At 41.6% G+C, this 121,896-nt stretch overlaps 5 protein-coding genes across 5 annotated transcripts; 3 read left to right on the top strand and 2 right to left on the bottom strand.

Annotated features, from left to right (window-relative positions):
- The first annotated feature begins 447 nt into the window (after positions 1–447).
- Positions 448–11,822, top strand: DNAJA2 (DnaJ heat shock protein family (Hsp40) member A2). The gene is made up of 9 exons (XM_084269945.1): positions 448–605; positions 3,513–3,572; positions 4,530–4,753; positions 6,088–6,168; positions 6,484–6,617; positions 8,265–8,461; positions 10,106–10,250; positions 10,422–10,549; positions 11,051–11,822. The coding sequence occupies exons 1-9, from the start codon at positions 528–530 to the stop codon at positions 11,237–11,239; spliced, it is 1,236 nt and encodes a 411-aa protein (XP_084126071.1). The 5' UTR covers positions 448–527; the 3' UTR covers positions 11,240–11,822.
- Positions 11,823–14,782: 2,960 nt separating this feature from the next.
- Positions 14,783–22,383, bottom strand: LOC311196371 (borealin-2-like; the record flags this gene model as incomplete). Its single annotated transcript, XM_084269919.1, has 10 exons — positions 14,783–14,884; positions 15,663–15,749; positions 15,974–16,106; positions 17,137–17,175; positions 18,505–18,572; positions 19,323–19,390; positions 20,062–20,122; positions 20,441–20,481; positions 21,461–21,589; positions 22,254–22,383. The coding sequence occupies 10 exons, from the start codon at positions 22,381–22,383 to the stop codon at positions 14,837–14,839; spliced, it is 804 nt and encodes a 267-aa protein (XP_084126045.1). The 3' UTR covers positions 14,783–14,836.
- A 4,289-nt stretch (positions 22,384–26,672) lies between these two features.
- Positions 26,673–48,608, bottom strand: GPT2 (glutamic--pyruvic transaminase 2; the record flags this gene model as incomplete). The annotated part of the gene is made up of 11 exons (XM_084269890.1): positions 26,673–26,905; positions 28,107–28,219; positions 29,262–29,417; positions 30,150–30,324; positions 31,041–31,177; positions 31,733–31,812; positions 32,532–32,775; positions 34,145–34,278; positions 36,748–36,856; positions 38,340–38,429; positions 48,267–48,608. 11 exons carry the CDS (start codon positions 48,606–48,608, stop codon positions 26,815–26,817), a joined length of 1,671 nt encoding a protein of 556 aa, XP_084126016.1. The 3' UTR covers positions 26,673–26,814.
- An 11,024-nt stretch (positions 48,609–59,632) lies between these two features.
- Positions 59,633–72,617, top strand: LOC311196345 (UPF0547 protein C16orf87). Its single transcript, XM_084269889.1, has 4 exons — positions 59,633–59,734; positions 63,989–64,085; positions 66,634–66,816; positions 72,070–72,617. The coding sequence occupies exons 1-4, from the start codon at positions 59,669–59,671 to the stop codon at positions 72,186–72,188; spliced, it is 465 nt and encodes a 154-aa protein (XP_084126015.1). The 5' UTR covers positions 59,633–59,668; the 3' UTR covers positions 72,189–72,617.
- Positions 72,618–97,910: 25,293 nt separating this feature from the next.
- On the top strand, positions 97,911–118,325 carry MYLK3 (myosin light chain kinase 3; the record flags this gene model as incomplete). Its single annotated transcript, XM_084270086.1, has 14 exons — positions 97,911–98,423; positions 100,718–100,783; positions 101,712–101,802; positions 103,127–103,559; positions 106,408–106,976; positions 108,320–108,425; positions 109,546–109,639; positions 109,957–110,066; positions 111,333–111,474; positions 112,509–112,579; positions 114,013–114,141; positions 115,190–115,342; positions 117,093–117,225; positions 118,117–118,325. The coding sequence occupies 14 exons, from the start codon at positions 97,911–97,913 to the stop codon at positions 118,186–118,188; spliced, it is 2,682 nt and encodes an 893-aa protein (XP_084126212.1). The 3' UTR covers positions 118,189–118,325.
- Between the last annotated feature and the right edge of the window lie 3,571 nt (positions 118,326–121,896).

The raw sequence follows: 121,896 nt of genomic DNA, 5'->3' as shown, positions 1-121,896 counted from the left end.
CCCCAAAACCCTCAGTCACGTACTTCAGGAGCCAGGAGCGATGGCAGCCGGCCGAGGGCTCCGAGCAAACGCGCGCAGGTCCCGGCACTCCGGACTTTGAAGTGTCGGGGGGAAACCGAGGACACTGCTTTGACGAGCAAGGCTCGCCGGCACGCTGCGCCCAACGCCAGGCCTCGCAGCCGGCTCCTCCCCGTTGGGGGCAGAGAGCCGCCCGCCCGCGTCCCGCCTCTCCCCTCACGGCCTCTTCCCGCCTCCCGGCGCGGCGGTTGCGACAGGCGGCTCGAGCCCCGCATCCGCGAGCGCCCCCTGCCGCGCCGCGCCGGAACTGGGTCAGGCGCCCGAAGTGGGCCGGGGAGGCGGGGCCGCGCTGCCGAAGGGCGAAGGGGGCGGGCGGGCTCCTCCCGCGTCGCGGCGTGGTGACGCGGGGGTGTCTGCGCGTGACGTCGCGGCGGCTTTCGTCCTGCTCCCGGTCTCGCCCTCGCCGTCCGTCGGCCTGTTCCGGCCTGCGCCCGCCGCCCGCTGCCGCCATGGCGAATGTGGCCGACACGAAGCTCTACGACATTCTGGGAGTGCCGCCCGGAGCCTCCGACAATGAGCTCAAAAAGGTGCGGGGGAGGGGCGGCGGCCGGGGAGACCGGGCGGCAGCGCTGTGGGGGAGGGGGCGGGCGGGCTCGCTCGCCGCCGGGTAGGGCCCCGCGAGGCGGGCGGCCCTGGGGCTGTTGGGCGGCGAGGGGAGCAGAGGTCGGGGAACGCCTTGGGCGCGGGGAGTGCGGCCTGGAGGTGGCGGCCTAACCGGCCGCGCGGTTGAGGCCCGCGGGGGGAGGGGTGTTGGGGGGGGGGCAGGGTGCGGCGCCGGGTGAAGGCGCCCGGTGCCGCCTCAGCCCGCCGAGGTAGGCCGCGCCCCAGAGCCGCTGGGGCCTGGCTCGCGGGCAGGCGCCGGCGCAGCGGGGTAGGCCGCGGGCAGGGCCCGGAGGCGAGGCAAGATGAGGACTCCGGCGGGAGGAGGTGGAGGGCGGCGGGAGGAGGGACCCCCGGGCCCGGCCGTTCTTCTCGTGTCCTGGCCCGCCTGGCGCCGCCGGGGCTCTGCTCGGCTCGCCCCCGCAGCGCGGCAGAGCGGCATTCGCAGCCGGCGAGAGGCTTCTTGGCTGTAAAAACTTCCGCGGAGGAGCGGTAGATTCTAACCGGTGCCATTGTCTGCCCCACGTGTAGGCCTTGGCGAGGTTTCGTTTTGCTCCTATGTTTGATTCCTCTCAGGCCGAAACCGCTGGGGCAAGGTAAACAAAGAAGCGAGGTGAAAACTTGGAGCCAGGTCATCGGTGTAACGATTCGCTGCGTCCGTTCCATTCTGCAGCGTATAAACCCCCTTTTTTTTTTCCCTCCAGAGGACTTAATGGCCACTTACACGTGAGGGGTGAGAATTAACTAGACAGTTTACTAGCAGTGACCTGCTTCCGCTGATGGGTGGTGCTAGTATTAGCAACTATGCTTACCCATCATGCATGTGGCAGCCTAATTTGTGCAGGGGTAGGCAATTGCAGTGTTGAAACAGTGTTAGAGGTGGAAGGCATGAGACGAGAAAATAGTGCTGTGTGCCCAACACGATCAAATAGTTGGGGTTTTTTCTACCGAATTCTCTTAAGGGTGGTTGTGGGAATGAAAAGCTGGCAATGGTTTCACTTGGATAATCCATGTTGCTCGATATTAATTGCTGTGGATTAGATTTATCATGGAATATGAAGTTTCCAACTGAATGCAACAGCAGGAAGCTCATCTATATCTTATCGCCACTGAGAGCTCACATGGATGCTTTACTGGGATATTTTAAGCTATGTAACAGTACAGGAAAATGAAAATACATAGGCAATAATAGCACAATTAAAAAAGGACTAAAGAACAGCCTTTAATGCTGTTAAATGAAGTTGTATTGACATTATAACAGCGCTAGTGTAGACCTTAATTCTGGATCTGTTTCTGATTAAATAAATAGTGGCAGCTTGCTTTTGGGCCATGGGTAGTCTTACAAATTGCTCTAAACTGAATGCTGTTATCAGCAGAGACATGAGTGTTCTCTCTTTTTAAAGATCACCGTGCAAGCTTCTTTTTTTCCTGATTAGATAATTTTATGTAGGCCTTCAGTTTAGTGTTCCAAGTGGTGGTTTTGGCTTTTTTTTCTTAGTTTGACTCCTTAAAATATGTGGGGAAATGCATTTTTATTACAGAATATGTAGGTTTATGGAAGATAGTTCTTTGTTACTGGTGGGTAATTTGTCCTATAAGACCTATGATTTTTGTTTTTAACACTACTGTGGCTTAGAATACTTGGCTTGTAATATCAGTGTTCTATTTTTGCTTCATTAGTTTCATACCAAAACTTATTTCTTGATTGCATGCAGAAGTACAAAGTATTTCAGGATAATCAGTGAAGAGAAGTAAGTGTGCAGATACATAAAGGCAATTTTACTTGTTCCAGTACAGAATGGAAAGTTGTGATCTCTGTAAAGCTTTATGCATAAAGCTCTCTTGACATAGTAATTCTAAAGAGCTCGTTGAAGTGCACAGTTCTAGAACTCTTGAAAAACGCATGATTAAGAACCAGGTTTCAGTTGTTTGTAGTTGCATCACTAGCCTTTTAAAAGATATGTAATTAAAAATATAATTGAAAATTAAATCCTGTATGCCATATAGTTTATTAATATCTGTTCCCTGATTGTTACTGGTGTGTATTGAGGTAGAAGAGGGGAAGAGTTGAAGTCTTTACTGTAAAAAACCAAACAAATCCACCCCAAACCCAAACAAGCAAATCCTCAATTTGTAGGAAAAGTCTCTGCCTGTGCTGTTGTTGCCTTTTTTATGCCCAAAAGTGCAAGCAAAATAGATGTACTGCTGTAGAAAAAGTGGTGGTCCTGAGAGTCAAAGTGCTGGTAAAAAAAGCATTCTGAAAATCTTTTGGAGATTTGACTGGACTTATTCCTACTGTCTTAGAAAAATCAGCTTAAATAAAAGCAGTGATTTACCTGTTTCTGCACATGTAATTCATACTTCATTCCAACTGAGATGAAGTCTTCCATTGTTGATAGGTAAGGAAGAATAACATGACTTGTGAGGATTGATAGGGTTGAAAGAGAAGCTGAGGCAGCCATTTTGTTGTTAATGTCTTAATGTGATTGAGGTGGAAGACAAAGTGGTTGAACCTTAAATTGTCATATTGTAGGTTTTTAGGGTAAGTCATTTTAATGAAAGTGCAATGTAATTCTTCCTATAAGTTTATGAAGATAAAGGAAAACTAGTTGTGGCTGTTATGTGCCGTAGTTACATTGAAATCCAGGTGTAGTTAATTTATGCAATGTCAGAATATTTATATGTATCATTTCAAAGTACGTGTGACTTCAAAACACTAATTTTTTCCCTTTGCTTTACTAGGATTTTCTTTCTTCCTGAAGACAATATTTGAGTTTCTCATAAAAGAACAGATTAATCAAAATTGAAACTAATTTTGTACCTCTTTCAACTAGGCATACAGAAAGCTGGCCAAGGAATACCATCCTGATAAGAATCCAAATGCAGGAGACAAAGTAAGACTTAAAAAAAACCCACCCCAAAACTCCTGGGGCTTGCTATGACAGTAGCAGCTAAGGGACCAAATAACAGGTGTTGGGTGTTTGCTGTTACAAGTTGTTAAAAAGCAATAATTGTGGGAGGGAATGTTATCTCAGGTAATTCTTCCCAATCTCAAAATCTACCAGCCTACCTCATGACAAAATGCAGCAGTTGGCTGAGCCAAGTTAGTTGAGAAGGTGATGCCGAGGGGAAAAAACTGCCTCCATCTGCCAGGATGATGTCAGCTGGCATTGCCATCTACATAGGTATTTGAAAAAGATAGTTGGTTTTCGAAGTTTTTCCAGTGTGGGAAAAATGTATGTGGGGAGACTCTTGAAACTGCTGCAGCATAAAACAAATTACTTCTGTGGGGAGGCTGAATTACATTTGTTTCGCTAATGACAATTAAAAAAAACAAGTCGATTAAGTCTACTCTGCTGATTCTTTTTGACAAAACTGAAGTTTTGATAGTTACTTAGAGGTGAGCATAGTTGACTATGAAAAGATGGTAATTTATTTTGAAGGCAAACATGTTAATGCACATCTTGACTAAGTTGCTTAATTATTAGCATATTTTAAGTGCCTAAAGTGTCTTGAAGGCCTTTTTGCCATTGGTATGTAACTGGGTGTTTTGCCTGTTGGCTACTGCAATATTGGCACTTGAGTCTTTGGTTGGATTTTTTTGTTTGTATGCATACCGTCATGCTAAGCACAGTAAAGAATGAAGTCAGTGAAGTTTTGCAATAAACTTTGTAGTTTATGATAAAATAACAGGTTGAGCTAAACACAAGTCTGACTTTTAAGTCTTGCACGCTGGAATTGTTCTGTTGTGTACCTTCTTCAGGTATTCATGCTTGGCAAAAACCAGTAGGGAAATGCTCACTTGAAGTTCTAATTTATCATGCACTGTTTTGACTCTGTTCCTCTTCTAGTTCAAAGAAATAAGCTTTGCCTATGAAGTATTGTCAAATCCAGAGAAACGTGAGTTATATGATAGATATGGAGAGCAGGGCCTTCGAGAAGGTAGCGGTGGAGGCAGCGGAATGGACGATATCTTCTCCCACATTTTTGGTGGTGGATTGTTCAATTTCATGGGTGGTCAGAGTAGAAGTCGTAATGGTAGAAGAAGAGGAGAAGATATGATGCACCCACTCAAGTGAGTATATTGATACTGCAGTTTGTACTTGCAGGCTTTCCTGGTCAGTACTTGCCTCTGCTAGTTAAGTCTCGAATGCTTCTCAGTTGAGATAAGCCAAGTGCAGACTGCAGAGCGTCAGACCTGCATGTTGTGTGTAGCCTGGAAAGCAGTCATCTTGAGTTATTCTTCATGATTGGTTAATCTTATGGACTACCTAGTACTTTGCTTTGCCTGGTTAATAGCCTGTATATACTTTTAGCATTATTTTCCTTGGGTTTGCTTCTTAATTATGCTTGGAAGTGCTAACCTGAAAAACCATTCAGTGTCCAAGTATTATTATTAGTTGATTGTGAAGCCAGAAATACTAAGACTCTGGAAAGACCTAAGTTGACATGTGTCTATAGCAAAATGCCTGCTGGAACTGAAGTCAAACTGCATTATTGATGGAAAAGTGTGTGGGTCAGATCTTGTTTCTTTGTATTTTAAAGCCAGTTGAATATCCCATCTAATTGGGTTTTGTAGATTTCTGCTTGCAGTCACAACTGGCTTTCTGCCTGCTGAGCAGGTCCTTTCTAAGTTTGTGTTACACTGTATCTTTCCTGTGGTTGACAAACCATGCCTAGTAAAGTTTGTTTACTTGTACGTTTGCTTAGTTTAGTGGCTAGCACTGCATACTTTGTGTTTGTTGTCATTTGCAAACACTGATGCCAGGCAACTTTTTCTCAATATACTGAGTTGAAGTTTCTGTCTGCTAATAAATGCTCTTAGGAGAAATGCTTCATGTGTTCATAAACTTGCATCAACATAGGAGGGTTATTGCAGTTAGATAGTTTATTCAAGAGTTTCTTCAAGAAATGAACAAATCTAAAATTTAAGTGGCCATGGGGACGTACTAACCCCTCCCAACTAAACTGTCTTGTTTGTAAATACAGTATTAAGTATTCCATATGTTTTATGTATGCATGCTATATATTGTTAGGACTGTCTAGAGAAGTGTGTTTCTTACCTGCATGAAAGAACTAAAAAAAAAATTTGCCTACTACAATAAAACACTAAAATGCTCAATCAGCTTGTTTCCTACTCAGAAACACAAGTAACAATCTGGTGTCTTCTGATTACTTTTTTCTCAGAACCTAAGTTCAGGCTTACACCTATGAATTCTTATGTGTGGAATAGTGTCTTCATGACTCCTTGTGAGACCTGAAATAGTGCTTTTGAATCTTACTTTAATAGCAGATTTAGTCTTTGCATGAAGATATGTTTTTCTTAATTTGTCCTAGGCAAGTATTTTAATTACATGGGGAAAGTTAAGTTCTTAAATGATAACCCAGGAGAAATGCTTTGTTTTGTAGAGTCTCTTTAGAAGATCTATATAATGGAAAGACAACTAAACTACAACTTAGCAAGAATGTCCTTTGTAGTGCATGTAATGGGTAAGTTTGTTTATATCTTTGAATTCTCTGGTTGCTTTGTTGGTGTATAGTGTAATGAAGCATCTCCTTTGTCAGATCTTTATCAGTATTTGACTTAATGGAGCTTGCTTTCAGACTAGAAAATTGTTGGACTTGAATGGTGCTGTTGATGGCACTGGAGCTATTAAAGGGCTTTGTTTGGGGGTAAGAGGGAAGAGAGATCCTAATTATAGCTAGAATGCAATTAGGCATGCTAACCTACTGATCTAGGTCTTTTTTGTTGTTGCGTGTTTCTGAAAACCTTAATTTTCATGCAACTGGTGCTTTCTATTCTAGGCAGGGAGGGAAGGCTGGAGCTGTTCAGAAATGTAATGCCTGCCGGGGTAGAGGTGTTCGTATCATGATCAGGCAGCTGGCTCCTGGAATGGTTCAGCAGATGCAGTCTGTATGCTCTGACTGCAACGGAGAAGGTAGGCCAAGCTATTCTGTTACTAAATGCTGGAATCAGCCTCCTGGCTAAATCTCAGGAGGAACTTAACCAGGACAGTTTTGCTCTCCTGTAGTCAGTTGTGTCTCTGATCTCAGCAAGGAGAAATCATATTACTTGGAACAGCAGCAAGATTTACAGTGTTTAATGTACTGAGAGGCAGCTGGGAAACTTCAACAGTAGGGATTGAGATTTATTTTTTTAAAACTTAGTAATAAATAATATTGATGTCTATTAGACTTGTGTTGAAGTGAAAAAAAAAGTATTTTGTTGTTTTAGGAACCTTTGGTCAGTTTTGTTGTCTCCTAATACCCAAGGATAGGTTTAGGTTAAAAATGGAAACCTAAAGCTGGGTTTTAACTTCTTCAAATTAAGAAGATACCTTCTGCTGAATTAGTTGTGTTTGGGGAACGACTTCAGCACACAATCTGCATGTCATGTTACTCCTTTTTAGGTCATTTGCAGAGTAGTGGTATCACCTTGTGTATAATATTTCACAATACTTGGAAATAACAAGGAAGTGTATTTTTTGACTAGTCAAAACATTTCATAAATTATGTTGTCTTTTGAACATCATGTCTTCACAGTTTATGTACCTACATATTTAGTTTCAACTGTATCATATTATGCTTTATTTCACAGGAAAGTTATTCAAAGCTGGCAAGTTTGATGTCTTAAGCGAAGTGCGTTGCTTGTGGCACTTAGAGCAGTATTGGAAATAAGTACTGAAAGTGGAAAGTGCATTTGGCCTAATATTTTAGTGGCTTTGTACAAAGACAATAGCTTACTTGAACAATAAAGGTGAGGTAGAACAGAATGTAAGCCTTGGATAGTAATCCTTCAGTTTGCTGGAAGAAGTAATTGCTCTGCTGGATGTGACAGACAATGTGAAAATGTACTCGGAGTATAAAAGTGAAATACCTTATGTGTCCAAAAATGTTAGATTCTTTCTGTGGGAAGACCTTTCATGCTCTTGCCTGAAACTGTGATTTGACCAGCTATCTTCTGCCCATTTTGTATGCAACACTCCCCTGTTCTTCACCTGCTTTTATGTAGCAGTTGTGTTATACTACAAAATACGTCAATGAACAGAATCCAGTAATCCTTCTTTTCACTCTTGTTTATGGAAGAGGACCTCAGCTTCCTAAGTTAATTGAAAACTGTGTTCTAACGTTGAGGGTGGAACACTTCGGTTTGGTTTATTCTCTTCATGCTTTCTCTGTCATCCTCCAGCATAACAAGGAATGGCAAAGTAGGCTTTTTTTTAAGAGGGGTAGACTGAGTGGTAAGGATACTGGCGTTAGGTGAAGATGTAAGGAACACTCGAAGCCCTAAGCAAAGTCTTGTTTTGGCTTTCCCCAATGCTTTTTCACTTTATAAAGTCTTTGGTAAGCCAGCATGGGAGGTTATGTGTACCTGTATATTCCCCACACACCCCTCTTTTGTGTGCTCTTTATTCCCTTTTCCCAGCTGGGGTAAATTGAGCCTGGCTTTCCTCTTGTGAGGAATTCATAAAACAAGATTAAATCACAAGCTGTGTTGCATGAATTCCGCTGCCTACTTTAAAACAGCTTTTCAGTCAGATGTGATTACATGGAGATCTTTGAACTGAAAATTTGTCTTTCTTTAGGTGAAGTAATTAATGAAAAAGACCGTTGTAAAAAATGTGAAGGGAAGAAGGTGATCAAAGAGGTGAAAATACTTGAAGTCCATGTAGACAAAGGCATGAAACATGGGCAGAGAATTACATTCAGTGGAGAAGCAGATCAGGCTCCAGGTGTGGAACCAGGTGATATTGTCCTCTTACTCCAAGAAAAGGAGAATGAGGTAGGTAATGCTTTTGAGCTTATATTGTAAATGCCTTTTATCGTGCTCTGTAATATTAAAGTGATATAGATGGCTGTTCATTTTGAAATATTTCATAGTGTTGCATCTCCAGGAGAGATGGTTAATAGCTTTTAATAGATTTACAGCAAGTAATATGTCTCTCAGTGTGAGCCAGAAAAAACTGTTGAGTCTGTAGCCAGAGGACAGGTGGCTTCTGGTGCTTCCTTACGCTAATGACAGGTAGTGTTCTGGGGAAGCTCAGGCTGACTTGGATACAGCAGGTGCAGTGAAGAGCAATTTAGGATGTGAACTCCAGTCTGCTTTGCTTGTGCCACTAACAAAATGCTAAGTGTTGCTGTGGGGTTTTTTCTCCCAAGTCTTGTGACATGGCAGGGACCTCCTATTAAAATCACCAGAGGGTGTTTTCTATCTTTGCTATGGTGGTTTGGAAATGTAACAGAATAGTGATGTTACTGATTCACTTAACCAGACAAAGAAACACGACTATTTTATACTAGTTAAAGGCTTGTGCTTACTGTATTCTGGGGTATGTACACTGTACTTTTGAATTAATTATAGCCATTTATCTTTTGCCCCTCAGGGCAGAGTTGAGGTTACTGCTTTTTTGAATGTTTTTGTTTAGAAAGGCCAGGTATTATGAAGTTAAATAGTTTGTGTTACACTCGGGAAAAATTGTTGAATAGAATGGGGGTGGTGGTAAAGTCTGTTGATAGACTAGGAGCGGATACAAAATTAAGTTTCAGTCACATATTAAGGATATAATGTTGGTTATCTAAAAATTATGTACCTTGTAAGCTTTCAAAGCTGTGCTGGGGACTGCTAATTGTCTTGAACAATACTCTACATGTTTTCCTTTTTTTCTTTCCTTCTGAAATACTGGTTGAAAAGTGGCCTTACAGTTGATTTTTGACTCTGATAAGGGAGAAATAGTCTGTGAGCATACTGAAGTCAGGTGTGCATGATGGCATCAAATTGCAGATGGTGGATGCCACTTCTATCTTAGTCTTCTAGTAAACTACATCTAGGTTTACAGTATTAAGAATTCTGAAAAATACTCAGGGGAGTGTCCTAGTCAGTAAAACTAGACTGAATTTAGTGAAGCTTTTAGCATTTTTTAAATCTTCCTTGAGTTTGGAGTTGTGGTTCTACTAGTGAATAAAGCTTACATTTATTCTGACTTAAGAATCTTGAGTGATACATCCTAAAGATCTCTTAGGACAGCTGTGGACTAATTCATACACAGCAGGACATATGCATGATGGCTGTTTAAATGTTGAGAGACATGTGTTGTGTACTCTGGTACAGAGGAAGTGTCAAACCATCATAAGTTTTGTTTGTGTGGAAAATTTTTGGTGTAAGAGAGCGCTGCTGCTATACAGGCCTCTTTGTTCAATGTGAACCTTACCTCAGAGCATTGAGTGCTGTGTGCCTTGTCTTGGGTGATCGTTTCCATCAGGCACAAACTTTCCAAACATGTTAAACTATTTGAATTAGCAGCATTCAGTTAACTTCATACAAATGCTGTTGCTCTGATACTGAGTTTTAGAATTCATTATTCTCAAATGAGGTTTGGAGCTATATTTTTTTCATGCTAGAGAAGACACTTCCTCACTTTGTTTTTAGGTATTCCAACGGGATGGGAATGACTTGCATATGACACACAAGATTGGACTTGTTGAAGCACTGTGTGGGTTTCAGTTCACATTTAAGCACCTTGATGGACGTCAAATTGTGGTTAAATACCCTCCTGGAAAAGTAATTGAACCAGGTAAGCTTGACCTGATAAGGGCAACTTTGGCTATGCTTTTGTGATTCTTTAGCGCTTAATGCCATTCTTCTTGTCCTGTTCACTGAATTTAGGCTAGAGAAATGGAGAATTGTGCAGAGAAAGATTTGTTTTGAAGTAGCATGCTCCAGCTTACTTCTCTTCAAATTACAGGTTGTGTTCGTGTAGTCAGAGGTGAAGGAATGCCACAGTATCGCAATCCTTTTGAGAAAGGGGATCTTTACATTAAATTTGATGTTCAGTTTCCTGAAAATAACTGGATTAGCCCAGAAAAGCTTTCAGTAAGTAGTTTTTCCAGCATAAATGTGGTGGTCTACTTGACATTGTATGTGGAGTGTGTGTGGTGTACCTCATGGGCTTGCTTTCTGTGCTTAAACTTAGGTGGGAGGGCAATTGTTCTTGTTTTTTATGGGCAATACCTAACTTGAAAATACCCACTGGAATGAGAGTTTATGGAACCTGTACTTAAGAGCTGTGCAAGTATTAGGCAAATGAAGGCAGGAGAGAGAATCTTCCTGCTGCTGTGTGGTGATAAGTTTTCAGAGTGCAACTGTATTTACTGATTGCGCTGTTTTGGTGGATGATACGTGGAGCTGTTGGGTTTTTTAGGGGGTGTCTTAAGTAGATACAGATACTTACTATAAATGAGTACGCACTGCAGGGCTTGCTTCAGCCCAGACTTGTAAACTAAACCTGCTCTGAGAGGGAGTGTTGTGGGAAACTGGTAGCTTTATCTGGGAGTTGTAGTCACAGTACTGAATGCGCTTCTTTTTTTGGGGCAGGAACTTGAAGATCTTCTGCCAGCTAGACCAGAATTTCCCAATGTAATTGGTGATGTAGAAGAGGTAGATCTTCAGGAATTTGATACCACTCGTGGTTCAGGTGGTGGCCAGAGACGTGAAGCTTATAATGATAGTTCTGATGAAGAAAGCAGCCATCATGGACCTGGGGTACAGTGTGCCCATCAGTAAACGTTTGTCTAAAAAGTTGCACAAGGATTTTCTTTCAAATTTTGCCTGACTTGTTTTCAACAATCCAGCTGGATTGTATAAGTAATCCAGATGAACCAATAGACATTTATTGCTGTATGTGTAACTTTTAAATTGGTCTATAGTATCTACAGAGTGTAATTTAAACTAACCACAAGCTTACATCTTCATTTTGACTGTGTAGCAGAATAAAGCACTTGAAAGGAAGACGAGACTCCTTTTCACATGGGTTTTAAGTTTGTCCTCGTATCTGTGCTTGATTTTTACCAGTTTTGTGTAGATTTTAAGTTTCATATTTTAAATTCAAATTCTACATTGTAAAGTTTTTGTGTACAATTTGTCCTGAGGCTTGGTATTTGGCTGCACCTGCATAAGCTGCTACAAGTAGAATAAAGAATTTCATAGCCTGTATCTATCATCTAGATGCATGGTAAATGGGCTTTGCACATAAAGGGTTTAGAGCTGACTGGGAACAATGGGAGGCTAAATTAGAAGTGGTTGTAAGTTTTTTCTACCATCTTGTGAACGGTTTCTGAAATTAAATAAAAGCAGTTGGTGTATAATATATTTCTTTTGCCTTGTAACTCTTACTTTTCCAGTGGCTTTAACTGTTCTGTGTATAACGAGACAATGTAGATGGTAGATGTTTTGTGAACACAGGGAGCCTGAAGTTGCTTTCAGACTAGGTTGCAGTTAGGTAACAACTGTGTGCCACAAGTCTCCTCATGAAAGGTGGTATGACTAAATGGGCACGGGGAAGGCTCTAGCCGTGTCCCTTTGTAGGGGGAAAACACAGGGATGTCAGAGTTTGCTCAGAAGGTAACAAAGCCTTTTAAACAAAGATAAATCACTAAATAATGGTGTCTTTTTCTCTTAGCCTTTGACTCCACTTCAAAGCCTGCTTCAGCCTGACTTCCTAGAGAAATGTTTTTAGTTTTAAAAGGGTCTGTAAAAGTGAAGGCTATGCTTGGCAACTTATGGTTGCATTAACATAGGTTGTAAAGTGATTGAGATTAGCATTGTCCTTCACCAAAACTTTCGACCTGGAAACATACTAACTGTAGATTGTTTTGTTATTTTTTCAGTAGTTTGCACTTTCTTTTAGTTAAGAAGACATTATGTTCTCCAGCTTCAGTTCTGTTCTTTTCTGTATGCTTTTAATTGGTGAAAATACAACAACAAAGCAAAAATGTGACCTTGATATGAGGTATGGCTAGTTATCTAGGCATTTTGTTACAATGTTAAGGAAATGTGTGTGAACTTTGGTTGATAAGCTGCTTTTCTAGAATGAGGTTTTTTCCCCTGTTGAAATGAGCAGGTGGAAGATACCTCTACTTTTCTTCACAAATCTGAAGTGTGACTTGTATAATTATTGCTTGGATAGTTGTTGACAACCGATAAGGTTGGAGGGACAAACTCTTGAGGTTTTTGATGTGCTTGGGTAGGCATTGACATTTGAGTGTTGCTGAACATCCTTGTGATAGACTCTAAAACTGAAGCAAGAATAAATGCTTTGACCTGTATTTCAGTATTGACTACTTCTGCTGTGGCATTCTTGTTTAATGAATCTTTGTTTTCATTTATTAAAACTTCAGGTGCTTTTCATGAAGCCATAGTTAAATACTGACCACTTCTCTCAATTCATTTCTCCAAGAAGTCATTCATTTTAAGCTGTAATGCTTAAATTGAAAGCATGGCTGCTTTCAGTTTCTAAGTAGTAGCTTTAGGAGTTTACTACCTTAAGTTTAGAGTATATCCTCTGTGTAATCTCCTTACTTCCAAATTTATTTTGGGGGAGGGAGTAGAAGGGAGTCTTGGTAACTTTTTGGGTACCATGCTGAAGTGAAGGGAGGGAGGGGAAGTTGATCACTGTAAAGCAAACTGTTCATCTAGTTCTGTTTTGATCTTGACATGGTGCTCATTTGGGCTCATCACAGCAGCATCTTTCAATGAGTGGTGACTAGTTCAGAGGTGCTGTTCTCTCCTCCAGTAAAAGTACCCTTTTACAAGGTTGTTTTTCTACACTACACATTCAGAGTCTATTGTCTTGGTTTTAATAAAAGTAACAGTAGTTTACCAAAATGTAATGCTAAACAGATGTTTTTAGGACCGTCACATTTGGTCCTTTAACTGTGCCAGTGTCTTACAGGTAATCAAATAAACTTTAGTTGAGTGTGCTTAGTAAGCAAGAGCTGCAACTTAGGTATGTGTTCAAGGTGGTACTGTCAACAGACAACTGTTCTGTAGGTTAGTGAGGAAGAAGTGATCACCAGAAGTGTGTGAGGATCTGTTTCTAGTTGATGCTTTTTAAAAGTCTTTAGCATTAGCCTCAGGAAGGTAAAAGGATAAAACCTCAGGCAGTTGTCTAGCTTATTTTGACATGTCTTTCTGTACTTAGAGTGACTAAATCTGACTCTCAGAAAAGTCTTACCTGTCTTTGTGACTGTTCAACTGGCTGAGGTGTTTGCAGCCAATATGTATTTGTTAGTTAGTGGTATAGTGCATCCCTGGAAGAATTACTGCTGCTTGAAAAAATGAAACATGGCAAAGGCTTCTGCTAACACCCAGCATATTCTCAGCCATTTCAACTAGGATGGAATAGGAATATACATTAACCCCTACTGTATGAGTTAATACATAAAAACATATGTATTAACCCCTAACCTTCCACTTCAGCCATAGGCTGATGCAAGAATGAAGTTTAAACAATCACTACAAAGCAGATGTAGGGCATTTAATTGTATACCTTTTAGAAAATTTAATGGAGTTCATAAGACTTGCTAAATTTTATTCTTAAACTACCATTTTTGCTTAAAGACCGTAGGAGGCTTTCATATCCTCCTTTACCACAGTGAAAACACTTCAAGTGAAGGCACCCTGGCAGAGTAAAAACCAAGTACATCCTCAAGCTCTAAAAATACTAAAGCACCCACACCGAAACAGCAGCTTTTTTGGGGGAAGCTGTTAAGAAAGGCTTTTACTTAAATATCTAAGAACTAGAACAACTGGGTTGACAGCACAAGTTACAGTAACTCCTGGTTATTACTTGTTATCTTGCATGTTATTGTCATCACAGCACAAGCCTGGTAATACATGTTATTCCTGTGTCACATTTAAACACACCACCCCAACTGAGGTTATGTGCCTTAAAAAGCATTTTAAGAATTTAGAAACTTGCACTTCTGCTTAAGTCCAGTTAGATTCAAGGAGATGGACAGTGGGAAGGCTAAAGAAGAGTTAAAAACCAACACTACACCAAACAAAGGCAATGAAGAGATCTCTAATGCTATTTAGAATACTGGAGTTGATAGGTCCTATGTCTAACCTACTACTGTTCATTTCACTGTGGCCTAAGCCTTTTAATCAATCACCTGGAAAAGCAAAATTTTTTTTTCGAGTTTATTAAATACACATTATGTCTGTGAAGGATAACATACACATCACTCACACTGTGCTTTATGTAAAAACATTTACTGGTCAGTATACAGCTTTATTAAGTTATTATAAACATTCTTTAAATGCTTCAGAGGCAGCAAGCAAGGGCTGTCACAAAGATTTGGTCAGCACAAGATGGTTCCATTAACTTGGTTTAGCTGTTGCCTTTCCACACAGTACAGTCAGCTCGCTCTAAGGAAGGGGGGGAAAAAACAAAAAAAACAAACCAGTTACCCCATGGAAGCAGAGGGACTTGCTAAAGGAAGCAAGCAACCAGTTCCCACAGTGTCTGCCTACAGAGGCAGGGCCACTTTGAAAGACACAAATCAACTTGCAGACCTCTATTTAACTCATAACTGCCTTCAATTCTAAATACCTGCAAGACTGAAATGATAATTATTATGTCTACATAGATTTCTAGTGGTGCACATTTCTTCACCCAAAAGCCCAGATACCCTCAGCTTCAGGAGATTCAGGCACTACATGATATAAAATTCTGTTTAACTTCATGCTGCTTGCAAACAATTTACCTCCCTGAACCAAAGGTAAGGCGATTATTGCTCAATTGCAGCAGAGAATTAACAGGAGCATAGTTCTTACTCAGCAAGGGACACAATAGAGAGATTACAGCAAGCATTGAAACTTAGCTGGAGCTTTATGAACCTTTGTCAATAAAAGAGAGAGAAGGGCAGTTTGTTCATGTAGTAGGAGACACCAGAGCAATCTAGAAGGAAGAGTTTATGTTTCTGTTGCCCACAAGCAAACTGCACCTGCTTAACTGCATTTACATTATCTGTGCAGCAGTTCTTCTCTCCCTCTTTCTCCTTTGTCCTAGTCCCCCCTCTAACTTGCAGCAACCAATTTAAGTTTAACCTTTGAAGTGTTAAAGCACTTGAAACTGGCTTTCATGACACTATTTCACATGAGATTCTGAGACTAGATGTCTTTATGCCAACTAGTTTAAGCTTACCACTAAGTTGTGAATATGCTGTACTGTATCTTGATTTAGTAGTTGCACATCAATATTGTGGAGGTCTCCACCAGCTGTACAGAGTGTCTAAACACAAGGAGAAACAGCTTTAAGATAAAAACTTATGAAGGTTTTTTCTTGCATGGCCAGCTTTCCCAAAAGTCACATGCTGCCCTGCTGCACTGCAGCACTTCATTAGCTGCTTTTCTCTTTGTAGCAGCAACTCCTTTAGGAATAGCTTTTGCTGCCCCTATCAGACTATTTACAGTTTATCAGCTACTGGAAGTTGAAAATTTTAAGAAGTTTGATACCTGTCCATCAGCCAGGGGAATGTTTACAAATGGAATGGTTTTATCTTGGGGTATGGATTTACTCCTTAGTAACATGCCTTGAGCTCTGCCTCTGGTAGGTAGAGTGTTTGAGACAGTCTGTTTCCGTCCAGCACTAGAATACAATAAAGATTTTACTCTGAGGTTAACTACCTACACCACACAGGACATTTTCAAGCACAAAACAGATGCAATTAGCAGCAAGCATACCTAACAAAACAGCAATCATGTTTAAATTTTTGCAGTTCTACCAGAAGACTACAGGAAACCCAACCATCAGCAACATTTCCTAGCACCACTAGGTACCACGGCATGACCCTGAAACACTGCAGTAACCCTCTCAGCCAGTGTCCAGCCCAGTGAGCACCCTGATGTTTTGACCACTCAATAACATCTGCTCACCAAGTATCAGCTTACAGCCTGGGAAAGAAAACTTCATGCCTTGAGTGTTGAGATAAGATGTCTGCTCCAGAGGGAGATCCCAAAACATAACAAAACTGCTAGCTCTTGGAGGTACAGGGCATGCCTGATGCTATACAAAATTCCTGACCATCTTCCATGATACAGTTGTTTGTATTCCACTTCATAAACCCAAGATACTGGTATCTTCCACATGGAAACAAGCTTCTGAAACTTACAGCAGGCCAAGGTGAAACTACAGCACTTGCAGGTTTCATGACCCATCTAAGTTTCACCCCCTCACTTCAGCTGATGACTTATGCCACAATCTAACTGTAGTGGATGGAGAATGCCAGCAACTGAAAACCTTGACAAACATTTCTTTGCATACTGAACAGTTAATTTATTTTGTTTTAATCAAGCTTGTACTCTCTGAATTATTTTACACTGTAGACTACACCGCTGAACACCAGTGCCTGGGAGCAGAGTTTACACTCTGTCTGGGGTTTTTTAAGCTGGCTTTGTTATGAAATCAAATCCTGTACCTCCTTAAGATCCTAAGTTAAAACTCACACTCAAAGTAGGAGGTGTGACTGGCTTACATTCCCACTAGCAAACTTAGTGATAGACCACAAAAATCGATTAAATCTAGATCAATGATATATTAATATCTAGACTGATATCAGTGGAGATATATAGTGTCTTTGTGTTTAACAAAAGTAAGAACAAACCAAAAACACCCTTACCTTTTAGATAACTTTGGTGTGGCTCTGATGTTTGTGGCACTGCAATCAGCAAGAGTCTTACCGGCCTCCGTCACAGCTGAGGTAGAGTAACTAGACCTTAAAAATATTTTTTTGTTAGTTTATTAGTTAATTTTCTCCTCAGCTACTTCTACTGTAGAGTTTTAGTTAGAATGAAAATTGAATGTTTAAATGGTCCATGACAGATCTAATATATGTGCATGTGAAGCCCTCCTGAGGTAGGCATGATATAATGGGTCCTGCACCATAGGGGAATGAAAGGATCGTTTACTTCGTAGATGAGAGGGCTACAAACCCAAAGTTGAGTATAATTAAGGAAGCATTCACAGTTCTCTATTTGAGCATGAAAAATGTTTCTTGGGAAGCTCCTTTTTCAGCAGGAATTAATTTTTCTAGATGAGTTGTCAGGAGAGTTGTCCTGTGTGGGGTCCTGAATCCAGGCAACTTCGGTTTTTGTGGGTGTGGGTTTTTTTTTTTTTTTACACAGTTTTGCATTTTAGCTTGGTACACAGAAATCATAATGACAACTATTTTACTCACTCTCTTGTCTTACTTTTCCCACACACATTTTGGAGATACTGTAAGGGCACGTGGTTTTGGCCCAGTGTTAAGTGTACTTGAATAGAAGCAGCCTTGAACGACCAAGAAGTTAAGACTTCCCCAGACAAAGCAGCCTTCTCTAGTTTAATTTAGGGAGACAGAAATTTTATAATCTGAAAGTAATTAAACCTGGCTAAGACCTTTTAAAAACTTCTTTAAGGTACATTAAATACTGCTACATTATTTAAATTGTATTTCTCTGAAGACAACTGGAGTATTCAAAATAAATAAGTGCTAGTGGGTAGAAGTGTGCACACCGGAGCTGTAGGTGTAGCAGGAGCTTCTTCAATAAAAGTCATGCAGATATCCACCAATATTTTTTAATTAGTTATATTTTTATAGCAAGACTTGAATTTGGTGCATCATGACTGTAAGTAGCTCTAGGTGTTCTTGCAAGTGTGTATTTCCCTTGCAGCTATATATGAGGGCGCAATTATTACCCAACAGGTCGTGAGTCCCAATGGAGCAACAAAGATGTTTCCCTTACACACTCTCCCATTAGGCCGTGTTTGGAAACCTGTGCACCATTCAGTGAGAGATACACACAACTATACACCTTCATCAGCTGCTGGTGGGGTTTTTTTGTTCAGGGATTACATCACTACAGTGCACCTGACTCACATTATGGAAGGCATATTTATCAGTTGCATTCTTACTGGGCTCACATCTCACCTACTTTATTTGAAAATAACTTTATTCAGCATTCACATGTTCAGATGAGTTAGATAAGCTATCAAGGGGCCCTCTTACCTAGAAAGAGAGTTCAGTTTGCTATTTAAACCAGAGGCCAATGAAACCAGCGACTTTGTTTTGGAAACCTGAAAATGTATATGTAAGAATGCAATTAAAAGAAGTGGCATTGTAAGGTAAAGTCATAGATATTTCCAGGGAAAAATAGGGTAAGAAACCCCTGTTGCATAAAACCCCATCAAAACCAGTTAAGCCCCATAGTGCTGCCTTTTATATAACTCGACATACATACGAATCATGCCCAAATGCATTTGTTCATATTAAGTTCTGTACAACCACTCACCTTTCTAATATACACCCTTCCAACTTGTAAGCCCTCTTATAAATAATGCCTGTAACTCCACATACAATCTTTGCCTTTATTGTCATCTTGGTACATACTTCAGTGTCTGGCTGAGGCACAGCATCACCAAGATGGGCTGAAGTGGTACAGTTAATACACCTGGGCTATTTGATTCAGAGATCAAGGTGGACAAGAATACAAAAGTCAATCAAATAAAGAAAAGCATGTAGCATATCAGGAAGTGGAAAGTCTTTTTAGAAGTTTTAACAAAAAGTGATTCCTCAAACCACTCAATAGAACAGCTCTGCCAGTATTTGCAAGTCGGGGTGAACCTGTTACCAGAAGCGCAGGTACCGTATTTTGTTAAGGAATTAATTTAGTATGCAATTTAGCCTTGCTTCATTTACAATATATTGAATTTATCACAACTGATTTTTTTTTAAACAAACAGCAGGTCACTGGCCTCCACATCTAGCAGGGTTCATAGCAGGTCAGAACTGACTAAACCCTTAATGTTTGTTTAGAGTAAACTTACTTTTTTAGATATTTTTGTTGCAGAAATATGCTTGGCATCTCCATATTCAACAATGGTAGTTATCTTAACTGGAAATGGATTAGAAAGACAAGGAAAATAAAAATCTCACAAAGGAGCACAACACACCAGTTCATACTCATTGGGTTGAAGGCTGTTTACCCACTGACAGCTATGTGGCAGTTCTGCTGTCCCATGGTCATTCACCTGGGACAGAGTGCAAAGCAAACTCTGTGTCTTCGTCACAGACACCGCGACACACATGACAGTTAAGAGACACTAGATAACCTTTCAACCCCCAAGACAAAATAAAATTACATTTCTGTGGCAGTGCCCTCCTGATGGCATATTTCAGAGTTTGAAGAGGAATGGAATTTTCCTGACAAACCTCAGTGGGCAGGAAGCCAAAGGGGAACCTGTGAGAAAAGAGGGGCGACTTTCCTAGCTACTCTGTTACAGTGTAAGGCACTGACAAGCCACTTAAGTCTGTCTCTTCTTGCCATTTTCAGTGATAAATCTAAAGGGTAGGAACTCCTATCTTGTATTTTAAAGTACCTCAACAGTAGCATCACTCATGATCCTCCACAGTGAGTGCTGGGGGGAACCTCTATGTTATACTTCTGGACACACACTTCTCCCTCTTGTATTATCTAGGCTGAATAATCCCTTTACAAATGCTCAGTTCAAACCCGTAAACAAAGAACATTTAAGAACCAAGCTGTACACTAATGGATTGACTTGCCTTTTTTGCTGTTGGTCCTCATCAGTTTTGGGTTTGGTATGTCTTCAAGAGAGCAGTCAGTCTAAAAAAAGTGTTTATCCAAAAGAGGAAAGTCAACAGATTTTGCCCAGTAAATACCTATTATTCCACAAAAAGCTGTGAACTAAACGGGCGTAAAAGAAGTGACAGAAGTGGATTGGCTAAATACCAGTTTGTTTTTCAAAAATATCTGCCTGCAGAAGCTTTCATAACTGCACATAGCTACCGCTTAGCCATTTCATATCACCTATGAACAAGACAGCCAAACAAAATAATTTGTCTGAAATGTTTTCAGACATTCTCTCAGGGAAAGAAGACTTTATTCTGTAATCCGCGATAAAGTTTGTAAACACACACTTACCACTGCAGCAGCAAGAGCCACTTCCTCCCCTCCTTGCAAATCTGTAACTCAAAGTATAGCTTGTTTATATACTATCACTTGCATAATTATTATCTGCAGGCTCTTATCTTACAGGGTATGAAGCTGAACAAGTAATTCCGGATTACAATTGCACAAGCAGGTAACCTTAGCTAGCATATATGTTGCATTTGAACAAGACTGAAGTGTTGTAGTACAGTCTCTCCTACAAAACAACAATGAAAATCTCAGGCCACCTCAGCATGTTTACTCTTTGAAAGGATACTTAGTGTAGTCATGCAACATAAAACCTGAATTCAAGTAAGAAAAAAACTCCATACATTGCGCTGCTGAAAGCTAATGCTTTTGGGCTGAAGTTTTCAGGTAAGACACTGAAATACGTACCCAGAAAAGGCTTACAGCAAACAGTGTCTTCAAGAGTCTTAGGCTTGATCTTTGTGCAGTCCCTGCAATTTCCAGCTGCCATGTAGACTCCAGGAGCATCAGTTCTCACCAGAATGTACATGTGAAGCTGACTGTACACCACAGCTTGAACTACTACATAAGTGTGAGGTTAAAATTAAACTTGTTTGCTTGCCATCACAGGTAAGTGGCTGGCTGAGAAAGGTTCAGAAGTAAAAGGCTTCAAATTACGAGAAGGACAAAATAGTGTCTGTGGCAAGGACGAACAGATTCACATGGAAAGAAGCGCTTACGTTTTCCATGCTGTAATTTACATTTTCCAGTTGTAATTATTCCTTGTCTCTTCAGGCTTTGAGCAAGATAACTTAATATCACACAAAAAAGAAGGCGGCTCCAGACTCTGCACTGTTACCTACTAGTTCTGTAGCCTGCGGTACACACGTCAGCCTACCCAACAAGTGCTGAGCACCAGCAGCCTCACAGCTCACAAGGGCACAAAGCACCTTCCAGAGTCACCAGGTTCTCACATGAGGAGGGGGTGCCTCACACAGTAACCATGTCTGCGTCCCTCCTCACAAGCACAAGCCCACACACACTTACTAAGCAAGTCCTTCCTTTTCATTTTCCTGATGGCAACAGGCATCTTCAGCAGCTCCACCGTAAACGCCTTCTCGGCTGTTTGCAGAAGCGCATCAAGCTCTTTCTTCATTTCCTGGATGCTTTCCTTGGCTTTAAAACAAAGCAGGCTTTCAGTGCCGTACATGTTACTTATTTCCAAGTATAAGGACTGGTAGGCCGCATAAAATAATGCTAAAATACCGTTTTATCCAGAACAACCGGACTCGGGAGTCAGAGCGGCTGGGAACCGCCACCAGGCCCTCCCTCCTTCGGCTGACGAGAAACACAAGGGCTGCCGGCTCCAGCAGCCGCTCCCCCGGCCCACAGCTAAGCGGGCAGGGCGGCGGGGTGAGGAGGGATGGCGGGCGGGGCCGCAGGGGCAGCAGAGCTGAGCAGGGCCGGGGGGACCAGAGGGGCAGCAGAGCGGAGCAGGGCGCGGAGCCGCCCCACGCCCACCCGCCATGAGGGGGCCTAAGGGGCTCCAGCAGGCAGCGCCAGGCGCTAAGGCCCGCTCGCCCCGGCGGCCGCTAGGGCACCCCCTCCTGGAGCGGCAGGGCGCCAGGGCAGGCGCCCTCACGAGACGGGCGAGCGGTTCCCATCTCCCCGCCGCCCGCCTCACCCCAGCGGCACCGCGGAGCCTCTCCTGGCCGGGAGCCGCTGCTCCCTCCGCTCCGGGCAGGCCGGGCAACAGCGGTACCGCCATGGTGCTCGCTAGCGCCAAGCGCGCCAACAGCCGCCTCAACACCAGCGAAAGCCCTGAGGCCGTCGCGCCTACCCTGCTGGTCGAAGTCGCTGAGGAAGAGCGCGATGCGCTGATCCTTCTTCTCCTGGGAGAGCGCCCCGCGGTCGGGCTCCACACCCGAGTCGGTGCTGCGCCGCTTGCCCGCAGACTTCCTCAGGGACATGGCTGACGCCCCGCAAAGCGAACACGCTGCTCCTCGCCCGGCAAGCTTTTGTAAGAGCGGGGGCTTCTCCTCCTCCTCTCCCGGGCCCGGGCGGACACACCCTCCGGGGCGGCGGGAGCGAGCCGTCGCGGCTCCCCGTGAGGGGCTGTGGGAGGGAGCGGCCCTCGAGGCTCCGGTCTGTGGGCCAGGAGCAGCTGGGCAGGGCGGGGGGAGGGCATCCTGGAACCCTCGGCATCTTCTGTCAGGAGAGAGGGAAAAGGGAGCGGGAAGCGGGCTTGGGCACAGCTGGGCAAGCGCAAAGCTGGGGCCCTCACCTTCTGACAGGGGCAGGGCAGACTCATACACACACACATATACACAAACGCGTGCTTTTTTTCTGGTGGAACAAAATTAATTAGGTTTTATTAATTGCTTTGAAGTGGCTGCTGCTGACCTCGGCATGTGAAGAGCTGCGGTGGGGCAGATGACCGGGTTCAAGCCGTAGGTGAGTAGTAAGCGGCACTGGGGGGATTGAATGCAGGCCCAGGGCCTGGGGCAGGCAGCAGCTGTGCTGCCAGGGCTCGGGCAGGAGCTGGGAAGCCTTTTTGCTGTGTAGGAAGAACAGCCTATTTCAGAGCCAGGGTTTGGTTTTAGCTATTTCCCTGCTGTTCACTGTGCAGGATATGCAGTGCTTCAAAGCTAGCAGAGTGAACAATCTGTTCTGCTTGATGTGAATGGTTACAGGTTGTGTAAATTCTAATCAAGTGAAGAGAGACGTAATGAACAAGGAAAAACATGGAACATTAGAGAGCCATGACTACATGTATTATTGAATATATAAAAACATTCAAAGCTATATCCTTAAAAGTAGGAATCCTTGCTGAAACTTAGTATCTTACATGCATCCAAATAAAAATATCGCACTGGTTATCAGTGTCTCAAGTTTTGTACAAATGATCAAACCTGTGTTCTCTGTTGACTAAAGAGCTGTATAAAAAGGAATTTAGATATTGTTTTAAAATACTGGTGGTTTTCAAACATTGTAAGTAATCAATGTGGTAAGCTGTCTGAACTGGGTAGCTTTTCTGTATCATCTACCTGGGACAGTATCCTTATCTACTGATCCAGATCGGGCAGCCTATCTTGTTCAGTAACGCTGTAAAAAATCTGACTGACAATACAATATAACCATTCAGTATCAGACCATGTTCTTGTTTGTAAAACAACAAACCTACTGCACACAAAACAGGTACATGTTTGCTCCAGAAAACACCTGATACAAAGAAGAGAATAGCCTGCTTCTGCTTTTTTTTTTCTTTTTTTTTTAGTGGTACTAGTATATACTTATGTATTTAGGGAAGCAGGACTAGCCTCCCTTTCTCTGAACTTCATGTTCTTTTGAATTACCAAACAAACACCACTAAAGTCATTCTGAGCTGTCACTGTGAAAAGACAAGATTGTGTTGCTAAGTTCAACTTACACAAGCTGTGTAAGAAGCCTTTTAAAAAGGAAACAACTAACAATCCTAATCAATCCCCCCCCCAAGTCTTTCAGGCTACAGTTGATCAGCCTTAACTGACTGATTGATCCTCTCCATGAAGAAAGAAGTCTGGCTTGCTTAACTCCTGGTTGCAACAGATAAAATTAACTATGAACATAAAACATCTCTGGGTATGGTTCTGTGATGGTAGGGAATAGATTTTTGTAACAAGTTTGATAAATTTTAAGTCCCTACATTGGAGTGATGCAAAAAAATAATGATCTGGTACAGGGATTAAAGTAATTGTACATGAAATTAAATGCCTCATGGTGCAATCCAGCAACTGTTGCTTCGGTGACACAGTAAACAGAGAACTACTACCTCTTTTTTAAACATGTGCTTTATTATTTGGAAGTTTCATACATCTGAAGTACCATTATAAGGAGCACCTGTAGGAAATCAAACCTAGAAGCATGCATTTGAAAGTGAGGATTGTCTGTTATTAATGAAATATTTCAAAGACATTGAAAATAAGCTTCTTTTCTCAGCTTTACAGGATTGTTCCACAAAAATGCACATTAACCTTATCACGGTACATACAAACATTGCGGATGGACTATAGAAACCACCACCCTTCCATATGAGATGCATCAAGAACTAGTTATCCCTATAATCAAGAACTAGTTATCCCTTATAACATCAGAAACATAAAAGGCACCATAATAGAATGTTTAGAAAAAGCTCAGTTTATGCCATTATATTTTGATTTAAAAGTGTAAGAATTGCTGTCCCGACTTAAAACAAAAAGACTTTCACACCTGTAAATTATCATTAGAAACTTGTAAACCTTTACATTTTTTCCAGAAGTATCAGGTGCAAATGCAAGGCAAATATAAAATCTATTGACTTATTAGATTACAAATACTACCCCATGAAAAAAGCTGTAGTTACAAAAATATAAAAAATACTCTAAGTTCCTTTGTTAGATCTTAGCTTTAATCTACACCGCATTACGAGTCCGAAGCCAGATCTGATTTGGACACATTCCTAAAATAGGAAAGTGCTGTTTGTCTTATTTGTACATTAATATTCTGACCTCTTCCTACAGTTTTGCTTTCTAGAATTGTTTTATTAGTGCATATTAAGGATGCCAAGTGGAGAGTGCTAACAGATGAAAGGTTGTATTTATGAATGGATAGTAGTAACATAAGTGTTCTTACTCTGCTGTCCTCCCAGAAGCCCATTTCTCCAAGGATAAAAGTATTACCTTTTTTTTTCTCTGAGCCTCCATAGTAACTGTGTAGCAGCATGCCCTTTGCATTTACGAACCTGTGACCAGTGGCAGGTGATTGACTAAATCCTTCTCCACAGACTTTAGTATGGAAGTACACCAATTAATAGCACTATGTCACAGACTAGTAGCAAGGACAGTTATGGGCAATGTCTCTTGTCTTCCACACATAATAGATTGGCACATACTTTATCCATATGGCGATTCTCTAGCCCTTGGCTTTAGCAGCCTGGATCAGCATAGGATGTTGAACCAGCTACAAAGGCAGCCTAACAAAGTGCTAGTAGATATTAAAATGAGTTTATTTCTACATAATAACTTAAAATTAATGACTAGATTAAATGAGATATTCGTAACAAATAAACTTTGTAAATGCTGAGCTTAAGCCTGACAAATGCTAATGCTTTCACGGCTGAATACTGGAAGCTATGTTCCTTCAGTCCTTTATCAATGCCAGCAGAAGGTGTCCAGCTTCCAACTCTAGAGAAACAGAAGCTGCCTTTCCTTGGCATAGATTAGTAGTGTAATACAGCTGTACTCCTAGATAGTGACCTGGTTTAGCTGAGTTTCAATAATCACTCAAGATCACTCAGCCAGCAGTGTGACCATGGAAGATTTAAGTGAGCTGCACCATTGTTATCTGATTCATGCTTGGTGCAAGACATTTTCCTTTAAATACCTCTTCCTTCATTAGAAACCACCCCTAGCATTTCTCCTGGTAACATTTGTTCCTCCTTGCCAGTTCAAGCTGGATTTTTGGACAACTAAAGGGTCCCTCAGTCATGGGGTTCCAAATAAACTTTCTCCATAGATAAAGTGATTCCGAAATAGTGTTGTATTTTACTTGGAAGGATTGACAGTACTCACATCTGCTTCAAAACAGTAACTTACTATGTTCCATGTAAAGAAAAGATGTGAGTTAATAGGAAAGTCACAGAGTAGTTATTAGGAGAGTGTGTTCAGTGTTCTCATCTGATGCTGGGGTGATGTCTTCAATAGCATATGCGTAAGAAGCTAATATTCCTTCTAATGGTTCAGTTTCATTAAAACAGGATTCGAGCAGACACCATGCTCACTCCTCTGATCAAAACTATGTATTACAGACCGATTATGCTGTGATGGTGGAATTTCAAAGGGATCTATCTGCACACATCTGCCAAAGATTATGATTTTTTTTTAAGTAAGCATGCTGTACCTACATGCTTAATCAGATTTGGAGAACACTTCATACTTAACAACAACAAAAAATTAAACTAAGCAATACCTCTAATGTAGGGTTTTGAATTTCTGGTTTTGAATGTTAAGATGGAAAACGTATTCATAGCTAAACAATTGCTCTTGGCATTTCTGCTTTGTAAAAACCACACACAGCAGTTTTTTATGAGCAAAATGTTCACAAACATAACTTCCAATCAAGGCACAGAATCGTTTACTGACTCCTCCTTCACGATGCTGTCTTCATATTCTCCCCTTCCCCTTAAAAAAAAGTCAGTGTAACAGTTGTCTCCTATACCAGACATGAAATTTAATAGTCCAATGAGTTGTCGCAGTATCTGAGATTGGATCTATCTATTTTGAATTTAGTTAAATTAGATGAACAGCACATTCTCAGCACATCTTTGTTCATTTTCCGCATTTGCCTTGAAGGGGAGGGGATGAAGGGAAAAAGCCACAGTAGTTTCATGCATATTTTTCAAGAAACTTTATGTGGAAGTCTTTCACTTTCTCCAGTAGGATCTTCAGCTTTTCTACTGGAGGAAGAATGGTCATTCTGAAAAAAAAATATTTAAAGGAAGAAAAAAACAAACACCCACATTATCTTCAAAGTAAACTACACTGTGATCTTTGCCCAGATCTCGATTAATCTCTGGGTACAGCAAGTAAAGTGTTAAGTTTAGTATCTGTTTTGATGTGATTCTCTTCTCTTGCTGCATTTATGCTATAACTGAACTATACCATTAAACTAGAGCAATTTGTTTCAGTTGGTTCATATATAAGAACTCAAGAATTTTTACTTTCTGTTGAGTGATTAAGTAGGTTATCAGTAAGAAGTAATAGCAACTTAGGTTCCATTTTTGGGGCAGTTGTGCCAAATTATACTCAGGGTTTTTTTAATTGAGGACTTCAGAAGCATTAAAACAATACAACATCCCACACTGCAGTTTTTAGCCCTGTTTTTCCTTCTTCTGTATAATTCAAAAATCATGTTGAGTTATCAGACTGTAAGCAAGAACTACAGATTAAAACCTTTTTCCCACACTGGTACAGGAATGGAGTCACACTAGATTTTTCCTGGAGCTGCATGCACCTGGATATCTAACCCTATGTTGCAGAACCAGCATGGCTAAAGGTACCCTCTATTAAATTTCTTCAGGCCAAACAGAACTTAATTCCATGATAAATTCTAGTTACCAGTGGCTCAGCTGGAATGAAGTGCTGTTTATTGGAAGCAAGAGCAATAGAGTTTATTTTTTTTTCTAATACCAGTTTTGGTATTAGAAGATTTAGTCCAGTATCTTCTTGTGGTGAAGCAAAGAGTTATTCAGCACGTTTTAGGAGCAGATTTATAGGGAAGATACTGCATCTTTCACACAGTTTCTCCATGTGGAAATGCTGTTTAATCCCCCTTCCCCCAGAAGAGAGCAGGGTGCTTTTTGTAACGCCTTAGCCAGCTTTAAGATTACAATATAAGCTATTATTATTGTTTGTATTCATGGAGAAGGCATTTCAAATGTCCATGTATAAAAATAGAATAAAACTATGTCAGCAAGCTGTGAAAACACTTGAAAAATGTGAATAGCTGATCTAGCAGATCAGGTCATTGACCTAGCTGTCAGCCCACAGGAAGTGTCCACTAGAAAGTGGGACAACATAAAATGAAATAAAGCCCCTTATATTAAATCAGAAGAGAGTACTGGGATGGTATTTAGCCTGTTAGAGTTCATTTGATTTTGAAGAAACAGAAACTGTACCTGAAATGGTAGCTTCCTTCTCTTTGGCCAAATCCACTTCCAGGTACAACGCATATTCCAGTCTCTTCCAGAAGCTTCATGCAATAGAACATATCAGGTGCCATTTTATGAGCCTAAGGGAAGAGATGCTTTGGAATTACTGCAGTCAGAATATTCCAAACATACAGAATTTCATTATTGCTTTTCTTCCTGAAACTGTATCTTGTATTGTTAGTTTCTTATTCTATTTGCTAAAGAAGATGAAGAACAATTGCTAACGGGACAGTTCACACTCTGAATTAAATAATAGTAATTCACAGAGGAGCAAGACTGACATGAAACACTCACTTCAAAAGAAAGCCTTAAGGTAAGGTATTTTTATTTTTCTTCTTGACTTGCTCCTAACATTTTTGTCAAAAGCCTCAAAACTGTACTCACAAAAATCTGAGCCACTGACATTTGGCAAGATGAAATTAATTTGGAAACTGTGTGTTCCAGTTCCCTTGGTAGTTACTAATTTTTCCCCCTGAATTATATGCTGACTAGAAAGTCACCTGATTAATAACCATGGAAGATCTTAAATACATACAACTTTTATGCCTAATCAAATAATCAGCATAAAAACAGCCCTACTTTTGTCCTTGGCTATGCTGATAAAATTCCCTTAAAAAAATTAATATTACACACAAGGTAACAAAGCTCTACTTAGAAACAAAAAGACTTGTCATTTAATAATACAGTTTACTGACCCAAATACAAAAAGCAATTGTACAGAAATAAAATTTGTAAGGAAACCTCCCTCCCTCTTTCCCACGCTCGCTGAATGATGCTGCTTTGTAGAGTCGGTAGCACACTGCCATTCACAACCCACGCTGCTGGCCAACCTGACCAAGGCTCAGGCAGCAGTTTGGAATCTGAACAGGTCCAGATACTTGCCCACCCTATGATTTTTTTTTAACACTAAAGCCATTGGGTAACATTCTCAACTTGTTCTGTTTTGTTTCTCTCCCTTAAAATAAAGATCATGTTACATTTAAGATTAGATGTGGTCAACGAAGGACTACTTTTGTAACTATGTGGGCTTACTTTATCTCTGGAATAAAAGTTCATCATTAGAAGTGGCAGGCACAAGTGTGTGAAGGTTAAAATCTATTTGGGTAAAAGTGACTGGCTGACCTTTGCTTCCTCAATGGCTTTGGAAGGAATAAAGATCCGTGGGAAGGCATACATAGCTCCTTGGAGTGGGTTGCAGTGAATTCCTGGTACCTTGTTAAACATGTCTTCTGTTAGTTTGGCTTTTTTGGCAAGATTGTTCAAAACAGACTCCTTCTCCTGTTTAAAAGGAAGGCGTTAAGTCCGACATATTTGAAGTGGCAATAAGAAAATTGTGAAAAATTTAGAGAAAATTGTGATATTCAAGAAGCCTTCCCCAAATTAAGCACTTTTTAGGATTTGTTGAGCTATTAGAGCAAATGATGTTCCTAATTCCAGTCATACTCTTAACAGACAGCAATGTAAAAAAGGCATTAGTACGATACAACTACAAAGTGGTGTAGACGGACCTGCAGAAGTCTCTATCTGCACTGCTTCTTACATTCTTCTTCAAGCATCTGCTCTTGGCTAGTTTTAGAGATGGCTAGCTGAACATTTGGTCTGACTCAATACTGTAATTTCCAGATTCAGTTACATTTTTACAAGTGTGTACATGTATACTTTAATACCAAATAGTGCATTGTTCAGTATATGGAGGCACTGGATACATAAGGACAAGATGAGTTTTATAACTCTCTTTGAACTTACATTCCTGTTTAGATTTTAGAAAGCAGTTCTTGCTGATTTGGTAATGCCTTCCTAGCTTTTCTTGGCTCCTAAACAAAGGAGCCACAAAAGGAATAAAAAATACTTTTAAAGGTAGTCATATTGAGTTCATTTAAAATACCCCGCATAGTTCCAGAAACTGGTGGTGTTACAGGATTGTCCAAGAAGAAAGGAGTCTGGTCTCTGTGCACAATATTTAGGAAAGCTTTAGGAAGAGCACGAAAGAACTAGTGTGTTACTGCTGACCTTTATGAACTGTGAATAAGATTCCTCTCCAGGTACTGGAGGATTCACTACAATATCCATTGCTGCTTGTCCTGAGACTGGAGGACAAAGGCGAACAGAGAGAAGCTTAACAAGCTGTCCTTTAATTTCTGGGTGCAAGTTAATGACCTCCATGTAACCTCCTCTGTAGCCACATCTGTGATTAAAGTGAACAGAAAAGATCAGTTAAGCTCAAGTGTATAAATACTGAAAAAGCAATGAAAATAACTGTAGGAGTGGAAAGACAATTAATGAGGATCTTGCAGTTTGTGACATACAAGTTGTTGAAACAGCTGCTATACAGATAATGTTTCAAGATGGGACTAAATAATATGCCATTAAGCCCTAGCATCCCATACAGAGAAAATCATGTACATACTGCTTCCCTGCTAGGCAAGTTAATCATTTAACTTGGATTGTTTGCTCTCAGAACAAGAGCGCATGGCTGTAGCATATTTATTTAGCCTTCATTTAATCAGAAAGTTATTTTTCTTCCATCTCTTTCTGCCCAAAATAACCAAACCCAAACATTTGTAATATCAAATGTCCCAGTTGATTCTTGAGTTGTTCCTTTGAATGCTGGAGACCATATTTTCCTTTATCACAGGTCCAGTTTAGGACTGTAGGAATTCACCTTTGTGGAACTGAGGCATTAGGTGTCTGAAATAAATATACTTATTATTTGGTACTTTGAAAACCACTGAGCTAATCTAATACTCTGTGCATTAAATACTTTTCTTCATAGTTTTTAGTTAAAATTAATAGAAGACAATGGATTACCTTCAGGTCACTAATATGAAATGGCTGTCCAACCAGAGAAATGAGGAAGATGAGATGAAATAAAACAAAAACAACAAACTAAAGCAGACTTACTCGCCCATGTATCCCTTAGAGGTGGAGTGAAAAGAGGCCAGCTCAACATTGTTATAGTACTCGGGTCCCATCTCATACAGAATCTTTTTGAAAGAATGAAACTGGCATCCTTCAGAGTACACATTGTCCTGGTAAACCTGAACAGTCAGAAGACATTAATGTGCTCTGTTCCCCCAACTAAGGATAAAAGATGGCCTTTTAGAGAGCCAGATCTGAACTGAAGAAACAGTGGTAACACTCAATGACCTTAGAAGACACAAGGTTCTTTGTTTAATGCTATCATTACAGTAACTATTACTTATCTCATGTGGCCATACTTAATAGCTTAGCCTTTGCAAGAACAGTGAGCTGCTTTGTATTATTTAACCTTTACTTGTATGTTACATTAATCTTCCTTCTGTTTCTTTCATTTGAAGTGGTCTGAGTATCACATAGATTTTTAGTTCAGTTCCAGCAAAGTTCTTCCTTGTGTCTTGTTGCTTGTCCCTTTACACTTTCTCTCTATTTCAAATCCAGATCAAACTATCTCTCATATTAATCCTCTGATGTTAAGAATCTTGCATGTTTGCTCATGTCTTAACATGGTAACAGAGAATCTCTTCCCTGTACTTTAAAAATACCACACATGGAACAAAATTTCACCTCAGATACATACTCAGCTGTGCTTTTGAAAGAACAGAATATTCCATTACCTCATCAGCCAGAAGAAAAAGTTTCTCTTCCCAAGCAAAGTGTATCACCTCTTCAATGCACTTTCTGTTTTGCACCTGTCCTATAGTTTGATTTTTAAAGCAAGAAAAAAGTTAGTAGAGCCCATACATACAAATCTGTTTGCCCAGACCTAGTTAGACTACTAGCTTTTCACTAAGATGTCCCTCTTTCTCAGAAAAGTGCTATTGAATTTTAGAATTCAAGTCACCACGTGGGAAATTGAAGAACATGTTTTGAGGAATTACAGTTCAAAGTAACTTAGTCCATCTCAAGCAAAAGTATGCCATACAGTAATGTTAAGACTACTCTGTGCATTACTGATCATTTGAAATACTCACACGATGGTTAAGTGGGAGCTGGTTTCTCACTAATCAACCTCAACTACTCAAAACCTGAAATTCTTCTCAGGGAGGCAGTGGTTTCCACTGAGTTCAGAGTGTATCTGTAGTCATTGCCTCTTAGAGGCAAGAGGCTACAGGTCATGTCAGAAACAAGATAAAGTCCAAAAGTGACTGAAAGGTCAAAATCTGCGAAGTTCAGTGGAGTGGTGGCTTCAAATGGGATCCAGTGAAGTGAAACAGCTCCCTCCTCTCTTCCCAAACCCCTGCCCTTCTGTGATACTGAAAATAAGTTTCTAGAAATATGACATACTGTCCGGCTTAGAACACTGATCTCTAGAATCCAACTTTACATCTTTGGTACATATTTAGGGTGTCTCTGCAATGTCAAACGAATGAGAAGGAAAAAACCAAACTGGTGTTAAAGGAAACTGCAGCAGACCTGTGGGATTTCCGGGGTTGATGATGCAGAGCACTTTGGGATTGCAGTATGCCTTGGCTTCATTCAAGGAACGGCGAAGTTCATTCACGTCTAGAGCCCAGCAATTTTCTTCATCCAAATAATAGTTCACCTGGATAGCATCTAGTTCAGATATGGCTGCTGAATATAAGGGATATTGTGGTATAGGGATCATCACTCCTGTTCGGGATTTTCCCCCTCCTGAGACCAGGATCTTTAAAATTGTCTGGGGAAAAAGTAGGAAGTAAAAAACAAAAGTCACCCACCAGAATTAATATTATACTCTAGAATAAGTTACTGATTTTCCTTCTGAAAAAATGTAGAGTTAAGATTTTCTGTTCTAGAAGCTTACAGTCATTTTCACATATCAAAGAACATTTATTTATTTCAAGTTAAGTTACTGGTTGAGTGAGGATGGTCTGACTAAGCATAATGGAATTCCTCTGCATGTCGTGGCTTCTAAAGATCATGTCTGGCCAACTGGAAAATTTGGGAAAAACATTCTGAACACAAGGGTAGAGGGAAAATTGGAAACAGAAACATCAAGATTGTGATTTTTCTGCTGTGCCCAGGCATAAGCAAAGAAGTCTCAGCTAGTTGTTGCCTTCCACTCATTGTATCTCACTAAGCACAAGAAGCCAATAATTTAAACCAGAGATTGGAAGTGGGACCTGTAGAGGTTCTCCTTGGGAACAGAGCACCCTGTTTTAGATTAAGAGCAATTGTAGCCAACACCCTCTGCTCCTCAGGTTATAAAACAATAGTTGTTTTATCCATGGAAGTGCCAAATAATGAGACTCATTGTACTGCTGACTTTTCCTCACTGGTGGAATCAAAGAAGCAGACTTGATATGGTACACTGCCATTCCTGACGAGCTGCCAGTATAATGCTTGGCATCATTAACTCTGGAGAGCCAACTCACTAAAGACATCCAGAGAACTGTTCAGAACATTATTCTAAACTCTGCCACTAGATGTCATGTAGAAAAAAACCCTTTTACAAACAAGCTCTAAAAGGCTGCCTTACTAAAGCAAAGAACTGCCAGTTGTTGTAGTATGAGTAAATGTGTCTGTGGAAAGGAAGAATCTAATAGAGTCAGTTACTCCTGTCCTAACCGAGGACCATCTTTAAACTTTGGTTGAAGGTTTTTTACTAGGAAGAGCTGCTGAGACTTCTCACTTTTGAGGTTATTTCCTTTTCTTCCCCACTGATTCATATCCTTTAATCTTCAGTACTCATGCACCTTAACCACTGAGGTCACCTATCTTAACCACTGAGGGCAGTTATTTAATCAGAATGATCTGAATCTCCTAAATTTATATTTAGGCACCTATGTAGTTTATACTACCTTTACAAAAGGTACAAGGTAATGTATATTAAGAGAATTTGTCTCCCTGTGCCTGTTTCTTAGCTGGCATCTTACATCCACATAATTGGGTATATTTGTTATCCACTAAATATGACTTCAGTATCTGTTAGACCAAACTCACAAGAGTTTGCGAGACCAGATGTTCAACAGAGATCTGTGGTTCCAAAGGTAACTGATAGATTATAGTTTATACCATGAAGAGACAGGTTTAATTTTAGCACTTACAGCAATACCATCACTTGCCCCAGTGGTAAGATATATGTTGTCTGGATCTGCAGGAACTCCTCCATCTCTTCTTTCAATATATGAAGCAACATCTTCACGGATGCAATTTATACCTTGACTAGCACTGTAAGCTCCTGTGAAAAACAGAGAATAAGAATGTCCAATGAGCATCAGATTTTCTGTTTGCTAGCAAAACTCCTGAGCTAGTATTTTATAAAGCAGTTAGTATATATGATAGCTTTGGATCCCCAAGATTGTGAGTTTTTTTTCAAGGAGTGGGAGAGGGAGTTGGTTTGCTTATAGAACAGAAGAATTAATTTGCAATTAGACCAATATAATACGTATCACTAAAATAGAATTATAATAATATACTAGTCTGGTAAGAAGTAGGATCTAAAGGCTGGGACAGCAATCCCATTTTGGCTATCTCCCAGTTGTTTTCTTTATGTTGAAAACCACTTCAGAATGTCAACCAAAACTTATTTAAGTAATGGTAAGAAGGAACATAGGTAGCATGTGCAACAGAAAGGAAAACAACTTCTTCAAATCCATGACAAAAATAATTTCTATTTGCAATATGAAAATAGTATACCACTTTCTCCCACGATCTGAAACACAAAAAATCCTAAACTGCTTCTCTCTCCCCACACAGCATCTCTCAAACACTCTTCAGTTTCTTGTATCAGAAACATCTAGAATCACCCCTATCTATAATAAGTCTTGTGCAGCTTACAGAGCACAACTAATAATTGTAAAGAAAGGTGCCTGAGTGTATCATTGCTGAGCATGGGCAACAAATAAAGAGTAAAAATAAGCCTAAGACAAGGTGAGGAGTGGATTCAAGCCATGAAGCCTGATGGACAGTGAAGTGACAACTGTATATCTAATTTTGGACACTGTCACGAAGCTGCAGAATGTTCTTTGCTTGTTGGGTGGAGTGGAATAATTGTGCCTGACTGACTCTCATCACTCAGTTACATGCTGGTAGTCTGTGGTAACACTTCTGTGAAAGCATAATACATAAAGACAAAGAACCTTTGCACAGCTGCACTGGACAAACTGGTAGTTCAGGGCACAAAGTTCCCTGATGTCCTGAACATTTACTTTTACTGGACTAAAAGTTACATTGGGTCCAGACATGGGTCTTTGACCACAGCTAGGAAGCTGCTGTTAAAGCAGGAGGACAAGCCTAAGCTGTCATTGTCTTGTGCTCCATTAAGGGCTGAGTCCCATGATTCAGTGAGGTTATGCAGAAGATCTAAATTCAATTTTCAGGCCCAGATTCTACCCCTGACTGTACTCAGTTGATAGCTTTGTCTATAATCCCTCGGAAAGATATGACAGTTATCCCACATGCAAAGTAAGTGCTGTCAAAGGAATCCCAGGGTATTTCAACACAACAGAAGGACATATCTGAGCCTTCACACGTGGTCTGGGAATAGCAAGACTCAGTATTATGAGTAGGGTTTTGCCAAATGGACATTGATTGCAAGTGAGCTTATTCTAGTTCATAACCAGAGGTCAAGACGTATTAACTTTGCAATTAATATATTTAAATAGGCCAGTAAAAATTCATGTTTAATGCTTCAAATAGCTTGACCATATGTAGTAAAGCCACTTCTGTGTTGGATTGATGGGTTTTTTTGAAAAGAAGGTTTTATTAGAACACAACACAGCACATATAGCTTCATGGAGGGATCAGGTTTTGACCTGTAACACTATCTGCAGAGTAGAAATTCTAGTAGCACTGCCCAGGTACAAGTAGGCAGTACAGCTGCTAGATGCAAAAGAATTGTCTCTTCCATTTTCTCTCTACCACATACCTAAAGTTTGTACTTATTTGTGTGTATGTATTAAATGTATGCTGTTGGAGGGACAATGATTGAAGAACAAAGTTCTTTAGCTCTTTCAAGTCTTACTTTGCCTTGGAGAAATGGGGCTTTCACAGCTTTAGTTAGAACTATCTCTGCTAAGTAAAAAGCTGGCACCTTTCTACTGTGTACTTTCCCTTACAGAGAGTTCTCACCTCAATACCTGAGTTTCTGATAACCCATTTCATATCTTGACAAACATACTGGGACTGATGGTTCAAAATTAATACAAGATTGTGAACTGGGTCAGCTGAGATGGACATATATTTGTTGATACTGTCATTACAGGGCCAGTAGACTCCTTGTAAGAGAAGCCTCTAGAGATGATAAAATTTTAACAGCTCCTCCTAGATTTAGCAGGAGACATCACTGTCAGAGCCCAGGATTAACAGATGCCCTAAGAACAGTAATAAAGCTTCACTAGTACTCTCTGCTGCTTACTTTTCTAATACAAAATAGCTTAGCTTGTGCCTAGATGTCATTGTGGTGAGAGCTCCATAACTATATAATCCTCACCTTATCCTCTTCTGTGACAAGTCTTATAAAAAATTGTACTATTAGGCACTGCTTATCAGTAGGCCACACCATGGACTCTCCCCTACCCTTTTGCCCTAGGCCATCTCCCATTTGACTCGACTCACATAGAACACGATTAAGGAATTTCAGCAGCAGATACTGACACTACCCATGCTGGTTCGAATGCCAACAGGACCAACTGAAACCCACACTTACCTAAGCTGTTTCCTCCACAGCCCTGCAAGATCCGTCTGGCTCGATTCTTGGCATCTTCTGGAAAACTTGGGCTGTCCAGCAGGTTTGGGTATGTACACAGTGCCACTACCTAGAGTGCCAAGAAAATGTAAATTGGCCATTTCTCAAAGGTTATTTTAAGTCAGTAAGATTACTGTTAACTTTCCCTGGAAATTAACAGCACAAATACAAACTAATTTAAAACAAAGGCTATTGATGAAGATATTTTGGTTGGTTTTTTTAAAGGTAGTGTTTAGAGAAGTGAAGAAATCTTGCTAGGTTCCAAGTTCTGCTGATAAAAACAGTTTAGAATTATTCACTATTTGCATTACAGACAGTGAAGATTGGAGTCTAAGTGAGCTATGCATAGTGCAAACACAGTAAAACACAGTTAATTATTCATGTGTTACCTTTAAACAGCTCTATCCTCCACTCTTCTTGCATTACTAACCCACTTTATTGACAAGAAATGAAGAGTTTAAATATGGAGCAGAACTGAATAATATGATCAAATTTTGATGTCCCAGTTGCATGTTCTAATAATCCTTCCTAAAAATAACTTATAGTTAAACTAATTTGAATTTGTGGAGGAGAAAAAAAAATTAAAAGAAGTGTTGATACAGAACATAGTAAAAGTAGAAACATGACCTGGCAGAATTAAGTTCATGAAGGGATGTAAAGCACCAAGAATCTAGAGGTTTTGCTTGAGGTCAACTTAAATTGTTCCATTCTCTGTCTCATTTTTATGCTTACTTGGTGTAATGTGGATGAGCTGTTGTCATCTTGTGGGGCAATGACTAAAGAATTAATCCATGTGTGCACACAGTCATGGGGAGAAAGGATTTCCCATTTACCCAGTATTTTCTTTAATAACATTTGATCTAAATAATTTGTAAGAAGCTCTGGTCCTCCTAGTTTGCTGACAGTTTGCTGTCTAGTTCATCATCTGGACCCTCAATATGATACGACTTCAGTTTGTCCTGGAACTCTGAATTGACATTATTATAGACTGAGGATTTTACATGTGTTTGTAAGGGATGCTCAGTAAGTAGTGTAATACTAGTTTTAAACCAGTCTTGTATTTTAGGAATAATGTACAAATGTGGATTCTGTTGTAGTCTATCCTACAAGTTAACCTTCCAGTTATCTTTTCCAGAGGTAAAATGTGCAAAATCAGCAACCGTACAACTAGTTGCACCCAACTGCATGCAGATCTTAAGGTATAATGTCAGATGAAGAAAGGAATTTGCTTTCTTCTTTGAAGACAAGCACTTTCTTACTTGATGTACATTATTGAAAATGAATGTGACTGATAACATAGGAGAAGTGACAGGAAAAAATATGAATAGAGAAAGATCTGAAAAATCAGAGAAACTATTGTGTTGAAAGAGGACACTCAGCAAGCAAAATATATGTATATCACTTTGTCTCAGTTTTAATTCTTTATGAAAGAATTATTTTAAGTCTGAGTGCATCCAGGGCATCATTTATACTAATACACATATCAGACAGATTTTAAGGCATTCCTGGTAATCTAATAAAAAATCAAGAATAATAATTTCTAATATTCTTACCTGGCGGAGGAAGGTGATTGGCCTCTGTCCCATTGCATGTGCATCTCCAATGTTGGCTTTAATTACTTCAGTAAAAGGTTTTTTGATTCCCTAAAATGAGATAATTCACCATGTTTTGGTATCTGTCATACAGCTGTAACTAAACAGTACCTATTCTCCAAACAGATAGGCTGTTACCTTAATGCATTTCTTAAACAATACTGCCAGTAAATCTTCAGTGTTTTCCAGAAATGCGGCTGACTGTGACACCTTTTTAAATGATAGGCTGGCTTTTTATTTTTTCTGCTACCTATAAGAGATTGACATGCCTGGAAACTATGCACTGAAGTAGAAAAGATGAAAAAAGGCATTTTGAATTGTCAGTATTAGAGCAACTTGTTTGATACACCTAACAGAGGGATGGGCCAGCCAAGAAGCTAAAAACAGTTGAGGACATTTGAGAAATTTGCCAACAAGAGAAACCTCGAGACCTTCGGTACTTTTTAAGAGTAAAAACAGTAAAGAGACTACTTGTTTATTTATTTTCTATTAGGATTTAATACTAATTGTGTGATGGGCTCCCTCTTCCATATGCAGATGTTTTACAAAGTAGATCATAGTGAGGGGATATGTGATAATCAGCAGAAGTGCTAAATAACCACCATGAATATTTAAAAGATTCCTAATCTCTGAAATCTGAACAGCCAGGCGTTTTTCCTGTGAGGATCTGAATACATCATGAGAACAGAAGGAAAACAGTGGATGAATGTTGATTAGCAATCATAGCTCTTTAAAAAGCAAAATAAAATAAGGGAAAAGGCATGCAACTGACTGGTAGGAAAACCTACCACTGATTTAAATAAAAAAGACTAACTGAAAAGTAGAGGCCAACATTACAAGGAGAATAAATGAGGTAGGCAAGAACAAATTTCTATTTGTCTAATATTTATGTAAGTATGAGAGATAGTAGGGAGGCCTTCTAACAGTGACAGGGTTTTCATGTGCACTAATGCGAAATTAGACTGGTTAGTTTTCTATAGGGTATTACCTATAACAACGTGCTCTGGCTGTGGACTGAACTCTCAAAGCCTCTTCCTGGCCCATGTATTTACAGCAAGTTATTGGGTTTGCATATAAAATATGTGGCTGGCAAGCCTGAACTGAGTTTTGCTTTTCTACCATGGTTTATCTGCTGGACTTCACTGACAGACCAGAGCCCAGAAGTGCAAAGGTAACAGTGACTAAAATATTAGTAGTCACCAGGGATAGAAATTTCCAGGTATGCCAAGATTTGGAAGTTTACAGATGCATAATGTGGCTGAGAGGTTATGTGATATTGAAATCCCTGCTACAGATCCAGCCCTTCATATGAAGGGAAGAATTTATTTTTTTCTTTTGAAATTAAGTAGGAAGTTAGAAATGGCATTGAAACAAGACATATGGAATTCTGTGTTCCTGGCTGAAAATGGTCAATTTTCTATGGCCTTAAATTTAGCAGGAATTGAAAAAAAATAATTGAAAGGGACACACTGATTCCATGAAGTTATTTGCTTTGATGTTTGCTCATCTGAGTGAGTTCCTAAATAAGAGTTGTATTTCAACCTTAAATAAAGAATTAAGAATAGGGATGCCAGATAAGGATTACAGGTATCTGAGGCTGAATTAAGAAATTTGTGAGTAATACAAACAGCTAGAAATAGGTTCTTTAAACTATCGGTGCTCCACTGATAGCACATATTTCATTCTAATTTATAAATAAGCAGAAAAAGAAAGATACAAAAAGAAAGAGAACAAATGCTGTTTGTAGGAAATTAAGAAAAAATCTCACAGACTTTAGTTGCATTTGATCCTTCTCATAGCAAACTCAATCAGTCTCACTAGATTTGCACAATAATAGAAATTTGGTAAAGAAAAAGGGATGATACTTTCTGTGCCTTAAGTTAGGCAGTCTTAAAAAACAGCAGTTCTCAGCAATAAGATGAAATAGAAATACCCTGTTTTAGCAGATTAAAACCAGAACAAATGAAATCCCTAACAGCATAAATACATCCTATCACAAAAATTAGATGGGGTTTGCACAGAAATACTATTTTGATCTGTAAAAAAAATAGTTGCTTCTTTGGTTAGTGAAATACTGAAAGGTATCCTGCATTTCAAAATGTACTTTGGGAGTTTTTATAGTGGTATAGCCTCTACAACAAAGCTGGCAGACCTTTTTGATGTGTGTCAGTTTTATTGTAAACAATATCATAGTTTATTATCATTGATACCTTCCAGATCTCTGCTAGTGCCAAACTCAGGTTTTATGCCATCATTGTCCTTGGGCATCAGCTGTGGGTATATAATTATCACCTACCCCATAAACCACACACTACCTTTGCTTCTAAAATGATTGATCTGGGGAAAATACATAACAGTTTTGTTACTGTAAAATCCTGTTAGAGAAGGAACAATTAGCTGTTCTTTGCTGGACACTGTTCCCACATACTTGTTTAAAGGCCTGTGGTCCTCCTGACTGACTTGTATTTTTTGGTACCAGCTGTAAGAGCTGTTACCCTTTTTGCCTTTCAAAAGAGAAATGCTTTTACATAAATGGGGCCTTTGCCTTCTCTGACAATGAATTAGTATCAGCAAATGTTTCGAGCTGTCTTCATGAGATTCACTATATCTCCTCCTAGTGAAATCTAGAAAAAAATAGGTATGACTAGGTTTTTTCATGTTTCTCTATTACTTGATTTCCAGTCTTTCTGTGGAAAGAAGGAATATCAGATGTGGTTCTGATTTAGTTTTGATTCCGCCCGCACAAAAAGTCCCATCTTCCCATTCAGAAAGAAGAGGAATCAGTAACAGGCAAGAACAAGTGTTGAATGCTAATGAGTCAGAGTTTCAAAGCAAGGATATCAGAAGCTGGCATCAAAAGAAGTCTAGACAGTGCCAGCAACTCTGCAGATGAGTTCAAGGTGGATTTCCACTCAAACCTCCCATTCTCTCTCATATTGTCTCTTTCAGTATGGGCAGGCTTTCAAGGTGTGTTCTAGAGGCAGTCTTTCTGGATTTTAAATGGCATCTGCCAGCAGGCAAAGGTTTGGCAAAGTGAAGCTTGCAGAGCAGGAGCTCTGATAACACCCTCTGGAGTAATAAGTACCAGCTTCATACTCATGTCTACTGAAGAGGGTATGATCCACATCGAGGAGGAAAACCAGTCCCCAGCCCTACAAACAAGCACTGCTACAGCCTCACACTGTCGTAACAACGTGATTCACCTTTATCTTGGGACCAATGCCAGTCGTACCTCATACTTTTGAAATTGCTAGCAAAGGGATGAACTGTAGTAGCCTTTTTTAAAGCTGAAGAAGAGACCTTGCACTTTTAAAGACAAAAGTAAAGCAGAAAATATTTGGTGGTGCTTTGGGGCTTTTTCAGTTGCAGTCTTCTTGATGATTTTAATGGAATAAAGGAATTTTCCCAGGTTTGAAATAAGCTCTTTGTAAATTAGTCTGTTCAGCAGTTACTTCTGTCACTCAGAGAAAATGCAGTCTTCTGAGAGACCAGATGAGAAGCCTCTGAAATAGTGTTGTAATTATCACACAAAGTTGGGAGAAGGGATTTTCACATGTGAACCAGAATTGCTTGGTTCACAGTTAGTACAAATCTTTATGTAGTTAACCAAGTTTGGAGAAGCTTCCTCTTCCCCTAAACATCTCCGTGGTCTCAAGAAACCCAGCAGGTTGAGCAGCACAGTATGAAATGATGAGCTGCCTCTCAAGAGTTACTATTCAAGAAGTGTTGGGACAATTACTTGATCAAAGAAGCAGTATGATGCCAGAACATGCAATATCCCAACAACAGGAAGGCAGTGCACTGCCAGGAGCTGGTTTGCCTCTTAATTTGAGTACGCCTGGAGGTTCCTTTTACAACTGTGCCATCTAAGAATGCTGGGAAGTTGCAAGGTAACATTGTGCCCAGCAAGTGTAAAGAAGGGTGCAAACTGACTTAAAGCTGTCTTTGCAAAGCCTTTAGCAATTTTCAAAGGAAACCCCTCAGTCTGTAGAGAGGTTTGTGTGGTTTGGATTTGGTAATGGTGATAGGAAAGAACTGAAAAGTGTTCCCTTGGGGAGGCCACAAAAATGTAAGGTTGTTTTAATGCCAGAAGAGCAACACGGTATTTCAGCTATTTCTGAATTTCAGATTTTGTCCACTCTTGACTGCTCCTCATTGTTTCATTTCCATTGCCATTGCTTTGTCCCACCTCTTGATGGTTATCAGACAATAACACCACACTGTGAAACACTGTGCTATTTCCTTAGCAGAAGCCAAGTCTGCTTTTGCTGTGACTTGCACAAACAAGCTGTATAATAAGAGAGCTGGCAAACCCAAACATTTCAGCATAGCTGAGATCTATGCTGTAGTAGCCAAGTTGCTTGCTTGCCTTTCTTTTCCCCCTCGTTCTCAGAGGGCCAAGAAAGCACTACCCAGAGGCCCTTAACTAACAGGGACTTGAAGGCCTGAATTAGCATTCCAATCTTTTTATTAAAACAGCTCGCAGCAGAAAAATAAACCTGACCTGCTTACCACAGACTAAGGCTTTGTGTCTGTGTTATGCATGTATAATTCAAGCTGACATGGACTGTTGTTGGAAGGAAGGAGAAGGCAAATTCGGGATTTTGACTTGAAATGGCAGCGATGACTTGCATGCCCCCTAATATCAGATGAAAAAATCAGTGTTGTTACCATTGATCGACAGATCTGATTCAGGGATTACAGAAGAAGAGTTGTCCTCAAATTACTTTTGCCATATACATTGTTCAAAGTGCATCTGCATTCACAAATTTTGCCTATATGTATGAATAGTGAGTGTGAATTACAGGATTAAAATAATGCTCGTTAGAAGGACATTAGACATTAGGACCCTCTTAACTTGTATCAAGGCTGTTTTAGAATAGATTTTGATACTTGGCTTTCTTGCTTACAATAAAACATCACATAACTGGACCTTGTGGACTGTCTGCCTCAGATCATATGATTTTTGGTAATCATACTCATAAACTTGACTTTCTTTCATTTTCATCTGCAGTAGTTTTCCCCCTGTTAAAAGCCCTGGGGTTTATGACAGATTTGCTTCCGCATGCAACGTGCAGGCAACTCAAGAACAACAGTTCAGTCTTAATGAGGTCAAATGCTCTTGCCTGGAAGATAGTTTCTTAGTGTGCACACAGTCACGTATCCAAAGCAGAAAATTACAGGATGGTGATTTAAGCTTAACATCTTTCATTACTGGGTGTACCAGTCAATCTTGTATCTTTTTCTTGGCATGTCAAATTATATTTTTGCATGTCACCCTCTAAATTCCCAGGGACACAGTCAACTCATATTTATAATTAAGTCCGGATTCTAAGTTGGCTTTTTTTCTATTCAATTTAAAACCCTGAAGAATTAGTAAACAGACAAACAGCTCTGGAGTTTTTAACCAAAATACTTTAGCAGAATCTGCTGGAGATTATCGCTACTCAAGTAAATGGGATTTTGGTAGTTCTTTTATCTAAACAGAAATGTAGGGAGTGAACCAGTGACTTGGAGAATAAACATGCAACAGGAACCTACTTGCTGTAGTTATGCAAATGAAAACCAGGGGAAGAGGAGATGAGTGTACAACCCTTTTACTGTAAAAGCAAGTCACGCTATGGTGGCTGGACTACAATTTGTAAAGACTCTGTATTGCCATTCAAGGCACACAGTTCCAGACCCAGTGGTGGAATACACTACCTACCTGTGCTGATCCAAAGGAACTTTCCACACACTGCCAATGTCTCTCTGTGTACCATTCTCTTCCCCTTTCTGCCATACAATTCTGTTTCATTAGCTTGCACGTTCTGAACAGGGATCTAATGTTGTGTGACTTTAAGCCAGGCACAGTTTCCAATGTGAGATGAGTTTACTTGTGGATCTTAAAATGATGTTTAATATGCACATGCTTTGCAGGTATGTGTAAAATAACTTAACCTGACACAGCACATGACATTATGAAAAACCTGAGCAGGATATGACAGGAGAAGGAAAGTGTAAATGGAGACAGAAGTCAAGAGTAACAAGGGACTTTAAATAACAAGGTCAGCTAAAATTAGCATGAATGCAAACTAATAAATCAGGTACATGTGCTGCCTATGTAAAGATAAAGCTAGCTTGCTATTACTGATTAAGTAAAGGGCACTGTCCAGAGATTACATTATTCTTCCATTGAATTCACGTTCAGGCTGTACGTCAATACTTGCTATGGTGGCCATCTGTTAGCAAGGCTAAAAAAAAAGGGGATAGAAAAAATATCTTATTTGTTTCTTCTACTGAGAGTGTAATAATTTATTAAACTATGCCTGTGCTCTAGCTTGCTTTAAAAAGCTTCCAGAAACACCAAGGAAAATGGCTGAAGTCAGTTCTTGCTTCATGTATTACCTTAGTAAGCCAGAATCAGATGAAGATGATTATTATCATTAGCAAAGGGGAAGAGAAATCAGGTTTTCACTTTTGAAGTATGATGCAACTTCAAAATATTCAGAGAAGGAATTCAAGTAAGTGATTTTGCATAAAGTTTTCCAATGGAAAAACTGAATGTAGATCAGAACCTTGATTTTCCACCTACATGAATACAGGTCATAGGCCAGGAAAATTTATCAAGTCCAGTACAGCGTGCCCCATCAGTACTCCTGAGCAATCAATCTTGTTCTGCTTTAACAGAGTATTCTAACTTGTCACTTGCATTGGCTTAATCATGAGTTCATTTGATGAAATTAATGCTTCACTTTTATTTACTTTTTTAAAGAACTATCCTTTAAATTGCCTAGCCAGATACTTCTCAAGGAACATTTTAGTCCTTACTTCTGTGTGCACTGTGGAGTTACAGCTCCTGTTGTAATCATTTGCAGTTAATACACAAAAGAAACAAGTGCCAGATAAAATGAGGAACTGCTATTCAGAATCTGAGACAGCAGAACAAAACTCAGGGAAGACTGAAGCTTAGACTCTGCAAACAACTCCAACTAGCTATTTCATAGTCTACATAAGCTTTAAAAGTTACACAAGTATGAAGCCTAACATTCTCCCAGTTTTAAACAGGGAGAGCCTCTATTGCATCTGATCAGACAATTATCTGCATTTAACATGGTTTTAGTTTAGAAATAAATGATCTAAAGGCATCTTGGCAGAACAGGAAAAATGCAGAATTACTAGTGAGTATATCAGTGCTTCACCTCTGCCTGCTCTTGGTACCACCAGCCAGTACAGAGCTGCTACATCATACTGTGGAGTCTGTGCCTTCCCGTTTGTGAAAAGCTCCTTCCCCATCATACACAGTAGAGCTGCTATGGGGCAACCCTTTTGCTGTCAATGAAGAGTAATCATGGATCTAGAGATGCTGTGGGGCATCACATTTCTCTGACAACTGCTTCAGCCTCTTTCCTTTATCCGTGAGTGTTAATTCTGCTGACAGGGATTGACCTAACTCTGTGAGATAAAGTTGAGGAGGATGAAAAAATTGGTTGTCCAGTTTCAATTAAAAGTAATCAAAGAAGTGCCATTCACCTGTGATAACACAGAAGTAAATTTCAGACCAAAAAGTAGACATTTAAACCTTTAATATTTCAGTTATGAAGAACCTAGGTACTACTCATGGCTGTATGCTTTACCACACAGTTTGATTAAACAATAGAAGGAGCGACAGTATTTTTACCAGAAAAACAAAGAAAGAATGAGTAACTTGAGCAGTGAGGAAGAACACAAAAGCCTTTCAGCTGCTTCCTTAAATTGATAGGTATTCTCTGCAGATACATTGTCTTAACTCTTGCAGTAGTATTGTCCTTCTCTGCCAACAGGGAGGCTTTTGTTTGCTTTGGTCATCTTAGAGCATAGTCACATGTCTATGAATGCTGATAGCCATTGATAATATTCTATGAGACTGGCTCAAGAAAAAAGCATTTAAATGGAAAATGCCACGTAAGCAGGCACAAAGCTGCCACACCAATCTTCTAATAAAGCCACTGGCAATGCCTTGCTCTTGCATTTTGCAAAAAGTGCACAGAAGATTATTTTCTCTGCTGGTGACTCAGCTGGTAATTGAAGTAAGCAGGGGAGTTGGGAGGAGTTAGTGAAGATCGTATTATATTTGTTTTGCCAAGTAATATCTCATGTCCTGTAACTTGAAAACAAATACACTCAGTGAGAACACTGGAAGATTCTACACTCTGGAAAATGCACCCAGTAGAGAAGCTAGCAGCAAAAAGGCACCTTTATTGACAAGGCAAAGCTTTAAGGCAAAGATCAAAACAAATGTTCTGAAGTGGAATCTCCATCGCCACTCTAAAGTTTTTAAGTAGAATTCTAAAAAAAGAAGCTGATTTAATAGTTATTGTTAGACATAAGTAATTGATGTATATAATACACAGCTGAAAACATCCTTCACCTCTTAAAACAAGGGGAAACAAGTATCACAAATACCAGATTATTAAAATCATCTCTTCTCACTAGCACTGCTATAGCACTGTTTTTGTTCAAAGCACTTTATGTGTGCTCATCAGATTGGTAAGAACATATTAACAAGACTTTCCAAAGCAGTGAAGCCAGTGAATAATAGCAAAGTAACTATGCCGGATGCTTTATTCAAAACACAAATAAGAGAGTCCTCATGCTGAGAGGGGAAGCAGTCATGTGAACAGTACAAACAAAAAGCCATGCCAAGGGTTTTGTTTTTTTTCTTTTTCAATGCTACGCCTTAAGGACTAAGAGAAAAATATGAAGACCAAAACGTAAGCAGTGACTGATTTGGATGTCTTTTTTAGTACATTTCGGGCCAGACCCACAGGAGTATCTTGTATCAGGCTTTACTGACTGATCCTCCTGAAATCGCTAACCACCTAAAACTTTGGGAGTGTCCCCGAGCGTTTGTGCGCTGAAGGCTGGTCCTCAAGCACCTCAACTCCTGCTACTAAAACAACCACGAAGTGGCACACTGTGGGTGGTCCCCGCAGAGAGCTGCAGTCTCTCCGGCTCTGGGGCACCCAGAGGCAGAGGAGCATTGGCTGAGCCTGCTGGAGCTGGGTCCATCTCACGGGTTAGGGGACCGCCGGTTTCAAAAGCGTCTCCCTGCCCCGGCTAAGTCAGTATCTCTACAATCTTGAAGGATGTTTTAAACGCTCCATCGGTATGATGAAAGCTGGTCAATCACCCTCTTGTATAACACACGAAGGACATGGGATTGCAGCAAAGGGTCAAAGTGGCTGAAGGAACGTAAACACCACTTTATGGGGGTATACTGTATTTGCCTTACGCAATCAGTGACACGAGATAAACAGTAGCCGGAGGGCGGGTTTCTTTGTTTTGCGCCTCTCCCGCCTCCCGTGTGAAGGGGCGCAAGTGAGGGGGTGTCCCGCAGCGGAGCGGGGCCGGCGCGGCCCGGGGCGGGCAGGACAGCGTCGGGAAGCGGCTGCGCGCCCCGTCCCCGCCGCTCCCGCAGCCCCCCGCGGGGAGAGCGCGTCCGGGCACCGCTTCGGGCAGCAGCAGGGCTCGGGGGAACGCCTCTCGCGGTCTGCGAGTTTTCACTTGTTACGAGGCATTGCGCCGGACTCGCAGCGCCGCCGCCCCCGGGCCTCCCCCGGCCGCCCGCTTTCCCGAGGCTTCTACGGGGTCGCGCCTCAGCCCCCGCGGGGTGTCACTGGCGCCGCCGGCCCCACCGCCTGCCACGTCGGCCCCACCGCCGGTCGCGGATCTGCCGAGCCCCCCGATGCCCCAATCAGGAGCGGCGGCGGCGGAGGAGTGCCCCGGGGGCAGGGCCAGTGCGGGCAGCGGCGGAGGGCACGCCGCGGGAGCGGGCGGCGCGGAGCGCGGCGGCGAGGACTCCTCCCTGCCCTGCCCTGCCCTGCCCTGCCCTGTCCTGCCGCGCATCCCGGCCGCCTCTTGCCTCACCTTCCGCAGCTCCTTCTCGATCTCGCCGGCTTTAAGGACGATGGGGCCCCGCACTGCATATTCCACCGCCTTCACTTGCGGGTTCATGGACTCCAGCGTCAGGATCTTCTCCCTGCTCGCCTTCTCGTTGATCTTCACCGCGGAGGCCTTGGCCGCGCTGCTCCAGCGCACCGTCCCTTCCCGCGCCGGCCGCGGGAGCCGGGGACACCGCGGCTGCCGCCCCGCCGCCAGCGAAGCGGCGCAGCGCAAAGCCATGTCTTTCCTTCCGCTTCGGCAGACCCCCGGCCCTTTGCAGCCCAGGCTTGCCGCAGTTTGCCTGGCAACCAAAACAAATCGATGCATGGTCCTTCAGTTAGTTTCCAAAGCAAGACTAAGGACACCAGTGCCGACGATTGGTGTAATTTGCAATCAGAACCGGGAGCTAGTAAGCCGCTGGCGAGCAGGAGATGCAGTCAGGAGAAAGGCTGGAGAGCCGGCACAGTTATACGTACGTGCGCGATCCTCCCATGTCCAGATCCTGCAAACTTAATTGCAATGGATACAACTGATCTTGCAGTCTTGCGATGCCACCAGAGGAGCAATAGATCCCACCATTGCAATAGAATAGCGTTGCCTCTCCTCAGCAGAAGTGCCCGCGCTAGCGCTCCGAAAGGGTCCCGGGTATGGCCATCCCTCTTAAGCCAGCGCCCGCAGCCGCCCCTGCCAGCCTTTACCCCGGCCCCAGGCGTGCTAAGGTGTGGATTGCACCAGCAAGACTGCCAGCCGCGCTGCCTGGCGGGTTTTGTAGTTCTCGCAGCCCTCGCTGCGCCTGCCCACCGCATCAGGTGATGGGCAGGGAACTACCGCACCCACAGGCCTCCCCGGCCGGCCCGCGGTCCCGCATTGTCTGCCGCCGCCTGCGGGCGCGCTCCCGGTGCTGGAGATACCGGGGGAACCGGGGAGGGGGCAAATCCAGGGGCGTTTCCTAAGAGAGCGGCAAAGCCGAGCCTTAGCGGTGCGACCCCCGGAGCGGAGCCGGGCCCGCAGCCCCGGCGGGCGGGGAGCGCGCCGCTGCCGCTGCGCGGGCGGTGGCGGGTTCCTCCGCGCCGTCGCACGCCGCCGCCTGCCCGCGGCAGAGAGCGCTCCCTTTGTCTGGATTTGTTTTCTGCGCCGCGGTTCGAGAAACGCAGTATTGCCCCTCCTGATTCCTCTCTGTCCGATGGGCAAAACCCAAAAAGGCTCCCGCTCTCCCTCCCCAGCTCCGCGCTGGCGTTACAAACGCAGCGAGAGGCTGAGTGCGCGGCGGTGGGGTCTGCGGATGGGTCACCTGTTGCTGGGCTGACGGGGAGCGAGTCAAGGGAGAGCGCAGGCAGCCAGGCTGAGCGCCAGCAGCCGCATCCCTCACGCTGTCACCCTGCCAGGGGAGCATTTTCTCCTGATCCTTCCCTCCCGCGGGAACAAGTCAGTCCTCTTTCACAGTTTCCTCATTGTTTCCAGATGATGAAAATGTTTTTATCTCTTGGGTTCAGCTCAGTTTTCATGGCAAATGACTGGAGATCTGCCATGCAGTACAACAGCGGCAGAATTCACGGGGGGGAGAGGTGAATGCTCTCTCGTTCTGACTGCTCCTGGGGAAGAGAAGGCCTGTCTTACCGTCCTGGGTACCCAGAAGAGACTCCTTGTTTGTGCTCAGAGAGTGGAATAAGGGATCATTCACTCAGGAATATTCCAATGACCTAATGTTACCTCCCTGAGTAAAAGCCTGGGCTGTAAATCAGGCTTATTTGTGAATTGTTTTTGTAGAACCTTCTTTTTACTTTCTCTTTCTCCACTGACTTAGAGACAATTTAGAAAAACAGCTTTCTATTTTAGGTACCCAAATTACATGGTTTGAGGCTTGGGTTCTGTTCTGTGTGTTTTAGTATCTTTCCTTGGTTGATCAAGAGAAAGCAGGCTGCTTTTCCTGCGTTTGATTTTGCCCCATGCAATTATATCTTGCCTTTTTTTCCTGTCTTTACTATTTCTTCTTTCTAATGAGCTTCTGCTTGCATAAGTATTTAGTTTCATAAATAGTTGTTTTTTTCCAGTCCTTACTCTATTCCAGGTGCAGTATTTTAGCTGTTGCTGTGTGCTGACTTAAAAATCATTGCTACTTGAGAATTTTAGTCAATTCCTAGTTAACAACATAACAGAAATTGGATGAATTTTGTGCTGAAGGGACTGGATCATTTTGAGAAGGTGCAGAAAACTCATTTGTTTTACTTAGGAGTTAAATACTGTGTACTTCCAGTCATAGTACTGACTGTACCGGAAGCTTTTTCTTGTTTACTGCTCAGCTTGTGAAGGCTAAGTGGAGTGTATCTGGCCCTGCTTATCCTCCTTCCAGAGTTCTGCTCACAAAAATGACCCAGTGGAGTTATGTTGGAAATCAAGTTCTGAGAAAGACATAAAAAAAATTGTTTCTTTGTGGCATCAATAACTATTTTAGGATATTGCAGACATCCCCCCTCTTACCTCCTCCCACCCCCATCTCCCTACCCCCCTCCCCCCCCCCCCCCATTTTAAGCCTTTTTAATGTTTGAAATGTCAAGTTTTGTAGCCTGTACATTTTGACACTTTCCCTTTAGAGTTGTCATCAGGCACATATCTAGAAAGCTGAGTGTTACCTTAGTGTCTGGCTTTTTGACTGATAATTAGCAAGCAGTGTCCTGTAGCTATTTCTCCAGGTTTGATAAAATGTGATTCAGAAGAAGAGGTTTCAAGCTGTGGTAAGGCTTGTCAAGGTCAAATTTACCACAGAAACAAAACCTGAACTGATTTTGCAATAAGCTTTAATCAGACCACCTGAAATGTTCAATTTCTTTTAAATTCAAGTGTTTACATTTGGTGCACACAAGTAGACTGCCCAGACATCTTGACTTGAGTCTGTGTTGCTGGGTTCATTAGTTGAAATGCTATCCAGCCTATTAAAAATCGAAGTCCAATGGATTTGGAACCACTAATTTTACTAGGGGACAAACGCAAATTAACCTTTGCTCTTGGTGCACACACTGCTGTTCCACCCCTAATCCGCCCCCCAGAAACAGCTGGCGTAGCAGAAAGCTTCCAGCCAGCACCGCCTGGGTATCTCTGATTGATCCCCCAGGAAGGAGAGGTGCAGACTGCCTGACATCTCCATTGCTGCCTCTAGCTGAGGATCCCAGAGAGGCCTCACACCTTGTTTGCAAATTCTGTAATGCTGCTTGTTGGCTTGTAAGGTAGCACGGCAGCACTGGAGTGAGGCTAACAATCTTAAAGCACATGGTGCACAGCCCAGAGCATATGTTTTTAGTAAAACATTGGAATGAATGTATGCAAACTCGAAGTTCAGTCATCTGATTAATTCCCTAAGTTAAGTGCATACAGGAAATAAATAAGATGAAAAAAAGCCTTTCCTTGTTCAATGTAATGTGAAGTCTTTTTTGTGTTATAGTAAAAGTATCTGTTGCTTTAATTATGACAAATGCATCTCCAAATGTTATTTTAATACAGACACTTTCAGGAAAGGAAATAGCCTATAATGAAGTTGCAATGTTGAGGCAAAGTTATGCCTATCTTCTTGGCTTTTGAAGTCAGCAGTGAAGCTCCTGATGACTTCATGAGAGTCTCCTGTGTCAGTGTGACTGTGGGTTTGTGCATGGCACTCTGACTTATTGTGGCTTGACATATCTATATATAAAATAAAGAAAAGAAAACTTTACCTCATGAGCTGTGAAATTAGTTAAAGTGTGTTTGTAAAAATCTTGTGCAATGACTGGTTAAGGATAAAGGGACACAAGGGGAAATAGCCAGCCTCTTCTCAATGGTCTGTGGAGACAGGACAAGGGACAATGGCTTCAAGTTGGAGCACAGGAAGTTCCACACTAATATGCAGAAGAACTTTTTCACAGTGAGGGTGACAGAGCCCTGGGACAGGCTGCCCAGGGGGATTGTGGAGTCTCCACCTCTGGAGATGAATTCAAGACCCATCTGGATGCCGACCTGTGCAACCTGTCCTAGGGAGCTGCTTTGGCAGGGGGGTTGGACCCGATGATCTCTCAAGGTCCCTTCCAACCCCTATGATTCTGTGATTCTGTAAAGTATCTTTTTGTATTTACTTACAGAAATCTTCCTTTCTCTCTTCCACCTTGGCCCTGAGTTCAACTGCAGATAGCACAGACAGTTGCAGGCTCACTTGATGCCCTTCAGAGAAGATGTTAGCTTTTGCATGCTGGCCTGTAATGATCAATTGGCCTGATTAACAGACAGTTTATGTATCTACACAAATCATATGAACACAGGTTTCGGGCAAGCCAGGCAAAGAAGGTGGCAAGTACTGCTTACCAAGGGCAGTTCTTTGATCCCTGTGTTGCATTCCATCTTTAGTCATAAAGACAGACCTTCAGCAAACTTTTTTGTTATGTATAGTGGCACAGTTTAAACCATGTGATTACAGTAAAGGTATGTGGTAACTAAGCATTCATTTTTTCTTCTGCTCTTTCATTTATATACAGGCACTGGATAGAAAAATACTCTTCATAGCTTAAAGTGGCAAAGTATTGGTAATGGTATTTAGGAATCTTTGAAGATGGTAAGTAAATGGAAACCTCATTACAAAACCTACAGGGTTTCAGGCAAAAAGAGCAAACTCCTTGTGTATTGTGTTGTACAAGCATGGAGGATAGTTGTTTCCTGTGGAATACTGCTGATGGTAGCAGTCCAGAACATAATGAGCATCTTCAGAGAAATTACTGTTCCTACTGTTCTTCAAACTTAACATAAACCTTTGAGATCTGGTGCAAAGCTCAGTGCAGTCAGTGGAAAAAGTGCCAGTCCAGTGACTTCATATCTTAATGTTTACCAGCTCTCGTTCTATCTCAATGAGCAAAGAAGAACCCCAAACCCATCTGCCCACCAAAAAAAGCCAAAACCCAAACTGAAATGAAATGTGTAAAATAGTATATTGAATTATCTTCATTAGAATTAACTGAAAAGGTGCTCTATGAAAATAATATTATTTTATTTTGAAAAGCATTTTTATACACACTAGATTTGAAACAAAACTGCTCTGGTTTTTTTTGGTGAAAAATGATGGTTTTGTTGAAACCAAACTGAACAAAGTCTGGATTTTAATAAAGTTTCACATGAAAACAGCCTGATATGTGACAGTAAAATTTTGTAAGCCTTTTTTATGAAATGGCACCTGCTACTGGCATGAAATAATTTGAATTATTAATATTTTAATAAAAGCTGCTTTTAAAAATCCCATGTGAAGCTGGCTTGCTTCACAAAGCAAGTAAATATTTTTGAAAAAAACACTGTTGACCTGGGCCATAAATTTAATTTTGTAGGTTATGCTTCAGCTTGATTAGGAATGGATCTTCCCACCTAGTGAGGGTCTCTGTGATATATAACTCATGGTTATAAAACATATGGACAGAGGCCATTGCATTGGAGGCATTTGCTTTAAGAGTCAAGTAAAATCAAGCAGTTGAATGGGAACATTGAAGGATTTTTTCCCCCATTACTAGTACAGCAACTTCCTAAAATACAGGAGCGAGACATTAACATGTTTCTTTCTGATCACAAAAAGAGCAGCAAAGGTATAGAAAAAATACGACTTCTTAAGAAAATGTAAAATGTTTACTGGAGTGGGCTTCACTGTGGTTAGACTGTTGCCACAGATCATGGTGGACAAGTGCTGACTGAAGTGCTGTAGTGACTGTAAAGCAGGAGTGGGCCTTGATTACCTGGGAAGCTTGATGATGCAGTAACACTTTGAGCCGACTCACAACTATGTCATAGCTGTCTGAAATAGCTAGCAGTTACATGGGGCTGGTAGAAGCCAGCATACTTATTTACACTGGTGGACTTACTTTTTTAGGCAAGCTCTAATGTGCAAAACTGAATGTGGAGACAGGAAGTCAACCTGAATGGGGGCTTCTGGAAGCTAAAAGCATCACTGCCTAAAAACATTCTGAAGAACAAAATGCTTTCCAGTTGGGAAATGCTTAATCATTAGCTGTACTTGGAGAACAAAGCCAACATTTGTACCACTTAAATGTTGTTCTTGCCCAAGTTCAGAGTAATGGGATCTCAAAGGACTTGTTAGGTACAACTTTGATATTTCTTATGAAAGGACTCAGAGGGTACTCACATTACAGATCCCTGGAATCTGCTGATGAGAAGCATAGTCATAGTATTAAGCAGTGCAAGCTAGCGTGATACTGAAATTGCCAAAACCAAAATCATAGGCAATCAGATTAGTTTGTTTGCATTATAAATATAGTTTTATGTAGTACTTTCCTCTTACTGGTTGTATACTGTAACATGACACCTTAATTCACAGAAATATTGCAAATATTGTCATCTAACTGTTCTTATTTTTTGTAATTTCCCTCTCACAGGTTCTGTATGAATACCCATGTGTTTTAGACATAACTTAATAATTCTTTGGCTGGTACTCTATCTGTGGAAACAATCAAAACTTGCTAATGAGCAAGTCATTACTTAATCAGGATGCATGTTATAATCTTTCTGACACAAGGTTGCACAGCATTTTAAGCATTTAATTCTTCAATTTTCTGCTGGCTGTCAGTTCTTAGGCAAGTGTGGGGCTGTCAGTCCTCGGAGGACTCGGAGCTCACAGGGAACTCTGCAGGAGAGCAGAATGCTTCCCAGCTGCCCGTAGCACTGCTGCTCAGCAGTACACTGCTGAGTGAACCTCAGCAAGTGCTTCTCTCCCCAAATCTCAAGTGGGTTACATATGTGATTGTACCTACTTTGGGATTCTTTTACTGTAAAATTATAGTTTACAGAAGCCAAAATGCTGTAGTGTGCAAGAAGCTGGTGTGGCAGGCACACAGGTGAAGGGGGATAAGAACCCTAAGATCTCTGACCATTCAGATCAGCTGGACTCTGTTGTGACAGCACCAAGAAGCCATAGGAACAGACACTTTAGAAGTAATGTGTAGCTTTTAATAAAACAGAGACCTGGCATAACTTTCTTATTTTCTATTTTATTTTAGCGTAAAAGCACGTGAGGCTTGGTCTTGTAAAGTGCCACTCATTATTGACTCAGTCTTAAGAGAGGAGGTACATATACTCTTGGAAAGGTAACTGCAATAACAAGAAAAATATATGTCTGGTAGATCTTAATAATCAGTTGTTTATTTATGAATACTATCTTGTTTGCACTCAATAGGAAAATATTTTTGTTTGCATTAGGATAGTTGAGCAGCTGTCACTGAGGAGTTTATTTGCCATATGAAGGAAGGCAGGGGTACTGTAACAGATCTCTGTTCTGTTGTCTATTCATTAACTTCTGTACTGCATACTGTTACTACACAGCAGAGCCCCCTGCTGCTACTCAGACCCTCTGAAATACTGCAGGAGTTTCAGCTTTTGTTACTGCTGGACCTTCTCAGTTGAGATGGGGGAAAAAATACTCCCAAAGTAGTCTCAAGGTCCAGGTCACAAGGATTTGGTCTTGATTCAGGAATGAAATCTCCATGTCCTGCCTACATAGAGGACATTTGTGCTTTTGGCAACAGTCACAGTTTATACAAAAAAATAAACCTGTCTTCTCTTTGTGTATCTCTGGAGAAAGCCCTCTGCTGGTAACGGAGTGCTATAGGTTGAAAACAACTTGCAGAGAGAGGAGGGAAACAACACCCACCCTCTGAAACATCACTTAAATACCGAGAAGGAGAAAGGCAAACCAGCCAGTTCAGTAACTGTGCTCACACAGAAACCGCAGCGCAGACTGGAGGGAGCCCAAGATACAAGTACAGAAGAGTGTGCTCTCATACCCTGCCTGGGAACAGCACTCAGGATAGGGACTCAAGGAAGAGGAAGGATAGAAAAAAATCAACAGGATGTGCAGTCACAGGAAAGGATATTTAAAATGATAAGTTATCATTTTAATATCTTTATTCATATAATACTGGTAGTAGGGATGGAGAAGGCTGGCTTCACAAGCTGGGATTCTGAAGGATATTTTCTCAGGTGTAAATGTAATTTACCTCTCAGAAATTCAAGCACCACTGAGGTAGCAGAGGACTAATGCTGTTCCTGTTGCTTTGGCCCTGGCAGTGGTACGGTGGTAGCACACTGCTGCCTGAGAACATGGACTGCAGTCTTCAGAAAGAGAAATTTCTGTATGAGACTGCAGTAAGCATGGTTTTATAGCTGAGGCATTGGACATAGAACCAGGAAAACTAGATTAAACAAAACTGTATACCTGTATAGGTTACATTTATCTGTAAGAAGCAAAGTTAATACTGAAGTATGCTCATTGTAACCTACAGCATTTGGATACCTACAGCATCTAGAAAACCACTCAGAGTATATTTTTGTGGAGAGAGGATAATCAAAGGTCAGTGACCTTTCCCCACTCTCAATATTTAGGATTGAAACCACTTCCAATTATACTTTGACTATGTATGCTTTACATTATGAGTTTAATTTTGTTTGCTTACAGTTCATATACCCATTCCAGCATTGCTTTCACTTCACAGGAGTACGCATGAAGCAAGCACTGCATGTAAACTCTAACTACTGTGTGTTCCAGTGGTGGGAATCTTAGTTGTAGAATAGTTTAAGAAGCATCCATCCTTTTTCACCTTATGTGAATAATTTAAACTGTAGAGGTTATTTTGTTGCATTTACTTTTTACCCTGGTAAAAACAGAAAGCTGTCTGGTGCAACTACCTCTGTCAGCATTTTTTTATCAAAATCTTTGTGCTACAATAAAGTGAAAGGTTCCACTGCAGCCAGCTATGACATGTAGGACTTCAGTGGAAAACAGGTAGAAAAAACATTTCACCAAGCAGATCCTCCTGGTCATTTAAATCTTGCAACAGTTTTACATTAAATCAATTAATTTGAGTGCAAAACAACAAAGAAGCAGTACAGCTGGTCTATTGCCAGAATAGGTTTTTCAGTGTCTTTAATTAACTTGTTTATATTAGTGAATACACAAAAATATAAATATTTATATGGAAGGTTTGTGACGTCAAGGACAGTGAGAAATGCAATGAGAAATACAGTATTTTGTACAAATATGGATCTTAATCTTCATTTAAGCCTGCCCTTTACCAGGTGTATGCCCCTTGCAGCTACGGTCCTGTGAGATGCCTTCTCCCTCTTTAGGATGGCTGCTAAGCAAGGAGCGGAAATACGTTCTTCTTCTGGAACACATGGAAAAGATGGAGCCCCAACAGGTTAGGAGCAATTAAAACCCTGACATGTCTTCAGTTTGCATGTGAAATTAGCACAGTACAGCGTTCAGTTACTGTGTTTTATCCAGGAGCTCTCATGGGAGATCTGCCCCTGATAATCACAGAAGCAAGTTATCAGCAAGAGAAGATAGCAAATGACTTGTGATCATCGTAGGTGGGGTCAGAACTGCAGCCTCCCACTTCAAATGTAAATGAGATCATGGTTAGTATAAAGTGAAAGAGATTTGGTTTTAAAATATAGGAAAGGAAAATTTTATTCTAAGATTGTTACCCGTGGACCTCATCATATGAGAAGATGAGCTGCCATATTGCTAAGATTAAGGTGAGGATGTGCCTCTCCTGTTGTTAAGGTTATTACATCACGTGACTTCCCTGGGTTACCTCCTAAATGTTCAGATTTTTCTCAGAACAGATATGTGTAATTTGTTATTCTGTGTGGCTTTTTTTTTTTTTATGTTTTGTTTTTTCCAGTCTAGATTTAAGGTACGTGCAGCAATCATTTCACTTCTGTAATGAAAACATACTGCTTATCTAGAGCTTGTCAGGCCTTTTATGAATCTGGAACTCCATTTTCAAGTTTCACAGAACCTGGAGGCAGTTTGCCTCAACAATTAAGCTGAAGGAATCAAGCACTACAGAGGCTCTGGTAAAGCTTCTTTGGCAACTGGGATGCTGTGAGAAATGATGACGACTGGTAGTCTTTTTCTGCCTGAAGGAAGAAGCGTCTTTTTAATTTGCCTGACCAGGAAAAATTATCTGGGCTGCCCTAGCAGATGAATAAATACTCTCTAGATTCTTGTCCACCAAGAACTGACAAAGTAGCTGTAAAAGTCACTTTATTTTTTTTTCTCCAAACCACTTCTAGGTTACTTTCCCTGACAAAGAAGAAGAGACAAAAATCTCATTAAAATCTTATTAAAACTGCCTCTCCTCAATACTCAGGTACTTCTCTCAGTACGTAGGTGCAGTAAACCGAGTTCAAGATTAAACTACAAACATAAAATAAGAATTCTGTTATATCAGGCCCAGAGCCAACCTCACAGACGAACTCGTTGCTACCCATGTGAAAGCATTACAGTTCCAGTACAGTTCTTTAGTATTCGTTGGCAGCTGTATTCAGGCTATTTTAAACCATAATCTTAAAAAAGAATTTTCTGCTGACTTTGCTGCACTCCTCACCTGCAGACATTTTGCTGTGCAAAGGAAAACCAACAATCTCCTGTTAACAGCAGCATTGTCACTGTCACTTTCCTGCTCCTGAGGTAAATAACCAAGCATTTTGTAGATACAAACAGCTTTTTCATGCTGATGCAAACTTTCCAGTCCAAGAGCTGTATTTTGAAGGATTTTTGGAGTCGAAATGAGTATTTCCAGCTGCTTTATTTCTTTGTAAGTAGATTTTACGAGAAACGCAGCACTGCGGTTAGTTTACATTCTGCTATTGATGTTTGTAGGTGGGAATGCCAGGAAGATGAACATACTGACGTTAAAACAGGAGATTTGCGAGCGTTACAACTTCCAGAGGCGTGACTTAAACCACCAGGCTCCCGAAGAGAATGCACGGCAAGCCAGAGCCTTGTTCTGCTTCGGAACTGAGATAAGACCAGAAAAATAGTACGTAACACTTCCTGACTGCGGGCACGCTTCAGCGTGACCTCATCCCGCTCCTTGGTGCTGCTCGCGGGGCACGAAGAGCTGCGAGGCCGGTAACGGAGCAGCCCCGTCACTCACCGCCCCGAATTAAAGACAAACCCGAGAAGCAACCGGGTTTCGCGCCGGGTACGCCCGAGAGGGGCGAGCCCGCCGGCGCCCGCTCTGTTTTTCCCCCGGCCCGGGGGCCGGGCCCGCCAGGAGCCGCTCCCGTGCCTTGCGCGGCCCCGCAGCGCGCAGCCAACCCGGCGGCGGAGCCGGCGCCTCGCGTACACGCCCCGCCCCGGCTCCACCGTCGCTGCGGTGGGCAGGACTTCTGCGGCGGCGCGGGGGAGCGGCTCCTTTGTCGGAGGGCAGCGCCGGGGGCGGGCGCTGGGAGCGGGCCGGGCCCGCCAAGGCTGTCCTCCTGCCGGCCGCGCGTTCTCGGCCGGCGCCGAGCTTCTGCTCTCTCCTCCCGCCCTCCTGGTCGCTGTGGGGCGGGGCGGCCGGCCGGCAGCAACAGCAGCAGCGAGCATGTCCTCGAGCAGGGCCAAGAAAGTGAAGATGGCCACCAAGTCCTGCCCGGAGTGCGACCAGCAGGTGAGATGTCTGCCGTCTCCGCTCCCCGGGAGACCCGGTGCCGCCGGGGCGGGGGTGTTAGTGGCCGTGGGGTTTAGAGCGGCGCCCCCGCGAGCGGGAGGAGCGCTGACCCCGCTGGCTCTGCCCATGCCGGGACAGGGCGCGGAGCCCGCAGCACCGGCCGGCGACCGGAGCCGGTCGGCCCCCGCGGGCCGGTGGGGTGCCCCGCTCCGGAGGCGGGTGGTCTGTCCGGCCGCCTCAGCAAGGACAGGTGCTTCCTGCTCCTGGAGCTCTGGGGCGCGGGAAGGGTAGGAACGGGGGGCGGCATCGGGGCAGGTGGGCTTCGGCTTTCCCTGGCCGGCGGCTCGCGGCTGTCGGGGGGCTCCGAGTCCCCTGGCTGCACGACTCGCTCCCCTGGCGCTGGCCGCCGGCAGCCCCTGTCCCTCGCCGGCAGCGCCGCGGGGAGGAGCGCCGCTCCCGACTCGGCTTTGGCTTGTCCTTGTACGGCCCGGTAGGTGTGAGCTGTCCCGCGCTGACCTTTCCCCGAGGCGGGCGGAGTTCAGAGGCCGCTCGCAGCCGCCGTGTACCGTGCCCCGGCCGCCGGGCTGCTGCCCGCGCTAGCACGCACAGCCCTTCCTGTTTCCGCGTCGCTCGGTCGGGCTTCTGCGAACCCCCCGCGGCACCGTGTGCGTTTGCGGTAGCAACGCAAGGAGCTGTCGGCTGCTTGGTTTTGGGGTGTATGTGTGTGTGTAAAAATTAAACCGTCTCCGTGCCGCTGCGAAGCAGTGTTTATGTGAAGTAAAGAGTTGTTGCCTCTGCAGTCTCTGCTCGGAATGTGGATTAATGCCGAGCTCTTCTTGCCAGCGTAGTGTAGTGTGTTACACGATGCGCAGAATTGTTTATGTGCTGGTATTGTTCAGTAACTATGTCATTTATGAAGAATACAGCGGTCTTAGTAAATTACACAATGCAGCTTGCCCTTTGGATGATTAACGTGCCCGAAGCTGGTCGGGGGGGGGGGGGGGGGGGCATTCAGTTGTGTTGTTTTCTCATGGAGTAGTTTAGAAACAGCAGCACTGGGACTGTGGTGTCAGTCAGTGCCTGTTACATGTAGTCCAAACGTGTACCTGAACTGTTGTTTATGGGTACAAAATGGAGTTACCTGCACTCGAACGCTAGCCGCTGATTTGCTCTGTTGCTGTATCATGAGCTTGTCTTCGTTAACGCTCGTTACTGGTGATGCAGTTTAGTATGAGAAGCGGCCCGTCGGTCAGAGCAGCGCCGAACAATAGCAGCGCTGCGGAACGCCGCTGCTGTGGGGCTCGGCCTGGGGGAGAGGCCTGCTCGTGTCATCGTGGGGAGCGTCTCTGTGTGTGATCCTGGAACTGGGCTGGTACCTGCAGCTAATAAAATAACCTCACATCACTTCTCTTATTAAGAAAGAAAGAAAGTCATCTCAGTTGTCCCGACCCGTGTGGTTTTTACAGTGTTCCTGCTCATCCTGGAGCAGCTGGGAATGTTAAGCTGGTGGGGGGGTGGGTGCATCTTTCCATGTTTTGAGCAATAGATGAACCGCTGCGAATTCTCACATGTTCAACACGTCACTGAAGTGCTATTTCTGAGAAGAAAAAGCGTGTGCCAAGTTCTGGTTATTCAGCGGTGAAAGGAGAAATTAAAAGGAGTGAGCGATTGCATGAGTGGTCTTGGGGTTTGGTTGGGGTTTTTTTTGTTTTTATTTAAAAAAAAGGTGAATGTCAAACCACGGGTAGAGTAAGTGAGCAAACATTGTAGGCTTTTTAAGTTGGTGCTCAGGTTTTCACTTTGTTCTGCTCCTTAGAACTAAAACACATGATATGTATATGTCAGTGTAGGTTTTCCACAGCTCTTCTGTGGCTAACGTGGAATTAATGTGCATGTGTCCTATCCTGGCAAGAGGACTGCTCACGGGACTTTGTTTTCCAGTGCTGAGTGTTTGAGAGAGGGCGAGAAACTAAACCCTTGCCGTACTGCAGTACTCATCAGCCCTTTGCAGAGCGTGGGGAAGTTCTTGTGTGACTAAGTGCCTGCATCCTGTACACAACAATGTTTCTTAAATTCTTCCATAAACAAGGGCTTTGCATTTGTTTCTGATTTCTTCACTAGAAGTGGCATGCATGGAAATATTTAGACAGCCACAAATATTGGAGTGTAATATTGAGTAACACTTCTTTGGCTTTTAAACATTTTCTTGTTCTACTTTAGATGATATGTAATTGCCATGTAGACTTTAGAATAAAAAAATAAAGCTTTTTGATGGTATTTTCACAATCAAAGCATGAACCCATTAAACTAGGGAGCTTGAAGTACTGGCAGTCAATCAGAAGAAATAACTTCAGGTGAACAACTTCTTGTGTGAGAAAATATCTTTTTGCGTAGGAAAACATTGAACAGAGTAGAATGGTGTATGTGAAACTACCTTGCTGTAGTAATGTTACATGGTGTTACCAGTGCAGATCTTCAAAGGATAACTGATGTTTTTCAATTAACCCACCTAGTCATCGTGGTGTCATTCCTTCCCCCTGCCCTGCCCCCCAATGACACCCACATCTATGTGCAAAACCTGTAGTATGACAACATTGTTCTGTTAAACATAGTCAAGTTCATTGAAAAATATTGTGTCTGCTCCAATCCCTTTGGCTGGTTTCCCCCATTTTTTTTTTATTAGGCTGAGCCTGGAAAGGTAATTATTAGAGACCCAAGTGTTCAGAAATGGGCTTAAATAGAGCTACTATCTCGCCTAAACAATACAAACTGTCTCCTAGATACTGGAGTTTATGTACTCTTACACTGACGTAGGAACAAGGAGGTAAGCATGCAAGTCTGTCAAATTCTAAGCCTTAGGTTTCAATAAACCTTGATGAGAATTGTTTTTGTTATGTGTCTCCATAAATAGAATGTAAAAGTCTCTAGTTATTTAAAATCTTTATGAAAGCTCTGTCTGTGAGCTGTTCATGAGGTGAAGTACGGTTGTCAAGACTTGCTACAGGAAGAAAACCAATTTGTTTATTCTGAGTAGCAGTTAAGTTCTCCTTTACAAATTCATGTCCTAATTTGACCAGGTTTTCCCTATTTGGTAGAGCACTGGATCTTGGTTCTTCCTCGCGTCGGGCAGAACTGAGCAGGCAGTGATGGTTCTGTACTCCTGTTTGTTTCAGTGGACACTGGCAAACTTGTAGAGACCTGTTTTAAATAATTACATTTGAGTAATTACCTCCTGCTTTTTTCCCCCACTCTCCTGCTTCAACATGACTTGACTTTAATGTGTGTTGTGTTAATCTCTTCCAGATCTTTGCTTAAACTTGTTTTGATTTGTGTTTTCAGTTTGAAACCTAATCAAAGCAATACGGTGTCTTCCTTAGACTTTGAAAGATCTCTAAAGATCTTGGGTTTAAATGAAGGTAACGAGGTTTGTGATTTATCAGCGTTGCTCCTTTTAATTGTTCAGAGTAAGATTTTTGTAGTTTCTCATGGAAGTGTGTGACTCGTCCAGACTCATCTTGTTGTAAATTGTCTTATGGTGGGGAAATGTACTGCTCCTGCCTGCTGAGCTGAGCAGACTTCAGCCTGCAGTCAGTTCTTGACTAGCTGTGGTAGGTTATTTGCATTTTGATTTAACTAGGTCCTTCTGTAACCGCCCGGCCTTGTCTGCAGCCCGGCTGTAGAGCGTGGTACAAATGCATCTGTTTTGCTTCAGGCTCTATTGTGCCTCCTGTTTAAAGCTGCTCTCGAGAGGAGTTGCTTTCAAATGCTTCTGAAAGTGAGTGTATTCAGAACGTACAGATGGCTTTAACTCACGCTTTTCCTGGAAAATTGTTTTCTTTAGTGAATGAAGGAAGCAAAACTGGGAATGTCTGATTTGGCTGGGGATGTTTGAGAGCTCTGAAATTATGTTTTTGTTCTAATTCACCCTTGCTTTAGTGCTCTCCACTTCCCTCCACCCCTTCCTGAGCCTGGGAAGAAGGGTTTGTAGTACAAAGCGGTCACAACAGCTGTACGTTTCAAGCTTGATTTCTAACAACTGCGTGAAGAAAAGACTTGGGTGATACATGACAGAATCTGGTTTCACTTCATTTACATACAGTTTTATAATAGTGCAGCTCATGGTTTGCAGCACAGACTGAATTTGAAGAGGTATCTCTGAGGACAAGGCGCGAGTTATTAGGGTTTTTTCCTTCATTGGGCAGGAACTTTGTCATAGTTTGAAACGACCTAAAATATTTCTCTTTTGTTTCCCAGGTTCCTGTTGCATGTAAATCCTGTCCCTGTGGCTACATATTTATTAGTCGAAAACTCCTGCATGCTAAACGTGCTGAGAGATCACCACCCATCACAGGTAACACACAAGTGGGAAGGAGGGCACAACAGTTCTTTCCCTTCTTACTGGGAGGCAAAAGGATAAGGTATTTTACTTCTCTCTGTAAATTGACTGTTGTCAGTTCACCTTCCCTTGAATTTATGCCTAGTAGACGTTTAATATGTTCATTGCTCTTCAATTTTGAAGGGGGGAAAAGCTGATGTTTTCATTCTTATGTCCTTTGTACTTGTGATGTTGCATTTACTCTCTGTATATCGTAGCTGAGCATATTGGTCACTATGCAAAATAACTCTAGAGATGCCAAAGCCGTGGGATTTTGGAATCCATGCTGATCAAAGCTGGGTTTTCTGAAAGTGAAAATCCTCTTTTTCTGAAGAAGTCATACTGAGTTGTATTTACCAACACGTGAAAAGCATTTTGTATAAAATTGGTCATATGTCTTCTCTAAAGCCAAGTGGGTTTTAAGTCTCTCGGCATGGTTAAATTAAAAAACAGTGGGGTTTTGGGTCTAACTTGCCTGTCTTCATTGTTGATGGGCACAGTGAGTAGTCAGTTGAATACGTGTTCTGGCATGATTAACATTTGCCTTGTGTTCCTCTTCATCACTTTCCTCAGTCACCAGTGGGAATTAGTCAGAACAAGCACCTGTCAGGGAGGATGGTTTTAAAAAATAAAATACTTGATTTATGAGGTCGTCTACTTAAAATTATCTGGCAGGCCTACAAAATGGAAACTGAGAATTGGGTATTTTGTGTTGCTGTTTTGAAGGACACTTGTAGTTTACCGACTTGTAGGAATTATATGCCATTATGATGGGTAACTGAACTTTGACTGTGGAGCAGACTAAGCCGTGTCGGTGGTAGTGTTGGTCTGTTTTCTTTCCCTGTACCCAACTGTTTTAATTGAACGTTGGTAAAGTAGTTGCCAAATGAAGCTGCAGGCTGTAATCTGGTAGAACAAAGCTCTTTTATAATTCACCTTTGTACACAGGAGTTGCACCAGGGGAGGAAGAGCCCCGTGCTGCATGGATGTGCGCTGGGGCTGCTCTGCTGGAAAGCAGCTTTGCAGGAAAGGACCTGGGGTCTTGCTGAACAGCAGGTTGAACATCAGCCAGTAATATACCTTTGCAGCAAAGGCAGATGGTGGTGTTCTGGGCTGCATTAGGCAAAATATTGCCAGTAGATTGAGGTGATCCTTCCTCTTGGTGCTAGTGAGGCCACACCTGCGGTGCTGTGTTGAGTTCTGGGTTCCTCAGTACAAGAGACATGGACATACTGGAGAGACTTCAGCAAAGGTCTATGGAGATGGTGAAGGGACTGGAACATCTCTCTTCTGAGGAGATTTTGAGAGAGCTGGTACTGTTCAGTCTGGAGAAGAGAAGGTTCAAGGGATCTTAGTAATGTATAGAAATACCTGGAGGAAAGGTATAAACAAGATGAAGTCAGGCTCTTTTCAGTAGTGCCTGGACCAGAGGCAACGGGCACAAACTGAAACACAAAAGGTTCCTTCTGGAGGTCAGGAAACACATTTTAACCATGGGTGTGACTGAACACTGACACGTGTTGCCCAGAGATGTGCAGTTGCAATCCATGGAGATACTCGAAGGCCATCTGGGACATGGTCCTGGGCAAACAGTTCTTGGTGACCATGCTCAGGCAACATCAACATTTTTTTTTTATACTAATGAAATGCAGGTTTCAAATAAACATTAGCGATGTTACCCTGCTGCCCAGTTTGTACCCTGTGTCAATACAAGGTTCATGGGACAATTGCAGCAAAAGGAAACCAACTACCCAGGAAGATACAGTGGGAAACCATGTATGTCTGTATTGTGCTCTTAAAAAGTCACTGCAGCTTCTTCTTCTAGAAAGCATTGTTCCAGTATGTTCCACAATACAGCTACTGCGGAATAGTGCTGCTGCCAGTGCTGTGATGACTATACTATTTTCAGTTAGCTCATGAATCTATACTTAACTTGCAAGTAAAATTCAAACTCCTGTAAATACTCTCTTTTTTGTATTTTTTGCCTCTGTGTAGGGCAGCCCTAGCCTTGTTCAGCAGTAAGTACTGTGAGACCTTGTCTGAGGCTACATTTGGTGAGACCTCTCTGCTGAGTAATGTGGCATTTGCTGATGGCATTGTTGATTCAGCATCTTGATTTACGTGAGCAGCAAGAATGATTTCATTGTGGCAAAAGATGATGAAATGCTTTGCTGCTTGCCTATATGATAAGCGTTATTTTTGGCTAGTGGAAACAGCATGAGCTGTCCTGATAGCTGTGACCTGTACAGGGTTTTTTTCTGCCTATTCTGGAAACTGAACTTTTTGTGTACTAGCAAATGTCTCATGCTGCAGAATGCACTCAAAGTAATTAAAGGCTTGATCAAGGTGTGAAATGTTGTTCAGGATCTGACACCTTAATTTCTACATGGCTGTTGTGCAGTGGTTCTGTGAGGTATAGACATCTGACCACTTTTGCTAAGAAAGCAGGTGATCGGGTGGGGTGGGCACTAAGAGTAAGTTAAGAAGAAAGATGAAAACAACCTGTCTCTATTTATTTGTACAGAAAACAAGAGTGAAGCCAAAAGAAGACGGACAGAGAGAGTTAAACGAGAGAAGATAAATTCTTCAGTAAATAAAGACTTAGAAAACCGAAAGAGATCCAGATCTAACAGCCATTCAGATCATAGCAGACGAGGAAGAGGAAGACCTAAGAGTGCCTCAGCCAAAAAGCATGAGGAAGAAAGAGGTATGAGAACTGAAGAAATTTGTTCATTGGATTTTTTTTTTTGTATGAAGATTTTCTTTATCCATAAACCTTTATACCATTCAAAACACTTAAGTAACTAGACCAGTTAAGCCAATATCTGCTATCTTAATCTGGGGGACTGTTTCACATCTGTAGAAACCTCCGGTTTTATGTTTCAGTGTCTGAATGGAACTAGCTACAAGAACTAAGTCTGTATTTTTAGCCACTGGATCAAGTTTCAATGTGTAGGCTGATAGTTGTTTGTCTATATTGCTTAGTATTTGGTTTGGTTTTATTGTTTGGTTGGGTTTTTTTTGAGGTACCACTGCTCTGTTTCACAAGGACAAACAACATAATGATGCCTGTTATCAGAGAACGAGTAGAATGATTGGATGGCTTTAAAAGTTCGTTAAAACCTTTTGGAGGGCCAAAGTAAAAAGGCATCTTGAGTCACTGCTATGACCTGAATTTTTGTCTGTGTTTCTACAGAATAATACTCCAGAGGAAAGAATGCCTCCTTGCTATAAGACAGATAGGAGAGGAAAAACAAGACTTCATATAAATACCCAGAAGTTCTTGTTCTTAAAACTACTTAAGCCATCAAGCATAGCTCGTGTCATAACTCAGAAATGCAATTTTTTTTCCCATTTATTCGTTAATAAAAATGGGTGTGAATCTATATTGCAAAGTGAGTGCCTTTAATTTAGGATTTTTCAAAACCAATTTTGTTGTCCCTGCTGTTTAATGTAAATCTGTGCTTGAAGTTTCTTCCCTATAAAAACAAAGTATAAATTGGGATTTTGTTGTGTTAGTGCTTTGGCTGTGGAAAGAGGAGATGGAATTTGATTTCTGTGTCTCTGGATAGCAATTACTTTACTGTAATAGGAACACACTGACCTAATCTCTGTTGCATATGACTTCACAGAATACAGACTTGCCCTATTTGTTACTCATCCAAGCTAGAAGCTGTCTAGCACCTGTAAGGTCGTTTCTAGGCATTTTACTGCCAGTCTAGTTCACACATAGGTTCGGTTTGAAAATTCCTGCAAGCTTGTTGGGTTGCCTGTAAAAGTAAATCATCTTTCCTGTTCTGTGAAAAAGGGGTAAGCAGTCTAAGCAGTCAGAAGAAAATATGCATTATTTATGCTATATGCTTGCTTTATAGTTTCTGAAAAGCAAGAATTTGAAAGCGTGAGGGATATTTAGAAACCATGTTTTCTTATCCCAAGCTAGGCAGAATGTTTTTAACTTCTTGCTGAATACTCTGAAATGTGATCATATACTAGTGCTATGAGGTAGAAAGCTAGAAATGTGGTTGCAGTACCATCTTTGCATAAGAGTGTGTGTGTGGTGTGCTGTTCTCTTGGTGCTCGGTGTTGTGCTTTTTAAAAATCGAATCTCACCTGAGAATACAGCCTTCAACTTTCTGTCTTGTCCTACCGTCCCCTTTCCTTGGTGCTATGCCAACTCTCCCTTGGCCTCTTCTGCAGAGCTGGTACAGAGCTTGGGTTCACACCCATTCGTAGTTATCTTTGCTCCTCAGCAGTGCAGCACACCTTATGGGTTGGGAGTCAGTGGGCTTAGGATATTTTCATACTCCTGATTTATTTATGGTCATGTCAGACCATAATGTGCTTGGACCACTGTGGTGATTATGGGGCTGATTTTAAAGAAACACAACAAAATGAAAAACAACAATAACAAAACTGTTACATGTGCCTGGATGGCTATAAAAATAAATTCAGTAGAAAATCCATCAATTTTTAAGTAATTACTATAAAACAAGTTAAGGTTGACTTCTCCATTTTGAAGTGGCTTGTAAAATTTGCCTAACTACTATGTGTGGAGTGATTAGTGGGGAGTTTGAGAAATACTCGTGCTTTACCAAACCTGCTGCCTGATAGTGTTGTGTGCATCAAAGCAACTTTAATTCTTCTATTCCAATTAAGGTGATTTTTGCATGACTTGCATGATTTTTGCTACTCCTTTCATTCATCTGCAGAGTGTTGAAAGTCAGCTCAGGAGTGCAAGACATGAGCTTAGTGTTGGACTTCAAGTGTATTATTTCCTTGCCTACCGTATCTTTCTAGGATATTTTGAGTGTGCATTAATTGCCACTAGAGATGATGCTGTTCCTCTCCCAAAAGACCTGAAAAGAGGCCACTGCTTGCAAAGCTGTTAAATATCTGGTGCCTCTTGGGCTACTGCAGTGCCTAATGCTGTTGTAGGTGGAAAAACAGGAGGACAGAGAACACCTGAATTTATAATAGCATGGAAGAGCAGATAAACTGTCCATCTGAAGAACTTCCAGCTGTGAAAACTTTCTTCCTAATGAATCCCATGACATCTGTAGCTTTGCTTCCTTGCTTGTGCCATGCTCTTTTCATACACAGCATCCTTGTGCCCAGTTGTGTCTGTGCCCTTGACTAGTTCTTTTGCATCTTTCATGACAGATTCATGTTGGAGAAAGGAGCTGAAGGATTCAACTGCAATTAAAAAGAATAGGAGAAGCAAAAAGATATTTTAAAATTACCTATTTTTCCTGTAGACTTAAGAAGGAATGGGAGGGAGGAAAGAGGAAGCTGATGTAGGTTGAGGGGATTTGGCAGAGTGCTGGGACCCAGGGACTATTCCTATCACATGTTTGAGCCATGTGATGACCCTGGAAAATAGGAACTTCTCACTGTAGGCTCAAGCTTGTCAAAATTGTTAATCAGTCAGAAATGCTACAGTATATTTTGAAAATATATTTTCTGGTGGTATATAGATGTTAGTTATTTTTTAAATGTTACTGCATGGGACTGTGCTACACAGCTAGACAGGTTCCCAACCTGCCTTGTTATCTAGATTATATTAAAACAAACAAAACCACCCTCCTATGCTGGAGGAAGTGGTATTGCTTATTCTGTTCCTGAAAGAGGTTACCATTAAGTGAGACTCAGTAAAAATGGCCTGGAACAGTACTAAAGCATACTTGACCAAGGGTGAATCTTTTATAGAGATATATATATACATTTCAGTATCCTGATAATACTTTAGATGAATTTAATTTCTTTACCAAAGTTTTCCAGTAATCTGACTGTATTACTCATATGTTTGCTTGCCCAGTGTGCATGTTTGAAGTAGTTTATTATCTTGGATAGTGACTCTCAGTACTTTGGATTTTGAATCAAGAGATTTAGCATTTTTAATGTCTTACAAGAAAAAAGGTTTTGTGAGTGAGTCTGTAAGACAGTCGTTGGCTAATAATAGAGAAGTGAGTCAAAACTGCTTTCAGATAAGGCTGAAGCGGAAAGCTTTAATACTGCTTGTAGAAACCACGGTATCCTATGAGTAACATGCTAAAATGTCAGGCAGGTGCAAGCTTTTAGCTAGCTGCTGTTGAGAGCTGGATTGTCTTTAAGAGTGCATAAAGCTTGCAGTGATCCCTGGTACTGCTTGAGATCAAGATTTCAATTCAGTAAAACTGAAGTCTCTTGGAACAAGCCAGTACTTTGGGAGGATGGGAGGAAGGGAAATTTGAGAAAGGTTTGGGTTTTTTTTGTTTTGGTAGTTTTTTTGGGAGGGTTTCTTTGTTTTGGGGAGGGTTTTGGTGTTCTTTTTCCTAAGAAGTCTACAATCTGGTAACCAAAAGGGGGGGGGGGGCGGGGGCGGGGGAAGTAGTAGTTTTAATGTTGCTGGGTGCTAATATATTCATGTGGTGGCTGGATTTGGAAGTCTGAAAAAGGGGGAGGGGGTTAGGAATGAAAATAGAAGCTGTTAATGTGGGATGGCTGGTGTGTGCAGCCTGTGTTCAGAGCAGCTTCCAGCAGTGTTAATTTGAAGTGGCGGGAGGGAGGAAGTGGAGCACCCGGGCAGAGAGCGCACACAGAAGCTGATGGGCCTGAAGCTACAGGGTAGGACTCGCAGCAGAACTCAGTTTCTCAGCTTTCGTTTCAAAGTTGAGAATACTGTCTGGTGTAGCCAGGGGACCATCAGAAATCACGTTCCAAATACCCAACGTGCTTTGATTTGTCTTACTTTGCTAAGCAAGCTTCTTCTCAGATTAAAAGCTGATGTGTCTTTGTGTGTCCAGGCTCCTCGTTAGGCAGTTTTGCTTGATGGGGAAGTAAAAGTTGTGTGTGATTTTAGTAGATGGTCTTGTCACTGTGTGTGTCTCTGTTAAATGAGCTCAGTGGTAAAAGATTTCTCAGTTTCTCTCACCAGCTGTTCAACACAAGCACTTGTCTTCACGAGGAAGGCAGTCTGTTGGAGTGGTGTCTGTATTGTAACACGTATAGATTTGGCTTCACATCTCCTTGTCTAAAAATGTTATTAGGAATGTAGGCCCATTGAAGGAATAACCTGGTCAGTAGGTGGAGATGTGTCTTCCTCTCTTCTTTTTGTCTACAAGCCTGGTTGTCTGCTGACAAAGCTGTGTTTTTCTGGTGTTTTTCTTTTTCTTAATGAGTTGTCAGCTACCTGTGGTTAGCTAAACTGGGATATAAATAGTCATGATCTGGAATAAATGACATGTGTGAAATCATACTGTTCTGTGAGCGTTGTCATACACTGTAGTGTAACTGTACTTAAGCATTGCAGTACAGAAGCTTCTGATGGCTTGATACTGTATGTCTGTAGCATTGAAATAAGTCAGTGTCAGCAGAGGGAATTCAGAGGCTTGCTCTTGCTCACTGAGGTGTTAGCATTGGTTTATATCTGCAACAGCATTGAAAGTCTGCAGTGTGTAGAATGTCCAGAAATGTTCACGAAGACAGATCTGGAGCCTGACTTCTGCCACAGTTCTGCTCTTTGGTCTTAGACACTGTAACTAAACTCTTGGGTTTCTGTTATTTAGATGTAAAATAGGGGGACAAATATCATATTTAGTGAGGATATTGTAAAATAACTTTGTTTTCTAGGATGGCAGGTGTTTATGGAAAAGAAAAAAAAATAAACACTTCAGTAAAACGGAGGAACATTTGAGTGCTTATTTGTGTCAGAAACCAATGCAATGTTAATGACTCATTCTTTCTTCATCATTAAAGAACAGAAATTCAGTCATGCTTTTGGATGACTGATTCTGTGACTCTTCTAGCATCTTTGTGTTCCTCCATTCCTTCCTCCTTACTTCCTCCCTGCATAGGAGTTGACTGTCTAACTTCTTTTCAATTCCAGCACTGCATTCCACTTAATTTATTAACAACTATGTGACTTGCATTATCTTTGAATAATGGAAAAAGCTTCTAATAGTGACTTTTTTTTCTTCTACAGAGAAACAAGAAAAAGAAGTTGACATGTATGCTAACCTTTCAGATGAAAAGGCCTTCGTATTTTCAGTGGCCTTGGCGGAAATAAACAGAAAAATTATCAATCAAAGACTTATTCTGTAGCTTGTGAGCCCAATCTGACGCGTTTATATGCAGAATGGCTAGCCTATTGCCAAGGTGTCGTGGACTCTCGGACAGTGTGTTGTCTGCACCGTCAAAGGACCCTAGTGTTTCCTGTTAAAATTCTGCTGCTGTTCTTGGAAATTGAGTTCTGTCTCCACAGTGTTGACGGGATTGTGCTATGAGAAATCAGAAAGCAGATACGGTTTTGCGCCCTGAAGACAAATGCTAGACAAATGCACAGAGAGACTGCACCCATTCCACAGCACTTCTTTTAAATTTGCTGCCAGAAATGCAATATTTTAAGTATTTTCAGAAATAAATGATTTTCCTTTAAAATTATATATTTCAGATTTTTCAGCTATATTGCAGTTTACGTATGTACAGTTCACTTAACTTTTTAATAAATTGGTATTCCAGTATTTTATTGAATTCAGAGTTAAGTACATTTGTGATCCTAGAGGGTGTTGGTTGTAATTCTTCTGGGAATCTGGTATTCATCCTAGGGATGACTTCAGAATTGTATTATTTTCACAGGTTGTGATACAGTTCTGATAGAAAGAAAATTAAAGGAGTTTAATCTTGGGGGTTTGTTCTGCCCGACAACGTGACATTGTTCATGAAGTCTCTCTAGGAAATTGTTCCCTGTTACACAGAGTTGTTTTTAAAAAAAAAAATCACATACACCTTTTTGGGTCAGACTTGTGAAGTTTGGGAGCTAAGTGCTTGTTTTATAATAGCTGTTTGCTAGGTGCCTGCCTTGCCCAGTTGGTAAGTATTTCTCCCATACTCTTTACTGGCCAATCACTTACTGGAGGGGGAGAGAAGCAGGCATCAGCGATGTTGATCTGCAGCTAGCATCTTCCTACTGGTGTTTCCAAAAGACAAGGAGGATACACTAGTTCCTTTTACTCTCATCAGCATTTTTAATCTGTCTTTTAAAAGTGCCATTCTTAGCAGTACTGTCTGTGGACTGTTGACTGTAAATACCAAAGCAGAAGTCTACCTGAGTGTGCAAAAATGAGCTGTCTTGGTAGGAATGGATTTGAGGAAGACAGTCAACACATTTTTTAAGTTATGTAGTGCAATTTAAGCCAAAACTCTTACTATAGTAAATATATGGGGGGTGGTTCTTAGCATGGGGCCAAGGTAGGGGGGTTCAACCCCTTTAAAATCCTGAGGAAGGAGGCAATTGCATTCATGAAGTCTGGCCTACGAGCTTTTTGTCACCTTTCAGTCTCCTGAGGGAAATGCGACTAAACGTGTTTTTCTTCACTATTGCTCATGCTTTACAGTATCACGTTGCTCTATTAGTGAGAATTACCCAGCAAGGTTCTGCTACAGTACTGACCTCTGAGTGGAAGCAGAGATTTTTATTAATAAATCTTAACTATCCAGTACTGACTGTTCATTAGTTACTAGTTAAAGGGATGAGCTATGAGTTTTAAGCCACAAGGAAATGATCAGATGCAAACTTTGTGAGCAGAAGTAGGAGACATGGAAAGTGGGGGTTTTTCTTGTTTTGGTTTTTTTAATTCTTAATTTGTAAGAGTAACTGGGGCCCTTCTTAACAATGGATATGAGAGATGGATGTGGAAATGCACATAAACCACTAATACACATTTGTCTTTATTCCAGTAAATGAAGAATTGTGAAAATGAGACCTACTTCCCTACAGCTTGTAGACTTCTGCTTTCCAGACCTAGCCAATCAGAGATAGCACTAGTAAGAACAGTTGAATAACATGTAAGGATAGAGGATATTTTTGTATGGTAAGTTATTAAAGTCAGAATGACAAAAGGGAAGTTCTAACATTGAAAACCTAAGATATGGTCAGGCTTGTGTTGCTTCTGTTGCTAGAATGAAGTCTGCCATGGTAAGAAGAGACAATGAGAACTGCTGATGTGTCTGTTGGCAGTCTAACCTATCTAAGAAGTGGATACTGTTGATATTTATTTATTTCTGCTCCTATACAAGGAATTAAAGTTACTTGCAGAGGACTGAAGTCAATGTTGTTAGATGTGACAGAATTTAACATACGCTTTTCACACTTAGATTGGTGCCTTCTCTGTAAATACTGAAAAATACATTCATAACTCTCAAAAGTGCCAGACTGTTTTTTCTTCTTCATTGGTGGAGACTCTCTTGACACAGTGGTTGAGTCCTATTTCTGTACTACTTCCCTTTGTGTTCCCCAGGTTGCTGCTATCAGCTTTCCCACCTGTGGTCATGTTGTTTTTCTCCCCCTGCTGACTTCCAGTTCCTCTGACATGAAACTGTGATGGAAGCAGGTAGCCTTGAGAATATCCTAGGGAGAGAGTGATACTTTGTCCATAGATTCTTGTCCAAAGCAAGAGTCCTGGCTTTCTCCTTCTGCCAGCCAGAAACAAACCATTCTTCCCTGTATAGACAGGACAGTTCAGCAACTTCCCTGGAAACTCTGGCTGTGGTATGCAAAGGCATAGATTTCTTGAAACATGCTCAGTGCCTGAACTGGAAAGTGTCTGCATTGTATGAAATGGGCATCAACATGATGGCATCTCAAGAGCAATTTTTGTGTTAGATACGTTCAGTGGAGGAAACCCTGTGGACAATCACTGCAGGTGATAGCTGTGAAATGCACTGGATCTCTGTCTATAAACTAAAACAAAGCCAGGGGTAGCCAGTGACAGCATAAAATTCTATATGCTACAGCTCAGACTTACTTGGAAACTAGGCAGTGTCCAAGAAACAAGAATAAATATGTAGCACTTCAGGGAATTGCTCATGGGGGAAAAGAAAGTGACTCTTTAGTTCCAGTCTAAGATTTTAGGCCCTGCTTGTGAATGTCTTTGTGGGTCGGTCTAACGTGATTTGTTTCACTGTGTTTTGTCGTGTGAGATGTCAAATGGAAAAATAGTGTTTCTGAAAAAAGTAAATTAGGCTGCAGGTTCTTTAATTAACTTGCAAGATCATCAAGTATATCACTGCCACAAAAATACCACTGCAGCTCTGTACTGCCTCTACATGTTGACTTACCTGACTAGAAAAACTCGCTGTGAACTGAATAGTTCTGCAGTGTGCTGGAGAACTGCCTGTTTACAAACCACCTCCTGGCCAGCTCTGCTTTCTGCTACCTCTTTCCTTTTTCTTTTTTTCCCTTGTCTGAAGAACTGTGTTCCCAGCGTTTATAGCTCTGTGTGGTGTCACGTCAGACCATCAGGCAGGTTCACGGTTCCAATTCTGGCTTGAGATTACTCTGCATTTACTCTGTTCTGCTACTAGATGGCAGCCTTATTCTAAAGACAGTTGCTGTCGATGCAGGCATTCCACAGGGGACAGCAGGAAGAGCACAGTGTTCGTCTTGGTGGAAGTACAGAGAAAGATTATTTTTCTTTAGAACATTGGGAACTTAAAATTCTGCTAATGGGTGTTACTGGTTATCTGCACTGAAAGTAGGTGGCTTCATCAGTTGTGTGGGATGTTGGCTCTTCAGCCAGGAAAATTGGTAAAGATGAGTAATTTGTCAAGACCAAAAAAGTCTGAACTTTCAGTTGGCAATTTACTTAGAAATGGTTTAAGGGAACTCTTCTTCACCTCCCTGGGAAGTCCTGTATATGAGAGAGTTTTTTTCCTTTGGTCAAATCTTAGAAATGTCTCTAATTTTCCTGTTGTTTTCATTCTAATTACTGTTACAGTTGGTTAAAAAAGGTTGAAAATGAGGCAATGCATTGAGAAATACTTTACAGATTATCATCACCCCGTGTCTGGGCAGAAAGATTTATAGAGAGGGAGACTGACGTTTGAGGTAACAGCTTCAAATAACAGGCCCTAACGACCTAGTGGTTTCCTAACAACTTAGGTTGGTTTCACTTGGTGCTTTTTCATTTATTTTAATTTTTCCAGTTTGTTTTTTTAAGAGTGAAGCTGTGATTCCAGTAGGCTACTCGCAGCACTGTGTCTGTTCCTTGTATCTTGGACTGTACTGTCAAGGATGCTCAGTGTCTGCTTGCCTAACAGGACATGGTGCTTGACGTTTTGTTCTTGAAGATACTGATAACCTTTAAGGTACTGATAACCTGTGATGAAACAGTGTAACCAGAAAGATGCCTTAAACCACTCTTCAACTGAAGCCTTTTTGAGTTGCTGTTCTCCAGAACGGCTCCTTTGTGTCTGTGAACATGTGAAGGTGTTGCTGGTGTATCTCTGGGTGCATCTTTGTGAGTGGTTTTGATTGGATTTAGGAGTGTGTATTTCAAGCAAGTCTCATGATAGTCTGTACTGCAAACTAATGTTTCTATCATGGAATAGGCTTGGGGAGCAGGAATTAGATTTCTTTTACAAATAATTGACCTTGAAGTTGTCCTTCAACTAGAGGGCGTCCTTCAACATGGAGTCCTGGAGGACCAGGACTACCTGTAGCAGGTGTTGGGTGCTCAGTTCCAATTGTTTCACTTCACAGATTTCTTCTTGTGCCTCTCTTCTTGCTTATTATGAAAATACAGCAAGGCAAATGTTAACAAGCCTAACCAACACTTCCAGGTGAGTGTAAGAACAATTTATGCTTCACAGTATTATCAGTGTTTTATAGGAGGCTTCCTGTTTTTTTAATTCACCATGGATTCTGCTAAATAACTGCTGGCAAATCTATATGTGTCATTTCAAGATGATGTTCTCCCCAGTTACTTGCCTACCATATTTGGAGGTTGCCACTTAGGTCACAGTGATGGTAGGATAACTGTCATGAGCTGTAGAATATTTTTCCCCTCTTCTTTAGGCTGTCACTTCTAAAACTCACTGCTTACAAAATTCGAGCAGTTTGGCTGCCCTGAAGTTACATCTCATTAATCAGGTGTTGTTTTCTGTTGAGATGAAGATGACTGATTTTGTTCTCTTGATCAGACTTTGCAGAAGTACCCAGTGTGATTTCAGTAGATACTGTGAATTCATATGTACTGAAAGTATCTATAAATCAATGTATTGAAGTGTGTTGTTTTTTTCTTCTCTTACTTTAAAAAGGATTGCTCATAGTTGCCAGCTGTTGACTGGGATGTGAAAGCTGAGTAAAAAGCAATACATTGATTAGGACAAAAGCAGTGGAAATGGATAAAGCAGTGTTTTGTTTTCTGGGGTTGGTTTGGTTTTTTACCTCCAGAAGAAAACCTAAACCTGCATTCATTGAAGTTGTTTAATTTCAAGCTCAAAAAACAGTTCTTGTGACTCATGGTGTCATGGTGCAGCATATCCCTCAGGAAAAAGTCAGACACCCCTCCCTCACTTCCCCCCACAACCTGTTTTTCATGGTGGGTTTTTTTAGCTTCATACATAGAAACCGAGCTTCATGTTAGGAAAGCTTGCTTACTGCCTTTGGTCTCCTACTAGACATTCTTTCTCAGTCATAACTTCAGTCTTCAATTTTGTCATAAGGATTAAGAAATAAATGCTATTTTTGTTCTTGGACAGTGGTAAAGACGATAAAATGCTGTTAAGAGCACTGAGTGTTCCAGACAGTAGGAATATGAGCACTGCTAGTCTGACAATTTTCTATGTCTCAGTGGTTTTGCCATGAAGTGAAGAGCTTTTGAATATTTTATTGACAATATCATGCTAATAAAGAAACATCTTTGGATGAGATCGGAGTTCTTTGTTTGGAGAACTTGTGGAGCAGAATGATTGTGTTTGTGTGTCTGGATGCACATGTGATCACATGTAATGCTGAGGTGCATGGTTGGAGTCTGCTGTGTAGGTAGGTGGTCTGAGCCCCAGGTCCTGATCCTCAGCAGAAGCAAACTGGTGTTTCATCAACAGGTCACTCAAGTAGCTGGGTCAGGAGGTAAACCAGGAGTTCTGGTTTTCAGTAAAACGAATGAGTGATACAGAGTTGTAACACTGATGTTTCTGGTGCTGCACAGTAGTCTGTATTTGAAAGCAGTGTGTACTGATGGAGCTCACTCCTTTGGCAAATGAAATAATACTGATGTATTAAAGGACGTTTTTATTTAAGTCAAAGGATACAGTTGATTAACAGCATAGCTAAAGGATCTTTAGATCTAGTGTTGTCATAACATGCATAGAAGCTGTGCTAGTTATTAAATCTACCTTGTGAAACCACACAGAGTGTCTTGAAGGTAGAACAGGTTTTGTCTTGAACACCAGGCACGAGTCAGAGAAAAGGCATGAGCGTAAGGAAGTGTTGAAAAGAGCAGCTGTTACTTTGCATGAGACTGTCAACTGGAGGACTTTGTTAAAACTAGGAAGTCTTGGGGAACCTGGAATGAATGAAGTTAGAAATGCAAGGTGTTGGGTTTGTTTTGGTTACTTTTTTTTTTCTTTTGAATGAAGGAACCTGTGCTATTGTAGAATGAGGTTAAGGTATAATTGCTTTTTACGTGACCTTTCTGAAGTAGTGGAGGATGATGATGCTTCCTATCATACTGAAACAGTAAAAAGTACCTGGTGTTTAAGACAGAGCAATTCCAAAGAATGCAAAACAGTGCAATAACTTTATAAGATACTTAAGGTACTGAAATATAATGAGTCTTGGCCAAGTACTGATTCAGAGCTTGACCCTGTAGTTTTACCTCTTGATTCTCTTTTAAATGTAGTTTCTTCTTTTTAAAACTTAAAAAATAAAATGAAAAATTGTACAAGCAGAATTCCCTACCAAGGTGAGTGGGCAAATTCGTCCTAGGATTTGAAGATGAGCATTTGAATTTACTCTTAGGATTTTTTATTTTTTACAGTGACATCCAGTGAAATGTTTTCAATAAGGTGCTTCCAAAACACACAGCTCCCTTAACTGAATGTATAAAATGATGGAATGTCTTTTTAACACTTACTTAGAGGAGCATTTTGAACGCAGTGCCTCAGAGCAGTGAAAAGGGGCTCCTTTCTCACTTTCCACTCAGCCTCATTTAGATAAACACTAATTAGGCATTCTGAAGAATAGCCTAACTGTCCTGATACGGGGAAGTGTCCTGGAGTGTGTAGGGTTGCTTATGAGTCTGGTCACTTCTTAATGTATTTTTCTTTCATTGTTGTTCATGCCTGTTTTAAAAAGATCTGAGAGTCTCATCCAAAATATTTGGCTTACATTTCTCAGTGCTGACCAAATTATGAACTTGGCAAGTTGGATGGTGTTGCCTACAACATTCACAGTGCTATCTGCTGGCACACAGTTACTTAGCAACAGCGAAGCTCCCATTTACGCACAGCTCATGCGTGTGCATCTAAATGTAGTTCTGGAAAAAAAGAAGGTTAAAGGAGTACAGAGTTTGGAAGAGGAAACAGATACTTTAGCAGTTCATACTGTTCAGCAGTTTTCATTTTGAGACTGATGGCAACAGTGCACAGGAAAATGCATCACTTAAAATATTGTGTCTTTTACGGTCTTTATTAGATGGCTGATTTATTACAAGAACAATGAGCAGAACCCTGCTCCAACCAACTGCAGAATGATCAGAAATAAAAATACAGCAAATGGAAAAGAGCAGTTCTATTTTAAATGCCTAAGTTACAGAGGCATTCCTAGGAAACAGAAGGTTAATTGTTTGAATGTGGGGAATCTGAGAGAGATACAAAAATTATATATAGGTATTTTGAGACTAACAGATGGGTTGAAATTATGTTAGATCGATTATTTCTGAGCTGGTTGTTTGCTTGTCAGTTGACAACTGCTTTCCTCATCTAGCTGTACTATCTTAAGGGGGTTTTGACAATTTGCACTCTATGTTCTACTCAAAAGCACAGTGACTTCAAAGGCCACTGACGGATTGTTATTGTAGGATGATTACATTAATCTCGATTTCTGGGATTTCAGGCACGCAGTTCTCATTGTCAGCCAGCAGTATTGTGGCAGTGGAGCACCCTTATATAGCAAAGGGTTGGAAGGTGGCAGCGGTTCACTCAAGGCATGAAGAGGAGATGGGGACCGGGCTAGGAATGGTGAGGGCAGAAGAAAGAAAATGGAGAATGGTGTAATAATGATAATGAGTGTGTTAAGGCTGTTAGCAGAGACATGGAGATCTTCTGTAGGATAATGGCAGGGAAAGCAATGCATGTGTTTTAGTTTTCTGGAGATCTGAGGAGGAACAATAAGGAAAACATGGGAAAGGTGCCACGTTTGTAGGAAGGATTTTTTTTTTTTACTTAAAAATTAGGTGGCTTGAGAAATTAATTCTGAAAACTGATTGAGATATGTTGTGGAAGATGAACAAGATTTCCCCTACCTCCCTCCTTCTGGAATGGGATTAAGAGTGTTAATACTTGTTTTTCAGAGTTGATTCAAAACGAGGAAACACCTTGTAAAGAAGGTTTTTCGGGGCTAGAATTGACCTAGTTAGTGAACACTGGTTCAAAGGAAAAAGAGTAATCCAGACTGCCAGAATTAAAATACACTTGAAATACCCCTGAATTTCAAACTGAAATGTAAAGGATCCTATAAATCAGATTTCTACATGTATGTTCATTGGACTTCAAACTTTACTGCTGCATTGTGTGCTTTATGGGGCTTACGTGCCAAATCGGTGTTGTCTTCTGGTTAATGGACTATTGAAATGAGAGAGCTTGTAATGACCAGTTAGGCTTTGTGGCTGCCTCAGCGTGGGCAGGAGGGTGTGTGTTAATGCTTTATAAGCAGTACAGTTGATGAACTTCCTGTGTGCGAAGTAGGAGCTTGATTAAAAAAATAAATCTATCATCCAGTGCAAGTTACAGCCTACTCATGCCATCTTCTGGGAAACACTTGATCTGCTCTTCTCACTGCCATGGGCTTTTTTGAGGGCAAATAGAGGAATGGTGTCAATTTCTTTTGGCTTCAGGTTTTTGCACAAGGTTACCTCTTCATATTAAAACCCTAACAGGTTGTTGAACAGTGTGTCTGTGTTACAACAAACGCTTTGCAAAGCAAAGTAAGGCAAAACTAGAAAAAATAATGTTACTTTTTCCTGTTGCTGTTCATTCCTTCACTGGTGGAGACCAGAAGGCTGCAGGCACTGTCTGCCTCAGCATCCCCGAGTTGTTTGTTGCTGCCTGTAGGGCTGACCCACGTAACAAGGCTCTGTGCTGTACAGAAGTAAAAGACTACTACCCCAAAACTGCCTCCCATCCTTACAGCAAAGGCTTGATTCTGTGCTGCTTTGGACCTTTATGACCGTCAAAGCCAGGCTTGCTGTGTAATGCGGCATGCTTTGAATGCAAAATCATCTACCCCTGCTTGCCAGGAGACAAAGGTACTGAGTCACTCTGCCTCTTCATTTGTTTTTAGGGCGATTGTAGCTATTTTGAAGCGTTCACAAGGTATGCAGCCTTTTGTGAATTTACTCAGCTGCAGACTGTATGCCCACCTGCTTTGGCAGCTGGAACAAAAAGCAGAATAATGAAAGAATGAAAATGTGCTGACAGTTGTGTTTGTGCTTTGCAGGCAGGTTTTGTTGCAGTGTATATCTTTGTGGGCTAATGAAGTTAAAGAAAGACTTCAGAAACTTTTTTTTGAAACAAAAGGAGCCTGATAAAGCTGTATCTGTTAGTGGTTTCTTTCTGAAACAATGAAAGCAAAAACTGCAGGTTTAAAAATGGAATATAATTTGAGACTTATAGCCTTGGGGATGAGTCTGTGTAAATGGGATTTAAAAATATAAAATGAATATTCATGAAGGGGGGAGGCTTTCAGACCTGGCCTTTAATACTAATCCATTGTGAGTGGGGCAGCTCTAGAAATGTGCTGATACTGGCACAGAGACAACCAGGAATTGACTGTGCTTAGGAAATGCCTCATCAGTCAAAGTCTTCACAAACTCCTGAATGCTTGCCCTGATCAGATACAGAAGGGGACTTTGACTTTTCTGATAATACTCTTGTGGCTGCTGATTCTGCGTGCATTCCCCCAGAACACTCCTGTATGCAGGCATTCAGGTCTCCTTTCTTGCATGGATGGAAGCGTAATGAAAGGGTAAGTTATCGGTGGTTTGGAAATCCCTTTTGGAAGAGACCTGTGAACTGACAATTAGATGCTTTGGGTGTAGTTATGGTGAGTTAAACTGGGTGGCATCAGTGTTAGTAGCTTCCTGCCCTGATTATTAATGACAATAAGGCTCTAAAATACTTGAATAATTTAGTAACTCTTAAGTGTGCGTGGAAGAACTGTATCAAGGGCTCCTTGTTTATCTTCGGGAAGGAATATACTCTGTATTAACTGCCCCAGTTTCAGCTAAGGAATGTTGTTTAGATTATAAATTCCCTGAAAATGGGAAATGTTTGTGGAACAGTGCACCTCCTAATGCATGAAGGCTGATGCTAGGAGATGAGAGGTCACCTCAAAAATCCAAAGCCTGTTCATTTTGCTCTGCAGTTAGTGCAGGAATTGGCATATCTGTCAGCAGCTGGCTGGGGAAGCTAGTACTAATTAACACTGCCTTTTTCCTTTTCTTGGCCTTTGCTCTGAATGCACTGATTTAGCTGTGGAACACCTCTCTTGGTTTGAAAGAGGAGTTGTATGGCAGATTCAAGGACTTGCTCTAATAGATTAAGCACTAACCTTGATCTTGATTTCATTTGTTCAGTGTTACTTGCATTATTTTTGGGTAAGCTTTGCATTTATTCTGGAAGTGAAGGAGGACTCAGAATACTTATACTCCTAGTGAGCACTTTCCTCCCTTTTCTCTAGCCCTTAGTATTTTAGGCCAAGGCGCCAAATGCTGTGATTCCTTATGTGTAAAATTCATTAGACTTTCTCTCCATACTAAAGCAATGCATTTAATTTTACTAAAGTTTTTGTGAAAAGAAGAGTGTTTCCATGTTGTGGATTGAATGTTTTATAGTTGCTACTGATTTGTTAGTTTTTAATGCCCTTCTGAAAATGCAGTCTGGAGTTGGCATTGTAAATCTAAAATGAAAAGCCCAGGTTTTTTTAATGGAAGCTAAAACGGAGAAAAAGCAATGTCATTGAAGCTCATCATCATAATAATTATATTCTTAGTATTAATTAATGAAAATACTGCAGGAAGGTGTTGCTTTACACTACAGTTCTGTATTTAGATCTGCTAATGGAAGGTCGCAGGCTGAGCATTACTTGTTCCGGACCGCTTGCCAAATTTCCTAAAGGATTCTCTTTGTCATGCAGGCGTTCCCCCGTGGCATGGCACTTACATGCTGTACATGCCTCTGCTGCCACATTAAGTAATAGCATCTCTTTATTAAATCTGGAATAACTTAGAGGTGTATTACAAATACTTTATTTTTCCTCTTCTGTGCCCAGGGATCTCTTGACTTTGCTGTTAGGTCCCATGTCTTTTGAATAGCTGTAGTACTTGTTTGCTTAGGATGTGGAACAGGGGTCTTGAATGCATAGTTGGTTGCATGTTAAAACGTTTAGGGCTGTGTTCAAGAGCTTGATGCCCATGTGGATGGTCTCCTGTGGAGAGAGGCTGGATGGTGTTCCTTGTGCAGCTGCCAGGAATACTGCTCGAGGTGTTGCCACAAAGTCTGCGACAGCCTTATCCTATCCAGGCAAAAGGGATCACAGCAGGCTCACTGCTTGGAAGACACCAGTTTTCCTCTATGCAGAGCTAGCCAATGTGTCTTAAAACTTTGGAGGCAGTTTTGACCTAGGATTTATGGTTTGGTTTTGCCTTTTAAAAGGGGGAATAGTAATAACAGATTCTAAACCTCTGAAAATATTCTGTCAGCTAGGAAGAGTTTGTGTTTTACAGGTGGAAAAGCCAAGGCACAGAGGTCACGTTAGAAATTATGCAGGAGCCTGACAGCTGAGGCTGACCTCACGTTTCTGGAGGCCTCAGTCCAATGTCTCAGGCGGCCTCAGGTTGCCTGTGTCCCTTTACCAGCATGTTAAGACTGCTCTCCTCTTGGTATGGCTATGGGCTGTGATCAAACCATCCTGTACCCCAGGTATGGCTATGGGCTGTGATCAAACCATCCTGTACCCCAGGTATGGCTATGGGCTGTGATCAAACCATCCTGTACCCCAGGTATGGCTATGGGCTGTGATCAAACCATCCTGTACCCCAATAGCCTGAAAAGTACACCCTGCCAGGCAGTAAAAAACTACTTGCAGCACAGCAAGCATGGCCATCTTCTCCCTGGCTTTTGCCCTCTGAGAGTTTCTCGTTCATCATAATTCACTGGCTTTGTCTGTACTCACGTAGGTTTTATTTTGGTTTTTTTAACAGCATATTTGTTATCTTGCATTACAAACCCAAGTGGAAACGAAGCACTTGTTTTTGCTGTGAGAGGTGTAGCCAGATCTGTACTCACACTTCTGGACCTGACGTCTTGTAGACCGTGATGATAAAGGTACAGTATCTTACCTCCACTGCTTGACTGTTTTAGGGGAGACTGCATGTGCACTCACCCTGTGGTAAGACACACATCCATTTGATTTAAAAGGCAAATACATGGCCTGTACTAAGCCCAGGGATGGTCAAAGGCCACTGGTCCATAGAAGGGGGTTGTCCTTTTGTCTGCCCGTGCCTGGTGTGATTCAGTTAATGGTACATAGCTTGCAGTTAGTAGTCAGCAGAATTAAGCTTACTGCAGTTTGTTGGCAGAATGGGAAAGGAAGGCACAGTACAGATGAAAATTGAAAGTATTTTTTTTTCTACTTGTCCAGGATTTACTTTACTACTTAGGTCATTCAGCATCTGGCTATCTGTTGTCTTTGTATGTTTGTACTCAACTGACACAACTTAAGGTAAGAATTCAATTAAAAAAAAGTCTATTTTGCATAGAGCAAAGGAAAAAGAAATTAATTAGTTGAGGACCGAATGCCCAAGGAGGAACACCATTTGGGGCATTAATCTAACTGTAGGTAGAAAAATAAAGATTCTAATTCTAGGGGTTCTCAAATATGCCTACATGGACTTCATCACAATGTACACTTGCGTTAGTGCTGTTGCTTGTCCATAAGGTATTTTACAGACCGCAGTGTGTTGTTCTGTGTGTGTAGCATTGGACTGTAGAAATGGTGTTTGATGGAATAAATAGGTAAGTGCATTCTGATGGACAATGTATATTTGTCCTTTTTTGTCCATTCCTTTGTTACTATGCTTTAGAAATTGGGAATAAAAGAAATGATCATACATAGGCCAGGTTGGATGGGGCTTTGGGCAGCCTTGACTGGTGGAGGGTGTCCCTGCCTGTGCCAATGGGGTGGAGCTAGATGGTCTTTTGAGGTCCCTTCCAACCCAAATAATTCTGTGATTTCATTCTATATATAATAATCATGTTATGTTAAAGCAAATACACTGCAGCAGTAATCAGTGTCACTGAAAAAAAGAACAGCAGTCAGATAAACAACAGTCTTGTCACTGCTTGGCTGAAGGAAACATGCTGTCTTTAAATTACAGCTAAAGCAAAGTTAAATTGGGCAAAAATAAGCTGAGGAACAGAGAAACGCAAAGAAGGGACTCTTCAGTGACTCTAGAGATTTGGCTGTGATCTTCTGTTGTTTCCCTGCCTACCAGTGGCTCTTATCAGTAATTCAGGAAGTGAGCCGCTGGATTGCGGATAGAACTTAGTGCTGCTGATAAGGACGTGAAATGATTGAAATGCCTGGTGTAGAGTTAGATAAGATGAAATGCCGAGTTTATCTCACAAGCAGAATTCTAGCAGGATCCAGGGAGGCTGTGCAGCTTTAGTCAGTAAAAGGCTTCAGGCTACCTGGGTTACCACCATACGAGCCAAACAGGATGGGAACTTTGTACCAAGAGTCTTCCCTGCACAGGTCCCTTCGGTTGAGCATGGGAGGATTCTGTGTTTCTGATTACATCAAGAGATTTACGGTAAGGGACTCCGTAGTGTTTTATTGTGAGCCTGGTGTGAAAGTAACAACTTTCTAGCTGGCACAGTAGTGGTTTCTGTGCCTTTTATTAAGTGCTGGATGTGTTTGGTGTTCTTGGCTGGGCTGTACAGCCAGTTGGCTTGCAAAACACCTGCTTGTGTCAAGGAGGTGTCTCTGAAATGATGAGTACTGGCTTTACCTTTATAAGTAAACTTGAGTTTTGAGAGCCTTGGCACATTAAAACCTGTATTCCAAGTGGTGTATCTGTAGAATAGGATGCCAGACAGCTGTTCAAATTATGTGGTCAGTTGTTACAGCTTTCTGCTTTAGTTGTCTTTTAGTTGTTTACATCTGAGAGTTGTAAGACAATGAATCTGTTGGGAAGGCTCACACTGAGGTGACTCAGAAGCCAGATTCTGCTCTGACCTGTGGTAAAAGCAGTGCAATCAACTTGAATGATGCCAGGTGCTCCAGACCTCAAATGTGTGCTCTGTGACAGTACTTAAAATTTGTGAGATCAAAAACCACTTGTGCAAGGGTCTGAGGAAAAAAATGGAAAGAGTCTGTGAAAGCTTAACCACCCATGGACAGATGGGTGCACAAGGAGAAAGATGCAAATGTCACTGCTGGAAGAAACCATAGGAATTTACTTTTCTACCATCATAAGCTATTCATCAAACCACACTGTGTTTTAATGCTGGCTGTGGAGCTGTTTCAGTGCTCTGGAGATCCTCAAGACATGTCTGGATGCCTACCTGTGTGATACGTCCTAGGAAACCTGCTTTGGCAGGAGGGTTGGACCCGATGATCTCTCGAGGTCCCTTTGAACCCCTACAATGCTGTGGTGGTAGGAAGTCTAGGGAAACAGTTTTAGTCGTCTTAATTTTGTTTGCATTTGCCTGCTCTTTGAGTTGCTGAAAAGACCATTGCCATCCAGACAGAAGCAGAAAATAGACTTAAGCAACCTTAAAAATAATGTCACCTGCATGCAATACAGTTCAAGTAATTAAAAAAATTCTAAGAGTTGCATTCTAAAAGAGAGGATCCTGTATTTTGCTCAATGCTAACTCTAGTGGGCTTTCTTAAAGAGTTTATATTCATAATAGTTTACCTTTTTCTTTAAAGAGACAATGGAGTAAATGAACTAAATCAACACTGACAAACCAAATTCTGGCCAGTTGAACAAAATAAAATTTCTACTGATTTCAACAAGTAGCTTTGTGACATTACATTAATTTGAGGTTTTGGAACAAGATTCTAATTTAATATAGCAAATGATACAATATTATTTTCTGCATATTATTCATTACATAAGAACAGCTTAGAAGGCTCAGATACATTTCATACCCCTCTGGCCACATGATTTATTGTTTATTTATGGCAACAGGGCAAAGAAAAAATTAGTCTATTTTTCTAATTGAATATACTACTCAACTGTTCTTCATGCTGAAAAGGTAATGATGTGTTTAAATTGTTGTTCAACTTCTTGTTAAAGAAAGCTATGAAACAGCCTGAAATACGCACAACTTTCTTCTTCTTGCTGGTGGAGGAATGTGACTGAAAGGCATTTGAGGAAGGACTGCAGAAGGTGCCTGTAGAGCCATCAAAGCAAATGATCAGGGTTTTTTGGATGAGTCATGCCTTGGGGGAAGAAGTCAGTGCTGCAGTTCTCTTGTCTACACTACATTGTGTGGCTTGGCTCTGTGCAGAGCAGAGGTAGTATTTCACAAGAATATGAAGGCTGTAATGAGGTTCAGAATAGCCTGGTTCTCTGTAATTGATTTGTTGGATGACTGAGTATTTCTTTCATATTCATTGCTTCAATTTCCCTTTCTGTAAAACTAGTGATAATGTTACTTCTCCTCTGGAAACATGCTAAGGTCCACAGGAAAAAGGTATCTTAAATTTAGTTTGATTTATTGGTTTTCTTTGTCCTCAGTGAGCTAAGAATTAAAAATAACTTTGTTTTGGACATCTTGAATTAGATGACTTTACTCGAGCTAGCTTGCTGAGCTCTCTATGTGTATCACTTGGAAAATCATTCTTTGTTATGTTTACAAAGGTAGCACTCAAATCCATTTTTGGAGGATATGGCCAGCAGAGAAGTACATAAGGATAAACAGTGTCTTGGATCATGTATGCAGTTCTTGCTAAAATTGGTGAGAACTGCTCTAATCTGTAAATCTAATATTAAACCTAGTGAGAGCTCTTTTCTCCCATATAGAATGACAGCCTATAAATTGGGTTTGAGGCTGTTCTAGCAGGAGCTGATGAGTAAATGTACATTTCAGATTTCAGTGTTTGCAGCATGGAACCTCTTGTTTGTGTGTGTGTTGACTGTTGTCTCTCTGGCATAGTACTTGATGATCAGCCTGCTTATAATGAAGTGGCTGGCTCAGCTGATCCTGGTGTTATGGAAGGACTCATAACACAAGGCAGCTCTGAAAGCAGTGGCCAGAGTGTGTTTACAGATGGGTTGGAAATGTGTTATTGTTTGGATATGCAGTGGGAGGTGTAGTCTGGGCTCAAGCTAGCAGAAAGGTGGGCAGACTGAAAAAGAAATACTAAAGACAGTAGTAAGCCATTTTGAAGGATTGGAACTTTCAGAAAAATGCACGAATGGAAAACTTGTGAGCATCCCTGTTGTTAAACACTGTCTCTTCAGGTTTTGTGGGAACTCAAGAGAAAGATGTCAGATGGTCCAATTTGAGTTTTGCACCAGTGTATAGTTGTTTGCAGTCTAAATATATTCTATTGAGTATCCTTTCAGATAGTTTGTATCACAGACACCAGAGTAGTAAACTATATATAGTCTGTGACATTACAAAACAGGTTTGTTTTCACCTCCTCCCATGACTGAATTGAGATAGCAGGAGCTAACAGGTCCTCCTGCTGTTGTCTTCTATATTTGTGGTTCACCTTTCATTCTTGCATTTGTGTCCTCATGTTGGTGTTCAGGCTTGTTCACGTGCTTTCTGGCTCATCCAGCTTATTTACACATGCCTCTGACTTCAGGTATTTACTGTCCTGAATGCTTCTGTGCAGAGACCTGGTCCCTTTCAGCACTCATTGCATGCTCACTGGTATTGTATGTGCCTGGGTAGATTTAAACAGAAATGCCCCTTTCCTATAAATAGCTGTGTTCTGGGTGTCTTCTTGGTGGGTTCCTGTTCCCAGTTTCAGATGAAGTTCCCTAGAAGCCATTGTGGAGACCTTAGGGTCCTGGTTACTTTTCAGCACCTCTTCGTGAATTGGCACAGCTTTAATTGCATCTTCCTTGACCTTTCTTGCTATTAAAAAATAGTTTGCTACAAATGTGATGATTGATGGTGTTTCTGGGCTTGCTTTATACAGAGTTCATAGAATCACAGAATGGGTTGGGTTGGGAATGACCTCAAAGATCATCTACTTCCACCCCCCTGCAGTGGGGGTGGAATTAGAAGACATTCTCTATTAGATCAGGTTGCCCAAAGCAACCAAAGCTTATGGGGCTTCCATAAGCTCTCTGGGCAACCTGTTCCAGTGCCTCACCATCCTCTTAGTACAGAATTTCTTCCAGTGAAGAATTTCTTCCTAAATTGTCGATCTTACAGCCAGAAAACATTGCTACAAGTTACTGAATGGCTGAAGGGGTCATCCTGCTCTGCAAGACAGTTCCTACCGTGGCTGTCAGTGATGGTTGGCGTTGGTAAGCCACGTGGAAAGCTGCCAGTCACTGCTGCAGGACGCTGGGTTTGTTCCAGGGGGTTATGGTCAATGCAGGGTTCATCAAGATCCACTTCTCACTCGCTCAATTTGTTTTAGAGAAACTTTTGCAAAAGGTTTCTGTCCCTCCTTTTGTGGCTGAACAAGAGCCAGGGAGCTCTGTATTCCACCATTTTCAATGGGCTGCTATAGAGCCATGTGAGGTGTGCCTTGCTGTCCTGGTGCTCCCCTCTGCACAATATTACTGCAGTCTTTTCCAGCATCCTGCCCAGCGTTTTCTCCACTCCCTTCATTTCTCACACTGGGAAGATATTGATGTACTGTGAGGAGATGTGCAGCTGGCACTGGCCTGCTGCCCTTCAGAGACAGCTACACCTGATATCAACGAATATGGAATCCAAACCATTTATATCCTGGATCTTTTATCAGCAGTGTGATTTGCTTGCTTTCCTCTGAGTGCTTTTAGTTCTTGGTGTCGGCACTTGGTGCCATTTTTTCAGTCTAATGCTGTTATCAGTGTATCTGGTTTACACTACGATTGTCTCCACAGTGCACCTGGAGATGAATTTGGTACTGGTCTCATAGCAGAATTGCAACATTGGTGATTTAGTCATTTTAATTCAGGAGCTGGTTATGAGTGCAGAGAACCTTGTATATGGTTGATTAAAAGTACCGCTCTGGAGTCAGTTGGCTGTTCAGGGAGCCAGGCGGTTCAGGAGGCAGACTTCCCATGTTCTGATGGAAGAACAATGGAGTCCTTACTCTTGTGGGAGTGAGCATGGCAGCACCAAATGTGCTGTGGATTTTGGCTTTGCTAGATATTTGCATTGAGATGCCAACTTCAGGTGGAAAAATGGATCACTGTGCTTAGTCATATCACTGGAGCCCTAACTCCAGGCTTCTAATTCACACCCAACTGTTCTTCAACCATCTGCTTTAGATAGATAAACCTCAAGAAATTGCCTTCTCACTCCTTGCTCTGGTAAGCGTGATGCCTGTTGTTAGCTGCTTTCTGCAATCCCACTGGCATGAGGTATACTTTTCTTTTAGATGAGCTTTTCTGTAGATGATGTGCTTTTTGTTTATTGTATCTTTCTTCCAAACTTGATGGAAGCCATTCTAAATTCAGCTGTACATCTTTTGCACATCTGAAATGGATGTGGGTTTTTTTGAGAGATGTTTAAACCTTTACCTAAAGGAATACACGTAGATTCTCTGAGTATTTGGTTACTGAGAAGAGTTTGCAAAATCACCAGCTCCTGCACCCAAATTGTCTTACTCAGGATCCTTTTCAAGGCAGAGTTTGTGTTAGTCCTAAGGCTGAACTGATGAAGTTATTTCTCTGTTTGTGAATGATGTCAGAGTGAAATGTCAGAAAGATCTAAATCAGGTGAATATAGCACATAACAGACTTCATTATAGGACAGATGGCTGTTTACTTATCTAGAGTTTCCTTAACATGGTGTTCCGGTTATTAGTGCAGAATGGCAACATCAAGGAGTATTCCTACTTAAAAAAATTTAATATCCTCCCATTGTTAGGTTCCTGCAAAGGCCATGACGAGCCAGGAACTCTGGACACAGTACTTGGTATTGGTTCTGTCACAGTTGCAGCCGTCTTCTGGACCTGTGCAAGAGCAAGCAGTCAGTACCAGAGACTCCAGCTCGCCCAAGGCCTGAGGCAATGGCACAAGCTGCTTTTGCAAGTACTTGGGAAAAGTTTCCAAAAGCATGTGTGTCAGGAGCCAAGGCGCACACAGGTCCAGTCAGATTGCTCCTGGGTGGCTGGAGGCCCTCATGGAGTGCCCAGGAACGTGCTGTTTGCTTCACTCCATCACAGGCTGGCGTGATTTGAGGTGCTGTTGTGTGTCTCTTCTTAAACACTTAAACCACTGCAGTGTAAAATGGTGCTCAAGGTGATCACACTTCACTCAGTAACTACGAAGAGCAGAAGAGTAGTTGGGGGGAACAGTATTACTGCCTTTGAACTTTGGAAATGTGAGGGCAGAAGCCAAGAAGGTTGGATATATTCTTACAGCTACTGGTAGTCGTGGTGTTGAGAAAGGTGAACCTGGAAGTGAAGGCTGCAGACTGGCAAGTTAGTGCAGCTCTGTGTATGCATCTTGGGGTAAGTTTTAAATAAAATCAGAAGCTGAAAAGATCTGAAAGAGGAAGGGAGCAGAAGACAACACAAAGCACAGTGGAATTTGGTGATTTTCATCTTCAACAAAAGAATGGTGCTGCCAAAGCAGAGACTGCTGAGGGATATGATTTGAAACCAGTAAGAATGATTGTGCTGGTTTTGGTGTATTTTGGGGTGAACTCTGGAATGTGTAAGTCTTACTGGAAAGCTGACTGTGTAGAAATGACCCTTTCTTATGGAACAGACCTGTTCCCTATAAATTTGTGCTGAGAGGCCTACTGCATCACTTCAGTGGCAAAAATTTACTGTTCCTGGTTTTACTTCTGTTGGCATTACTGCTCAGGCAAGGCTGCTCTTCCACGTGACGTCGGATCCCTACTGGCTTACAACTACTTGTACCAGAGCAAACTGCCGTAGACACAGGAGATTTTGGCAGGGGTAAAAGATGCCTTAGGGTGCTCTGCTGAGCTCCTACTAGTAGTTAGAAAGCTTCTTGCCAGTGAGAGGCTTCTTTAAGTCAGGGGTGGCTGTTGTGGCTGTCGGTTGGAATCGGCAGGCTTTACAAGGGGCTCTCTGCATTGGATATGATGTTGCTGAAATAGAGGGAAGGCAGAATGAGCATCATGTCTTTTCTGTTGGGTTTCCAGAGGAGAGCTCTTTGTTGGGGGGTGTGTCGGAGCAGGAAGGTGAATCCTTACCACCACACCAGGGAAACGTTGCTGATTACCACTCTTCTGGTCAGAGTTGGTAAAATATTTTAGTGGTTACTTGAGTTTAAAATAACAACAAAATATTTTAAAGTTTGAAAGAATAAAAATTAAATGTAATGGGACAGCTTCTTAGTTTCTCTGGGTAACAGACTTGGTGGTGGCAATAAGCAACAGGTGCACTCTTGGCCTCCTAAGGGGAAAAGTAACCTGGAGGAAGGACTTAAAGGTTCTTGTTAAGCCATGTGGGCAAATGGTAAACAGTGTTATCTAGAGATCTCATCGCTTTGATGTAAGTGAAATGTCATAATTGATCTGTTCAGCTATCTGCTGTCAGCTGCTTGACAGAGATGCATTACAATACTACACATGATCTGTGATTAACCTATCCCTTGCTGTGCTGCTGCCTGGGAGCGTTATACTTAGACTCAGTTATTTGCAAAAGAATTAAATAAAAGATGGGGAAGAAGTCAGGACTTGTAAGAAAACGTTCCATAACCTGCTGTGTTCAGCGCTCTCTCATCAAATATATAGCAAAGGAAAAAGGAGAGTTATACAGTGACTCTTAAGATTTAGCCAATTGGGTACTACAGTAACGTTGGACTTCTGTGAGCTGAGTAACACTGAAAATGTATCATGCCAGGGTCACTTATGGAGAGTGACAGTCTTTATAGACCCTGTTACTTTGCAGGTGGATTTCAACCAAGAGCCAGCATTAGGAACGTGTTAAATGTTCTTCTAAAGCAGGTGTGGGCCGGTTCCTAGTACACCACCAAACATGGCAGATGGATGTCTTCTGGTCTCATCAGGAAACACAACTATTGGATTAGATGGATTTATCCAGACTGCATGGCATATCTTGCCCTGGGATGTTATTTCTCTAGATTGGAGCCAATGGCTGTTGCAGTGCTGCCATTTGTTAGGAGATGTGGTCTCTTGCTGCATCACTTCTCTGTGGATGTGATTTGTTACCTTTCATGTGTCTGGGAAACGTGCTGGTTATGAGAAATTACTCACTGGTGTGGGGCTTAATTTTTCTAAAGTGTACTAAAGTTCTAAAGTTACCCTAACAAAGTGTAGTTGCCCTTTCATTTAGTAGGGGGGGAAATAAGAAGTATATGCTAATCAAAAACTTGAAAAAATTGATGGCTGGTTTCTCAAGGTGTGAAGGATATTTATTAGTATGTTTTTGCCCATATTGTGCAGATGTAGCCAGATTGTTTTGAGTTGGTTGGTTTTTTTTTCTTTTTCTAAGCTCCTGATGTTTTACTACTCTGAGTTCTTTGTCTCCTTAGAATTCTGTTCCATTGCAGCCACTGCAAAATTTTGGCAAAACCCCCAAGTTCTCTATTGAGCTTTGACATTTTTAGACTATTTCTAGAAAGTTTGGGGTTTTTTTTATTTTGTTTTATTTACCTATGTATTTTCAGCGATCTCCAGTTTTACCCTGTTGTTGGAAGCAATGCAGTAATCTAATGAGATGATCTGTTTGAGCAGCTGGTTTTAACCTCTGTGACATTTCTTGTTTGGGATATAAGCCTCTGCTGTCACTTCAGTATGTGCTGTAGGGTTTTTTCTTCTTTTTTTTTTTTCTCCTTTTCTATTCATCCCATCTTTGTGTGTTTTCCTTTGCTTGGGTCAGAGCTGGCAAGGAGGGATTATAACTGAACTGCTATATCATGGATTCTTTGTCTTGAATGTGAACTTTTCTCCTGTTTGCTGACATATCTCTCTCACAGCTGGGAGAGTATTCAGGGGGTTGAAGCCCAGGGGGAATAAACTCTGATTTCCCCCTTGAGAACAGAAGACTATTTGGCATTATCAGTTCAAGGTCGCATGTCATTCTGGTTCTCCAGCATTTGTGTTCCTTTTCTCTGGCACTCTTGAGATACTTGATACCTTGGAGATATTTTAAAGGTATCTGAGAAGTTCATTTCAGTTCAGCCCTTCCTGGAATGGAAGCAGTTGCCTGCATGCACCAGATCACAGTGCTCATTTTTTCTTACCTGGTAGAAACAAGCAGAAATCCACAGGAGACCAACAATCATCAGAAACTTTAAAGTTAGATCTAGACTGTGATGGAGTTTTGTGGGTCATGAGCTAGTCTTGCCAATGACAATGTGGAGTGACTGAGCACAGCTCTGCAATCTAGAGGTCCCACAAAGGTCCCTGGTACTTGCCACTCACAGAACACTTCAAGTTCTTCAGATGTAATTTGGGGAGTATTGAAGACGAAGTTGCAGTAGGTTAAGTGCAAAATGTCATCATAAGTAGTAGCTCCTCACAAAGAAAAAGTGAGTTTAGTAGGCTGTTGTATCTGCTACAATAATGGTACTTATTTGGGTGATGTCTAAGGATGGGTATGCCTGGCAATTTAGGGTTTTTCTCTTTTTTCTGAGTATTGAAAGGCTTGAGACTGTCAGTGGAATGGAATGTTCTTTTCAGGCATCAGGCACTAAATCAGTGGTCTGAACAAAAACTGCCTTCTATTGTAATTCAAACCTAAAGGAATATTTTTTCTCCCTTTTTTTAGTATCATCCTGAAAGCAAAGCAATCAGTTAGGTCCATTGGAACCATTTTTTTTCTTCTTGTGAGTTTGCCAGCAGTTTAAAAAGGGAGAGGAAGAGGAAATTAGAAGGAAAAGCTGACCTTAATAACTTTTTGAGATGCTTAAAACTTCTTACAATGGGCCAAATGATGCTTCCTTCTTCTCTATCCTTTATCCCACTGGTAATTTTGCAGTTGCTGATGGATGCACGGTACAATATAAGTAGTGCTAGAAATTGAACAGCTGTATCAGAGTAGGTGGAAATTTTGGATGCATCTTCCCTGTTGAATGTACCTCAGGCAACAAGAGGAAGGAATGATCACTGCATGCTATAAGAATAATCTGTGTAGTGCGTTATCTTACACATCGCATGATGCACTGCGTGGGTATTTGGTGGTGAAATCTGTTCCATGTAGCTGGAACATGCAGTGCATGTGGCTGCATCTGGAGGAGGTTTGTGCCACTTAAGTTGCAGTCATGCAAGTCTGGTTGTGTAAACTAATATGAGTTCAGAGATTTTCTTTTTGTTTTTTGAAGTCTCGTGGTTTTGGTTTTACACAGCATTTACCATTTAACACCCACTGTATGGGGAGGATTAAATAACCAGAGTTCTATAGATAGTAACAGTAGCAAATAACCGGGGACAACGTGAATGCCTTGGGCTCTCAATTGATAAATAATTAAGAAGGTTCAAGATTTCAGAAGACTCCTGTTTGCCCACAAACACAGAGGCCAGCTGTGCACCCTCATTGGACTTGCATTGTCTCAGGACCCTGTGTGCTGTGCTGTGAATAGCACACTGCTGCTGGCAACTCAGGTTCTAAGTGTGCAGCTGGGGATGGCTCTCTGTGGCCAGGTTTTCTCAGAGAAATATTTGCTGCAGGATGTCTAACTTTAAATATAACAACCAAGCAACTCTACCTTTTTCTTTATGTCCCAAAGGGGACAACATTCAGCTGGTACTCTTGATTTCATAAAAATATTGGCCTTTTGGATTATTTGTCATCAGAGATGTTTGTAGGCTTGAAAGAATTAACTTCTACAGGCATGTGGTTGAAAATTATGGGTTTTTTTAGATACAGTACCAGTAGAGTTGCAAAGCTTTTATTGCCAGTGTCCTGTATTTTCAAGATGGAGCTGTATATTTTACTGTATTAAAGGTTTGATTATCAAAATAAGGTTATATGGGGTATCATAAAACTTATGGCATACTATCCCACACCACTGCAACAATACCAGTCACTTTTGTGATCAGGAGATGGGACGTGGCATGAAATGCCAACTCCCATCAGCTTTCACAGGCCAAATTCTTCTTTTAAAGTCACTGCACGGTATTCAGACTCTCCCTTGAAGGTGATGAACAGTCCAAGTATTAAAGCTTTTGGTATCTTTTGCAAGCTCACTTATTTGCCTTTAAATGTCACAGAACCACCAGATTGCCTAGAGTTATTTGGAGGCCTTGGCAAACATAACAAAACATTTTAAAAGTAGGTGGTTTAAACGTAAAAAAACTTGTCTTACAGAAGCATCATGTAAGACATGGACTTAACATCCTCTCAAGAGGATAATTTTAATGCTGCTGTTCTTCTGTGGTGTATAGAGGAAATATTTCAATTTCTAGAATGTCCCCTCTCATACAGCAATTTCATTTTAAGAATTATACTTTCTTCCCATATATCCCATCGAGGAAATGAGGAAGGGATTGGAGGGATGCTCAGTTTCCCAAAGGAGTTGATGTAGTTGCATTCTTTTGTCACACCAGGACTCCTGTGGCAGCAGGATTTCCCTGCTGCTTTCTCCCCCTTGCTACATGTACCCACAGCTGTGAAAAGGGACCTGGGAGAACTGCAAGCAGTTCTTTGACAGAACGTCATGCCTGGCCTGGGACAAACTGCTTTATCTCCTGATGCCACATTTCATCCTCTGGAAGAGGACTGGCTGTTGTTCTGTGTTGCACTGTAAGGATACGTTCATTAATGTTTCTAAAGTGTTCAGAACTGGCACTGCGGGCTGGGCGAGTGTAAAGTACTGTCTTTCTGTTCCCTAGTGACTATTTTTTGTAGTAGACACACTGTGATTGAGAGCTGGAAGCAAGTCAGTAGCAAATCGTTTAAATAAGATTTATCATTTAATCATTTTGTTGCTAATAGTTGGACTAATTCTGCTGTGCCTTCACAAAGACGTTTTTTAAACTCTGTTCACTTTCATAGCCTGGGAGAAAGATTTAATTTTAGAAGTTTCAGTTGACAAAGACATGCTGGTGCTAGATACGTATTTCAGATCCTTGTCATTGTACTCTATTTTTAAATTCAAGTGCCAGCCAACCTAAAGAGCACACCCTGTGCTGGGAGCTCTGCATCCGTGCTACAGAGCCGAATTCTTCCAAGTCTTAGCACAAGACCACCAAATTTACTTTTATATTTTTCCTATTTAACAAAGAGAAGTGTTCTAGCAAGTTCTTTTCGTTGTCATAGAACTAAAATTGGTCATAAAAATGATCCTTCCCCCTCCAGAGAGGTCTGTTCAGGCACTGGTGATTAAGACGCTTGCCTATCAACAGCCACTCGAGAAGGAATTTTAAATGGTTTTGTGACGTCAAGAAGGCTCAAGAAAATACAGTCTGGTGCCAAATTACCTCCATCATTGAAAGCACACAGTAAGAAGTAGATAACACAGAAATAAATCTTTTGTGCAGTAGCTATCTCCTGATACGCTCTAGCAGCTCCAATAAGTGAGGTTGTCTGGTACAGGGATAGCTGGAGAAGATGAACTTTCAGACCCTCATTTTCTAATTTATGATTCATGAAAAGCCAGCCCAATCTGTCTGGCATCCTGCTGTCTGGACAGAATGTCTGCAGGTGGCTTGGACCTTGCCGAAGGAAATGCCCTGACCAAGGCACAGCCTATGAAAGTGAACAATTTAAGTGTAATGGACAAAAAAATGCATCTCTTGAATGAAAAGATGGACAGACTGTTGCATTTCCAAGAAGATCTGACAGGCAAACTGCAGCGAATTACCAGAGGCATTGATGATGTAGAAAAGGGCATTAACAAGCTAACAGTATCTTGGGCAGCTCCTGAGGCGATGGATGCAATGAAAAAAGGCCTAAAGGTATCGGACAGTACTCACCAGACTGATGTCCAGAACGTATGCTCAGAAGTGTTGAGACTGATGAAGGCTGCCCAGCTAGATGCCTCGAAGCATAAGGAGAGGCTGGCAAAGATAGAGAAAAGGGTTGATACACTGGATAAAGTCATTACCTTTGTGGGAGAAGTTTTAAAAAATTCTAAAGTAGTGGACTTCATCCTCAAAGGCATTGTGCCCTGGAAGAAGGGGAGTCTGCTGGAAATCCCTGTTGAGGTTGGTTTTGTTTTGCTATTCTTTGTGTTTTTCTTTATGTGTAGCAGGGTTTCTTGCACAGCGTATAATTCAGGTTTACCATTCAGCATTGCTGTTACTGCTGGGACCTTTGAACAGCAGGGCTCTGAAGGCAGAGACCAAGGCTCAAAACGTGCCTTGCAGTCTTATGTCTGAGGTTCCCAAAGTGTGCCAGGCCAATCCTGTAATAAGCATGAGGACCAGATTGCTACTGTAAAGGAAAATGAAAATTCAGCTTCTGCCAGGGCTTGAAGATCAGCAATGTCATTCAAATTAGGAACTAAACTGAGGCCCCAGTGAAAACTGAGTAACACACTAGAAGCGTTTTCTGTTGTTATTGGAAGAAGCTTCTATTTTCTTAATTGATCATGAATTTGGGACATACCACCAGTTAGTAAAACCTGAGCAGATTTGTATGTCCTTAGGCACATAAGTTATCTTTAGCTGCATCTTTATGATGAAACTGACTTTATCAACTCCATCAACATTGTTCACTACTCAAATAGTTCTTGTGTTTGCAAGTCCCTACACATCAGTTCCTAAGCATTTCTTAATTATTGAGACAGGGGAGAACAGGCAAGATGGTACATAGTTGATACGGCATTATGGAACTGATTAACTTTGTTTTTCAAAGTTAGAGGCATCTGGTATGAGTTTCGGCTAACAGGAGCGTTCAGTTTTCACTATGGCTTGTTTCCCATAGTGGGGGGGGAATTGCAAGAGGTGGAATAGGTTTGTTCATTCCAAGAATCATCTTGTACGTAAAGCTGTGATTTACAGTAAGGAAAACTTCAATGCAGATGTCCATTTGGATCTTAATGCAGATGTTTGTCATCAAAACTAAAATATTGTGGTGTAAGGTACAAGTAAACTTTCACAAGAACAGGGCAGTGCTAGATGCTGGCGTCCCTTTTCAGGCTCTCTGAATGCTCTCCTGTTCTCTCTCTCTAAGTGCCAGGGACTGACAGAAGAATTAATGTAGAGAACAATAAAACATACATGAGGCATTGGCCTTAATTCTGGATAGAGGTAAAGCTTGTGCTTGCTTGCAGGTCCCACTTCAGTTCTACAGAAAAAAAAGAAAGGAAAACTGGACAAGTTTGCCATGTTGTGGTTGCAGTCGGTGCCAGCGGTCACGGTGAAATGCCCGGAGGTGATCCAGCCCTCTGAGGGTTGGCACCTTGAGCTGGGCAGTGCACAGCATGTCAGTGGCCAGGGAAAGATGCCTGTAAAGGTGATAAACAGACTTTTGTTTCCAGATTGTCAGTTTCTAAGTGAAAGGAGTGGTAAGGAAGGATGTAAATAAAGGGAGGAGGTGTGAGGGATACTGGAGGAATGTTTTCACATGGACTTCTAGCATACTGTCAGGATTAGTTGTCAGCTAGCCACCGTGCACTGCTTCCTCATCCGTGTCTGCAAAAGAGGAGATTGAAGGAGGTCAGAGCTTCATCTGAGTTTTATGGATAGGCAGATGGAGACTGAGAGGTGGAAGACCTGATAGACTAGGATGGGGTGGAGGTCTGTGTCCCAAGCTCTAACCGCTGCGTTGGTTGTAGAACAGAAAATGTGCATTGGGCAAGCAAAGAGTTTTATGACTAACTCTGGTTTTGCAATATGACCATCATTGTTCTCCTTTTTAGCTTCTCATCACGAGCAGTTTTTGAAATTGGAGCATAAGGTCAGTTATAAGACCTTAAGATGTGCCTATACTTGGATCAGAGGCTGCTGAGTGATATTTGAACTAGGCTTGAATTAGTGAGGCCCTGTATGTACGTGACCAAGCAGGGGTGATGCAGAGCAAAGCACGAGTGGCTTTATAAACAAATTGGCTTGTGCTGAGCCATGTGCTAACTTTGGTCCAGATCTGCAGCCTGTTTTGTGATAGAGGTACAGATGTGTCCAAAGGGCTCCCCAATTCCACAGGGATTGTGCACACACAGAACTTGTTACCTGCTGGTTTGTGTTTTGCAGCCTTTGCTGTTTTGTAACCGTGTGCTGCTTATCAGGGAGCTGCCCCGGAGCAAGGTTACTCGGTGTGGGGAGGGGAGCAGGGAGATCCTGTTTCCATTTTGGAGTGAAGCTGTTTGGTGATGGTATGACAGCATTCCAGGGATGCCATGGGAATGCTTATGGAAGAAGTTTTGTGGGGTTGGAGTCAAATTAATAAAAGACTGTGAATTGAGCTTCACAGGATCCAAACCTCTAACGTAAAAACCCAGACGGAAAAACCCAGGAGCATTAAACTGCCACTTATCCAAGGCTTGCTTTGCACGTAGGATTTTGCAAGAATAATGTTCCCCCTGGTCATTGTTGCAGGTTTGCTTAGAGCTGTAATAAAAATGGTAATGATTTTTTTTTTACTACTTTTACTCTTTGAGTGTTTGATTTTCGGGAAGGGTGTGTGTGTCCGCGTGCCCTGTTTTGGAATCCATATGGTTGGAGCATGAAAAACCTAATCCTTAACAACTTTTACTAACAGAAGAGGGTGATTTGCAGCAGTCTTGTAGTCAGAGTTGTCTGCAGAAATACTTTTTGTGTATTTGCTTGTACAAGTAAGGATAAGAGGCTGCTCACTGCTAGATTTTAACTACGTGCCAACCAATAAAGAAGCTATGCCTTTTTTATCTATTGCTTTTTGCTAAATATTATTTAGTTTTGGTTACAAAGGTACTGCTATTTAAAGTGTTTAGTGGTGCTGTTAGAAAATATCCCTGTTCTTAACATGCTTAAAAATAAAAATCCATGACCACAAGGCAGTCAGTTTGCTTTTAACCATGCCAAAGGTGGTATGTGTAGTGTCAAGTACACACACACAAGAATTACCATAAAGCTAGAGGCTCTTTTTTGGTATCACCTCTATTATAGCTGAATTCATGAGTCTTTAGATGCCTGGAGACAAATACAATAAGCAGTATCTTCAGAGATATGGCTTATCTTGCACTCACCAGCCAAAAAGCACCAGAAGGGTGTTATTTGTTTTTCTAATATCTCTTGTGTTTCACGTGTCCTGGTGCTTAAGCAGTATGCGTAAAGATGACAGGAGGCAAAATCTGTCAGTGACAGTTTTGGAAAGGGGTGAGCTAGTGTCTTGTCATCTTGTTCTAGAAGTGTCCCTACCTGCAAATCAGGGGCATATGGAAAGAAAGGAGTAAACATAGTAACTAAAAATCAGAGGATATAGGTGTCCGTGTTGCTCAGGTGGAGGAACCTAATGGGAAATAAACACTCTTGGCCATAACTCTTATTTTTGTGTTCTCCTGCTGGTTTTAGGCCAAAGATAAGCCTGAGGAGACCGGTGCAAAACCAAAGCATGTGCTTAGTAACAGAGGAACCCAAACTGAAAGCAAGAAGCCTCTGGAAGGTATGTATCACTCCAGGCATGCTACAAGATTTGCCTCTAGAATGTGCAGCAGACAAACTGGAAATTAATAGCCTGCTATTTCCTGCTACCTGAATTACTCAAATGCAACTGAGTAACTTTGTCCACCAGTACTGGGAAAATAGAAATGTTCTCACCTCCTCTGCAGGAACAATAATGTCCTCCAGATGGAACCAACCAAAACCCTAGAAGATAAAGAAAATAAAAGCAGCAGCTTTATTTAGCTGCACAGATATATATATATATATATATATTTTTTTTCTTTCAAAGTTGCAATGAGCTGAATTGAAAGAGCTCATTGTTTGGAGATACCATGAAGGTAGTTGTAATATCACATAGCAAACCTAATGAATTCTTTTCCCTTAACACATCTGAACCAGCTCTCCCTCCTTACCCCTCTCTGTAACAGTCACATGTTGACATTGGGAATATCTCTTTGATCAGCAAGTTTCACTGCTATATCAGAGCTAGATTCCTATTTTGGATGTATCTGTCAGGGCATTGCCCTGTTGTATCCATTATTAATGCCTGTGGAGTTGCAACAGGGGTGAACGTGATGTTGAGCAGGGCCTGTCATGCTGTTGTCTTTGCAAATTGTCAGTGAATCCTTTAAATTACAGTTGATACCCTTTTTAGCTTCACCATTTAGAAAGAGATAAAAATAATGCAGGCACTTGGTTGCAATTCTGACTCAGAAGGTACCTAGGGTTGTGAACTAATCTCGATAGCTGGTGAACTCAGCATGCTGAACCCAAAAAGACATTATCCTAGGAATCTCCACTGCTAATATTCCCAACCACTGTCATGGGAAGGCATTGAAGAACTTTCTTGTCCTATTGTGGAAAATGCAGAATCATTGTCTACAGCCCCAGCATCCTTCTGAGTCCTCCTGCTTGCATTTCTGCTGTTCCTATCTGGTAGTGGGTGTACTGGGTTTAGGAGGGTCCTGTATGGGTCTGTAGTGCCTGAATCCCTCGTTACATTTGCCTGAAGAGTGATTTCAGATTGGAAAAACAGTGAGCTGAGCCTTGCAGGTGCTCTTTTTATGTTATGGAAATCTAGGTTCATCCTGTAACGTTGCTGGAAGCCAGCAGAGCAGTTAAACCTCTGGTTTAGCCATGAGCATTAATAATGGCACACACAAGCCTGCTGGTGTAAGGATTTTAAACCTTGGGGGGGGGTGTTTCGTGCTACTTTTCAGAGACATGTAACTGCACAGATTACCTTGAATGGTGGGCTATTTTACTCCTTCTGTTAGGTTGTCAGTTTTGTTAAGGATCATTTATTAATGGCTTCTTTTATTCAGAGACAAAAAGCAGGAAAAAGCTGGATGAAAACAAGGGAGAAGGTGAGAAGGAGAAAGCTTCTACTGGTGTAGCCCACAAAGCTGACTCCAAACTGCAAGTTAAGGAGAGGACGGCGCAGGAGCAGGCTGGGGAAGGTGCTGGCAAAACACACAACTCTAAGAGCTGTCAACAGCCAAGGGATGTTGGTGTCAAAGGTTTGAATCAACACAACGGTCTTCCCTTTGGAAATCAAGATCATGGCAGCCAAAATGTTCCTGCTAAAGCACACGATACGGACAGAGCCTCACACCTAGATGTGTGCCACAGGCAGCTTGTTCATCAGAAACCCAGAGAGAATGAAAACAAACCTCCATCAAGTGTGGCATCACTGGAAGCTGTGCCCTCCACATCCCAGGCTATATCTGACTCAGGGTGTGAAGTGACACATACCAGGTAATGGCCTTGTTGGTAGCTTTCTGTGTGATCTGAAAACATCCCATGTGTTAGAAGGAAACAAAAGAAAGCCAGGTCACTGAAGGGGGCAGCTCCTGCTCTGGGGCATGATCCAGGGGAAAAACAGTGGCGCTAGGAAAGGAGTGGTGAGACCTTACTAATGGTTAAGGCAAAAAACCTCAAGGCAGCGAGGGCACTTTGTAAATGAAGCTGAGGAGTTAGGGGGATAGATGTATGGGAGATCTTTTATGTGACTGGGGCTTCTACGCATTAGAGATGGGAAGGTGACCAGCCTAGTATAGCTCAAATTGTTGTACCTTTATATATCACTTGCACCTTTCTGACTCCTCTGTTCTTATAACTGTGGGGATGAGAGGATTGAGACACTTACTAGTACATGACAAACCCAAACAACTTCTTTTGTTTGATGTCAGTATTTTTAATGCCTTGGTCACATCAAGATATGATAAGATTGTTCATTTGTTAATATCCATTAGCCTCATCTCCTTGTGTCGGTGTCTTTTACGTGCCTCCTGTAATCAATTTAATTTTGAATTATTTAATTGGGACTTGATTGTAATACTATTTATTTAAATTAAAAATAAACCCCAAACCAAACCCACAATACAAAAACTCACAACCCAAAAGCCCTTATCAACCAGACCTCAACAGGTGGACATTCTGTGGCAGATGTTGACTGCCATGTCTTCTGTGTCTGAGCTGGTGGATATAAAGTTGCTTCTGGGTGTGTGTGTATGGGTGATGTATACACTCACACATACATACCTGTGTGTATGTTACCTGGTGTGTGTGGAATTCCCCCCTCTGCTTCCATGTGCAGCCTGACACCCAGGCAGGAATGTGCTGCTACTTTTGTGTACTTGAAAATTTGGAATTTGCCCCATACTTGTGAATATAGAAGGGACATTTAAATCTTCCTGTGCAAGGGGTGCTTCCTGTCTGCTGGGATTACCGGGCTTAAACAACCCAATTAGGTAAATGAAGAATAAATTACTAAAATGAACGCAAGCCGTCCTGATGTCAGCACATAGGGCTTCATGGGGCAAGTGGCTCCTTGTGAAGTCTGGCACCCTGGGATGTTTTTCTCCTAAGAGGCTGCGTGTAAGGAAATGGCAGGATGAAGTCAGAGAAGCTTTCACTGCTGAGGCCTCTTTTCAACCATTCAGGAGCAACTTTGTGTGTGGGTTATAGACGTTGTGGCCTCCAGACTGGTTGCTGTAAGAGCACTAAGAAAAGAGGACCTTCCCTGTATTTTGCCTGTGGGTTTTTTGCTCTGGCCAGTGACCCCCAGGCACTGTGCTTCACAGCTGGAGCTTCATCCTGGTTCTGGGTGCCTGCTGGAGCACTGCCCCGAGGTTCTCCTGCGGCACTGTGCTCCGAGGATGGCACAAGGCATTGTGAAGCAGTGAGGAGCAGTTGCTGTTACCCCTTGGAAGTCAGTGCTGGTTGATCACGATGTGCCAGACAGTGAACTGGGAGATGGGGAGCAGCTTCTGAAGGGTTTGGACATGGAGGTGTCTGAGCTGCAAAGACTTGGACTTTGGGAGGAGGGAGGTTGACAACTGGAAGGCAGAACCTAGAGTAATCCCAAGGGAAGCTCCAGCCTTCCTGCACAGGGGACCCGTGAGGCTTTTGTGTGTGAAGCACAGGAGGGTGGTGGACGCCTCTCTAAAATACATGTAACTCTTAATGAAGTCTGGGAGCCCACGCAGGAGCGTCAAGAGAATACTGTGTTCCCCTGCTTGGAGAAATGTCCGAGCATCCTGCCAGGTTCAGGCTTGTCTGGATAACAGTGGCAGTGTTTGCTCCCAGTGGTGTGCAGCTGCCCTGCTAGCTCGCTCCAGTGCAGTTCAGGTTCATGGCACAACACAAGGGCAGTCAGCATGCTGGAAATGAGAAAGTTCAGACTCTTGTTATGCAAAAGTGGGGCGTTTTCTTTTGTAAGATCTTCTGTGATAAGGCAGCAACTCTTTTTGTGAAAGAGGCAGTAACTTCTAGGAAAGCGAGGTGTGCTCAGACATCAGAAATTTTCTGTAAGTGCTGTGGTATAAACCTTGCTTTACAGCTTCAGAGGTTTCAGTTCAGCCTGTCTGACATCAGACTGTGTGCTCCTGACGGCTGAGCTGACTAAAGCATTATCGCGTGAACATCTTTGGATGGATTTTAGGAGTGTAGAGAATTGGTTTTAACCCATGTTCTTTCGAGGCAACACGAGGAAAACAAGAAATTAAACTTTTCCAGTAGCTAGAATGCCAAGGAAAATAGTATTAATGGAGTGAGAGTTTAGGAAAATTACATTTTTTTTTTTTTTTTACAGAAAGCTGTGGAAAGAATGGTATCTCATCACAAGATGCAAACACAGATGTTTGAGTGTGCATGTCAGCCAGCTGGAAGAGGACTGAGATGGATGCAAACCATTGGATTTGTAGAGCCATTTGCACAGTCAGCCATTTAGATAATTTGTAATTTGTGAGGGCAGCCACTAACCCCTCTTGGCCCAGATAAGTAGGTTTTTATTAGACCGACTGTAACAGATGCAAAAATCTGGTCAGCTTTCAAATGTAGGATTAATGCTGCAGTTAGAGAGACATTTTGTGTTGAGCAGGAGGCAGGTATACACACAGATAAGGACACAGAAGGAGCATCAGCATGCTTTTTGGTGGTCTTCACTTGGTTTTGTATTTCCTTAGAGGACTGCTGTGATTAAATGCCTTTAATCCTCTAGAAATCTGTGATTCCAGAAGCTTTTTTTTTTTCCTTCTTTCTTCCAAAAGTTACAAAAGTGGGGCTAGACATCTGCATAAAATGTCAACTGTTTGCTCTGCAGGACACCCATCAACATACATATGGCTGAAATGAACAAAAAGATTGAGATGACCAAGGAAGGCAACTTAAATGATCACAGAGGTAAAAGTCCCAGAGTAAAACCCCCATCCTCCACACCAGCAGAAGCAGAAGTTGGACAGCTGTCTGACAAATTAAAACTTCAACAGAGTACTAAAAACTCCAGCACTGAGCCAAATCAAGAAGTGAAAGGGGACAATAAGAAAAATGAACTTGCACTTCAAACAGGGAAGAAACAGCTGTTACTGAGCAAGCCCAAACCAGGTAAAAAGGCTGAAGAGAAATCAGAATTAAAATGCAAGCCCATAACCTCACAGAATACCTCTGCAAAGGAGCCTGTGAAAGATCTCGGGGTACAAGTGAAAATCCATACAGAAGCAGCAAAAGCAGAAGAATCCCCAACAGATACTAACTCTGAGAGAAGAGAATCAGAATCTGCACCTTCAGGGAGAAGTGAGAATGATGTCCATCACTGTGCAGGAGTGACATCAGAGAAGACTGAATCATTGGATGCTAGCAAAGAGCTTCCCACACAGGATGAAATAGTCATTGGTGAGTTGCTTGTAGTTATTCTCAAACTTTTATGTTGAGGTTTTTGTGCTATTTGTGTGTTATATATACAGTAATAGCTGGAGCAGTGCTCAGTAGACCAGCTGTGTTCAAGAGTATTTTGCCATGGGTACCTCTGACTATGTAAACAACAAATGAATTTGTACAAGTTTTTAATGGTAACTTTCCTTTCAGAGTGTGTTTTGGGGAAAAAAGTTCCTTTAGAATAAAATTTGGCATGTGGGTGTTCAGATGTATGAGTAATTTTGAAAAAAATCCCTTCTCTTTAGATGAAACCTTTATTCCTTAAGAGAGAGTATGCAAACCAGGTATGCTTCAGCAGCTGAGGACTGGAGGTCCGCAGAGCAGCAACATGCTGCGGGAAGAGTATCTTGCTGTGGGCTTTGTTGTGTTGGCCATAGATGACTTCTCAGTTACTGTATGATACTTGGTTGCACTGTTTCAGGGATAACTCTCTCCTGGCTGCATAAATATGTGTGTATCCCAGAATGTACATACATGGGTACATGTACTGGCCTGGATCTGGCTTTCTCCACAGTGAGTGGAGATGAGTTTAATACATGCTAAATTGCAGCATGTGGTATCTGGAGATTAATTGTAAAATTGCTTTGAGTGGGTTAATGGAACCTTTATCATAGAAAAACTTGGACTTTGTGTGTCACAGCTAACTGATCTAGCCTCACAGAAACCAATTAAACTGAACAGCTGTAATGCTAATGACTGTAGCTTTAACTTGGGCATTGTCTGCAAAAATCTTGCTGCTAGGAGAAAGTTCTGTTTTTACCAGTAACTGTGGTGGTTTCTCAGTGCTGTGTATTTCTGCTGGTCCTTCTAGCTGCCATATAAAGATTAAAAGAACATCAAGTGCAATTTTTTTCAAACTTCAAGCTATTTTTTCAGGTGACCTCTTCTGTTAATGTATAAATTAAGATGTTGACCTTCTAAAGGTGTCCAGTGGGCTTACTGTGTTAAAAAACAGGGTTAAAAATCAGGAGGTGGGATCCTGTGCTCAGTTCTGGGCCTTTATTCCTTGTCTGTAGAAGCATGTTAGCAGTAAAAGTCCTTCATGTGAGGTAACAGAGTTTTTTGGGTATTTTCAGCACCTCCCTTTTTCTGGCTAGCTGCAAATGCAATCATTATTTCACTTGTAGTGCCACTCTAAAAATAGTGAGGGAATTGCACACTTAGCGTTACCCAGATAATTCAGTCAACTGCAGTAGAAGAAAAAATGGTGGTACGATAGAGGAAAGGGAAGCAAAGAGAAGAGGCAGGAGGGAGGTAGTGTGCTGTGTAAAGTTCTGAGTGTCTGCTTGTCTCCTCTTCAGATGACAGCCCTTCTCCTCCAGCTCCTTTCGAACATCGCATAGTGAGTGTCAAGCAAACAGAAGTGACAACGTGCTACTCGGTGTGTCGTCATGAAGTACTGGGGGGGTAAGTCTCTAGGTCCCTAATGCTGTACTGCTGTTGGCCAAGGTATAGAAGAATGCAGACAGCTGGAGAACTAGAGCTGTCCTCTTCAGACAGCTCCAAGGTGTGGGTGGGTGAGGCATCTACAAACTCCCTGCAGCCAGAGCGAGCAGGTTCATCCTTGAGACCTTCTGGGCTATCACAGTTGCTGGGTTCCTTGTATCAACTGACTAGATTTTGGGCTGTGTATGTGTGGGTGTGGGTGTCCCTTAGATGACTACTTTCATTTTCAGACACCTGTCTGTCATCTTGGATGAGTTTTTTGCATGAGTTTTTGGCATTTCTTGACCACAGCCAGTGTCATGAGAAAAACCTGCAGCGTTCAGGCACAGATTCAGAGCACTTGAAGTCAGCAAACCCATTAGATCAGGCACCTTCCAAAGCATTTTCTCCATGCTGAGCTGCATGTTAAAGAGAACAAAGTGAGAAGTAATAATTATTTTTGATTTTACATTTAGCTTTCAGCCATAGGAAGTCTGCAGCTGCTTCAGCCTTTGTATTCTTGTATCCTTACTTATGTGACAAGAAGGCTTGATTTACAGGCTGATCCAAGTACAAATATGGCTTAGTAAGTATAAGCCTGATGATGCAATAGTAGAAAGATGGTGTTCAGAGATCGTCCCAAGGGGCATTAAAGTATCTGGGTGACATGGGGGAGAATTTACAACACGCAAGAAATGCAGTCTGTGGAGTGGCTACAGTTACCGGTCTTATAGTCATTTAAAAAGTTATGAGATCAGGACAGAAATATCCTTGTTAATATACCCACTAACGCAGCACTGAAGGACAGCAAGTGGGTACAGTTACAGAGCTGAAAAAGAATATCATCAGGTCATCATACCACACTGCAATGTAGTAATACGAAGGGGGCATAATATTTTAATGTAAGCATTGAACAACTGGCTGGAAAGATAAAACTAATCCTTCATAAGCTGAGGGAAAGAGGAGATTCATGCTGCTGGCCACCTGATTCCGTTCACTTTGTACTGTGCTATTTTTAATTGACGATAAGAATAGTTGTATGAAAAGGTTCTGTGGTGAGCTGTGTTAAGTCCATTTCCCATCTTTTGTTTGGTGTCAACAGGGGACGTTTTGGGCAAGTCCATAAGTGCACGGAAATATCAACTGGTCTCAACCTGGCAGCCAAGATCATCAAAGTGAAAGGAGCGAAAGAGCGGGTAAGTGTGTTGCTGTGAAGGCAAGTGAGCACGCTCTAAACCCAGCCTGACTGCAGGCATCTTAACACCACTCCCCTCTGTCCACCCTGGGTCAACCTGTCACAGGGCAGTGCCAAATACTGTACGATCTGTCGGAGCGAGTAGTGGCTTGGACTTTGTGTGGCTGTTTGTCATCTCCTGTGATTGTGATTAAACCGTCTGTCCACGTGAGACCTGTGCTAAAGCTGTTACTGGGCCTTACAAATAATTGTCATTTAATATATTGGAATTTAAGGAACATATTTTGCTCATTCTTTGTTAATTTGTTATCTTTTCAGGAGGAAGTAAAAAATGAAATTAACATCATGAACCAGTTAAATCACGTGAATCTGATCCAGCTTTATGATGCTTTTGAAGCCAAAAATAATATAACTCTGATTGTGGAATAGTAAGTTTGAATGATCTCAGGAATTTTCAGATGTTTGGGTTTACTCAGGTCACTGAAAGAAATGGGGAACGAAAATTGTGGTGTGAAAAGGACCTGGGTGGTTTCCCAGCCTGAGAGACACTTGAGTTCACTTTCAGAAGGAAAAATATACATGTTTTAAAAGTAATTTCTTCAGGTTAAAAAAAAAAAGTGTGTTTGGCAGGTTTACAGCTTAAACAAATGGTAAGAAGGGCAGCTATCTTCAAGAGTATGAATGAAATTACAAGATGGTTAATGAACAGAGTTTCACTAAGGTTAACTTTTCATTTAACTTCCAGGCCCCCACATTGTCCTTACCTACCAAATGACTTAAAAATGTGGTTGGTAAATAAAATCTTATATTAGGGAGTGAATGAAGGTGAGACATGCAGACAAAAAGGAATGAGGTGTTTTGAGTAGAATTAGAAAATACTTGGGGAAGATGGGAAGGTAATTAGTTATATGTACGGCCTGCCCATTTTGAGTTGCTTTAGGATTAATAAAAATGTTGATCTCTATCAAATACAGAATTCACAAAAAGGAGATTTCATGATGTACACTGTCTGCCTTTTCTGTGTCATGGCCCATCGCTACGCAAAACCTGACTACTTCTAACCTAAAAGTTGCATTTTGGGTACAGACCTAACTGTTAATGACATGAAGAAAAAATACAGAACAGTAAATACAAATATATTAAAAATGTATGTATTGAAATCAATACCTGAAGTATCAAGTATTTAATTAATACTTGAAATGAATACTTTTAAGTACCAGAGCTATATGTCTGATGTCATTTTCTCTTAATTTTCTGTGCAGAATTAAGTCCAGTTGTCAGCTTATATAAAATAACTTTCAGTTTTAAAAGTTTCATTTAGTACATTTCATAGGTTGAAGACTTACTTTTTCTAGACTAATAAGATGAGCAAAGAATAGATGCTTTGCTACTCCCTGTAGGTTCTCCAAGTCCCCATCAAATCACTATGTGGTCTGAGTTTGGGTTTTACATACATTCCCCACACTCCAATGTGTACCACAGCATCTGTATTAGTGTTTTTCTATAGGTTTATACTTAATTTCCCACTCAGAAACAAGTCTTTTGAAGTCATTGAGACTATTAATACACTTTATATCAGATCTGTTGTTAGGACCTTTGCTAAATTAGAGACCCTAAGTTCTCAACTTGGAAATAAATTGAGTTAATGAGGAATTTTGGGGGGCTTTTAACACTTTCCTATGTCAAAATTTTAGTCTAGATGGTGGTGAATTATTTGACCGGATCACAGATGAAAACTACAATCTAACTGAACTGGATGCAGTCTTATTTACCAGACAGATTTGTGAAGGAGTCCACTACTTGCACCAGCATTATATTCTTCACTTGGATCTGAAGGTCAGTAGCTCATACTCTCTGCTGTTTAGCGATGGTCGTTTGGACCACCACAGAGTCTCTAATTACAAGAGCTACTTCTCATTAACATGGACTTAGGTCATAAGGAAATAGACTTATTTGATTCAGTAGCTGTAATGAGTGGGGAACTGTAGACACTCATTACATTTTTTTTCAGTGTCTATTGGGTCGCTTGCACAGAACAGTGAACAGGATTCTGTGCTTTTGCCTCTCAAATCAGAAACTTTTCAGCCTCTGTGGAACAAAACAATGTCCTTTGGACGGCAGTGGAAAACCCACCCCTAAACCCCTCTTTGTCAAGAAATGCCTGCAGTCTTCCCTCTGCTTCCCCCTGCCCCTGGGAGCTGTGTTCAAATCCCTATTTGGTCACCTTTCTATTCTTTGTACTTGTTACTTACTACCTGGAGCTGAACTGTAGTAAAATGACAGTGTTTTCCTAAAGACCATTTAACTGATATTTTTGAACAAGAAACCTACATGAGCCTCTTTTTCTGCTTGTTTATACAGCACCTCATGCAACTTGCATTAGACCTGGCTGCCTTGTAGACAGGTTTGCAGTTGTAGTAAGTTTGAACACTGCCATCCCCCCATCCACAACTTGAAAAACATCCTCATTGGAGAAAACAAATTTTTGTCTTTGTAGGCAAACCAGAGGAGGTGTTTGATGTGTTTCTTGTGGCTTTTTATGGATTTACTTTTGTACTTCGAGTAAATTCAGTGGGTAGGCCTCAGCCACCAGACGGACGGCCATTTTACGCAGGCAGGCCTTTCTATTTCAGAATCTACTTGGTATCTGTGGTGAAACACAGGGATATTGTGCAGGATCAGAGGTTACACTTCTTTATGGGATGTCCAACCCCAAACCTTTCACTGGCTTGGTATGCCAGTCAAATCTTTCTCCACCCATGATAGGAATAGAAGGAAAAGGAAAGTCTCTGAAATATTTATACTCTTTGGCTAGATCTTTCTGTAACAGTCATGCAATTGACTCAAAATAGCCTCTTTTCTTTTTGTAGCCTGAAAACATACTATGTGTAAATCGCACAGGAAACCAGATTAAAATTATTGACTTCGGATTAGCAAGGAGGTAAGGGAGTTCAGTTATAAATTTATTTTAAAAAACCCACAAACCTCTGACATGTTTTTTGGTTCTTCTTGGTGGGGGGTGGGGGGTTATGCATTTTGGTGGCTGTGTGAGTGAGCTAAGCAGTACACTGCTGCAGCCATGAGTTTTCTGCTGTGTGCATTAATTATCTAATTACTTTGTCAAATAACGTTTCTGTTGGATAAAGCTATACCAATGTTCTAATTATCTCAAAATGATTCCCTACGTAGCACTTTACTCTAGAGACTCCACAAAGGCTCTCAGAGATGACTTGACTGCTGGGCTTTATTGCGCAGGTTCAAGTTGTGGAAATTATCTGCTAAAGTCTTTATGTAGATAAGTTGATTAAAGGGGAAAAAAAATCATGTTTGAGCCATCCCATGTGGAACAGAAAACCCTCAGAGAAATACAGACTGTTCTCCATTCTTTTATTTCGGTCACAGGAGTTTGTTAAAGGAAAGTGGTGAGTTAATTCCCCTAGAATAGAAAGGAATGCCTCCTGGTGGTATAGCAGTAAGAACACCAATGTTTTTCTGTTTCTTTTGTAAACCCTACAAGGCTTTTGTTAAGCCGAAACCCGGTACATTCATGCACAGATGTACCTATGGGTATCTAAGTGTCTGTCCAAGGACTTTTTCTTTATGAAGCATTTTCTGAAAGCAGAAATGGCTACATTGAATTTTGTTTGGTTTGGTTTCTTTTTTGTTGGTTTGGTGGTTTTGTTCTTTTTTTTAAATTGGGAGGGTAAAGAGAGAAACTTTTACTAAAGCAGTTCTGAAAACAGTATGTTCCAGGAAATAGAGATGTAAAAGCAAGTCTAATGGTTTGTTCTGTCTCTACACAGATATAACTCCAGCTGCCATCAATGACAGTTATTACTGGTTCATTTTCCTATTCTTTCTCATTTAAGCCATGAAACAATAATTTTCTCCCTATGTAGCTGTATGGATTACCATTTGCTTTCTTGCCAAGCCCAAATAATCCTCTTCAGAGTCCCACTTTAGGGGTTGTATTGTGCTCATATCTCTTAGACCCTTACCTTGAGCTGTTGCTGAGTACATCCCACTAAGCAAATGCTCCTGGAATATGTTTCAATGGAAGCTTGTTTATTTGGTTTATTTTGGACATCATCTGCTGGAAGGCATCCTGTGGAGTCTGGCAGAGTAAAGTTGCTCTGTGGGGGAGGCCTTTGCAAGTTTTATTGCCATTGTTCTTCCTTCTCACTTTGCTGTGGCAAAGGGCGTATTCACCTGAAGTCACAGCAAAATTCACTGGTTTCTTTTTGAAGTCCTTAATGCTGTTCTGATTGCTTGGGGGGTCTGCTGTGCTTGCTCTGCCACGCTTTGATTTTTACAGGTGTGAAATGTGTTCCCTGGCTTGCTCTCAGTACTGTTGTCTATCTCTTTCTGGTGAAGGTACAAACCACGTGAGAAATTGAAGGTTAATTTTGGAACTCCAGAGTTTTTGGCTCCTGAAGTGGTGAACTATGACTTTGTTTCCTTCCCAACGGACATGTGGAGTGTAGGCGTCATCACATATATGCTGTGAGTAACCCTGTGAGGGGTCGCGGCAACGGCACCAAAGGCAGAGTATAGCAGAGCAGGAATGCAGCAACCCCTGAGCCTGTCTGGCTGTCACTCCTAATTCACCCTGTTACAAACCCAGCCTTTAGTGCAAAGGCATCTCACAGTGCATACAAAGTCTCTAAACAACAGAGTCCTTCTGACATCTGTGAATGTTCTCCCTTAGCACCTTGCTTAGCAAGCTAAATGGGCTCAGGTTTTTTACTCAGAAAAATTGCCCAGAGCACGCCAGAATGTTGATTGCATTCTTGAGGCTTGAATTAATCCTCAAATTTGCAATTTCATGATTGTCTTAGCTTGGACTTGGTATGCATCTGCACGGAGGAATTAGTGTTGGGTATTAAGCCAGGGGTCTGAAAAATGTGTTCTCACAAATAGAGATAAAACTTTGGTATCTGGATGGTAGCCATTGGGCAGTCTGTTTGTCCAAAATCTCTGCTTCTGAGCAGATGACTTTGCATCCTACAATCTTTTACAGATGCTTTCTGTTAACTGGTTACGTTTCTGGTTTAAACTATGTTAGCCAAATCCCAGCTGAATGAAGTAATAAATAACTGAAGCAATAAATCTGGATAAATTAGAGACTAATTGAAAAAAGTATGCTGTTGTTGAGAGTTCTGTTTAATTTGGCCATAGGTGGGCATGGGCCTGTGCTCAGGAAAGGTCTTGAGTCCCACTAGCATTCCTCACTGGGAAAACGCTGCAGGATGTACCGAGATCCCCACTGAATTAATTTCTTTGGGGATCTACTAACAGTGCTCACTGACGTAGCTGAGTGAACTGCTAGGGGAACACTAACTTGACCACGCTTTCTTGCTCCAGACTGTTGGCTTATCTTGGCAGGGATTGAGAAATGGACACCCCCCACCCCCCCCCACCCCCCCCCCCATTGCAGAAAGTCTTTCCATAAGCTAACAACAGTTATAAAGCAGAGGATTCATAGAAGGAAAAAAGCGTCTTGTATATAATAACTACTTCTCTCCCTCTCCTTTTTCTTCTTTTTTTTAAGGCTTAGTGGCTTGTCCCCATTCCTGGGAGAGACTGATGCAGAGACAATGAACTATGTAGTCAATTGCAGCTGGGATTTTGATGCAGAAGCATTTGAACAGCTCTCAGAGGAAGCTAAAGACTTTATTTCCAGGCTGCTGGTGAAGGAGAAAAGGTACCTCTTGGATTGGAAGGACAGGAGCACCTAATAACATTAAGTTCCTCCTAGACAACTAATGGCATTGCAGCCAGCAATGGGAACCTAGTATATGACACTTGTGTGACACAGACACTGTATGTGCTTGCAGGGCAGTTCCTCAGTGATTCAAAAGCCCAGATTAAATGGAAGATGTCTGGGTACCTTGGCTGAAGAAAGTTGCTTTTCACAGTAGCATCAATACAGTCAGAACAGAGGAAATCTGGAAGAATTTGCTGTGTAGGAATCTGTCCTCAGTATTCTTCCTCTGGTCAAAAGCTTTTTCTGTTGATACTTCAGAGTCTCACAAGTCCTGTCACAAATTGCACAAATGTCTTGTGAATGCCATGGAGGGTGAATGGAAGCTGCAGCTGTGAGAACGTGCACTTCTCTTCTGAAGTGGGTTACCTGCATTTGGTAGATACTAAGGAGCGTTTGGGACTTGCCTCTGCTTCGCAGTCTTGGCTCCACTGAAATAAAATTGATTGCACATGTGAAACAGCCAGAGAGAATGAGGGTGGTGGTGATGTCAGACCATGGCTGTGGGGCTGAGTGTGTAGAGAACTTTTGCTCCTGCTGGGTAGTGATACCAAACTCATCACAACAGAAAGTGATGCATATGGTGAAACAGATTGTGTGTTCAAGGGGAACTAGAAGGAGTGCTTAGAATATTAACAACTTCCAGATCACCTTAATTGGACAAATCAATCCTAGTACTAATTGCATTGTGAACAGTAAGTCATATGAAAAGCTAAGAATAAACTGAGCTTTAGCATACTGCCAGCAGGAGACAGCAAAAGGGCTTTTACTCATACCATGATGATGGGATTGTAAACTTTGCAGTCTTCAGTTTTTCTGTGTACTGGGGATAGGGACTGCAGAGGGACACCGTGCAAAGTCTGGTGAATGTAAGGACTGGGAGAGAAGAGTGTTGTCAGGGAGATGCAAAGAGCAATGGTGAGCTGGCTTGGTTGCTCCCAAGGACAGCCTGTGCTCTCCTACAGGCTGGGCACACAGACATGCTGACACAGTAGCTCTGGCCATCTGCAAGATCTCTACCTGCCCCCCTGGCTACTGAAATTAGGTGTGTGCCAGCAGGAGTCTTCATCATCATCTCAGTGACAGCTCAGACAAGGCTCAGGAGTCAGGAACAGGCTTTTGTTTTAGGGTAAAGAAAGACAAATTAAAATACTTGTTTTCTTAATGCCTTTCTCAAAGTCTTTGGGTAAGTCTTCACATCTGGGCCCACTGGTGAGTGGCGGGATATTTGTATGCTTAGCTTGATCCAAGTTTAGGGTGAATAGACGATTGTGTGTGTTAAGTGTGAGGCTCAGGGCAGACAGATACCACACAAAGTGTTTTCTGTCTGCCCTGATTCTCTTAAAGTTCTGTGTTGACGTAACAAAATGATGCTCAAACTGATGAACCTGTGCAGCTGCTGCTTCAAAGGAAAAAAATCTATACTCAAAATGAAATCCTAAACAGGCAAAATACAGTATTTAAGCACAGCTCAATCAACCCACACCAGACCCACCAGCAAATTTTCCCACCATTGGCACCACTGGAGAGTGCAGGATGTTGTCAGCAACCCGTGCCCTGGGTAAGCAGCATCTCCACTCCCTTGTGCTGGTTCATGCGGGGCGGTTTCTTTGGTCAGCATGAGGAGCACAGGGCACTGAGCAAATGGCAAGAGGGGTAGCCAGATTCACAGAGATTTCCTTTCCTGCAGCTGCCGGATGAGTGCAACCCAGTGCCTGAAGCACGAGTGGCTGAACAATCTGCCTGCCAAAGCCAAGAAGTCCAAGCTTCGCCTCAAGTCCCAGTTGTTGCTGCAGAGTTACATGGCTCACAGGAAATGGAAGGTAAATAAACAAAGGCTGGCAAATCTCCTTCCAGAGAGCAAATCAGCTCTGTGCAGGCAGAGCTACTCCCTCCTTTTCTGGATGTTGGCTCACTTTTGCCCACAGGCTTCTGTCTTTCACATCAGTTTTTTTGAAATCTCTTCTCAGTGGTAAATTGTTTTCTCTTGCAGAAGGATATTGCTTCTACTTTTAGTAAGTTTGGTTTCAGTTTTTACTCCTCCTGATTGGTGTTTAGAGGTTTTTACGTGTTTTCTTTCCAAGTTCAGAGACTTGAGGTGCTAGCTAGCTTATGGTAAATGTTCTGTCTCTTTGCACTTACAGGATTTTTTTTTCCATTGATAACAGATACATTGTTCTGTTGTCATTGTGGGGTAGGGATGCAACATAAGGCAGTTCTTTGCCTCCCATTGCAGAGAGAAGTGTGTGGGAGAGGATAAAATCAGGGTTAAACCCACCCAGAGGCCTCTTTAGGACCTTTCTGATAACCTCTAGATTCAGAACTCAATTTGATATGAAGAAGTAACAGTTAAGAATTTCTGTTGGAGCCCCGATTGGAATAGATTGGGTGATGGATCCTGAAAGGTGAACACAGTGATCTTGTTACAGATAAGCCTGTGGAAATTTGAGAACTCAGTGGGAACCATTTCATTTTCTGTTGTCACAAGACACTCGTCATTCCCTGTGAAGCCCCTTCGGCTTATGCTTTTTCCCCTTCTGCATCCCAGCTGTTTGGTCGCTGGAAGTTCGCAGTACCAGCAGTAACTGGTGGTTCCCCAGCACAAAGCTGTCAGCACTGCAGCCCTCACAAGGTGTGGGGCACCAGGAAGAAAAATCCAGGAAAGGTCCTTTATCTCAGTTGTACTCACACTTGGACTGTTGTTCTGTTCACAGAAACACTTTTATGTGGTAGCTGCTGCGAACAGGCTGAAGAGATTTCAGAGCATGTCTGTCAAGCTTGCGTGAAGCACCTGCCACTCGCGGTGATGGATGTGAAGCCATGGAAGGAGGACTCAGTACCTTCAATAATTTCTACCCCTTTGTTCTATAACATAAGGTTTTGGGTCAGTCATCCTCAAATATTAAGTGTGTTAGTGCTGAGGTTCCAGAAGTGCTTTGAGGAAGAGGCATGAAAGTAATTTCTGAAAGAAGCTGCTGTGTTTTCACAAGTTTTTAGTTGCTGTACATAGTGATAGAAACACATGGCTGCTACTGGGGCTGACTTCTTGCTGAGGGCTCTGATTCTGCAAAGTATTGTTGGTGTCTTTACACCAGAAGTCACTTTGTCAGTTTTATGGTTTCTCACACCAAGCATGGGGTCTCTAAAGACTTTCTTCATGAGTGGTGTATGTCATCAGTTTGAGTGATGCTGCAACAGTGGCACAAGTTTTCCTCTGGGTGTGTGTTACTTAGAACAAAAGATACTGGATACCCTTCTAATCTTTTTCAAAAATATTTATTTTTGCCCCCAAAACATGATGATGCTTCAGTGCAGCTACTCAGAGGTGAATCATTGGTGGGTTGTTTGGGTGGAATTTTTTTTTTTCTATTCTACTGGCTCCTTTAAAAAAGTCACTGCACAGTTAGGGAAGAGGAGGAATCCTTTCTTGAGGCAAGTTAAGTTGGTTGGTCCATCACTGCTTATTCTTATGATGAGTTGAAGGGAGTTGAGCTGAATTGAACTTTTGGAAGGAGACAGGTGAAACTGCCACACATAAAAATCACCTAACAACTGTTGGGTCAAAGCAAAAAGATATCATGCTGTCCAGAAAAAAAATTCAGATGTTGTTTTACATGCATTGAAAACTTTTAAGTTCTTCTTGTGGGCTGTGAGTGCAGCCCTTAATTTTGTCAGTTTTAGTTTGAGGACTTTTTTTCCTGGCAATTTTACTCAAGTCTGAGAAGTCAATATGGTGTGATATGCAAAATAGGTGGTGTTGCTGTTCAGTAGCAGGGAGACAGTGTGTTGCCAGACTGCCTTTAACCCAGTTAGGAGGTTGAAGCCCTTTTTTCCCCTCACTTTGATCTTTAACATTATACTTTTTCTTCACATTACTAACTTATTTTGTATTTAAAACTTTTCCTTGATGTATAAAGAGTTTGGAGCCGCTTACAATCTCTCAGCTAAAAGTATAACATTATTTATTAAAGCTGTGGTTTCCTTTCTTCCTGTTCTAGATTCTGCAAAACTCAGCATGAGCTGGATAAGCTCTTAGGAAACACAGAATCCAGTACTACTCTAACTAGCTTGCTAGCAAAGGCATCAAACCACGGTGAAGCTGCCTTTGACTTACGGACTTTAAGGTCCCTTGATTTAGCATAAGTGTTGGCTGCTAATAAAGAGGTTGTAAGCCTGGCTTATACTAGTCTAGTCATCTTTTCCACTGTTATGCTTCTCCCTTTCCATAGTCCTGAATTCTGGACTTCCACAGCATTTCCAGAATCGAAATGGAGAAGAATAATTAAAATCAAGTGTAATAATCTTGACAGTGTCTCACCTTCTGTGAAGGCCCACTTCTGTTCATGCTTTCCTTCCACAGTGGTTCTGCATGCTAAATGGGATTTTTATTAATTGGTCTGTATATTTCTGAATTAATACTAATAAATTCCATTAAAATGGAATAAGCCTACTCCTCAATTGTGGTTTAAATCTCTGCACCAAACAACCTGAAAGCATCTCTGAGTAGGTCTTAACAGCATAATGCTAATGTATGAGGCTGGATGCTCTCCCACCCTGAGGGCCCTCTGCTATGTATTAGACTGGACTTTAAATGGCAGACACTTTGTTACAGCTCTTACTCAACATGGGTTAATTACCCAACACTTTCTCTGCACATCAAGCATTAGTTTTCAAGTCCATTCCCCAACAGTTACAGCTCTGTTTCAGAACTCTCATCTGGAATGAAATTAGCTCCTGCTAATTAAGTTGGCTTCAAATTATTTCCTTTCTTATGTGCTGGGAGGAAAAGTGAAAGGATAATAGCTACAAGTTTTCATTTTCCAGCTAACGGGTGCTATTCCCTCTTCAGTTTTTGTAAGAGGCTGACACATGGATGCTTACTGCTGCCTTGTACATGTTTCCTCTCCATTTTCTACAATGAGAAGGTGCATCTGGCCAGTAGGATTACTGTTTTGCACCTAATAGAGTCCCTTGCCCTTGGGCAGCCATCACACAATTCTGCAGTATAGTGAAGCTGACCTCTGCAGCCTTACAGGGTGTTTCACTGTGTCCTGTACAGTTTGTTTTCAGCTCTGCAAAGTTAAAAGGCCAAACCTGGGGCAACCTGCAAGTCAGTGTGACACAAAGAACCAGCTCCATACACTGGTATCTAAAGCAGTTAATGGTGTTGACTGTTGTGATCCTGGTGCCATCAGTGTCACCCTGGGGAGCAGGGAGCATGCACAGCAGTGTGGCATACAGCAAGCTATTAATTTACTGCTGAGAAGCTCAGACAGGGACAGTGTTTCAAATCTAAATGCTCTGAGATACTGTACTGTGGTTCATATGGACACTTGGGGCTTTCTGGGTTGTTCTGAAATGAGGGTTCATAAGTTAACTGCTCTTTGCACATCCCAAGCAGAAAACATGTAAGAGAAATACAGTTACACTGCAGTGTAACTGTGCAGCAGTGTTGTACTGCTAAAAGTAACAGTTTTCCTTTCAATTGTAGTTTGAGTGGCTGTGATGGAAGTGCAGGAAGGTGTCCCTAAGAACTACAGGGCAGGGCCCTCTCTTCTTCCCGAGGTTCTGCCTGCAAGATGCACGAACCTCTATTATCTAGGCAAGATCCCTGTCCCTGGGTATCTCCCTCCTCAAAACACAGGCAATTCTTGTATGTTTTATTTTATGCTCTAAGAGTTTTAGATATGACAGGTGCCAATAACCTGATGTCATAATACAGAGCTTTTTCTTCCAGTATTTTTATTGTTTCTTGGAATATTTGGGACCCCTTACAAGTACAAGAGACTTTGGTCCCATACAGTTCATAAAAATAAGTAAAATTCATTGACTAAACATTTCTTCAACAGTAAAAAAAAAACCTTTTAAAAAAAAATCAGTCTTAACTCCTCTGCTGGTTTTACAGTTCAATGAGGCACAGTTAGTCCCCTCCCTTTTTTTTTTTCCACTGACTACTCCCAGCCAGGGGCCCAAGAGTATAAAAATAACATTTTATTTACTCTTAACACAGCATTCTTCTTGCAGCAAGAGAATGAAGTTATTCTATGTCATGCCACAGCTGCTCAGGTACCAGCCTGGGGAATGGTCAGATAGGCTTTTGTAAAATCACCTCAATTATGGTGTAATTTACTTAAAATAACTTCTGAAATACTTAAAACAGCTAATAAATAAAATCAGTTGGCTACCAGGTAACTATCACTCCAATGCTACTGGAACTCTTTTTAGAACAGAGGGAGTTAAAATTATGAGCAAGCAGCAGTTTTACTACTAGGTGGCACTGCAGAGACAGTACTCCCACTTGTCTCTTGTGCCTTAGCAGCGTTTTCCAGGATCTTCTTTTTCCACTCCTCATAGTCTTGCTCTGTTTCAGTCTTTGGCCGTTTACATGGCATCTCATCATCATCTTCAGATCCTGTGAGAGAAGAAGGAAGTCCATGACATGCCATGGTGGACAGTGGTGCTGGGATCACCAGGGCAGCAAGCAAGTGCAGACA

The sequence above is a fragment of the Gallinula chloropus genome (assembly GCF_964237585.1).
Source record: "Gallinula chloropus genome assembly, chromosome: 13".
NCBI lineage: Eukaryota > Metazoa > Chordata > Aves > Gruiformes > Rallidae > Gallinula > Gallinula chloropus.
The sequence above is the reverse complement of the archived record's forward strand: the minus strand, read 5'-3'. Positions and strand labels throughout refer to the sequence as shown.

Bases quoted from the DNA above. Each gene is read 5' to 3' on its own strand.
- DNAJA2 (XM_084269945.1), top strand. From the start codon at position 528: ATGGCGAATGTGGCCGACACGAAGCTCTACGACATTCTGGGAGTGCCG. The intron at 606-3,512 runs GTGCGGGGGAGG...TCTTTCAACTAG, and splicing joins CCGACAATGAGCTCAAAAAG to GCATACAGAAAGCTGGCCAA. The intron at 10,251-10,421 runs GTAAGCTTGACC...TTCAAATTACAG, and splicing joins TGGAAAAGTAATTGAACCAG to GTTGTGTTCGTGTAGTCAGA.
- LOC311196345 (XM_084269889.1), top strand. From the start codon at position 59,669: ATGTCCTCGAGCAGGGCCAAGAAAGTGAAGATGGCCACCAAGTCCTGC. The intron at 64,086-66,633 runs GTAACACACAAG...TTATTTGTACAG, and splicing joins GAGATCACCACCCATCACAG to AAAACAAGAGTGAAGCCAAA. The intron at 66,817-72,069 runs GTATGAGAACTG...TTTCTTCTACAG, and splicing joins AAAGCATGAGGAAGAAAGAG to AGAAACAAGAAAAAGAAGTT.